This window comes from Camarhynchus parvulus, chromosome Z, assembly GCF_901933205.1.
Source record: "Camarhynchus parvulus chromosome Z, STF_HiC, whole genome shotgun sequence".
Lineage (NCBI taxonomy): Eukaryota > Metazoa > Chordata > Aves > Passeriformes > Thraupidae > Camarhynchus > Camarhynchus parvulus.
In genome coordinates, this window is record NC_044601.1 from 8,848,980 (window position 1) to 8,993,158 (window position 144,179).

A 144,179-nucleotide genomic window follows, 5' to 3' on the forward strand; every position below is an offset into this window, starting at 1 on the left:
TAGCACACCTAGAAATTTTCTAGGAGATAAACCAATATTTTTATGCAAGACTGTTTTCCTTGCCTGAGGCCTTAACTCTGACACTCATTAAGCTGCAGACACCTTTGTGACAAGATTGGTACAGAGATAAAAAGGTAAGAGGGAAGAATTTTACTTCCCTGCTTCAGCATGGAGTGCATGAGTTCCTGCAGTTTGAGGAAAATCACATATGCAGTTTTTAGATTTTCTTCCTCTATTCTAAAACTTTTTCATTATAAAAAGATTTATGTGTGTGATCTAACACATATTTATATACTGCCTAGATAAACAGGCTAAATCTGTGCTGTCAGTAAACACAACACTAAGCACCCAAAATGAGATTACTCTAACCTTTCTGTTACAAATTATTTATTGATCTTTTGGAACAGATCCCATAACTTGCCTTAAAACATGCTAATTTTGAAATGTTCTGGATAACAGTCTTGCTTCAGAGTAAATACCCATTGCATTCCCAAATGTCTGCCTGTAACAACAGCTCCCTTTCTTCTTGAGGAAAGGCTGTAGATCCCCAAAAAAGCTTCCAAGGTTCTGCTGGTCCCTGCATTAACAGGATGACCATCTCTAGACGGCCATAATGTGTCTCATTGTCTCAGCCCATTGTCCAATAAAGTGGCAGCCTTGGGCTATTTCTGTTACCTTACCTGTTTGAGATCAAAAGCATCCCCTTCTAAGAACAGCAACCTTCTCCTATGCCCCACATCCAATACCAGGGTAAGGACCAGGGAGACAAAAAGTTAAACTTAAGGCAGGAAAGAGAATGGCATTTCTACTTTTGCTTTCTCTCTTGCTTGCAATTGCAGCTGACTTGGTAATATGTGTATGGAAAATTGAAAAAATTCCCTTTGTTCTTCATTTATTTTCCTCAGAGCAATCTGTAAAGTCTTGGTGTGATACAGTGTGTTAAGAGCTTGAGAGAGAGAATACAACCACCTGAGGGGCTGCTCCAGCAGGAAGAGTGCACACCTGGGGTCCTATAACCCATGGTGGGAGAGGTCTGCATCTCTCCTCCATAAGGAATATGCCTTTCCAGGAGCAAAGTTCTGAGTTGAAAGACTGGCAGGTCTGACTACTGTCTCATTTTGGTTTTCTTCAAAAAAGAGTATTTCATTGTAAACTGAGCTTGTCTTTCATTCCATTGTTTGAACCTTTGCTCATTTCTGATTTCTTCTCATTTTTGATTTTTGCTGTTTGACCTTATCTTTTATGCCCTTCGAAAAAACAAGGTTAATGTGATGCCTTTCAGTTAATGCTTCTGTTATGCTGCCACAGGCTCAGTGCCTGTCTTCTGCAGAGTCAGTCATCCCTCTGGATGCAGGAGCCTCCTAAGATTGCTTGGTACAAAGTATATCTATGCTGAGAACAACTCTTTTCTCCAACATCCATCCATAATGGATTATGTTATGTTCCACTTTCAGCTTCTAACAGAAGTCATCCTAGCTGAGCACAGAAATGTCAACTTTGCTGTTTTTAAGAGGCTGCTGACTGCTTAAACAGAACCTCCTCTCATCAGCTTGTGTGCCATCACTGGCTGTCAAAAAGGGTCAGTTGTGCTTGCCCTATATTGTTCGTATCTGCATTTCTACATAAAATATCCCCAAGACTAAATGTACTACGACAGAAAAAGAATTTATGGGACAAAGGGCGGTGATACCTTCCTGTATGCCAACATCTCCAACATCTGATTGCTATGACAGATCCTGACTGAACACAAAATCCCTTCCCCAAGTTTGGCTTTTTCTGTTTTGCAACCTCTGTGTTTACGGCACTGCTCATATATGGCTGGAGCACGTCTAAAGAGCACCGAAAAAACAAACACATTACTGGTGTGAAAGCTGCACACAAAACGCTTTCTTTTTAATGAAATTATATCTTGGAAATAGTTAACATTCATGCTTTTCTGATTTCCTGAAGTGCAGTTTGTGTGTGGTGTATCCTTGAAAATGTTCTTATCTGCTGTAATTGCATGGGAGCATCTAGTCCTGTAATAAAAAACATCAGAAATTTTTCTGTTAGGGATCCTTCTTGAAAGTTTGTTCTGGTCTTTTGATTTTTTGTTAGCTGTTTTTTATTGTTGTTGTTTTGAGGGTTGCTTGTGCAATTGTTTATTGTTTGTTTCTTTGGGGTTTGGGTTCTTGGGGTTTTTTGGTTGGTTGGTTGGTTTTTTACACAACTTTGCTCCAATATTGCTATCTAGTGTTTTACCCAGATTTGAATCATTACATAGTACAGCTCAGGGGGGACACACATTCTTTAATTAACAGTGAACCTTGCACTATCAGATATGGCTATGAAGTGTCAGAATGTTAATTTATTCCCTCTCCATGTATGGAAATTATTCTGTTTTTAATCAAAATATCATAATTTTTGTATAAACTCTTCCCTGTCAGCTTCTGTGCAATCACTAGCTGGCTTTCCAAAATTAGCAATAGTAGCAGTGTTACATAAAGTGCAGAGTCACTTTCATTTACTGCAGAGGTCAGCACTACAGGTTATCACAAAACTGTGAGACACATGGATCCGATGGGAAAAAAACTGCCAAATTTATATTGGGCTTTCTCTTTTTTGTTTGTTTTTTGGGTTTTGTGGGTTTGTTTGTTTGTTTGTTTTGTGAACTGATGGATGTTGCCTCACATTTTGGCTCATAACCTTGACTGGCCAAGAATCTATTTTTAATACTCTCCAGTTTTGATCCTGTTATGCCTCACCTCTAAAATGAAGATAATAAAATTAGAATGTGCTGAACATCGTGGAAGCTAAACATTTTAGCATTTCATGATACACAGACTACTCTTACACAGCATCACAAAGCAGTCTAAGGGAATCAAGACTATTTTCAGAAAGAGTTTATAAAAGATGTAAAGTAAAATTAATTGTTTTCCATAAATTCCATGTCCTCAAGCTCCTCATCGCAGTCTATGACCTCCTGTGAAGAGAGACCTCCAGATGCAACTTTGTGCTGACCACTCCTTCAAACAATTCAACAATTCCTTTTGCATGCCTGAGAAAAATCTTTTCCACTGTGGCCTAGAGCCTTTCAGAGCATCTGTTCAGGTTCTGAGGGAGACCCAGAAGAGATTTATGAAGCTTTGCATTGCCTGTAGGGCAAGTTTAGAGGTTATCTGATTTCACCCCATAGTACAGCTCAGCTTCAACCCACTCACTCCCTCCATGCCAATGGAGGTGGGGGGGAGAGAATTAGAAAGGTGAAAGTGAGAAAAATCATGGGCTGAGAAAAAAACAATTAAATAAGTACAGCAAAAGCTGTGTGCACAAGTAAATCAGGGCAAGGGGTTCATTCACCACTTTGTATGGACAGGCAGGTGCTCAGTCACCGCCAGGAAAGCAGGGCTCTGGTAACAAGGATTAGGGAAGACACACGCTGCCTCTCTGAACGCAAACCCCTTCCTTCTCCTCCCCAGAGCCCCCCATGCTGATCATGATGCCTTCTGGAACATCTCTCTGTTCAGCTGGGATCGGGTGCCCCAGCTGTGCTCCCCAGCTCCGTGTCCACCCCCAGCCTCCCGTCTGAAGGGACAACATGAGGAACAGCAGAGGCCCTGGCACTGCGTAAACACTGCTGGGCAATAACAAAAACATTCTCGTGTTTTCAGTACTGTGTTCAGCACAAATCCAAAACACAGCCCACACAAGGCCCTGGGAAGAAAACGAACAAGATTCCAGATAAAACCAGCGCAGAGAACCTGCATCTGTAACAGCATGGATTCAGGGAGCAGGAAGAAGCTGAAAGGGTGAAAATGCTGGGGGCAGCCCTACTCCTATCCCTTCAACAGCTGGCTCATCCTGTTCCTGTTCTGCTCTGTAAAGCAGTGGAAAGTAGCAGTGTGTTTCAGTAAAACCACCAGCTGCTCAAAACCAGTTATCAATACCTATCAATATACAAGACCTGGAGTGTGAGCTTCCTTCAGACGCTTTTCCAAGTAAAAGTTGTATTCCAGATTTCTGTACAGGGATTAGTAGCATAGGATATTATTATTCTGGCTCTAAAAGGAATGAAAAAGCAAAGTCAGAGAGAAATGGACAGATCTGATGTTTTTCAAATGAGAAACAAAAAACCCAATATTTTTACTGCTGAAATCTATAAGTTTATCATTATATTTGTGGACATCTCCATTCTTCTTTATGTCTGATATCTGTCCATGAATACTCTGATTTGAAGTTCACAGCACCTTGGCAGAATTACACATTCTGACACTTTCAATTGGGCCATCACATTCCCAGAAGCCATTCAGTGCCACAAAAATTTAGATACCTGCTAGCATTCAGCAAAATACTAACTTCTTCTGGAAACTTACATCAATTTCAGTCTTTACTAAAGAAATGGAATCTGCTTAATGTTCACATTGTGTGACACCTGCTGTGTTAATTCTAACACATAACATCAAAAATCCCTTATGTATTCTTTGTTTAGATCTGCTTCCCTGTGTCTAAACAGGGCCACACACAGTAGGATTTTGGTTGTGATAGCAGTATCTCAAAGCCATCATATCATGTTTGTAATATTCATAAAGTTAAAATTTTATCCCAAGCATAGTCAAAGTCCAGAATTCATACTGCACATAAGAAGACAGCAGAATTGCTTAAAACAATGGGCTGGGAAAGGGAAGAGACAGACCTTCAAAAGCACAAAGCCTCCAACAACTATTGAATTATTTGCTGAAAACATCTAACTTTTAAATAGCTGCAGTTTGCAAGAGCTGCGCTCGAACAGTTCAGAATGTTTTTGGAACGTTAGGAAAAACAATTGAAGTACAGCAAACACCATAGTTCATCATTCACCAAAATACACTCCTGGAGAAATCAAGACTTGTAATGAAATAAAAGGACTTTTTTGGAGGCAGCAAATAAAAGAAATTTAAAAAAAAAGTATAACCCACCAAATGTTACAAGGTCCATTCAAATTAACCTTTTATTGAGTTTAAAAAATGTGCAACACATCCTTTGTTCCATATTTTCTTTCTTACAAGTGGCATGTTCAGAGTGACTCATGCCTGCATTTCCCAGAGCATTACTCAATCAAGCATAAACCTGCAAATCTATAAATTCCTGCTCTCAGATCAGGAGCTCATGGCTTCAGTCCAACATGTCCATATTCTGGATAGGGATATTCCCTTACATGGGCAGCCTTGGTGGCAAATGAACAAAACTGTCATGAATTCAGGTTTATGGAATACGTGTAGAGAAGATTTGGGAAGATTGGGGAAAATTTTAGGGAAGAAACAACAGCTCATATGTGATGCAGCCTTTGTAACAGTGAGGTGTGGACTCAGATGGATGCTGGGGATTTCTGATAGCCCTGCTGCAGCTTCCAGAGCTCTCAGAAGGACTGGTCCCACTCTGTGGGGCTCCTGCTATCCACCACCCTCACTGGATTTTTAAGGAATCAGCCAGCAGGATTAGAGGTAAATATGGGCCCTGGTAAATACAGTTTCACCTACTGCATTTCTCACCAGGTGCATTTCTCACTAGGCAATCTTTTTTTACTTTTCTGATAGTACCTACTTATTACCAGACTTTCAATTCTAATGGCATAAAGAACTTTGCTCCTCTTGTTATAAGTAGGTGAGTACTGGAATTTAAAAAAAAAAATGCTGAATAATGAAGCTGTGTTTTTCAGCAAGTGTAAATTTGATTAGCCCCACTGGCCATGTGCTCATGGTGAATGGGGCACAAAGAATTCTGTGTCTCATTACACACCCTCTGCAGGTCCTCCATGGATTAGGTACACCTGGTGTTTGAACTCCACAATGTCTGTAATTAAAACATTTTCAGGATGCTGGGTCAGGATAACAGCCCCTAGAAGTGATACAAAAAATGGCCCAGGGACTTTTGAGTTCCTTTTGGTGGGCTCTGCTGTGCACAAATACTTTTCACCAATTCAACTAGGTAACGTGAAACACCCTAGGAATAATCTTTACATCGCTAGGACTTTGATTAGATTAGGATTATTTTATTTCAACCTAGATGCATTACTTTCTTATATGATTGGCAGTAAATTTCTCTGCATAAAAGGGGTTAAAAATACTCACCATTCAGCCTAAAATTAACTAACTGTAAGAAAAACAGGGGAAGTAAATATTCAAGGAAGTAAATATTCTCAAGCTACACGGTAGCAGAGATGTTGGTGTGCAGGAGGACACCGCTCCCTCACATCAGCTGATCCTGCTGTAGCACATCCATCACCCTGGATGCTGGTAGGGGACACAGATTTCTGCTGGCACTGGTTAAGCTCAAGATCAGATCTGCAAGCACAGTTTTCAAGGGAATTAGTGGAGTAAAACTGGACAAGAAGAAACTATCCTGAGCTTTCCACAGTGACAGGAGAGGAAATACACTCTCGTCCCACCTAAATCAGTGACCCTGAAACTCCCTTTGCGCCCAGACTCAACATATCCTCCTGAAACTGCTCCCAGAAAGGCAGATATGGTGAGAGATAAGTATGCCAATGTCTAAATATTTTGTTTTGCTCTTTTCAGATGAGGGAAACTGTATCTCACCAAAAAAAAACCTACATCAACCTCACAAAAATTTCCACCTGCACACTCTGAGAACAATTGCAATTACACCCTCGCTACACCACAGACTTTCTACGTTAAAATCCACAGTTTTCTCTTTGCCAAGCCATCTGTGATTACTGATGTTCCAGTATTCTTTACTGGTTTTGGTCTGAAAGTGATGGTCTCTGGAAGAGGACAGAGAAAAGAGCTCAAGGAAGAAACCTCTCAATTTGCTGCTGCAAATCTGTGGGAAATCTTCTCTTAGAGTCCTTGAAGACTTCTGCATTGTAATGAGAACTTACCTAGTAAATCAACACAACCTGAAAGAAAGGACTGCTCTTTCTCCCCTGGGAAGGTTTCTCTTCCTGGTAATACTCAGAAATGCTTTGTTTCAAATCTACCCCAGCAAAAATCTACCTACACTGACCTGGACTTGGTCCCCTCACAGTAGGCAGCCCTGTCCTGACCTGATGCAATATTTCAGTCAGTTTTAACTCTTCTTCTCAATAAATTTTTTACTCTTCAGTTCTGAGGAGAGCAGCCAGGAACACACCAAACACCAGACCATGACAAATTCAATCAGTGCTGAACTGTTGTTCTGGCATATCTGAGGGCAAGTCATCCTTCTCACGTGTGGTCAAGCCTGGCAATTACCTTAACAAGGACAGCACAGGAAAACCGTGAAGAGCTGGACACCAGCAGGATCTAAGCTTATCAGGGTCTAATTCAGCACAGCATGCTAAATAACTCCACTGATTAAACCTTGTGACATCAGAGATGGACTTGGCTCATGGCAAAGAAAAGAGAAAGACAAAAAGAAGAAAAGAGGAAGAGATACTCAGAAATCACTAGGGTAATTCAGCACTTTATACAGGAACATTTTCTCTAGCAAACAAAAATTATCCCAATGTTTTGAAGTGCACCTAGATACGATGCATATGCCAATTTATAAGTCATATATAGGACAATACTTTCAAAAGCAAATATGAAACCAGTGACCAAGTTTAAATTGGGAAAAAGCATTGCATGAAATAGCAGCAAATAAGTCCACTAGAATTCCTTGCAATTATTCTCATGCCATGTCTCACTCCATTTCCTAGCTCATTACAGGTACTTCCTACAAGACACAGTTTTTACAGAAGTCTTTAGAAAATACCTTTTGCCTCAGATGCCTTTTCACCATAGAAATCTGCAATGATTCATTGGTTAGCTTGCTTTTTCTCACTTCTATTAAGAGATACCATGCGTAAGATTAAAGAATTTATGTTCTCCTTGCATTTTTATCTAATTGAGAGCTACCTTAAGGTGCTGGGACAGGGAAAATTCTTGTCACCAGGTATCTGCAGGCAGAAAAAAGAGATACAGCAAAGGCAACAAAACTGGCAAGATTTCACTCTTTTCTGTGCACAGCAACAAGGTTTAAAATTCTTCAACTGACGGCCATACAGCAAAGATGCTGAGATGTTACACTTTTATCTTTCAGATTCTCTGATCTTTCACATGGATGTACAGCAGCAATTACATTCTTTATTTCTAAGTCATTAACATTGTTCCATTTATGACAATACATATGTTGCTTACAGGCAAAGTGCTTAGCAAATGCAAACAAATTTTTTGGAGATACACAATGCAAAATCTATTGCACTTGTATGAGTAAAAATCATGCACTGATGCACATCAATGTGCATGCCTTCAACTAATTGTGAAGGCATTAGTTGTCTTAAGTCACTTAAATATTTTTAATTCAAATTTGATTTATTTTTTTTCAGAAATAAAAAACACTCAAGTAAAAAAGAAAATTTTTTAGAATATTTTAGAAGTAAAAGACCAGATTTATAAAATCAGAGAAGAATGGAGTAATCCTACAGCACTGAACCTTAGGACTAATATGGAAAATAAAGAAACCAAGTCCTGTAAGCTGCTACAAAAGCAAAGAACTTTCCTTGCATTATTTTTGCAGCCTCCTAGAAGAGTAAGATTATAAACCTAATTTACAGTTCTCTGCAAATAACTCATTTCAGTTGGTCCTCCTGAAGTGTTACACACCTGCTAGACCTGAAGCTGAAAAAATAACTCAGTAGCCAGTAGGACTCTTCCGTGAGAATTGAAAAACTAGTTTGCAATAATACTTCCAATGTCTGTTTGACCTATCCTTGTGGAACGGCCTTGCCCTGAGATATTTGGAAAGTTTTGCTCCAGAGTTCTTCACATGCCACTTAAGGCAGTCACTAATGATGTGTGACACTTTGGAGCCAGCCCTGCTGAATCAGGCAAAAGAGGATTTGTACCAAGACTCCCACATCCCAGGGGAGTGTGTACCTGTTATGCTGTGACACTTCTGCCTCTGCTTTAAAGGAGGTCACTGAAGCAGCTCAGTGTTCATTTGGATCGGTGATGCAGTTACTGCTCATAATTGTACAGATGATTTCTTGCCCAAATCCTGTATAAGCCATTCACCAGAATATTTTCCATGTCTTAGTTTCAATAAAATTAAGAATCAAGATATTTACTGGGAACATCCTAATGCTATCTGATATTGATGTTATGTCAAATAATTGAATGGGAAGTGCAAGATCAGCCTGAGGTACCCAGCTGGAGTTCTGCAGTATTTGTAAATCTCAGAGGCACAGCAGAGTACCAGAGTCACACTCTTAATAAAATATTCTGGACAAGTAAAATTTCCTGGTAAATATTAAAACAAAAACCAAAATGGGGATAGGCAACATATCAATACTGTGTATATCACAAATAAAGACAAAATGTGACTTTCTTCAGCCTCAAAATGAGATTCTGGCTCTCTTTTCCTAAACACATGTGTTTATTTCTGTCAGTGAAGATTTGGCTGTGTACAATTTTCCAAAGAGGTAACCTCCATTTACTATTAGTTACTGCAATTCAACAGCCATTTCAAGATATCATCTGCAACAAGGGCTTTGTTAACACCCCTCCAGGTACAAACAGCTGCTAAAGTGAGAAATCAGAAACGTGTGTTTGAGCAAGTAGGACAGAGCCCTGAGGGCAAAAAACCACTGCAGCTTCTAAGCCCTGTATTGAACCCACAAGCCACAGGTTTGTCTTATTAAAAGTTAAAATTGCTTGGCGTTTTTCCAGTCCTTCTCTGGCCAGAAGGCAATACAGCTGGCACCAGGGGTGACATGCTGTGCACACAGCTGCTCTCTTCCCAGGTCACTGCAGGAATACCCACTGTCAAACCAGTGAGAACCTGCACAGGGGTGAGGCAGCGAATACACAGAGCCAGGGAGAAACTCCTCACTGCCCTGGAAAAGTCACAAACATAAAGGGTGCATCAGCACAGAGACCAACACATCAGCAGAGACACTACTATGGTGGGCAGTAATTAAAAGGAAGGAGGCCTCTCTTCCTTTAATATTTAGGTGGTCTACAGTCCTCTTATAGTCTTGACCCAGTCTGTGATGGAGACACTCAACCACATCCATGAAACAATGAAGAAAGGCGTAGCACACATAAAAAACTGCTTCTCCTGTACTCATGAGCAAAATGGAGCCCACTGCCTCTGCATTTTAAAGGTTAAAACCAAATTAAGATCAAAGAATGAATGCAAAACAATTGTTGAAATCATGTATTCTTTTTTCCAAGTCAAAGGTGCTAAAATATGGCCCCTGCACCACACATTATGATAACGTGTTGTACACAAGACCCATAGATGAGATGTATGTGAGCACAGTGAGATTAGAGCGTGAAGAGCAGGAATTGGAAAAGACTCCCCAGAAGCACAAATACTTCACCTTGCAAGGAAATCACAGAAGGAATTCATGTCCACAATTCCAACTGTGAATTGATATAACAATATCTTAATAACTGGGAGGGGAGAAATAAGAATATGGTGGTTAAAAAAAGTAATAACAACTACAGTAATAATAACAATGAAAGAATCAATTAAATAAATAAATAAACTAATAAAAGGTGGGGAGAAAGGGAAAGAGAGAGGGAGTCAAACCCCAAGAGAAAAAAGTGATGTGCAATACAATTGCTTACCACCCACTAACCAATGCCCAGAATATCTGCAAGCAGTGATCAAGAGTTCCTGGCCAACTCACTCCAGTTTGTACCCTGAACATGACATTCTGTGGTGTGCAATATCCCTATGGCCAGTTTAGCTCTCCTGGCCTCTTTCCCTCCCAGTTTTTTGTGCACTTCTTCACTGGCAGGGCTGGGAAACTGAAATTATTGTGACTCAAGGTGAGCACCTCTTAGCAACAACCAAAACATCAGTGTGTTATCAACATTATTCTCATATGAAATACAACACCAGCATTCCACCAGATACTAATAAGAAAATTAACTCTATCCCAGACAGAACCATGACACCATCTATTCCAAATCACCATGGCACTGCTGATTTCTGTATGATTAATCTGATATTCATTGATGGTGGATTGGATTCAAAGAACAAAATTTATTCAAAGAAAAGCTTCATTTGGGAAGGGAGATTCAAAATTCACTTGAGAAATAAGTTATAATTAAGAAATAGAAAAGTATCATGAAAATGAAGTACCCATTACACTGATTGTCCACTGTTGTCCACTGCTCCCAAAATAACAAAATGGAGAAAGTCCAATTCCAGCTTTTGAACAGGCACTAGTTTCCCTAAGAGAAAACCTAGCACAGTTCTTACAAGGAAACCCCTGGGTTTGATCTATTGATTATTGAAACAGCTGATAATGCAAGAAAGAAAAGGAGGAGGGGAAAAGTGGCAAAGGGGGCAAGGAGGGAGGGAGGCAGGAAGAGGAGAATGATGTAGGAATAAAAGAAGGAAGGAATAAAGAGCCAGCATCAAAAGAGACGAGGGCCTTTGCAAATCAAAAACACTTTCCAACAAAGACATTTCTCAAACCAGACCAGAGTATCTACACAAAGAAACCTTGACTTTAACATATGCAAAACCAGTGGTGTTTGTGGAGGTGGAAAACCAACCCTGTTCAAAGATATCACACATTTTCTCATAGTTTTACTTTCACAGCCTGCAAGTTTTGTTTCCTGGTCTTAATCAGGAAAGCAGGAAAGGCTGTTATTTCAGAATATACCTGAAAACTCTAAAAGAGGGAAAGCTTACCCATCCATACATAGTGTGGGAAAGTCTGTCTCACTAAGGATACCACTCTGAATCCAATTTCCTCCAGTGGGAAGGAAACCTTGTGGAAGCACAGAATCTTAAGTAGAGCTCTGCTTCTACCCCAAAACCAGAGCAATAACCCCACAGGTAAAAAAGCCCTGTACCCTTCTCCCCTCCTCTCATTATGCAGATGGTGAAACATCTGACTGTCCATATAATGCTCAGACTCTTCAAGTAAAAAGGAAAGAATTAAGACAAAGAAGCCATCATGGAAAAACTCTTATTTCTTCCGCTTCAAGGACTGTGATTTGAAATGAGTCATAGCTCTCTTCCATGAGTGTATAGAGCAAGACAGCAATTTCACTGCCTGCATGGGGAGGGAAAGGCAGCAGCCTCATCTCTTCCCTCCATTTCTGGACCAGCACAGGGAGAAAGGGTACAGATCTCCACCCAGCACCACCAGCAGCACCAGGAGAAGGATGAGCTGGGCTGACAGACACAGTCCAATGGATTCAGTCCCACAGCTGGAGCACAGTGGGGTGAGGAGGAGAGCAACCAACACCAGCAGTGTGAGTCCCACAGGGACTCACTCCTCGGACCCCTGCCCAGCTGGCACCTCTCTACAGCACGACATTTGGCAGAGACATCATGTGCCCCTCCAGAGCACTCAGAGTGCCCTCCCTTCCTCACCCTCCTCCAGCTTTCAAGAGCCATTATGTAGCTTAAAGTGTTTTGTGAATGCAGCTTCCTTTCCATCTGCTGGTGTTGCAAAAACATCAACACGGCCACAAAATCCTCTCTCACGCAGATTGCAGCAGCAGCAGCCAGAAACCGTTTCACCCTGTCAGAGCAAGGAGCATTTCTAAGATGCACCACAAACAGTAGCAAAAGAAATCCGTTTGGATGGGAGGAGAGTATAAGGGAACAAAAACAAGGACTTGATTGTCTCAAGGACAAAGATAAGCTTCACTTACGGGAAAAACAAGCAGGTTGTTAGTAACAAAGGATTTTGAAATGTTAGGGGTTAAGTTCCCACGATAAAATCATAGCTTAAACTTTCACTTAATTACACCCTCAATTTACTTAATTATTTGTAAAAATATCTTGTGTGTTCTTACATCTACATCTGAGGTCACTAGCGCCTTGCAGGTACTGAATGATATATTGCAAATCATCAAATATCTGACAAATCCTCTGTTCCTCTCCCTCTGTGAAAAGAGGAGAGTTTTCTCTTTTGAGAAAAGAGATCTCCTCTTTGGTCTATACAGAGAGAAAATTGACATCTTCAAACCTTAGTGAAAGAGGAAAAAGGCATGATATAAAAATGCCCTTGAAAAGAAGAATAAAAAGACACAACAAATTCTGTGAGATAAATTGTGCAAGTGAAAACAGATGTAGCCTGTGAGAATAAGCAACATGAAGGAGTCTTTGTCCTGTGAAGTCTGTAGGTGAGTGCTGGATAACTTTCTGCTTCAAATCAACAGAAACATGATGGCACTGCAAACAATTCTCTGGGAAAAAAAAAAAAAAGAAAAGAAAAATTTCAACAGTTATTGCGTTTTGCAATTGTGTTAGCTGGACAACTTTATTCTTCTACACTTGATAGGCAGAGCATACCAGATGTCTAATAAGACTTTCGAAAGGTCAAGAGCAAATGAAAAATTGTTTGTGTTTTAATTCTTAACATCTGGAAACCATAACTCCAGAAACATAAATGTTAAAAGTTATTCTGTGTACCTTGAAAAGATTGCAGTTTAGTATAGGTAGGAGAGCAACTTCATCATTTACTCAGCCTAATGTTCTTCTGTTCATGACTTTCAAACAATCTTCAATCTCCAGGTTGGTCCTGTAAAACATATTTGTCACCATCTCATACTGCAGCAGAAATGACACATTGGAGCCTCACTTTCCTGAACCCCAGTCATCCTGCTGCAGGTTTCAGCAAAGCAGAGGTGGGGCAGACTCCAGAGCTGGGACACGTGCTGTCAGAGGATGCTGCAGGTCCAAGTGACCCTGGATGTCACACAGACTCCTGAAGATCCCCTCCCACCACTGTGTTGACTCCACATTCTGGCATAGCTGACCTATTGCCCCATGACACAGGAAGATATTTCAGCAATTTTTAACCCTCTCTTGTTTTCACCAGGGAAATCTAATTTTAACCACTGGACCAAAAGTAACTTAATAATTACCTGGAGCAGAGTGGGGCTGCTTGATGGGGAAATCCTTGTATCCAGTTAGGCTTTGGGGCCTGAATTTCTCAAACAATTTCAAGCTGAGGCTGCTCTGCAGATTCTCTGCAGAATTTCCTTTTCAGTGTCATTATTTCTCATTACTTTGAAGGCAGATTAGACAAAATCCAGCTCATCTGTTATCTCACCCTCTTGATGGTATGAGACTAATGGCTGTGATAATAGCTTACAGTGCAAGTCAAAGTAAGGAATTTTGGAGAGCTCACTTTCTTCCATAAATCCACATATGGCTGGTTTTTTGTAATGAATGCAAAGGTTGAACACCAGGATGAAGTTACCATGTCCTTGGGGACCCATCCATCCCCAGCCCTCCGCTGAGAAGGTGGAACCAGCTGGAGATCAGCAGGTAAGGATCAGGTGCCACCCCAGAGTGCTGGGGTATGGAGCTGTAAACCCTTTGGTGAGGGTAGGAGAGGGCTGGAGAAAGGTTCCATTTTCAGCTCTGAGCAGGTCACACCTCACAGGCGTGGCCCAGCGTGCACACCAACTGCACATCTTTGTCCTGCACAAAAAAGACAGTGAGATTCAGGACAGTCAGAGCACTTTGGTACCCAGTCACACTGAATTTTAATCCAGTTCTAAAGCACTGCTTTGTGGAATTATTCAGAAGATCTCTCCAAGAGGAACAGATCAGGAGGTCCAATGCTTCCTCCTCACCTGCAGCCCTCCATAGAACACTCTGGCTTATATTATTTTTGAGACCTACATAGAAAAAGAATTGTTGCTTTAATCACTATTCTGAAGAAACACATATGGCACTCATACATTATGTTTTCACATAGTGCTTTGTTCTTTGTTCTTGTCTAAACATGGTACAGTGGTCAGAAAAATGAGCTGTTACCTTAAAAGCAATTGAATTTGCATTATCACGTTGTTTTGCCATGTCTTCCAAGTACAGTAGGCAGCTTACTCAGATTAAACACAGAGTCTCAAATATCTAAGCACACTGCCTCTGACACCAAAACAACAACAGCAAAAAGAAAGACAAATAGAAAATTATTTTTGATGATTGCTCTTGCTAAATATAGTCCATCAGAATATAAACAAAGAAAACTCTATAAACAGTGCATCAATTACAATGTCAGAATTAATAGCACCATCAACCTAGAAGATTCAAACTATTAATGCTAATTCCTTCTTTTTCTTCAGTTGTGTTTTCTCATAATTTTCAAATCGCAAAAGTAATATTCTTTCTTTATTTTCAGCCCCTGACCTCAAGCTCTTTACCATATTTTAAGAGGCTAAACCACACTGCATACATAAAGTAAGGATGATTATTCCCAGCAGCAGTTCTGGCAAAGACATGTTACAAAGTGTTCAGTCTGGATTTATCCATTTATTCAATTAGACAGGTAAACAGACTATGAAAATTCTATTATACATGCCTATTCTAGTGATTTGCTATATTAGCTCTTTTGACATCTGCATAAAACAAAGAGCAGTTTCTACTCATTAGAGCCCTGGGGAAGGCTCATTTATGATTATTATGGATTTTTTTTTTACGTTTTTTATGCTTCCCACACAGAAGGAAATAAATGTGTTAAATTTGTACCTTCAAGGCTGGTGGGGCCCACTGGCTTACATGTGTGACAAAATTCCTATCTATATGGACTGGTAGATATAATCTTACAAGATATAAGATTATATCTTTTGAAACTAAAAAAACAAGTGGGTTTTGTTTCTTTATTTGTTTGTTTGTTTCAAAAAACAGCAGCTGTGAAGGAAAGAACAGGAATATAGGAACAGGAAGGCGGGTACCTTGTCCATCATGAATCTTAATACCTATTGATTTAAATGTGTTTCCCCATGTAAATTCAAGGGGTCACAGAAAGACTCTATTTAAGTCTCCTAATTGGTCCCGAGGACATCTCAGGCCAGTAGCAGTTGTTAAAAAATCAGGCCCCGGGCAGGTGTCCTTGTTTTCCCTCAATTAGGTGCAGCATTCAAGAGCCAACTGATTTCAGAGCACTCTGTGTGTACAGCTTCGGTCCCAAATGTGGGAGATAACAGTTACTACATCTTTCAGGCATGCCACATATCTTCTTGTTTCACGTGGGTGCTTCACTCTACAAAAGAAATGAAATCAGAATGAAACCATAAACCACTACTAAATCTGGTATCTCGAAGCATCACTGAAACTCGGCAAGAAAACAAAAAAACCTGTAACACTGTATTTGAAGTGATAGAAAGCCAGGCATTAATTTATTCTGGCCAGGATGTGCTACAGAAAACATTCCATACACACAAAAGTTTTACTAGATTTTTCCCAAACTTTATTCTGTCGTAGAAAATCATTGATTTAATGTTCATTGGTCCCAAGTTGAGGTTTTCTTTGTATTTGGGTTCCTGTTTGTCATGGTTTGACACTGGCACAATGCCAGTGCCCCATGAAAATATACTTCCCTGGTGTTCGCTGTGAGATGTGACCAGGAAATAAGCAAAGCAGGCCTCTACCTTAGAAAAAAAAGTTTATTAACTAAACTACAAAAGGAAAACAAACCACACACACACACACACACACACACACACACACACCTGGAAAATGAAAACTCCACAAAAAGCATTTCCTCCTCCCCCCCACCACATTTCCAATACATCTTCCAAATTTCAACTCTCCATCCATCACCCTGTAAATACTCAATTCCAGTCCATCAAGAGGAGAGGAGTCCTTCTTGGGGCCATGGTGACCTCTTCCTTGCATGCCCAGCGCTCTGACCACTGGACATGGAACAGGGCTGCTTCAAGGGTTATCCTTTTAAGGGTGCTTTGACCAGTTCCAGAAAAGCACAGTTTTCTCTCACTCTCGGGACCTCTTGTCCCCCCCATACTTGTCTACCCCCTGGGGCCGGGGGGTCTCCAAAACTGAACCCTCTCAGTTCTGCGCCATCGCCTCCCCCCTGCATGCAGCCTCTGTGTCGCGAGGAAGCATGGTTCTGTCCATGGCTGTACCAAAAAGAGTCCAGCAACCAGCTACTCCATCATCTCTCTCCGGCCTCTTCTTTACTCTCCCAGCCTCACTCACTGCTCCAACTGTCATTCACTTGCCCATTTCCTCTTTATCATCCACTCCATCTCCCCTCCGGGAAAGGTCCAAATGCTCTGTGAGGTCTTCATCATCCAGAAAGGGGTTAACAAACTTCCGCACGCGGCCAGGCTCCTTCCCTGCTGCACTCCCCCCTTCCCCCTCCTTCTTCACAGGCCGATATCACTTCAAGGCCGCAGGCCCGTACCAGCTTTCTCTCTCTCATCTTCTAGCTGGGGGCAGTGCTGCCCAAATCTTCTCGGGGCCTCTCTCCCTCTGTCTCTCCTGGGGGGGGGGCTGCCCAACGCCTCCTGGTGCCCCCCACCACCCTTCCATCTTGAGGGGTCAGGCCTACCTCTGCCGGGCGGCAGGTTTCCTCTCCCCCGCCCAGCTCGAAGCCGGGCAGGGGAGGCCTTGCCTCTTTGCTGGCCGGAAATCAAAGAGAGAGCCCCGGGGAGTGCTCTGCTTCTAACCCCTGTGTTCTCAGAGGCGCATCCACCCTCAGTGGCCAAGCCTGGTGTCAATTTAAAATCTGGACACCTATTGGCCTCTGGCCACTCCATTCCCAGAAAACCTGCTTCCTGTAAACCCACGACACTGTTGGACCCGGATTTCTTCACCTTTGATTTTAATTAGTCAACACTCCTTGATTTCCTTATCAGCCTTTTCCAGACCAAGTGCCTCCAGCTGTGCCAGGGGCAGCATAGATGGGGTAGATATACATTGATGTGTTCTGATAGTCCTTGATGTTTTGTTGACTGTCGTTATCTTTTCTGATATCTTTTGTCTATTCCCAGTCTGTTGAGATGTTAAGTTCATCTCCATTGAGTGGTGCAACATCCCTTGAAAAAACACATTAAGATTCCTTTCCCCAAGGCAAAGGCAAACCAAGCCTGACTAGAGAAATAAAATTTAAATTTTTTTTAAAGTTATATTATTTCCAACAAAACAACGAGATCTTAGTCCTCTAATTAGGTCAGATACAGGCAGATTTTATCCTGACAGGGGTTTGGATGCCAGGGCAGGAGCATCTGGGCTCCTGAGAGGCCTTTAATCTTTTCGGAAGGTCACTGCCAGGGCTGAAGCTCTCCCAGCTGTACCTGCTGGTGTCGCTGACACAGCTGCTTTGGGAGCTGGTGGCTCCTGGATGGGACTGGAAATCTCCATTTGTGTTTGTGCTGCCTCTGGGGTTAAACACTGGGCTGGCAGCAGCGCCCTGGAATTCACTGCTGCAGCGCCCAGAATTCCTGCCAGCAGAGCCACAGCTGCTGCTTGCACTCCAAGAGAGCAGAAGAAACACCATTAATTGCAGGAATTCTTAAACATGTTGCTAATATTGTCAGCAGACCCTTTATGCTCCTTCCGGAATATCTTTTGGGAAAACCCCAGCTTTTTTTCTTTTTTTTTTTTCTTTGCGACCGATCAGTGGCCTACTTGTCTAATAATCCTTGTCTCAGCAGAATTCACTCATAATTTCCTGAACGCAGGTAGATCATGGATATCTTTAAAGTTCTTTACAAGCCAATAAAGGGACTGATTCCTTTCATTATTATGGTACAGATTTATGGCATCTGATTCTCCAAAAAGGATATCTAGCATAAAAAGAGGGATGTGAAATTCAGTTACTGATTTATGAGAATAACAAAACACCCAGATTTATTTCTGTGTATACCAAAGCAAGCACAGTAGCGTACTCATGAGAGCAACCTCCTTTTTCTCTCTGAGGGATGAATCCATGACCAGACCAGACCTTCATTTTGTCTTACTACTTTCCACCTCATATGATGCCCTCATAACAACAGCTCTAAAAACGAATTTTCACTTCTAAATGCACCTTTCAAATTTTCCTGATTTAACTTTCTCATCCAATGTTAGTGCAGTGTCAGTGTGTGAACACTGCTTTGCTGTACCTATTATTATCAGGCATTTTGCTAATTTATATCCAGCATTTGCTACAGTAAAGTTTAGCTAGGAGAAAAATCAGAAATCAGGCCAAAAGAAGCAAAATATTTCCCTTTATTAAAAGACCATTTGAATTGAATTTTCTGTCGTGTTTCTTTCATTGTCACAATCAGAAAAAAATTTTCTCATAGTTATATCTTTAGAGTTATGTTTTCACTATTTTTTTTAATTTTAGATTTTCAGGCTAGAGCGTATCAACTAAACACTGTTCTTCTCTTCATCCAAAGTATATTTGGGGCAGATGAAGGTCTAACTGCTGAATTTTTAGCTGATGCTTCTTTTTGCTGTCACACTTAAATTACTCAACCACCCCCCACATACCCACTATTTAAACAACTGAAGAAACATTTACCTTTTATTAAAACTGTCAAGAAAAGTGCTTGGTGTTCTTAAAAACATGAAGAGATTGATGGGATAAGGCAAACTTATATTTTTGCTTTGTTTGACAATGAACCAGAAAAAACAGACTTTCGACTAAAGCTTTGTGATGTGCTTGATAAAAAACAAACAAGCAAACAAACAGAAACAGAGGAAAATAGCTAAAAATTATCAAAGGAAAAAAAAAAGCTACTACAGACCATCTGTAGGTGAACTACAGAAAATGAGTTTGTTACTAATTTATTTTTGTCTTTCCCGTCCTCCTTAAACACAGCTTCTAAGATTCCTGCATCTCTTGCCACAACGTCCCTTGCTGTATTAATAAATGTATCTGCACGACCTTGCAAAGAGAATAATTTATGAACGTGTATTTCTCAGTTGGTCAGCTACTCAGCAATCCACTTCCTCAGTCTGAGCCCTAATAGCAAAGATTGGAATGAATAAATTCTGATCCTGAGCTCTATTTCACCTTCTAAGAGCCTGCCGTGTATGCACAGCTCTGTCTGAATTTGTTGCAAACTGAGGGGTTTGTTACTTTTAATTTTGTAATTAGATTTGCTTTGGCCTGGCTGGGATTGAGGATAGTAACTCAGGAAGATAAGGAAGTGCTCTGGGTCTTGGCACATCATAAAGCAGAGAACACAAAAAAAACCCCAAATTCTTCCCTGAGGCAGCTGGAAGGTGTCAGCTCAGGGTTATGGGCTGCAGGAGTGACGGCTGGGCACAGACACCCTTAGACAAAGGGGAAAACCTCTTATTACCCCCCCCAGACAATTCTGTTCTGAGCTGCTTGATGCATCTGTGCCCTTCCTGCAGCCAGGCTGTGCCACAGGCCGAGCTTCTCCATTCATGGGAACCGGCAAGACCCACAGAAGGGAGGAAAGCATCAAAGAGTGATCCACAAAATTACCATAAAATTACAAATCCACACACTCCTACTAACATAAGCAAGCAAGCAGATTGTTGGGAAATAATTTTAAGGGTTTTAGCTCCATTTTTCTTTGTTTAGAAAGGAGAAACATATTTCTCCTTTCTAAACAGGAGAAGCACACCGCTCCAATTGCTCATAAAATAAAAATATGATGATCCAAGGATTTCAAAAGATCAAAAAACTTGTCTGCAAAAAAAAAAAAAAAAAGAGGATTGGTATTATTAATAGTAAATAAATGGAATTCTCTTTTTTCCATATAAGTCCCTATGCTAAGCGAACCGTCCATACAAAAATGTCTTTCCAAAACCTTTCATAATGACTTGTACAATTATCTGAGTCTGCAGAAAATCTCTGGTTAGGAAAAAGCTGCAGAGACCAGCGAGATAATTTCACTTTCTCTAGACATTACCACTTTCCTGTCTGAATTCCAGGTACTCCTCCAGAAAGAGGTACATTTGCCACCACAATGCTAATTTCTTGTTGTTTAGGAAAGCGTAAAGGTCCATGAGCTCCTCCCTGCCTTAAAGGGTAGGAAAGGCTACTTAACTCCATGAAAGGAACAAAAAAGGTCATTGTTTTCAAGGAGGTTGCCAAGAGATAAAATTCCTCTTTTCACGGCTCTTTCCTATTTAACAAAATAGAAGATCTTTTAAATCTGCCTTTAGAAGAAGATGAAAAGGTCTGATTTAACTAATAGAAGATCAAATGTTTCCTCTGTCAGTGTGTTACAAATCTGGAGTTCTTCTGAAATTAGAGCTTTTGCCTGGAAAGTTCACAGAGGAAATTCAGCTTACAAAAAGAACAGAGTAGAAACCATTTCTGACACCTTGTCTCTTCACTGTCACTACCAAGTTAAATAAGAAAATTGAACAACTGTACATTTAAAGAGATCCAAAATCTGATTTTTTAAAAACTAGTTGAACCAATACACTCTTCCACTGAAAGGGAGCCCTATATGGAAGGAGTTCATGTTGTTTACTCCTTCTGATTAACAGCTAATATTTTTTTGAAAAATGAAAAAGAAAAAAGAAAAGGTTCAGTGAAACAGGGGTCTCTCCAGCCCCCTATGTTTCCTGAGGTACTGTTGGAGAAGTAATTTTCCTCTCCCCTATAGTGTAAACCTTAATAGAGATGCTTTACTTTCTCTTTCTCCTGTCACCTTTTTTTTTTTTTTTTTTTTGGACAAGGGAGTTGTAATCAGAAGAAAAGCAACATTTCCCCTATGTTTTTCTCTATTTAAGCCTAAAATCCCACCATGTTGTACATGAAAATACCAATACATCTCTACTGTAAACCCCATGCTCAGGAATATTCTCTGAATTTCTTATATTTGAGTAATGAAAGGATAATCATAGAATCAGTAAAAAAGTAGGGCTGGAAGGGATTTCAGAGAAGTTATCCAACTGCAACCCTTTGCCTCGAGCCAAGAACATCTTTCAGGGTTTTAAAATCCATATATTAATTGTGATCTATTAAAGCAGACTTCTAAACCACCAAAAGGGAAAAGTAAAGCTTTTTCTGCATGAAAATATTGCAGATAATGCAGAGTACAGAAGAACACAGCTGCCAAAAGATTGAATACATCTTATTTTGACAAGTGTTTGGTGAAGAAATGCAAGAATATAAAAAATGTGATGGATACAAACTGCTGTTTACAGGCTGTCTTGCCTACTACCCTCATTGTAAACATCAGCAATTTCCTAATGAAAAAGAAAATAATTGACTTTTAAAGGTATATCTATCATGTTTATCTATCTACATTTGCATTACTTTATTACTTCTGAACACCTCTACTACGTGTTTCTGACTACCTGAACACACACTTGATACAGGAAAATGTTCCTTAGCATGTAACTGATACACTCTGTTTCCAGAAAAGCTGGAAGATTTCTTGAAATGCAGGTGTCCTTTCAGAAGGGCAGAGGCTATGGATCTGTACACTCAGCTTCTACTTCCAGACCCATAGATTTCTGCAAGAGATTACTATTTCCAGGTAGTCCCTTCTCCCTCTCTCCTCAGGTATAATCTTGTAATTTTAGACTCTAAATTTAATCTACAGAATATTACTTTTATTTCTCCTTAAAGCATCCAGAAAAATATATTTCTTAACTTCCCTAGGTAGCTCCTTTTATTGATCACCCATCCTTAGTATAAAAAGTTTCACACAGCCTTTTACCTGATATTTTTTTTTCTTTTAAGCTGGAAGTTTCTTTTAACTTTACCCAAGTAGAGGTCATGCAGAATGGTTTATTGCTGTCCCTTATGTGAGTATTTTAGTTCTAAAAAACAGCTACTCTTCATCTCCCTTCAGCCTTATATTACTAAGGTGAACAGAGCTAATTCATTCAACCTTCCCTCACAGGCCCTCTTCCATGAATCTGTCCTCACCCCTTGAGTTCCCTCCTCCAGTTTACAAAAAACATCCCTGCACTCCTGTGCCTGCACTGGGACACAGAGCCTGGCCCTGGCCTCACTGGTGCCCAGGCATTATTTCCTTCTACATCTTGATCTTCCTTTGAGGAGGTATTTTTATTAAAATTGCCTTCCCCTCCTGCATCCTCCCCAACAGCACAGCTGCTGCAGACTCAGTCTGTGATCTCTGCATCTCTGTCAACCAACTTTTCTTTGTTCACTTTTTTTTTCCTTTAATTTAGAATAGTAAATTGCATTTGCTCTTACTAGATTTCATCTTGCTGATACCATGCACTTTCTGCAATTAATCAAAATCATACTTAATTTTAAACCTATTACCCATCATGCTCGCAGCCCTTGCCAGCCCCACACCATCTGGATAGGCACAACATTTCCATTTTATCATTTAAGTCTTTAAACAAGATATTATCTCCCTGCTACAATTGACCCTCATGACATCACTTGCAACATCTTTCCAGAATAAAACAGCAAATAGGTTGACAGGCCATAATTTTGCATCATACTCCACTATGCAATTCATGTGAATGCCCCACAGCACTGTGTCAGGAAACAATCACATTTTCTGTTTCTCTTGCACACAGCAAACTATGTACCCTGTCAAGAAAAAGCTTTAGATTAGACCTGGTATTGTCATTTATGGGGCAATTTTAGGGCTTCAGCCACAGCCCATGGAAGGCTGCAGAGAGTTTTGTAGTGATCAAACTAGCAAGTACTGCAGTTATTGGTTTGGTCTCTGGAGTGGTTTTTGTTTATTTGGTTCTTTGTGGTTTCTGTATGCTCAACTCCAATTTTTTTCTGCAGTTGAATTCAGAAAACTGAAACATTCTTCACACCTGAGACTCAAAAGGAAAGCTCAAGACAAAACTTCGGGCAGGTTTCCCAGGAGCAGGAATTTCAATCCTTATGGGACATCTCTCTTCCTCCTCGCTCTTCAAAATCCTACTGAAGCTGTCAATACCAACCTGTAGTTCATGTTGTTGCTATGCTGAGTTCAGCTCCACTTTTCTACCTTCTGCTCACACATCCTTCCCACTGGATGGCAATGCAAACCTCAGCCACCGGTATGGTAGTGTACACACAGACACACAAGCAGATCCAGAGAGTGAAGACAAATTTGAGAGGGAGGAAATTATCAAAGATGTAGTTTACCAGCCCAGCTTCCTGAGTTATACCACTGAGAGTAAAAATTACCTTCCAGCCATTGCATCTGAAACACTCTCAGGCTTCTAAATTCTCCTAGCAACTCTCCTAGGACCTGGATTTAAAAAGCCACAGCACCAGAGTAATGATGTCCTGATCTTCCACCACCAAAACCAGCAAGAGAAGCGTCTGGAGTACATTGTGTGGGTTGAGACTGTCACCTTCAGACACAGGTAGCCACTCATCCTGCAGCCTCTCTGTGCTACACAAAGTGCAGGACCAAAAGGTAAATAAATGTGCAATCCAAACACAAGCAGGAATTGGTGATTTTTTTACGCGGTGAGTGCTCCTGTGTTACAGAAGCAGAAGGACACTTGGTCTGTGTCCCACACCTGCCTGAAAATTCTCTGTTCATCCCTGTCTTCTCCTGGTCTTCCTCATTCCAGTCGCCTGTACACAGACCCCAGAATCAGCAGTCTGTCACAAAATTGTGTATCTGTACTTCCCTGTGCCCCCATCACTTTGATCCAATTACACTTTGGTGCATAGATAAGAAGCATCAGCAGGAATTGGTTTCTAATTCTGTCACTTGTGACAGAACTGCTATTTACTGCATTGTGTGCAGCAAGCAGCCTTGCTTTGTTGCAGTTCCTTTTTATGATGATCTAAAGGAGCTTTATCAACAGAACAACTAAATTCCTGTTCTGTGGCCTTTCTTCATGATCTGAAAGAAAATTGGCACTTGATATGTCTAAAATAAGTTCCATAATGGCAGCAAAACTGCCATTCACATTCAGTGTGCTGAAAATATCAGATAAATGGCAGGCTTGGCTCATGTTAACAAGCTCTGCACTTCTTGTGTTCGTTTCATCTATGACAAAATTCAGCACTTAGAAGTCATTAAGGCTGCATTGTGCAAGTCAGAAATGCAGACATATATTCTGAGAGAATTTTAATCATGTAATCACTGTACAAGACATTCAGAGGTTATATGTCCAGATTTATTTATTTATTTATTTATTTATTATCCTCCTTACAAAACATGTACACAGACAAAATAACTAATTCTGAGAGACCAGCTTTTATTTATGCTCCTCGAAACAGCTGTTTTGAAGGTGGCAGGATTGATGCTTCTCTCAGGGACCATACCAAGCCAAAAGGTCACATCCTAAAGCAGAGAGGAAAAGACATGTTCTGATGGGATATTTTCAAGCTTCAGAAATTTACAAACAGTGCCAAAGGCCTTTGGAGCAGCAGGAGTCTGCACAAGCTGTCCCTGGATAAGTCACTCTAATTGATGGTACTCAGAACAAAGCCTGCCTGAAGTGAATGTGGCCATTGTCCCCTCTTGCTTTTATTGTTCCTGTTTATCTGTTCAGTGTGGTGATAGGAAGCAGCACTTCCTTCCCCTGGACCTGGGGAATGAGGCAGCAGTTCAACATTTCAGGGCATTTCACAGGAGAACAAAAAGCAGAACCTTTAAAACTGCTCACAGAGCCAAAATACAGGGAAAGCAGCAGAGGGGCAGCTGCAGGAAGTCAGGAGGAGCTACACACAAGGTTGCTCAGCACATCTCAGCCTCTCAGCTGCCTGCCCCTCTGTGAACTCTTCAGCTCTTCAATACTGCACCCACAAAACTATGGGAAGGGAGAGAGGAGTGCAAGGTGAGTAGAAAAATGCCTTGTCTCCTGCCATCCATCTTCAGTCCTGTAAAATTTTACCTTTACAAAGAGCAAGGCTTCACGTCTGTTTTAATCTGTCTGTCACCACACAGAACACATGGAGGTGACATCCCTGGGTGCACGATGAAGGGATGTAAATTAAAGAAGGGATCATGCTGGTTTCACTTCTGCCACTTCAAGTTTTCTGCGGGTTTCTGGGCCTGCCAGTTCAAGGCAAAGTTATTTCTGAAAATTTGATTTCTGAAAGACAGAAACAAAAGGAAAACTTTTTTCATGGTAGCCATATTTGAAATTCAGAGCAAACAGGAACTACATTTAGGCTTGGTGAAACATAAGAGAAAAAGAGAGAATCTTTCACGCTGTCTGCATTTTCATGTTGCAGAAACTGAAAAGACTAAACCCTCTCTGAAAAAGCAAAATCAAAAAGTTCTCAAAATCCACAACTAAACTTCTTCTCGATAAGAAAAAAAAAGAAAAAAAGACCAACACTAGAAAGCTCACAAATTAGGCTACTTTTCATATCCTTTTCATTTCAACAAAAAAAAATGTAAGTAAGCTTCAGAAAAACCTTGGTTTTCAGAGCTCTCAATCTCCTGCCCCAAAGAAAGGAAGGAGCCCCAATACCAAAAAAATTCTCGGAGAATGGGTAACTTGCAGCTTTTCTTCAAAGCAGTTAACGGCCAGCCACTGTATCTGTTTTGAGAGCAGAGCTCCTCAGAAAGGCTTTCTAGCAAAGCTTTGGCTGCTTGCTGAGCCAAAATATGTGGCTTTAACAACGTGGCAGCTGCAGCAAAAGCAAGAGCTACCTTGTGTTATCAAAATGACATTTATGAGACAAATTCCTGCTAGGGATCAGAGGGACAGAAAACCAGAACTGGACCCTGGTTCTGGCGGTGAGTTTATTTGGTTTCAGGATTATGGGTGCTTTTCATCCTGAGGTCTGAGTATTTATGAACCTTAACTGATCTTTGCAACCATTACAACATCCCAATACTATGACAGGGAAATATTATGAGACTCTGAAACATTGCAGGTAAAGCAGAAGTGATGAAAAATTCCTTTTCTCCTATGATTTCAGAAGTTATCTTTGGTTCCTGGGTTGATATGAGCAGTAAGACAAAGAGACATATTATGTCTGTCGTGGGAGTGTATATCTTTTTTTTATCCCTGTCAAAGCACTGCAGAATTTCCTTATAGGACTGCATTTAGCCAATGGCATGGGTTATAGCAGGTGTTAGTTCCATCTTCATTTTCTTTAAACTGGATGATTTTTTACCATAAGGATTCCTAAGAAGTCTGCTCACATTATGACAAATGTCAGTGAACATCCATGAGTCACTGCTCATTTGCTCAGGCCAGTGGCCTCTGGCTGTCTCAGCTCCTGACATATTAGCCACATGAAAATATATGTTCCCATTCCTTGTGCATTTCTAGAAACACATCTTTGCCTGACTCTTGTGGTTAACAATCACACATCTCTTTCAGGAGCTTCATGAAAATCATGGGAATTGAAGAAGGAAAGTTTTTAATGTGGAAGGTGTATTTCAACCCTCCAACTTCAGTCCAGAACAAAAGCCCAAAGAAAGACAAATCTAGCCAAGATCTACAAAAAGCATATCTGAAATGAATAGTATGATGTATTTTGTGTCTATAGCCAAAAGGATAAGGAAATAAAGGCAGCAAATCTGTGTATTTACTTAAAATCTCATTCAAGAGACAGGGGCTCTGAAACAAGGGAAACAAGCTGCACCACATTTTTTAGTTTTCATTTTGTCTGAAAATCCTGTCTTAAGGATCAGGCTGAAAGAATACAGGAAGTTCTATCTTGCATGCAAAAATGTGTTGTAAATTCACAGTCCAGCTTTTCCACTTAAGTCAGGCACATGTGGGGCATTTATTTAAATAGACTCTAAAAAAGGAGATGCTTCTATTGTGTCTTTGCCTCAGCATGAAATGGGAATGAAGTGGCACATCAGTGGTCAGAAGTTGGTGAACCAAAGCATCTGCCTTGGAAAACATCCAGTAAATACCACCAGAAAACTCCCTAAACCACCATGGCCTTAGTTAGCTTTACCAGAATATCAGCTCAATCACAATCTTTCCTTTCCTTGATTCTTCAGTTTTCAACTTGCAGGTCATAAAAACATAAGGTCACACTCTCTTCTTGGTTTCCTTCAAATAACAACCAGGCTCTGTCTTGAGCCCAGTCTGGCATTTGACCTTTCACAACATGGAAAAGGTGACAAATAATTTCCACTGTTTTCTCTCTGAATGTCAGAATTTAATGTTTTCTGGTTTATTCTTTCATGTATTGCCACCATACTTTGTTTCACCTGATCTTGACTGAGTATATACTGCATTGCTGTTTTCCCCATTTGATTTGTTATGAACACAGAAGAGTTTTCTTCAGTCCAGGTACACTTGATATATTAGGTATAGGAAAGCATTTTAAAGTGTAAGAAAAGCATTTGATTCTAATAATAGATGTCCCAGAGAACCAGGATTTATTGTTTAGTTTCATTTTACTTGGTTCACTATGAAGAAAATAGGGCAGGGAAACAGCAGACACAAAATTTAAGTCCAATTCTGGATGTGAATTGAGGTTCCTTGTTAACTTTCAATGTGATTCCTGATTTCTAAGTAAAACTCTGACACAAAAGCTGTCACCATATGCTTCCAATTGCTCATAGCAAGCTGGACCCAGAATTACCCACACAGGCATGATATGCAACATTTCCACCAGTTTAGAGACTGCCATGGAACTTCAGACAAGTCGTATTTAATTTGCATTAGAATATATTTTCCAAGCAGATCATGGATTTACCTGCCCCCACAAATGGAGATGTTTGATTAGCAGTGGCAAGCAGAGTGGCAGAGCTCACTTTCCTGCCAGCCTGGATCAGGTAGTGGAGCAGGATCATGATAAGGAACATGCGGAAACAAAAGAGGTTCCCTGTCACACCAGAAGTGCACAGCTCTCATTTCCAAATCCTTACAGCTGCCCAAGTCAGATCAAGAGCCTAAAGAAAGTAACGAGACCTCAGCACTGTGGCAATCTTTTTTGTAGTCAAAGAAGAAAAGACAGATCCATCTGGCTAAAATACTGTTCATGAACCAGATTTCACATGTAGAGGAATTCACTTATTTTCTAACCATGATGTTCTCAGCCAGTTCAGACACCAGGAACAAATATGTAACTGGTTATTTCATGCCCCACTCATTTAGATTTTACTAAAATTGATCAGGGTAATGATATGCTATTCAAGCAAGGAGGAAAAGAAATGCACCTCTTTACTTTAATAGTAAAGCTGGTTTGTCGCCGGATCTGTGCAAGATGCAAAAGCAATACTGAATTACTGCACATCCGGATAAATACTTTTTCTGGGAGACAAAATGGAATTATTCAGTTACCTGCATTATTCAAGAATGAAAAAGAAACAAGAAAAGTAAAACTGGAATTATAGGCAAATTTTCAAAACTGTCGTTTCAGTATTGCAAAGTGTCATATAACAAGAGAAGTCAGGTTTTCTCGCGTGGCGTGGATGGTGTGCCAGCTGTATCAGTTAAACCAGAGCAGTGTGGCAGTTACCTACAGGTCCGTTATTCCATGTTTTCCTTAACCTGCTGCTGGAGTTGACATGTTCACAAGACCTGAAATATCTCCTTGCTTTCCCATTCAAGGATCTGTATGGAGCTGCTAGGAATAGTCTTAGACAGTTCCTCACTAATGCCACTTTTGATCCTTTTACTTCCTTTACTTGGCCTGCCCAGATCCACTGATCACCTGGGACTTGGGGAAGCTCAACCACCTGTGAGAGCTTGCAGCATGCAGCCTTCCTGCTCTTCTGTGCTGCATGGCAGCAGCAACTTGAATCACAGACTCTGAGAACTCTGAAAATCACGGAATCATGGAGGTTGGAAAAGACCTTTCAGACCACTGTGTCCAACTATGAATGCAGCAACGCCCAGCCTGCCACTAAACCACACCCCCAAGGGCCACATCCGCCTATCTTTTAAATCCCTCCAGGATATTTAAAGCCCTCCCCAGGACTCCATTCATTTTGGTCTCACCTTCTCCAGGTGCCATAAACCCCATCAGAGCTGGGGTTTGTGCAGTTCAGCTCTTCATTCTTCTCACCTGCAGCCTCCTCCTACACTTGGCATAGCACAAGGCTGCAGCACTAACAAGAAATCATGTTTGCACGTGGTTCTGCCTTTCTCATCTCAAAAATCCTTCCTGGGTGTGCTTCAGATAAAGTGTCTTACGAATGAGAATCATTCTATTTACTCTTAAACCTTACTCTTAAAGCCCACTGCTTGCTAAGAGCTGAACAGACACAAATGTTTGACATTAAAAAGCTGCACTCAATGACAGCATAGATTTTTCTTATGTATACTAGTTTTTGTCCGCTTTGCAAATTAGCATCCTGGGCAATTGTGCCGTGCCTAGGCAAGGACAAGAATATTTAGTAGCAATGTTACTAAGCCTTGAGTACCTGATATGGTTTAAAATATATTTGGCTGGCTATTGGCTGTCTTGTCCAACCAGTAGCTCAGGAAAAATGGTAGTGCATCAGCACATAGGTCAATGCATTTAGATGCATCCTATTCTTTAATGTCCTTGCCTGTTGTCATGGTTTGACACTGGCACAATGCCAGTGCCCCGTGAAAATACACCTTCCCTGGTGTCTGCTGTGAAATGTAACCAGGAAATAAGCAAAGCAGGCTTCTAGCTTAGGAATAGAGGGGAAAAAGTTTATTAACTAGACTACAAAAGAAAAGGACACACTCACACACACACACACATGGAAAATGAAAACTTCACAAAAGCATTTCCTCCTCCCCCCACCACATTTCCAATACATCTATCTCTCAAATTTCAACTCTCAGTCCATCATCACTCCATAAATACTCAATTCTCAGTCCATCAAGAGGAGGAGTCCTTCTTGGGCCATGGTGACCTCTTCCTTTTCATGTCCAGTGCTCTCACCACTGACCACGGACCAGGGCTACTTCTAGGGCCGTCTTTTTTAAGGGTGCTTTGTCTCCTTTCAAAAAGGGCACAGTCTCACTTTCAGGACATCCTGTCCCCCCCATATTTCTCTACCCCCTGGGGCTGGGGGGTCTCCAACACTGAACCCTCTTGGTTCCGAGGCATTGTCTCCGCCCTGGATGCAGTCTATGTGTCACAAGGAAGCATGGTTCTGTCCATGCCTATACAAGAAAAAGTCCAGCCAAAGGCCACTCCATCATCTCCTGCCATCTTGGGTTCTCTCACAACCCTGCATCACATCACACTTCCCCATTTCCTGCTCCAGAAAAGGTCAATGCTCTGCGAGATTTTCCTTGTCCAAACAGGGGTTAAAAAGCTCTTACAAGCAGCCAGACTTCTCCTCCGTGCTTCCCCCCCTCCCCATTCTCCACAAGCCAGGCATGCCACCAAAGTGATATCAACTTCAAGGTCTTCAAGGCCACAGCCTTGTGTACCGAGCGCCGGCTTCTCTCTCGTCTCCCTGGGCGGGGGGGCTGCCCGAATCCTCTCGGGGCTTCTCTCTCTCTCTGTCTCTCCTGGGAGGGCTGCCCAATGCTTCCTGATGCCTCCCCCACCCCTCCATCTTGAGGGCCCAGCTTACCCTCTCCCGGGCTGCATGGCTTTCTGCCTCCCCCGCCCAGCTCAAAGCCGGGCAGGGGAGGTCTTGACTCTTCCCTGACCAGAACTCAAAGAGAAAGCTCCCAAGGGACAGCTCTGCTTTTAACCCCTGTGTTCTCAGAGGCATATCCAATACCTCAGTGGCAAAACAGGCGCCAATTTTAGAATCTGAACACCTGTTGGCCTCTGGCCTGACCACAACATATCCCAGAAAACCTACTTCCGGTCAAAACTATGTCACCTGTTTAACTAAGGACTAGCTAAGGAATTTCAGTCTTTTGCTATAAAAATGCATGAAATTATCCCATTACATTCCAAGAAAGTTAAATTGTTATTAATTGCATCTCCATCTCCAAACTGTGAGGCTTTCCATAAATTGCTACAATTCACTAATCTTCACACATTCTGAATACTCTGGCTTTTGGAGGCACAATCAGGGTCCAGGCAGCACTGACTGATCATACAGAGCTCCTGCAGCCATAGCTTTCAACATGCTGCCCACTGCCCACCTTTGTGAGGTGACGAGAGAAACCCTCAATTTGGCCCAAAAAGCCGAAGCCCTGTCCTCACAGTGCCCTCAAGTAACAAAGAGCAGGAAACTTGTGCCAGGGAGAAAGTACAGAAGTGAAGCATCTTTTAAAAAACAAATTCATAGCACTAGACGATGCTGGAAGATTAGGAGGGAAGGAAAGAGAACCCATTGTGATAACTTACTGCTCATTTTTAGTACAGGAACTGCTAATTTGAAAGATATTTTGTCCTCTGAAACAAGTTCTTCCTACTCTGAACATATTATAGTAGCCATTACTACTATATTAGCAATATTTTCAAGCCCCTTTTCTTATCGTTGTTTAAACATCTGAATCCTCTTGAATATGAAGCCAAACACAAAATATCCAGCATCTTTCATTAAATACCCCTGTAATGGATTAGAAGAGACAAAAAAAACCCCAAGACATTATGAGCCTGAGTTTATAACCACATTCTAACCGACTCAAGGAAGAATAAATGGGCCAGTACAGAAACAACAACAAAACCTCTCAAAGGAAAGAGGGCAAACCTTGAGCTCATGTAAACTGCAGCTTCATTAAAGTCAGTGCATCCAGGCCTGTGTACACCAGCAGAAAATATGGCTCTGGATCTGCTCTTCTGGTGGGGACCATATGGCAAACCTTCACATGACTGAGCTCTCTTCATAAATGAACGCCTGTGTCGAGCTGACTTTATACACGAGTTTCCTGTTTGTGACTTGAGTAACAGCCATGAATAATTCATGATGGAAAAATACAGATTTACAGTGCTTTTCTATCATTTTGCCACCAGGCTTGTGCTCAGCACACTCAGGCAGTACCACTTCTGGAGACTTTAGTAGGCAAGGCAGCATGCTTCTTGTGGAAGAAGTACTTGTTTGGGTAGCACCTGATGTCTGCAATGCCTTTCTCACATAATTCCATGAATTATGGCAACACAGTAAAGGACAAAACTCTGAGAATGAAGACAAGGATGCCAGACCATTAAATCTACTGTGGGGGCAATTTGATTTACAAGCAGTTTTTAGCATGGTGAATGCAACAGGTCACCATCCTCTAAACTATCTGAGAGATGTTTTTCACCTGCTGTCTCACATTCAAGATCACCTATGGCACAGGGCAAACCTCAGCATTGCCCAGAGGGCTTCCCCTTTGCAACAGAACCACTTATTTCACTCAGTTAATCACAGCAGACAGAGAAATTCTGAGTCCACAGACTTTGAATAAAAAAGCAGGAGTGCCCTCCCTGCCTCTCCAGCTGCAGAGCATGGCATTCCTGTGGTGTCCATCCCTTTTGCACTGCTAGCACAGGCAAGCAGTCAACCCCATCTCTGTCTGCAAAAATTCCACATGCTTATTCTGCATTTTTAATTGCAGCTGTTTTGGTGCTTGTCTGTTTGCAAAAAAAAAAAAAAATCTAGATTTGTCAGTGTGCTATATAATGGGAAAGTCTTAATCTTATTTTTCCTTTATCTTTTATTTTTTTCATTTTTTAAAATTTTTTTCTTTTGCTTTGTTTTTGGCTTTGTGGGGTTTTGTTTGTTTATGGTTTTGTTTGTTTGGGGTTTTTTGCTTGGTTTTGTGGTTTTAGGGCTTTTTAGGGGTATGGGGTTTTTTGTTTGATGCTTTAGTTTGGTTTTTTTGGGTTTGGGTTGTTTCGCTTGGTTTTATTTGGTGGGGTTTTTTGGGTTTTGGAGTGGGGGTTTTGGTTGGGGTTTTTTTGGTTTTGTGGTTCGTTTTTTTGGGTTTTTGGGTTTTTTGGTTTTTTTTGTTTTGGGGTTTTTTGTTTTTTTTTTTTTTTTTTTTTTTTGTGGTTGGTTGGTTTTGTTTGTTTGGTGTGGGATTTTTGTTTGATTGCTTTTTGTTGTATTTTTAAGGCCATAAGATGCTGGCCTTTTCAGCAAAGATCCAATTCTTCAAAATCAATTAGTAATTTTGGTCTCTCCATTTTAGTGTGTCCCACATCAGATACATCAATATTACCTCATTTTCTGAAATAGCTCAGTATTCAGACTTGGAAAACTGGACCTTCAGTCACTAATCCTCAGTTCTTGTTTTACTCCCTAGCCCCTCAGCCACAAATCTCTTTTTCAATGAGTGAGAGAGAGACTGGATTTTCTTCAATGGCATATTCATTTACCCATCAAAGGAAAAAAAGTGGTGAATCAAGACACAAGAGAAAAAACCAAGAAGCAGCAATGAACCATGAGTCAGACTTGAGTCTGCAAGGAATGACTGCCTGAAGTTAGGGCTCCACTAAATCCAACCCATCACAGATTGATGAAGAACACCCTCATTTATTGCCTACAGGAATTTTTCTAAAAGTATTTCAATCCAAAACTCAGTTTTGAGAAGGAAAAGGAAGCTGGTGAGTCATAGAGTTGTAATGCATCAACTTTGGCTGTGTATTTGCAGAATGATCCTTTCTCTTACTGTGGATTAATGAAAGGAACTGAACTGTCCTTAAAAACAGCATGTCAGGATGCTGTCACCTTTTTCACCTTCAAAAATTTCCTTGAAGTTATCTTTAAATAATGCTTTGCATTAGACAAATTAAACTAACATAGACGATAGGAAAAAAAAAAAAAAAAACCAAAACAAAATTAAACCTTTCAGAGCCTGTTTTATGTCTGGCTCTGTATAATAGAGATCCTGAAACATGATCCACCACAAAAAGCAAAAATGTCTGCCTGAGTCCAACCTTAAGGGAATAGCTGATGCTCAGAGATCAGCATCCTTTCCCTCCATTTGCCAATGTTCCACAAGGCAAAATATCAGAGAAAAAAACAGATTACATGAGACACATGGATATTAGAAGAATTCTGTGCAGTAGCCATGAGGATTTCCTCCCCCAAAACAGACCTGGGAAATCACCACCTGGCAGATCCTCCCCAGAGGAAGCAGTAGAGAGCTGACAGAGTGTTTGAAGCAGTTGATCTGAGTATTAATAGGCAGACTCCTCCTGCAGTCCCAAATCCAGACCCAACGTTGAGGAAAGAAGGCTGGGAAGAAGAATCTGAGATGAGACTTTCATAGAACAGGGCAGGGTATGGAGGAAATGGAAAATGCAGAAACGTGAAAGAGATTTGGGGTTTGTCCTACAAGCTGGAGCTGTTGCAAGAACAAGGAATGAATGAACTTTCTTTAGAATTCTCCAAAAGAAGAAAAATTATAGCGATTACCTCTGAAGGCATTGTAACAGCTTATGCATCAAAACTCATGGTGAATATTATATTCTCAAAACACTTTCTGATTCTCTTTGAAGACCCTGGTGTCTCTCAGGTACAATCATTATCATAATTCTTCAAAAGGTTAATGCCAATGATAAGTGTTCTGAAAGAGCTTCATGTTTATGAAATACACTAAAGCACAGTTAAATGATCCTCACATTTTGTTTGCATCTGTTGCAAGTGAGTGCTTCAGGTGACTTAAAGAAGGACAAGCAAGGGATCAGCAATAGTAGGTTTAATATAATTTGCAAAAGCACAAAAAACTTGGATGGCAAAGTTCACTCTGTTACTTAATAAATATGGAGCTCACAAAGAAAAACTAGAATGAAAGCAATCTACAATGATTTATATGGATGCAACACCATGAGAAGTTAGTGTCTGGAGACCCAAATAAAATTAGATCTTCAGGTAATTACCACAGACCATCCTAAGTACCTTTTTCTCACTATAAACATTCTAAGCAGCAAACTCCACCCTTAAAACAAGTTCAGTTCTTCCCACAAAAGTGTTTCTGCCAGCAGATTAAAAGGACTCCATGCAAAGAAGCATGAACCAGCTTCCCTTATTCAGAAAGTTTTATTCAGAAGGAAGTTCTGTTCAGAATCTCTTGTATCTGTTACAAACAAATAAAACTATTTTTTTAGTTTCCATCATCTGATGGTTTATAGTATTGAACTACCAGAAGATAAATAATTATGATGATTTCCATACCTGCAGGTGGAAGAAATTACTACAACAGGGATGACAAAAGGAAATAGGAGTCCATATCCTGGTTATCCACAATTCCCAAGAGAACTGAGTTCAGATAAAGGCCAAATAGTTAGCTAAAGTTCTATGCAAATTACAACATAATAAATTCCCTAACTTCCTTGTTTTGTTGTTTAGAAGCAAAGAATTCAGGAGTCCTCACATATTATTAAAAAAAGAGAGAAATAAAAATCGACACAAATTATATGAGTGTCTCTTTAAAAGTTCCCCTCAGACTGGGAAAGAAATCCCACTTCATAACGCATTATCATGACAATTAAAACAGCTGAAACAATTTTATAAGGGGATAAAACCCTATACCCTACATAGAGGAGTAGGCCATGGTTCACAACTCAAGGTTTTGAAAACCCTTCCTCTGAACACCTCTTCCCTTGGGGTGGGATTAGAGGGTGATTGAAGCCCACAGGACTATTCATTTTGCAACTTGTGACAGGGATAATCACCTGAGGGAGCTGAGGCTTCGGGTCCTAGCTGTGATCAAATCAGCTTTGATGCTGTTTCTTGCCTATGAAATAGACATAATCCTGTCTATTTCAGGCCCTGTAAGAGCTAAATTTACTCAAATAACAAAGGTGAAGCTAACTCTCAAAAAGCCCTAAACTTATACAAGGTGTATATTTAGAAGATTTCTGACTCCAGGGCTGAGCAAATCTAATCTACCCATCAAACTTTGATTCTGCCAGCAGTGCCTGTGTAGGTGGTTAGAAGAGGACTAAACCATATAGATTGGACAGGAGTAGGACATAAGACAAATGCTAACAAAAAAAAAGAAACCCCAGACCAAAAAAAACCCAAACCAACAAAAACATGTCTTGGGGACTTGCAAGTTTTCTGGTTTTTTCTCAGAAGTGAAATGGTTTTGCCCTCCTTTCACCCCTCTAGCTCCAAGAGCTAAAACTCCTGGTCTTCACATGGTCATTGTGACCTTCGCCAGTTCTTGTTTCGTTCCTGAAGTCAGAAATGCAGCATCTGCTGCTCTTTCCTTGTCACTAGAACCAAACACCTCAGCTTAATAAAAGGAATCAGAGTGGTCTAGATAAAATTGTTTTGCATTTCATAGTTTTCTGTTGCCCACAAGTATTTCCTGTCTTCAAGTTTAGGATAAAAAATATCAGTATTGCAGCTTTCTTAACTGGTCATATCCTCACCTTTTTTCCTCACTCTCTTTTCTTTTTTTTTTTTTTTTAAATTTCATTTCCTTTTTGATTACAAACTTCTGTTTTCTCTATTCCACCTTGATTCTTGAACTCCTGGGGGGGATTCCCCTTTTTAGATTAGATGCTGAATGTTATTCCTTAGCCACACTGACACTAAACTTGAAGAGAGAAAAGTGAAATTATCAGGTCTGGAATATAAAAAGGTAGGAAAAAAGTATTATAATATGAATCCGCTACAAACCTTTCATAAGGGGGAAATCCTTCCACTAAGTGCCATAAATTAAATAGAAAACTTTTTAGTAAAAAAATTAGCCAACAAAAAAACCTCCAAACTAAAAATCTTAACTCTTCTGGGTACTAAATCCAGAAGCTCTGATGTTCTGGTGTTTTAAAACATTTCTCTGTTATGAAATTCCAGACATTAATATTGACATTTTTTCATCTGAGTGTCTGAAAGCTGACTTTCAAGCAAAAATCTTTTAGCAGTTGGACGAAGTTCTATCCAATTCAGAAGCTGTTGTGAAGAGATGTGAAGTTTTCTTAGGGTTTATGTACTTAACAGTAAATTCAAAGTGTTGGCTCGTCACACTCCAAGGTGTGTAAATTCTGATTCTAATCTCTTGGCTCAAGGCTTTCTGTTTTTATGACAAACCCTAAACTCATAAAGTAAGAGCAATGCCTAATGTTAGCATTTGCAGCTCTTTTCTTGCCACTAGAGTACAAACCTTGTAAGTCATATTCCTGCAGAGTCATCATTTCTCTAATTATTTTGCCTATTAAATAGGCCTGCTCCTATTAAATAACCCAATATCCACTATTGCTTCTCTATAATGAAGGAAAATATCTTCATCACCCCCATACTGACACACATCAGTCACTGGTTGTTGTCATGAAAATGAGGGGGAAAATGTCTTCTTCAATTAGAAAAGTGTTTTTGAGAATCTCATTTCAGTCCTGGCAATCATGAATAGGTGACAGTCTCTTGGGATGTGAGAGCTGCACAAGTAACTCGAGGCACCATTGGGAATTTGATCCTCAGTCCCTTGAATAACCCAGCACAAGGAACACTCTCTCAAGCAGTTTCTGCTTGAAAATAAGGAGTGGGACAAATACATTCAAGGCATGCAATTTCCCATTGGTTTCTATGTTGTGAATATCATTAAATAAAAAGAGAAGCAGTGAGGCAAAGGAAAAGTACTGGAGTTTTAAAGAAGACTCTGAGACAGCATGGGGAAAATTGCTTAGATAAGCCTAACCAGGTCCCAGAATAGGCTAGAAATAAATAATATTTACATCAGGAATCCAATCTTTTGCCATTTTGTGAGGCAATAAGCTTGGGATCGATTTTGCTCATATATCTTTTATGGCTCACACAATGTGTTAGTAGACTGCAAATATAATTTGTGTGGTGTATTTCAGACACAGAAATACTCCAGAACTTTTCAGGCATACCTCACAGAGCTGCAAAAATCCACTGTGCACATACTCATCTGTGCAACTTCACTCTCATGTCACTTGGAGTAGAATTACTAGCTCGCTCAAGGTTTGCAGAGTGGTAGAAAATGGGTGTATGAATTACAGAAAGGACAGAAAAAGAAACATTACTGTCTGAGGGGTGACTGCTGATGGTGCTTGGAAGGGGGCAGAAAATTTTAAGGCAAAGTGCAGAAAGGTCTCAGGCTGTGGAGATGCAGACAGTGACAGAACAAGGCAAGAGAGAGAAAGAAACAAGGAAAGGACACAACTGTCTGACAAGCTCACCTGCAGCAAGCCTCTACTGTGCTTTGACATACTTTCTATTAAGTGAGAAAATAATTGCCCACCACCAGGAAGTTACTGAGTTCATCCAAGCTGGGGTGAAAATAAGGCAATATTCTGAAATGCCTGTGAAACCAGAGATTGATTGATTGATTGATTGATTGACTCACTCACTCACTTATATCATTGTTCTTATTTCCACCACTGAACTGCAAAATCTACATGACACATTCAGACATCTAGATGCAAAAAACTGACACAGAATTATAGAAGAGTTTGGGCTGGGAGGGACCTTTAATGGTCATCTAGTCCAAGCCCTCTGCCATGGGTAAGCACATCTACAAGGAGATCATGTTGCTCAGATCCCTGTCCAACCTGACCCAGAAGGTTTCCAGGCATGGAATCAGCTCTCTGGGCAGCCTGTGCCAGTGTTTCTCCATTCTCTTCATAAACAATCTAGCCTGGCTTAGATCAAAAACATTAGCCTTTGTCCTAGCACTACAGGCCCTACTAATAAGTCAGCCTCCACCCTTCTCACAGGTCCTCTTAAGGTATTAAATGGCCTCAATAAAGCCTCTCTGGAGCTTTCTCTTCTCCTGTAGGACTTAGCAGCTGGAGACAAAAGCACAACCACCAGCAGAGAGCAAAAGTATCTTTTCTATTTCTGTGTGAAGAAAAACAGATTAGGGGGTGAGTAAATTTTTTTACTCTTTCATATTTGTGGGATTTTTCACATGACCTTTCTCTGAGCCACACGGGCACTTATCAAAACATCAGGCTGAATCAAACAGAAAGCTGGGCATTTATCAGGTACTCCATGGCCCTTCCTCAAGGAAGCCATTCCAATTAGAAAAGGTCTGACCCAAGAGCAACTTCTCCTTTAATTTGCCATCATAGGTTTGGTTCAAGGTCATCATGGTTTGCAGCATTTGTAAGCTCTTGCCCTTTAAAACCTTTATCCTCATCACTGTGAGTTTTCAAATGCAAGAGCAGCCCCCAGCAGAGTCAAAGAGCCTCCCCCCAAAATGCCATCTGTTTCCCACAACAGTAATGTCTGCTCCAGGAAAACCTGCAGTCTCTTGGAAGCAAGCTGCTTCTAAAGCTTTTGAGAATCTTCTGAATCCCTAACAAAAGATTATTATCTTTTCTAAACTCCTGATCCTCACGTGGACAAAAAAATAAATCTCCACCTTATTTATAATTGTTGATTGAGTTAGGAAGCTGCCCCTTATCTAACAAAAAGAAAAATGGCATTTAAAGCACCTCTAATTCATTTGGCTTTCTGTTCGTTCATTCATTAGCTGAATACACTTTTCACCTGTATTTTCCATTATTCACAGCAAGTCTATTTTTACAAGAGTATTTTGACAACTTTTTAGCAGCAAATGCTCACTGATTTTATGGCAGTCCTCTGCAGAATGTTCTACATTATATGCTTCACTGGCATGGTACCAGCAGAACTCAATGTTTGCTCTTCCTTCTTAATTCAGTGTATGAATACCATTTGGAGGGTTCTAATATTTAAAACTACCCAGTCCTCAGCAGATGCCATGAATCTGTGAGACACATGGGCCATAGGAGAGCAGCAAATAAACCATGATGGACTCTCCCCACTTTGCCTAATTCTGCCAGGAGCCTGCTGCTGGTACAAGTTATGTGGTTGGATGACAAGGCCTTCAGCTGGGATAATTTAATGTGTTCAGTGTGATTAAAGCATTACTACACTCATATGCTTATTCCTCCCACAGCTGATGACTTCTTGCTGGAATAGTCAAAGGGAACCTGGTTTCTACTGAATGCTTATTGGCTTTATATTCAAAAACTCATTTAGGTCTAGTATTCCATTAACATATGATTCATCTGTATCCAAGCTAACTTTAAACACACAGAATAAGCTCAGTCACACTCTTTGCTTTCCTCGACTCTTCAGAATTTAACTTGCAGTTCACAAAGACACAATGGTCACACTCTCTGCTTGGCTTCTTTTGAGTAACAACATGGACAGCAATCTCTGGCTCATGACCAGCCTAGGATCTGACCTTTTTCCACACAGAAAATGCAATATATAACTTGCCCTAAAAATGTAGTTCTGCCTTTGTTTAAAATGCTGTCAATGTGACCATTTTCATCACAACCTCGAGTTTTGTGGATTAGCTCACAAAAGAATATAAGCAGTGAACAAGGAACAAATAGTACTGTTTTGAACAAAAATGTGATTTTTTTTTCCCCTAAAGGACTTATTTAAGCCAGTCTGGAGTACTGCATAAAAGCATTCATATTGTAGTCTGAATAGTGCTTATTTTGGATTATGATTGTTTCCGTGGGTGTTTGGCACCACTGTAAGTAACTAACTATTCCTATATTAGGCTAAAGAGATTCAACTTCTTCCTGCAGACAGGTTCAGCTCCTTGACAAACTTGCAGTGCTCCCTATCAGCTGTGGGTTGTTACCAAGGCAGGGACAGCACATCCACACAAATAATTCTGAGGGTTTTAAATTATTATTAGTCATCAGTGAATAACTCATGGCAGCCTTAGTGAATCTTGTTTCTTTTTTTTTCTGCAATCAGTTTATGTTTCTTTCTGGAATATTTGTTGTTGCCCAAAAAAAAATTTGTCAGATGCAGTCTCAGCTTGAAGATCTATCAAAAGGAGCTTCTTGCAAGTAGCTGCTGGACAGAATTCAAATTCGTGGTAGGTTTCATCAGGCACATAGGGCTCAGGACAACTTTCTTATTCTATTAATTGCCAAACTATGACTGGAAGACACGGATTTGAGTTAGAACTTATTCATTTAATTAACCGGGGGGGGGAATTAGTAGGGAGACTAAGGGAATGTTAGCTTCTTCTTTCCACTCTCAGAACACAGGACGCAATTGTGCAGTTTCCAACTAATCAATATTGTTTAGGACTCTGATCACATCTGAACTGATGAAATACTTACTTTTTAAAAATGTATTCAAAGAAGTCTAGTGTCCTTATGGAACTTTTTCTTCTTAATTTGGTAGGATATCTACAGAACAAAGTAAACCCAAGACAAATAAACTTACATTTGTAAGTAATTTCAGGGCACAGAATACACATAATTCACTCGGTTGGAGTACAAGAACTCTGTTACACACAACTGAATCCACGCTTGTAAACAAACCAGTAGCTTAGTTAAAAAACAAAACAAAACAAAACAAAACAAATGGTTTCTCAAAATACTAGCTGCAGAAACCACCTGTTATTTTTGGTAGACTCAGATCATGTCAATTTGTCTTGAGGCTGTTGAATGTTGGATTTCCTGTGCTCACTTTTCTCCACCCCAAAATACTTATGATTCCTCATTAGACAGATATTTTATCCAAGTCACATCAGATACTCCTTTTTTAATTATTATTTCTTTAGTGGGTAAATTCCCGCATTTGTCTTCTCCCTTACTTCGACTCCTAGCCAAACCAAGCAGCTGTGTACTCCTGGTTTACAGATCCATAAGAGCTATCCCAAACAGCTGGGGACTTTGGGACATTTAACTAATCTGTGTGCCTATATTATAGCTCTGCTGTCATCCTTACATATTTATTCAGGTTCAGTTCATGAACAACTTGTGTGCATGTGGGAAATAATTCAGCTTGCAATTAAAGATGCCTCCTCCACGGCAAAAATGCCTCTAAGAATCTAGAACATCTTTCCCATTCATATTGAAATTCAGCAGCTAAAATAATATCTCCCCAAGTGATGTTCCTAAGGAGTTTCCTGCTGCCTGCAGAAAAAGTCTGCGGTAGGAGACCCTGAGCACTTAAATATGATCTGCATTCTGAACAGACTCCAAAATTTTTCTTTCACTTCAGCCTTTGTCAGCTATAAAAATGCTTCTGCCATTATTTTAGGAGCCAATGCCCAGGTGGCCAGCTGTTAATGTCACTGACAAACTGCTTGCTCCTGTTGAGTGGTGCCTCATTCCATCCCTGCTCCCACTGAGGTCAATTTGCTGGGGGCAAGCAGTGCACAAATTCAGCAGGATTTGGCCTTCGTTGGGAGCCTGAATCTTTCTTTGAAAACTGAGTAAAGGACTCTTCTGGTTTCCTGCCCAGTCAAAACTTTTATGTAAGGTAGAAAGGGATAAAGTTCCTGCATCACACATTAAAAATATGCTGGGGAAAGCAGCCTGGGTTATTCCTGCCTCAGGCAAAGACAAACCCATCTGTGAGATTGATTTTGCTCAAGGACCTGGCTGTACTCAGTGGGTAACTGGGGAGGACAGGGAATCCTGGTGTCTGCCTCAGTGGGGTTGATTCTGGGTGAGAATTGTCTCCTGCACCAGCTGTGCATCCATCTCCAGACCTGGCACCTGGCAGTGCCCATCTCTGCCACTCCACATCTGGGCACCTGAGCCCAACCACGCTGATGAGGCAGGAGCCACCAAGGCATACCATGAGGAATGAGCTGTGGCCAAACTGGACACATGCTGCAGCAATGGAATTGGGGCTGGCTTCAGCAGGTGGCAACCCACCACCACACACCACCTCTCCTGCCCTGAAAGACTGCTGGGCCCTCCCAAGGGCAAGGTCTGAATCACAGAATGTTCTGAGTTAGAAGGGACCCACAGGGATCAGGGGGGCCAACCCCTCAGTGAATCCCCCGCACAGGGATCAAACCTTGGTGTTATCAGCACATGAGCCAATCTCAACTTGTTGGCTTCCTTACTGAGTAAAACAATTTTTATTTCTCGCTCTAACAGCAGCCTCAGACAGAAGCAACAGCCTAAAACGTGCATGGGGGAGGGCTGACTGTGTGAAATATTCCCTTCTCTGAAATTAAATGCTGGTTACATTGGGACCCACAGGCAGTTTTAAAATGCCCTTTGCAGGCATATTTTGAACTTTCTGGGCATTTTTTTCTGCAATTTTGGAGATGGAGGTGACTCAAAACTGCACTAATGGTACGTTTGCATTTACCTTCCCCACTCTGGGTCCTGGTTGCCTTTCCATCCTCCAACTCTTCCTGTGACCCCCAAGGACTACTCAAAATCAGCCTTCTCCCATGCCCTGATGGCGCCTGTTGGGTCACAACCTGGCCAAGAGACCCAGGTCTGGGGTTTTGAGTGTGTTTTGTGAGTCTCTCTGCAGGTACACACATTTTTAAATTAACTTTAAATTAAATTAAATGCCAGCTATGGTACAACTTAAATTGGAAAACATGGAGCAGCCTAGCCTTGCCTCCTGTAATTTTTGTTTTTTGGCACTGTACTGCAGCAAAAGTCCTGGGGTTTTTTATTTTAAAACCAAAATAAGCAATACACTCATAACCTTTGTGCTTGCAGAATCTCACAGAAATGGGCACTGGTAGATTTGAGGGTTATTGAAGATGAGAAGGATTTAACAACTACACCAAGTGAAGTAATAAAGTACTGAGGGGTTTTTTACAGTGCTTTATTTATTGAGCCTAGGTCATTGTCATGCTAAAACTGCACACTGCCCTGGGCATAAAGGAGGATTTTAAAAATAATTGGAAAGCTGTATAATTTCATTGCTGCAGCTGATAAGAGTTGTGAAAGTGTTACCTTAGCTTGAAAAGCTAAAAATTTCATCCAAGCTTCATATTGCATATATTTAAACCCTGATGTTTGTCACTTTTTCCGTGATTTACTGTGGTTTGGACTGGTTTTCAGTCTGAAAATTACAAGCTGGTGCATTCAGTCTGCCATAGAGAGACTTCCCCATATCTGAAATAAGTGTGCTGAGTGTGAATTTTGCTTTGTCTAAAATAGCACTAAATGCTATTTACAACAAACACAAGTTTACACAGGAATAACACCAAACTGGGTCCACTAAGAGAAAAAAGAAGCCCCTGATTATCCTCTTACTGTACAAACTCTGCACCTTACTCTTGGATTTTCAGGCTGGAATGGCAATATTTTAATTACAGTAGATTAAATAAACTTGAGTAGGAATTAAATATTCCAGGCATTTAAAAATATTTTTTAATTTTTAATTTTTAATTTTTAATTAATATTATTAATTAAATTAATTAATAATAATAAAAAAAACCTCCATGAACTTTTATAGAGATGGTCCGTAGACTAAGGGAAAGATAGCAGTGAGAAAATCTATCAAAATATCAGAAAGCTAATAGCAAGTGTGAAACCTGGTGTGACCCAAATGGTACATAAGGGGTGGGAGCCGTCCTGGTTTCAATTATTAAACAGCTCTCATCTCAGTCCATGAGGTGCTGGGCGATTTCCCTCCCCTGATTCTCCTTCCTGTCCTACAGGGCTGGGAGTGACAAAGGAGCTGTGTGGCACTTGGCTGCCAGCTGGGGATAAAACACAGCAAGGACAGACCATAATTTTGCTTCTCTACAAGTGAGAGAAGCAGCTAAACTAATGCAGAGTACTGGATCATCAATAGTCTGCAATCTCTTTATTCCTGGAGGCATGTAGCTGATTCACTCCCAGCTCAGTTGCAGAAGCATCTCTCCTGTGGAAATGACCAGGAAAACTGCTTTCTTCTGGAGGCCTGGCATCTAAACTCTCCATGGTCTTACCACCCAACCAACTTCACACACAAAAAACCTTTTAAAATACAGAAGACAAAAGAGTGAGCTCACTGAAGAGCCTTTTTTAATCATTACAGAACCACGGATTAGTTTGGGTTGGAAAGGACCTTTAAATGTCATGTGGCTCAATCTCCCTGCAACGAGCAGGGACTGCTTTATCTTCCTATTCAGTACCTTTAATGAAAAGCAAAAATGCAGGGTTTTTTCCACAGCCCTTTGTCAAGGGATAGCAACACCCAAGCTTCTGACAAACACACACAAAACCATAAGTTCAATATGTTATGATTATGTCTTCATTTCTGATGCTTTGGGGGCTTCTCTGGAGATTCACACATTAGCATCTCCATCTATAAGAGTTACAGCTGACATTTCGCTTTTTTCCAGGTTTGCAAACAAGAGAGAAAAACCTTGACTTCCTTCCTGTTCATCACAGAGCTCTCAGGTGCTTAAAGCAAATTGCCAAGAGGATGTTGGCTTCAAGATTCTCTGGTGCTGCAAAAGTGGCGCTCTTTTTTTCTCAGACGTGTTTGATTCCCAGGGTCACCCATGTGATGGGCTGAGCTCTGTGTTTGAGAGCAAGAAATGGAAACTCATAAAGGACTCACCGAGTGTATAAGAGAGCTGGAAAGCACTCTCACAATTTCAAAGCCCAGGATTACATCATAAAGCCTGAGCTGTCTCTATTCTTTCTTTTCACATGATATATCTATCCTCTGCCATCCAGCACCACTTTAAAAATACCTGAGCTTGCTCCAAGAGAGCACACTTCCACAACAGGAATAATTTGACACCAGCATTTGTGCTTGGAAATTCTGTGAGTGTGTCATTAAAGGGGACTTGTGTTTTCCAAAACAGACTTTATAAAGATCAGGCTCTGTTTTCATCAGGCAGCCTGTGTAAATTCTTCAGTTCTTAGGTTGCTTCTGGAGTATGACAAAACCCATTTGTCATATTTACATGTCTGGTTGCTTCTCCTGCACCACCTTACCAGGAGAGCATCCAGCCTCACATTATTTAAAGGCTTCTTGGAACAAAAGCCACATATCTAGTTCATTTATTTCCTCCTAAAACCACAACCTTGGGTGAGTGCCATTCTCACTTGTACTTTATCTCATGTGTCAGCATTTTACAGACATTTTCCTTCTGCCAGCATAATCTCCTATATGAGCCTAATCCTGCCAAACTTCAGAATTATTTGCCCTTCTGAGACATTTTCTTTGTCACGTATGTTCTTCTGATACCACTTTGAAGGGGATTTAGTTGTAATCTAGACCACAGCAGACAAAACAAATTACTGAGGAGATCAGCACCCTGCTCCTCAACGCCACAACCATATAGGACTCAATCCACAGGTGTGGGTACTACATTTGGGTGGAGGCTAGAATGGACACACTGGATTCAAGGAGGTATTTTCTGCTGTTGGGAGGCTGGGAGGGAGCTCTGCATGAGGTTTGGATCCTCACAGGGACTCACATTTCTTTCAGGGTGGCACCCCTGGCAAGCTGCATTTTCTGCTGCACAGCTCCAGACAGCGCCCAGAGGCGCGAACGAGCCCGCAGACTTCCAAGAATGCGTCTGACTCCTGCCCAAATCCATTTTTGGTCGTACCAGAAATCCTCATTAAAGCCAGTAATTTAGGTAAAGTCACCCCAGCTGATTTGAGGAAGGGTTTACAAAGTCAGTTTCTAAAGCAGCCAACAGAAGGGTTAAGCCCACATTGCCTCTACACTTCGCTGAGGAGATGAGGCAATTTGCCAATTTTACAGCCCTCAGTAAACTTGACAGAATTGTTTAGCTGGACAAATTGGGTAAATTATTTCTTAAATACATGCTGTTGTGGCCTTTCCCTTAGCTTGCTTGTTCTGTCTTTTCCTGTTTTTTTTTCACCACTCTTATAATTCAACTTTGATAAGCCCTTGTGATTTCTTACTATTCCCCCGGCTTACCCCACCTCTAAGCCAGAGGGAGCAGAAGGGGACAAACAGTAAGAAGCCTGTGATCCTGCCAGAGTGACGCAGCAGTGGGGTGCCCTCCGAACCTTGTGGAAATTGAAGCCTTCCCCTGAAAGTTAAACAGTCTTTATTCATCTTTATTGAGTGTTTACACCAAGTGGCCTTTTGAAGCCAACCAGAGCAGTGCAAGGGTTGCACACAGCCTGTAATAATTTTATATTTGCTGCAGAATTCAGAGCAGGGGGGAGATATAATGCAGAGGCACCATGGTGCCAGCAAAGCAGTATTGATATTTTTTTCAAAATTCTGTGTTTGCTCTGTGAGGTGTTTGTCTGACCTCACTACTCAAATGACATTGATGCTGGTAACAATTTTGACACTAACTTCAAACAGATTTTTTTATTTTTCTCTTCCCACCTCCCTGAATTTTCACAAGCACTAAAACTGTCATCTTGAAATAAAGAAGAAAAAACATACAGGGAAAGTTGCATTAAATCCAGTCTGGTCCTACAGAAGTTCATGGTATGGCATCCTGTTTTCATGAGGGATATCCTGAGCAGGGCCATGATAGGGGATCTCCTCCTGGAACAAAAATTGGGGGAGCAATCTTTTTTTGTGAGCCTGCCTGCTGAAAGAAATTCAGGTAAAAAACTGATGTGCTTACAGCAAAGGCACAACCATATGAGCACATCACTCCAGGACCCAGTCCCATGCCCTGGGCCAGGGCGTGCCAGCTCAGGGAATGAGCAGTGGGGATGACTTTTCTTCTTCAACAGCTCGCCATGGATATTGGGGATAGCACCTTTCTGGCATAAAGCTGGTTCTTTGAGAGGGTTCTGGCCTGGTCTTTGCTTTACCTTCAGGTCTGGGATAACCAGACAGCTTTTCCTGTACAGTTGGTTCCACAAGACTTCAAGACCTAAGACAGAGCCTTTATATCCAAGAAGATCCTGGGTTCCCAGACCACCACCTGCCTAAGACCAGAACCTTCTAAAGACTCTCTGTGCCACCCACCACGATGCTGTAAACTGTGCTGTGACCAATCCTGTCTACCGGAGCTGCTTCCGTCACTGCCACATGAATAAACAAGACAGAAGACATGACAGAACGGAATAGATTCAAAAGTAAAAATAACTAAGGGCACTGATAGAAACTTCACATAGAGGATCAAGGTACCAAGCCAGATGCTTACCAATCAACCAAGTCACTATGATGGCTTCTCTTCCAGTTGTCCCTCTGTCTGGGATTAATGCATCTCCAAGATGAGAAGAACAGGAAGTATTGAAAACTATTGGCAAGGAGGAAAACATGACTAAGCATCAAACTCAAAACACACAGCATGAACAAAATATGTGGCAAGTGGGGATCTCAAGAAGGTTTTACAGCTAGTTGTTTAGAAAAATAGACACTGCCACCTTGGACAGGGAGCAATAAAAACAATCGACTGGATCACTCACACTGACAGAGCAATGCTGTCACATGCAGCTGAACACTTCCTCCCTCATCCTGGCAGTGGAAACAGGGCCCACAGAGTATATTTGTGTCCTCTTTAGGCACCTTGAGTCAGTCCCAGTGGTAGAATGAAGCTGTGACTGAGTACTAGTGACATTCAGGGTTTTGAGTGTTTTTTAGGTTTTTTGTTTTGGTTGTTTGTTTATTTGTTTTGAGGGGGTTTTTGTTGTTGTTGTTGGGGTTTTTTTACTTATAGGTACTTGGAATGTATTGAGGTCTTTCCATGGTAGCATTAGATTAGAGAGGGGACTATCAAAGCCAGAGGAGGTGGTGAACTCTGTGACACTTCATGTTACATGGTTCCCTCCTGCTCTTCTAGCCAAAAGGGACCACAGAGACAATGTGGCCGACTGCCTGTTTTCTTCACTCACTTCTTGAGCATCCTCTGACAGGATCAGCCTGTCTGGATTTTTACTGCCAAAAGAAACAAAGTGGAAGTTTTGTTCAGGTAGCAAGAACAGTCTCAGTCTCTCTTGCAAGGCAGTAAAGGAGCACACAGCCCTCACTGGTGAAAATCCATTTGACTTCAAAGCAGTTGTTTGGATTTGACACCAGGCCTGCCCACAGAAGGATATTTGCAGGCATTAAGTGTCAATGTATGAATTTTGGCAGAAAATAAACCCTCTTGCAGATCAGTGGGGCTGGGTGTGCCTGGGCTTCAGTTCTGGTTAAAAGCAATTCCACACCATCAGCCTGGTCACGTTCAGTAGGAACAGTCATGACCACAGATTCACAAATAGTGCAGTTTATTGAAAGAACAGAAATAACAGATTCAGAACTGCCACAGATGAACATACCAGCTGTGAGAGAACTCTAATAAAAACCATAATACTGTATTAACCTGGGTAATAGTAACCCTACACAGAAGCTTACCAAGAAGGTGTCCTCCCCTGAGAGAAGGGAGAGCAGAGTAACCAGTCATCTGTCTCCACCTGGTTTGTTTTGGGGCTCCCTCCTAGCTAGGTGAAATTTCTACCCTCCTGATATACGGCCCAAACTTAACCCCCTCCTCCATCTTACAAGCAGCAGGATCAGGGTGGACTGTTGAGTACGTAAGTCACATATGTGGTAGGACTTACCTCATGAAGATTAATAGTGTATGTGGGGATGAGAACTCTGAAAGACAGGCCAAACTCACTTTTTGGCTGTGCTGTCCTTCACATTTTCAGTCACACAGCCTTGTTCTGTTCTTCATATCTTATCTTCACAGGACCGCCCCTCACAGCCAGCTCAGCCTTTCGTGATGTCAGCCATGCAGATCTCCATCTGCAAAGATAACACAGAACGAGCACAGCATGTGCTGCACACAGAAAAGCCTCAGCCCTTCCCTGATTCCTTCAGGGATCAGCATCCATCCCACAGTAAGGCTGGAGCAGCAGTGCACTAATGATCCACCACAGCAAAGTGAAGGTTTTCAAACATAACATTCAACAACCTTAATGCAGTTTTAGGTATCTGAAAGTGTTTGCAAATTTATTTTTCCTGGCTGGTGGAAGATGTGGAGGACAGAAAGTAAGGAACATCCAGATGACTATTTTTTTTCCCTTGAAGTGGCAATTCAAATGAAAAACATAGCATTTTGAAATCTTGGAAATTGCATTTAGATAAATTGGAGCATCTAAATAGAAACAAAATAGTCCATTCCTAGTAAATGAAAGTATTAACTTTATTTGAACAGTTTATTTTTCCCTCTTATTTTCTAACTATGATTATGAAAATGGGAGGGGGGGGGATATTCCAAGTTGACCCAAAATACTCTTACCCACTCCAAGGCTGAAGAGACAGTGAGAGGTGTCCTGCATCTCAGCTCATGACTTGGGCCTTTCAGAAGATGTGAGCAGCCAAAAAAGAGGGAGATAAACATGAATTTAAGTAATATCACACTCTGCAAGGCCTTGGGGTTTTTTTCTCAGCAGTGGGAGCAGGAGAACACAGAGCTGGACAGAAGGACTGTGATAACCTATTTCCAAATAAGCCCAGTTTCTCAGAGGAAAAAAGCTTTGTAGAAGGTCGCTGTGATACACACAGGACAAATGTTCTGCAGCCCAGAAAGCAAACAAACCAACCCTACTTCAAAGAAATGACAGTGAGCCAAGCAAGCGGAAAGAGCAGCAAGAGAAATACGAGTGGGAATTTTAATCACATTTCCCTGCTGCATTTTTTGTTGCTGATGGGCTTTCACCAGCTCTAACTGTGATGCTCAGACACAGATCAAGGAGGGATAAATTCTGTGGCCACAGTTCTCCAGCAAGCAATGCCACCAGCACTGCTCTGCTCATGGTTACACAGGGTGACAACCAGCTCAGAGGAGGCGACTCCACTTGCCTGGGTCTGCCTGGTCTTGTTTCAGCTGAATAACTAACACAAAAAAAAAGAGAGCAGAATGGACATTTCTATGACAGCAACCACTGTGAGAAGGTGAAAATGAGGGAGGAGTGTTGAAGGCAGCCAGTCCTCAGCATGAAGTTGAAAAAAGTCAACAACTCTGTCAAAAATTATATTCTGTATTTTATTCAGCTCTGGAAGAGGGACTCCAGTACTTCTAAAAAGCAGGGTGCAACTGATAGCAGTCTCCAAGTATTTTATTAGACTAAAACAATTGTGCTCTTTTGCACATGAATATTTATGAAAAAAAAGCAGAAAAATAATGACACAACTTTCCAAATATATAAACTTTGGTGGCATTTATATCCCTTCTCAGGGCACTTTCTGAAAATATTCCAGCTGCTCACAGAGCACTACTTAAGGAGTACTTGATATCTTCTGAAAAACAAAGCCTGTCTTCAAGTACTTTGTTATATCAGGGACATTGCAGAGAATTTATTAACAGAAATATTTGAGCAAAGAGTAAAAATAAACACAAATGTCAAAGAAGGAAAATTCATAATTTCTTTATTGCTATAAATAATCAAGCTAGAAAGATACTTTCAAGATGTAGAGCCATTTGAGTCACAAGCATCACAAAGAAAAGTTTGACCACTCTGTACAGTTCAGGTTTCTAATAGTGACCACTTGCTATGACTTGCTCAAAACTGAATCCAGAGCACAAATTCTTTACAGGCATAATCCCCAGACTAGCACTGATGACCAAAAAAAATCATATCACAATCTGGTCATAAATTATCCACAAATGAAAAACAAACAAGCAAACAAAAACCCCAATAAAACAAACAAAACCTAAACAAACTAAAAACTCACTAGAAAAATGGCAAGCAAACAAGAAAAAAATATATACTGAATGTTTTCACTTTTCTAATTGATTTCTAGTGTAATTTTCAGAGTTCTTTCAATAATAAGGCTGATTACCTTTCCTGAAGCATGTGCTTTTTTAAATTAGTGTCACCTGTACCCAAAAGCCAGAGGAAGATTTGCTCATATAATGAAACTTTAAATGAATGACAATTTAGGACACAGAAGAGTCACCATTTCTTATAAAAATAATTCCCACATGAAAAATAGTAATTATCTAGCTACAGAACAGAAAATTTATGTGCTTACTAGTTATTTTTTTTCCAACCTGACAAGCAGGATGCAGATAAAGACAACACCTCTGGAGCTGTACAAATCTCAAATGATCTCTTTCTCACTACCTGAAAGGTAACTCCTGTGGCTCAGGAAAAAAGAAAAGTTTTCTACACACTGTGTGAGATTTACTATACCCAAAGCCAATTCTCCCAGCCAATAATTCCTTATTGCTAACAGAGGAGACTTGGAACACCTGTGTTAACACAATCCATCCATTCCTTCAAAGAAAATGAGGAAAAGAGACAGGAAGAAGACAGGCTGACCAGACAAGAAATAAAAATGTGATTACAAGACTAAAAGAAAAAAGGAAAAAGAAAAGGGGAAATAGGAAATTGTTGCTAACTCTCAGACACACTATCAGCTCACCTCTACATGTGGAACATGGTGCACTCTTGGCCTGCACACCACCATGCTGCCCTCTGTACTTTTCCAGGCTGGGAACCAATTTTGAAACCTTGTACCAATTTAGAGAGCAGCGTGAGAGAAAGACTAGCTTTGCAGGGCACTGGGAAGGTAACAGCAGGCAGGTGGGATGTCAGCGTGCTGGGGACAAGGACATGATGGAGACAGAGAAACAGCAGCGCGACTGCTCAAGACCTGGGTAAGACCTTGCTTTGAAGACTTTGTACACCTCTGCTGCCCCCTGCTCAAGAAAGATGAATTTAAATCAGAAAACACACAGTTCAGACCTATTGGGAGGCAGTGACCTCATGATGGGAAGTGTTTATTTCTATGTGGATTTTGTGTATACCAATGGAAGAAAAACCAAGGGGGGACAGCAGAGTTTTTTCAGCAAGGGTAGTAAAACATTTTCAGAGGCTGTCCAGAGATGTGGTGACTGCCCCATCCCTGGGAACAGTCAAGGTCAGACTGAATGGGGCTTTGAGCAACCCAATCTACTTGAAGAGGTTCCACTCATGCCATGAGAGTTTGAGTAGATGGCCTTTAAAGGTCCTTTACAACCCCAGCCATTCTGTGATTCTATTATTTTCTTTTTCTTCATAAATATCTCTGAAAATAAACCTCAAAGAAAGGGGAAAGAAAGTTAATATTCAAAGAAGGTCTTAAATTAAAACACTGGGTCAGGGTAAACTGCTGGAGGAGCTGCCAAAGGACTTCTAAAGACTGCAGGAGTGAATGTCTCAAACCATCCTCCCATGCAGGACGTGCACTGCACCCAGGACTCAAACAGGGAAAGAAGGCAGGAGTCCCTCGGGCAGAAAACACATCCAGGTGTACTCAAGCCGGCAGCCTCCGCCTCGCTGCCGAGGAGACCCGGGAGATTATTTCCTCCGCGCGGCTGAGGAGAGGGATTCCCCCGAGATCCTGGCGATCCACCACAGGAGTGCAACGTGTCAATGCCCCAAGCACAGGATTAGAGTCTCAGACCTGGGGTCAGCACGGCTCCGACAGCCCAGGATTAAACCCATCTACCAGAACTAAGACAAGGACGGGGATTTAATTTCCCCTGATCCTTTCAGACGCGTACACAAACGCCCATCTCAGCTCTGCTCTGTTTTCCCTTAGGACAAGGGCGCTCTATCCTAAAAGCCATGTTAGGCAGTGCCCCGGGTTTGCGGAATCAGGATCTCGGGTCGCACATGTCGGAATTCGGTTCCGTTTGAAGCAGCAGCGCACAGGAAGGCACCGGGCACTGCCAGCGCTGCTTTCCACAACAAGCGGCAGCGGCAGACACGGCTCCCCCTCCATCCGATGGGGAACCGAAGTCCCACCTTCGGTTCGCAGCCCTTGGGACACGGAAAACTGTTCCGCTCCTCGGGGGGGTGAGGCGGGTGCCCCGCGGTAGCACCCAGGGCTCCGTCGGGGCCGTCCCGGGACGCTCCCCCGGGGGTGCAAATGGGCGGCCCCCCAAGCCCCTTCCTCCCCTGGGCGGCCCGGGGAGGAGCCGACCGGGGCCGGCGCTCGCCGTCCCTCCCGGCGGGAGCGCAGCGCAGCCCAGCGACCGCCCGTAGCCGCACCGGCAACTTTGCCCGGCTCCGGAGCCGGCGGGGAGCGCTCCGAGGGCTGCGGGGGGACGAGGGCAGAGGGCTGGCGCAGGGAGCCGGGCCGGGATTACGGGGCGGAGACGCTGCGAGGCGGGGAGCGGACCCAGGAGCGCGGGGCAGCGCAGGGAGCCGGGCAGGGGCGCGCCGGGGGCTCGGAGCGGGGAGCGCGGGACTGAGCGGCGCAGAGCCCGCCCGGGCTGCGGGGGAGCGGAGGGCAGGGGGAGCCGGGCAGGGCAGCGTCCCGCTCCCGGCGGGGTAGCCGGGCGGGGGGTCGGTGCCTCCCGGCCCCGCGGAACCGAGGGGGCGGTCCGGGGGCTGAGCCTCCCCGCAGCCCCGGGGCGGGGGGCGAGGCGGCGGCGGCCCCATGGGCGGCGGCGGGGGCGGCTCTGCGCGGGGCTCGCCCGCCGCGGCTGATGCCGCTGTCGCCCGCCCGCGGGGCGCTTGATGCGGGCGGCGGGGCCGGGGGGAGGCGGCGGCGGCGGCGGGGGGCTCCCGGCCATGTGTCGGCCGGGGGTGCGCGGGGTCCTGGGCCGGGCGTGCCTGCTGCTGCTGCCGCCCTGCGCCCTGGTGCTGGCGGCGGTGCCCGGCTCCGCGTCCCACCCGCAGCCCTGCCAGATCCTGCGGCGCATCGGGCACACGGTGCGAGTGGGGGCCACCCACCTGCAGCCCCGGGCCGCCCCGCCGCCGCCGCCTGGCCCGGGGAGGCGTCGGGCGGGCGCCCCGAGGGGCCGCGGGGCCGGCGGGCGGGGGGCGGCGGCGGGGGACAGCGGCGGGCGCCCCCTCGCCGCGGGACGCGCTGCTGCTGGCCGTGGCCAACCTGAACGGCGTGCCCGGGCTGCTGCCCTACAACCTGTCCCTGGAGGTGGTGATGGCGATCGAGGCGGGGCTGGGCGACCTGCCCCTCTTCCCCTTCTCTTCAGCCAGCGCCTCCTGGAGCAACGACCCCGTCTCCTTCCTGCAGAGTCTGTGCCACACCGTGGTGGTGCAGGGGGTCTCAGCCATCCTCGCCTTCCCGCAGAGCCGTGGGGAGATGCTGGAGCTGGACTTCATCTCGGCGGCGCTGCGCATCCCGGTGGTCAGCATCGTGCTGGGCGAGTTCCCCCGGCGGAGCCTGGTAAGGCGCTGGGGACACGGGGAGAAAGCGGGGGGCAGGGGAAGGGTCGGGGGACGGGCGTCGGAGCCGGGCAGGGGTATCGGCGGGAGGATTCCGACCGAGGGAGAAGCGCTCGGACCCCGGGGCCGCCGGCGTCGCTCTTCGGTCCCTCCCTCCTTTAGCGCCCTGTTCCGCTTTAGCCCCGGGGTGGCCGGGGAGAAGCATCCTCTCCGTGGAAAGGCAGCCAAGAGCTCGGTGGCACAAACGAAGTTGTTAGCCCGAAGCTATACACTGCGATGAGTTGCGGAGCCGAGAGTAGAAGGGGGGTCCAGGACGTGCTTTGAATTACAAGAAAAGGTTGTTAAGGGGGAAAGAAAAAAAAAGGCAAACCGAAAAAACCCCAAACGTCTTTCAGAGTGTTTGTTTTGGGTCTTAATGCTGTGGTCTATGTACGGGCACTGCAGGTTGGGCACCAGGTGACACTTCTCAGGGAAGTTGTTCAGTGTAACTTGACTTTGCATCGAGCTGAGCTAAAGCGCCAGGATTTTCTGTAGTTCAGATTCACCTGTAGTTCATGCATTGGTACTAGATCAGATTTTTGCCAATTCGAGTTGCCTAACTAAAGTAGTGGAAACTGCAGCCCATCCTTTTTGCTTGATTGTGTAGCTAAAATACTAGAAATGGAATTCTTTGTGTTTGACAAAACTCTTAGGCACAAGTAGGAGCAGCATCAGGAGCTAAACTTTCTGTCATACAAAGACGTGTAACTTAGTGTTACACACTCTGCGGGAAGGTGATAGATACAGTATTTTGAAACTGCCTTTGATGTCAGGAATCATCTTCAGGTAAAAGAGTTGGAAGAAAATGCTCTATTCTGTAAAGCCTGTGTGCAAGGGAAGTCATAAGTAAGATGGTACAAACTGCCTTTTAAGTGCAGGATAAATAGTTGTTTTATGTAAAAAGTGGTAGTTCAGCCTTGCTTTCAAAATGTAATTAGAAAAAAAAACATTGCCAAGTGAATTTGCTTTGCAAAAACAAATACAGACCACAGCCTGGATCTAATTTCATTGGGTTTGGGTTTTTTTTCCGTTTTTGTGTGTTTGAATTGTGACAGAAAAGGTAGAAAAAGTCTGCATTAGGTATTTCCTAGTCTGTAACTGAAGATGTGACTGCTGTATCCTGGTCTGAATCACAGAATGGTTGGAGCCAGAAGGGACCTTAAAGACGATCTCATTCCACCCCCTTCCACACCTTCTACCAGACCAGGCTGCTCCAAGCCTCATCCAGCATGGCCTTGAGCATCTCCAGGGATGGGGCAGCCACAGCCTCTCTGGGCAACTTGTGCCAGGGCTTCATCACCCTCACAGTCAAGGATTTCCTCCCAATATCCCATCCAGCCCTGCCCTCTGGTGTTTTGAAGCTTCTGCCCCTCCGCCTGTCACTCTGTGTCCTTGTCAAAATCCCCTCTCCAGCTCTTTTGTAGCCCCTTTAATTCAGCTAGGCTTCTCTACCTCAGCAAAACCCATGTAACTCAGGTCTCTCTAGGTTTAAGCCGAAACTCAGGGGTAACAGTGCTGCTGAATGCTGCTGTTGATGGTACCAGTAGCATCCAAGTTTGCTGATACATCTACCAGCCTTGCAGCTGCAGTCACAGTGGTGCTGGAGGCTGCGGCCAAAGCTCCCTGAGGGCCAAATCCTGAACCCAGGATTTGCTCTGGCTGTTAGCATTATTTTATCTTCCATCTCAGAGAAGGGACTAAGTTCACCCAAAGCTACCTGAGTTCACAGGATGTGTTCAACACATGCAGCACAGGGTTAGACTTCATTGCTGCTTTCCACGGACTTCAAAACTCCTGCTTAGCTTTCAGATTGTTCTCAGTGTGGAGCCCGAAGGATCAGTCTGTCCAAATCAAGACTTTGTTCTTAAGCAGGCTTTAAGTGGCATTGTCTTCAGTGACAGTGAAACCAGTGCCTGGCACTGCACCTGTGCTGAACAGACTCATTTTTCTTTTGGGCTGAGTTTTAAAAAAATTACTTTTCAAGGATCTATAGATTTAAAAAAACAGCTCAGACTTACTCAAAGGCCAGCAGGCACTTGTGTTCAAGTGTGTTAGTCTATCAGGGTTGTCTTGGAAGGGCTGACATCTTTCTGAACACTGTTTTTTTTATATTTTCACTTATTACATACCATTTTTAGGCTAATGCTGGAGGCAGTGCTACAGCAGCCTTGCCTTGCATACTTCTAGAGTTACAGGATTTCCAAGAGCATATTGGACCCAGGAGTCCCTGGAGTTGTTGGCAGTCTCTGCTGCAGGCAGGGATTTTCTGTTGCTCACAGTCCCATACCAGCGCTGACGTGAAATGACTGCGCCGCATACCTGTCACCTTCCTGTCTCTGTAGACCTGGAGCTGCAGATTGGCTTCTTCTACTGACTGGCCATCTTGGAGGAGGCAGTTGTACATGACATCGTTGTAGACAGGGCAGATTTTACTGATAGGCCCAGCATGCAGATATCCAGAGAAGAAAAGAAGATTGATTTCTAACCCTGCTTCTGAATTCACCCTGGGGTTACCCCTCCTGCTGATGCTTGGACAGAGCATCTTGCCTCCCACAAAATCACTGCAGCATGCCATTAGGAGTGCCTGCAGGTATCTTCCTTCCACACAGGCACAGGAGCAGACCCAAAACTTGTTTTGCCCTTGGAGAGCATTTTGTACTGTGTACATGTGAAGACCATGGCAAGCATAACAAACCCAGTATTCAGTAGATACTGTGTCAATACTGCTTCTCCTTAATATTGAAATCTTTTATTAGGGTGTCCCTAAGGTAGTAATGTCTAGGAAAGTCTTATTTTCCACACTACAACAGGACAGGAACATACACATACAATGTCTTGCACTGCTGCTGGATGTTAATGTCATTATTTCATGCAGAAGTTTATAACAGGCAAATGTTCACTGTAATGGAAAAGCATGTTGATCTTGGAGCAAATCTCCTCTAACATGGAAAAAAATCAATGCTTAGAATAAAAGAGAAGGTAAAGATCCAGAAATTAAATACCTTTTAACAATATTCCCTGTTGTCTTTGTGGTGTTTGATGACAGTAATACTTCAGATGTGTAACGTAAGAGGAAATATACAGCACCACAGATGAGCGGCTACAGTCACGTAAGATACCTAGACAGTGTTTTCAAACGTTCTGTGGCTGTTCAAATATATTTAAAAATCAATTTCTCATTAAATCCTATCACCCTGAGGATAAAAAAAAAAAGAGAGCAAAGTCTTTCCCCATGCCATGAACGATCACAAGGCAACAGCCACCACAATGTGTGGTACTACACTCGTTCTCCCACAGAGCAACAGCTTATTCTGGAGGTTCAGGAGTGTGTTGGTTTCAAGGAGGCTACACAGAGTAAAGTGTGACACACTTTTTTCATTTTCTATCTTGATTTAATTGTTAATGTACACTAACGGTATATCCAAGTGCTGTTGTGACCTGAAAAAATGCTGTTTACTTTTCCCACTTTACTGTCATTCCAGTAAATTTTCACACTCAGTAAGCAAAAGTAACAATTTAACACTGTCATTCAGCAAGGGAAAAAAAAAAGGCACTGGATTTCTTCACTACTAACACAAATGCAAATTGCAGTGAAGCTTTGACAGCTCATTATTTTGGAGAAAGCATCTTCACAAGCACTGATGCTACTGAGGCAAGGCTTGTCACCTTATGTATGTTTGTATCAAGAGAATCACTTTATCTTTTGTTTCCAAGATTGCCAACGTCATTAATAATTTTCCCATGGATGGAACAGGGAAAAGATCCAGGGAACACGAAGCATAAATAAATACAGTGATATTGCTTCTAGTAGTACAGCTCAGAGCTGAGTCTGGGAAGAATAGCCCGTAATATCCATTTTGTTGGTGATAGTATCAGAAACACAGGGGAGGTCATGTTTGCAGCAGTGTTCTCTGAATTCAAAGGAGTATCTTTAGTGGGTTTCAGATAAATCAGGACCTCTGATGTCTGTTAACATGAAAAGGAATCTTCGCAGAGTAACTAAACTGAATAAAGTAATTGCAAGTCATCAGTCCCTGCCAGTCTGTGCTTTGCCTAGTTTCTTAAAGGAACTGAAACTGCAGTGCTGATGATTACTGCTATGATTTCAGAAGGGACCAAAAGAATAAATAAACCAAATCGAAGTTCCAGATTAAACTGAATTTTCCAGTGAAAAGCAAGCTCATCCTCAGAACAGATGCTGTCAAAAGAAACTGCCTATAATATTTAATTTTTTGTTTTTAAAGGAATTAAGTGGGTTTTTTTAACAACTTCCTAATTTATAGATATATCAGACCAGCCTGGGTGAGGAAATACATCTCTTTTTGGAAACAGACAGGAATACCACTGTGAATACAATGTTCTCAGAAGTCATACTGACCTGCAAGACACAGACTATGCATTGCACCAGTGAGGGCAGGCAGAAATTACAGCAAAGGGACAGAGATGTGGGAAAGCTTCTGCCCAACTAAATGGCCAGAGACACTTTTTTCTTTCCTTCTCAGAGACAGAATTTCATTTTTGCAGAAAAGTGGGTTTGATTTTGGAGAAAGTTTTAGTAATTCCATTTTCCAGGGGGAGAATGCAACACACACGTTTGGCTGCAGGCTCTGGTCATTCAAACTGCCACAGCTAATCTGTCTTAGTCCAGATATTGGAAGCTTATGCTAGTTTCTGTGTAGATGAGGAATATGTGTTCAGTCTTTGCCTGTGGCCACCGACCCTCCTGACCTGACACTGAGTAAACAGTGTGTGGCACTTGCCTTTTGTGTACTTCAGGAGGGTTTATGAGAGGGATCTTGAGAGGAATCGAGGACAGAAATTGAGAGGATGTGCAGACAAATGCCCAGTTGCTTCTTTTTCAGCCAGAGATCCCAGTAATATTTCCTCTATCAAAAATCTTTGCATGGAACAAAGAAAGGGGGAAAAAACCCAAACTAGTCTCTTTGTTGGAGTTAAAGAGTTAAGGAAGTTAAGTAGTTAAGGAAGATCCAGTTAATCAAACCTGTAGAAAAAGCCCTTTTCAGAATGCAGGAAAGTGGTGAGAATGTTTACCTTCAGTTCTCCTCTGGTTTCTTAATTTTAAAGCCCTTGGAGACAGAAAGAGCCAGCAGTCTGCTGGGGTAGCACTCATTCAGAGCTGACCAGTAACAAGATTTTCTCTTTCCTTATCTCGTGCTGATTCTTTGATGCAGAAAAGCTGAGTCTAACATCAAATTCAGTGCCATACATGATGTTTATTTTGGGTTTGGCTCTTTTTTTCTATTCTGGGTGTTCACAAAACAATGTCTTCCTTGCTGCTAGGTCTTTCATAACGCAGTGCACAAACTCCTGTCAGTGATGAGTGACTAAATTATGACAGCGTTAAATCATTCATTATTACTTTGCTGAAGGACAGGCATTATCAGAAGAAACATCAAAGAATACTTGGCTTAATCCACTAAGTAAAAATTATAATTTTGCCTAGAATAGACAAATTTAAAGACAACCTGTTGTCAGATTCTCTATGAGTACATAAGTCACTGTACTGAACAGATTGTTAACAAAGAAGAGTAAGTTGGAGTATTCAGTATAATTTCCCCCAAGAATTTGTCCATGAAAGGCAGTGGAAGTAGAGCTCTAGAAACTAGAAATCAATAAAAGATCTTGTGATGTGTTATTCAATTTATTTATTATGATTAAATTCACACAGTACCTTAAAAAGTTCTCATTTAGGGTATATTTAATAAATTGTTTACTATTTAAACCCATGAAATATTGAAAATACATAGTTTTAGGACTTAAGACTGTGCTGGATCTAGTTACAGTTTTAAGCCCTCAAATAAAGTGTTTATATCGCATTGTATTATTTTCCTCTCTGGATTTCCAATCAATTTTTAAATGTGAAAGAAAGACAGGCATAACACGTCTAGAATGTATGTATTTATTGTAATCAGCAGAAAACTGGAAAAAGTAGTTTCTTTAAAAAAAACCACTAAATTTGCCTTCCAACAAAGGCTCAGACTATAAACCCATGTTTCTGTAGGTCTCACTGAAGGGCTTTTAAAGAGTGGAAGGGTTGTCTTCTCAATTTGATGGAATGAGAGTGCATCAGATCTCACTAGCTGTGCATTGCAGAGTTTGTTCTGAAGAGCTGAAAGCACACAGAGAAAAGAGGAGGAAGAAAACAAGAAAAGGAAGCAAGAAAACTGGAAACATCACATGTCAGTGACGCAGGGGAAGAGAAGAAAAAAAAAGCTGAACTGAGAAGAGAAAGAAGAGGTGCCCTTCCCTATGTCTTTACTTTTTGTGGTTCTAGCAGCAAAAAGCAAGGGAACTGAATTTTGTAGGAAAGCACTGGACAAAGAGCTGGAATCACCAAGCACAGAGAAGAATGGCTTGCCCAAATCAGGGTTGATTTCACAGGGCTGTCTTGATCCCTAGCTAAGAATAGTTACTTCCAGTGAGTAATGCTTGCCCAAAAAAGCATTCCCCCCCACCACCCCCCCAAAATGCATTGTCTTTTCTGCAGATTCCTCAGGAAACTGATTAAGCTGGCATCTCGGATGCAGTGATGGGAACAGGGATTCATGTCAAATGTAGATAATGGTTTGTTGCTGTTGCCAGAGGAATGTCTGGCAAAGGGTGTGAGGCCTTGGTGTATTTGAGTGTGATTAATGGAAGCCTTTTTGCAAACTTCATGCTGAGAGTTATGATTAGAGCCCCTCATGATGGTTTGGGACGCAGGGTCAGACTGGTTAGGATTTCAGAGCACCAGGTTACTGGGATGCATGCAGCATCATACCAGTAGGTACCCAACATGGATTTCCTAATAAATGGGAGCAGGTTCAGGCACAGTGACTTAAGGATTGGAGCTTTGGACATTAGTGACTGTACTTTACTTCTGCTCTGGCCCTAAAAGACTCCACATTTTCCCCAAAACCCTGTCAGTCAGCCACATTGGTTCTCACCACCACAGGGAAAGGATGTGCAGATGGTGGAAGTATCAGGAGAACTGGGAGAAGGATTTAAGCTTGAGTAGGCAGCGTTGATAGATGATTCATTTATTAAGGGAGTCACACTCAAGCAAAGCTGCTTGTTCAAGGGGCTCCTCATCAGTGTGACTCAGAAGTTCACAGCCTGGCCCCAAGTGCTTCGCAGCTGTCACAGCAAGCTGATAACACTGCTCGTGGTAATATTTTTCATGAAGAACTGAGACAGGCATACCCCAGCCATTGTAACATTACATACTGCACTTGTGGGGCATTGCAACCAAAAGTTTGTGTGCAGTTGGCCTTGAGACTTGGATTGGGCTGCAGACAGAGTTCCAGAGCATCTCTCTGTTCAGGCTTGATGATCGCCCCTCAGACCTGAGCTCTGTGTGTCATTTCCCTGCAGCATGGGTCCATGCAGGCACTGATGAGCATCTTGCATCCCTGAAGCACAGGAATGCCCTGCTGGTACAAGCAGAAAGCAGGTGGCACCCCCATGCCAGGCTGCCATCCTGTGCCTCTGCGAGCTCTGAGTGCCTTGTCAGCGAGCGGGGAGATGATGCTGAACCTCTCAGAGGTTCTTCTTCATCAGAGGTTCTTCCCTGCTGCAGGAATGGTGAGCTGGGAGAGCCCTCAGAAGGTGATGGGAAGGTTTCCAGTTGGCAGCAGTTTGGAAAGGTCTGGTGTGCAGTTTAGTGCTGGACAATCAACTTTTATCTGAAATGTTTCGTCCTGGGTGGCTGCAGGCTGCAGATGAGGGGGGTGGAGGAGGAGGGCACAGGTGGGCACAGGTGCACCCTCAGCTGACACTGAACCTCAGCAAATGGGGAAATTACTGTGATCATTCAGTTCTTATTATTATACAGGAAAAATCAAACACTGGGGAGCTTAGAAGAAGCAGCCACCATTTTTTCCTCTTCTTTCTACGGTATTTTTATTGCTCTTTTTTCACTCGCTTTCATCTATGATGATCATTTCCGAAGCCTGTTTTACAATGTGGAAAGTATTTGAAGTGGATTATAAAAATCTATGAATGTGCTGCACAGGCATATTTTAAACTCTCAGTATTTCCCTGAAGGCATGCTATCCCACTTCCAGCTTCTTTAAGACTGTGAAGGAAGTTATTGCCCATGCTGTCTATACAACATTTTACAAGACTTTCTAACTTGAGACAGAGTCAAAAGACAAGACTGATCTTCAACCATCAACTGAGATTTTAAAATGAAGTTTTGCATTTTTTGCAAAGAGCTATTAGACATAGCAAATAATAACCAGAAAGAACAGCTGAATTATGCACCAGCCTCTCTCAATGATGGTACTGATAAAGCAGTTGCATTACACTAATTTTAATGGCATACTCACTCAAACTGGCTTAAAAAGATCTTTTTATTTTGCAAATCAGATGAAAAGTTGGTATCATTGAGTTCACAGTTTGATAATTTTCCGGTGCTATTTTAGGTGAAAGCATAATTATTTATCACTTTCTGAGTGTGTAAGGCTCACTCATATGAAACTGCTTTTTGTAAGACAGCAGTTGTTTTTAAGAATTTTCTGTACTCAGTGTAAATATCAAAAGAGAGAAAACCAGATCTGACCTCTGTTTGGAGCTGCCCTCCTTTGAGAATATATTGAAAGTGTTTTAGCTGTGATTTACATTGTTTTAGTGTGCTAGTACTATAGAGCTGATTTTACCCCTGCCTTAGATGGGCAGCAAGATGAAAGGTTTATGTGCCTGGGTTTCTTCGGCTTAAGTTTTGTGTGTGATAGGTGATGAACTACAGAGGCAACAAATAGATACCCACTGACAGCCCTGAGGCAAACACAGGTAAATAGTTACAGCAGAAAGCATTGGTATTTTTTGTTTAAGTGTTGAGGCGTGACAGTTTCAGATGTCTCATCTTCTGTCTCTGGAAGTGTTGAAGGCCTGGATGGATGGACCTCTGAGCAACCTGGTCTGGTGGAAGGTGTCCCTGCCCATGGCAGAGGGTGGGAATGGAATGGTGTTCAAGGTCACTCCCAACCCAAATTATTCTGTGATCTGTGAAAGTGTCTGCTGCAGAGTTCCTGACCAGGGAAATGGTAAAACATGGCATAAGTGCTTCTTCCTCAGAGATAATGGGGAGAGAAAAAACACTATTAATCACCTCTATAAAAGTTCCTATCACAATGTATCAGTACAGAAATATCCTGGGTAGCTGGTATGGTTAACAATACTCCTGTGGCATCTGATTAGGAATCTTACATCAGCAGTCAACACAGGGAAGCCAAAATGATGATTATTCAGTCATCCTTATGATCATCTTTTTATATACATGAATTATTTACAGAGTACAGGGTGCTTACAAGCTTGTTAATTAAAACCTCCTTTTTCACTTCAGTTATACCCCTAAGATTTCTTCAGAGCATGTCATCCTTCTAAAGACTTTTATTTCATGTTCATTAAGCCATATTTTGTTTAATGTTTTCTTCCGTTGTCTAAACTGAAAATCCCTTAGTGTGGAGTACTCTTGGGAAAGGATTCCTTCACAACGAGACTTTATTTTTTGAGAGAGAGATGGGTGGTGGGTCTGTTTTGGATATTGATGCCCAGAATCCCCAGGATTGCTCAAGTATCTTTTCAGATGCTCTGTTATCTATCTAATCTTCCATTTTCAGTGTGGCATGCTCATTTCATCCTTTCTTTATCTTGCCCACTGGTATTTGTTCTGAGGTCCTGTCTTCCACTGTAGGATACTACAGAGCCTGAACTTACAGAGTCTATGAACTGCAGGAAAAGACTGCAAGGCTCTATTGTGATACAAATGATCAGCAACATAAATTGCTCATCACTCACTGTTCATCTGCACTGAAGAGCACCAAAAATAAGGCACTTATTTATAAATAGCTCAGCCTGCTGGATTCCAGTGAAACACAGTTTTGTATCTTCCCACCATTTTGACAGTGCATATAAATATGTAACATGCAGTTATGTGGAAGTGAGCTGTGCCACGATGTCCTCCTGGGGTGTTCACAACCCTTACAGGTTTACAAGTGGCAAATTTAGACCCATGGTGGGATGCAGCAGTGCCACATGATTAGCAGGAGAAAGATGCTCTGTTTGACAGGGAATAGGAGCTTGTTGACCAGCTCATACTGCCCTTGTATTCCTGCCCAGAACTTTAAGAGGAAAATGAAGTGAGAATTCACAGTGAATAATACATCTGATAATCACAGACATTTTATTTCTCTGCCTGAGAACCACCTGAAATTTCTGGAAGGAGCCAGAACAAAGGAATGGCAGTATCCCAGAGCTTTCTAAAACATCTGTGGGAGTACTTCCTTTTACTTCACTGGCTTTGAGTAAGGACCAGTTTAAGATACAGTTTTGGTTTTCTAACTAAGCCCATGATTTTTTTTTCCCCAGTCCAATAAACACAGGAATTGGTGATATACATGGAATTTGGAACTTGCAAAGGCTTCAAGTGTTTGGTTTTGCTGGGCATTTTCTATAAGCATTTGTCCTAGTGTAATTTGATTACTGAAGTGTTCATGAAAAGGGGAAAATGTTCTTGTTGAGGAGAACAAAAACAGCTAGAGTGAATCTTTTCAGTTGTATGAGTGCCTGCATGCTGTTTCTGATGCAATTGACATGATTTTTAAAAAAAGTATTCAGACTTAAGTGTGGTATTGTTTTGCTTTGAATGAAGAACTAGTCCAATAGGATCTGTGGTTTGTTGCTGTGATACTAAAAATATATTCATAAGCAAACTTTGGACTTCTGTCGACTCTAACCCTTAATTTTACATGAATTTGACTTATTTTCACCAGAGAGTTGCCACTTTGCCTAAAATCCTATAGAAAGCAATTCACTAACTATGATCGAGAATAATTCAGACAGTCCATCTTTTTGTGGATCCATATTATGCCAGCACTGCGACAGCAAATGCATGTCTTCCGAGAGTCATACAAAATTATTACAATTTTATTGGAGAATAATAAGCAGCAAAATGGCTTATTATTGTCAGTAGGATGAGGAGAAATGAGTCTGCGGTCTGACCACTGAGCAGGGGACTCAAATGGGAAATTCATTCCTCCTCAATACAATTAAAATCACAGGAAAATATACTGGACTGAGCACTGGAATAGCTGCTGGTCTACCAGTCCAGGCATGAAGAAGTCCAGATGTATTCCTGTGCTTTGTCAAAGTCTCCTCTGGAAGGTTAAAAGTTGCCAGGGAATTACCCATGACATGTTGCCTGTCTATAAACAATGACTGCCCAGTGTGACACTAATGTGGCTGCCACTGAAAATGTTGTATGGTGCTGGGGCATCCTTTAACAGAAGATCCTTCTTTCTTGAGTCCCCCTTTGCTGCTTTTATTCTCACTGCTGGCTGTCTGTTTCATTCCAGTTTGCCATGTACCTCACAGAGCACTTCTGGGGTATCAGAGCTTTATTGCAATAAAATTCAATTCAGGTTATAGTTTTTCACCTTCTTTAGTTCCATCCCAGGTGACTGAAATGTGTGGAACTGTAATTCTGCACATTGCTGTAATAACTGTAGTACATTCCCCATCCCTGGAAGTGTTCAAGGACAGGCTGGACAGGGCTTGTAGCAAGCTGATCTAGTGGGAGAAATCCTTGCCCTTGGCAGGGTGGTAAGGTTCCCTTCCAATCCAAACCATTCTACGAATCTGTATCTTAGGCTGACCAAGACTCGCACTCAAGTGCTAACATCACGTAAACAACAAAAGCTGAAATGTGGAAAGAAATAAAATCCCAACATTCCTGTGTCTTCAGGGAACATACTTTCTTTTAGTGGCAGTTTTTGCTGGAGGTTCTCTCTCCCTGGAGCAGTACCGTTTCTTGCAGAGAGAGCGACAGCAGTTTGCAAGCTCTTGCCAAACTCTTAGGAGTGGTGATCTGTCATCCCTTCCTCTCAGGTTGTCTGGGGGAATTAGATACTCCTCTGCAACACTCCCCCTTGTTCGGAGCGTTAAAAAGAATCGCAGTGCCAGAAATAGTCGCTGCGAATTCCTTGTCCCCAGGCTTTGGTTCACCAGACTCTGCAGAGTCATCGTGGATTATTTGCATGGGGATGGAGAGACGCAAGCATCTCACAGAGATTAGTGAGACGTGACGCTCCTGTATTTTGTCGGAGGCGCTTATCTGTGTTAAACTCCCGGGGTGCGCCTCATTTTCACTGGTTCTTACCCTCTCCTTCAGGAGGATACAATCACCCACTCAAGGAGCAGAAATAGTGCATGACTAACTATGTCACGGAACAAATGATTAACACTAAGTAGTTTGTGCAAGCTGTTTGCAAACAATCCACGTGCCGACAATTACGCTGGAGCAATTTTGTGAATACCTAACTCAGTGTGTTTTGCATAACTCAAGACTGGCTCCCAGATCATTAAATTCATAACTTCTGTCTCGTTTGCGAAATTCATGAATGTCATTATTTCTTCGAGCCCGTAGAACTTGTCGTGTTAGACTTGACTGTGTTTATTAGTCTTGGTAACACTGGACTGGCGAAGCTGTCGGAGTGATGGTGGCTCTGATGACTGAGGAGCTGTTTAAGAGGAGTAACAGCTGCTGTGGTTTTAGACTTTCTAAGTCACTTGCAAGTTAACTTACAAGTTTTTAAGTGCAGAGGAGGGCAGGCTGCACAGGCATTCTTAATCTGATGCTCTCAGATTCTCAGTGACGCAAATAAAGATGCTGTTTGCCCCAGCTACACCCAGAAGACCCACAGACCCGACCACTGGCTGGCCAAATGCATCAAAACACTCTCAGAGTTCATTTCTGAGAGCTGAGAGTCTCTTTGCCAGCTGGAATAGTTTATTAGCTGTCTTCGGGGTCAAAAAGCTGACTTGTAGAGAGTGTAGCATCCATAGGCATCATCCCATGGATCAGAGCAGGGAGAGCTGAGCCATGAGGAAGAAAGATCTTGTACTTCTGTAGGAATCTCAAGCACAGACAAGAGTTTATTGATTCATTTGGTTCAGAATGTTTGGGAGTTTTTGACTCACAGAAATGTGCACCCAAGCAGATGCTAAAGCTCTTAATAAGTTAACTAAATGCCCAATGTTCTTGGGTAATTTGTGCTCTGCAATGAGTGTAGTGGCTTTTCAGCTGTCACATGGTTTTTCAAACCCTATGTAATTCTAAGGACGAGGTACATTAATTTTTAAGGGAGATTATAAGATATTATTTCATAATAGGATATGGAGGCAGGGGAAATTTTAAGGAATTGTAACAGAGAATATAAAACCAGTATCAAAACTAGATTTTGTAGGCCTTTTTCATAATTTCCATGCTGCAAAGCATTCTTCCCATCACTAACATCCAGGCTATTAAATTGTTGCTGTTACTTTCATTATTTTCTTATAAACAAGGCCAGCCCCTGTTAACCTGCCACAACAGTTTTTTCCCTTTCCCCTCAAGCAATGTAAGGTATCAGTACCCATAGGTTTTTACATAAATAGGTAGATTGAAAAACTTTGTTTACAGAGAAGTTAAACTGGTATTTAATTGAGTCTCAACTATTTGTCCACATTCTTCTGACTATCTTTTTCCTACAAGTGTATTGAACTTCCCTACCATGAAAGGTCTTGCCTGGTAAGAGCACTATGCTGAGTTATTTATGGACGGACACATTGCTTAAAGCTTCAGTTACCACTGCTCCACTGAATCTAAACATGATTCAAAGGAGGGATTAATGTGTATGATTCATATTTCGTTGTTACTTACAAATCTTGTGCAGTCACTTCATTCTTGGTCCAAATGACTACGATAGGTGCAGAGTGAAACCAAACTGGTAGCAGTAGTCATGCAAGTATTTGTGTGTAGTAGGGAGGTGAAGGTGTTGTGTATTTTCTGTCAGGCATTTAGATGAGCCCAGAAGATTGAGTCACAAGTAGGAGCTGTAAATGCTCACTTGATGATCTTGCACATTATAAATCCAAGAGTGAGACAGGGATGGCTGATGGTTTCTGACACATTCTCCCAAGCCTTCCCATAATACTGGCTGTAAACCACTTTCTGTCCTCTGAGGCACCTACTACAGCAAGATCTTGTTTCATGGCTATATCCAGGACTCTTTTGGAATACTGTGGACCATTAGTAACTTACTTATCCCCTTTAAACTAATGAGGAAATCACCGTACCAAAATACTCATAGACATGGGGTCCAGACGAGGGGATTTTCAGTGGGATGTTGGAAGGACACACCAATGCACCAGAGCAGTATAATGGTGCAAATACCCAAATTATTTAACAACACATAAAACAAATGGCTGTTACTTCCCATAGTTTTTATATATTGAGGCAGTTGTGTCTAGCACAGCAAAGAAGTGGAGATTTCGGCCTTAGATTTTGCTTCTGGCAAAGGCTTGATGTATTACTTAATCTGGTTTTTTTTCCCCTTTTTCCCTCTGATCTGTGGCTGTGTAAAAGGCTGTGAAGTATTTATCTTGCTGTAAGCCTTAGGATGGGTGAGAAGCCTGGTGGGGATGTGTCCCCCTGGGGCACTGTGGAGGGGGTTATCCCCACTTTACAAAGGGGTTTGCTCACTGAGATTAGGCAGGGATCTCAAACTGGATTGCTCAGGTTCTATATTCAACAGCCAGACGGTGCCTCTTCCTCCTCCTCCTCCTCCTCTCCTGTGTGCCTGGTAACGGGCTCTGTGCAGTCACACACTTTAGTGGGTCGTTGCTATAACACTTTATTGGAAACTCAAATGCTTCTGCCTTTGGGGGCGGGCGGTGGGCGCCTCTTGATTACGGGATCTTGCCTGATTTTGTGGTTTGCATGCTCAGAAAAAGCAATTTCAAAACACGGCCACAAAACTTCTACATGCTGGCTTGTCTTTCAGGGTTTTTTTTTTGTTTGTTTGTTTGTTAATGACAGTATTTTAAGTCAGTATTGGGAATTAAAAGTAGGGAGCAGTGGTTAAAGCGTTTGCAGTGGGTAGAAGCCACTGGGTTTTGGTGCATTTTCAAAAGTTCAGATTCCTGTCTTGTGTTGGAAGGTAGTAAGTCTGCAGCTGAGGACCTTAAAACATCACAGCTCCCAGTTTATTTGCGTTTGTCCCCTGCTGAGGAAGGACCATCGCTGCCTGATTAGTGAAAGGTACCCAGCGAGCTGAGGATGCCCGTGCAGGATGAGACCCTCTGACCCTGGCCAGCATTGTGGGCCTCGGATCAGCAGCAAGAGGCATTTCAAGTCCACTCAGAGCAGCACATTCCAGTGCCCCATTCCCTTTGTCAGCTGCCTGCATCGCATCACATGGAGACTGTATTTGTTTTTAAAAGAGATGTTTGATTTTATTTTTTCCTGCTCATCCTGTGCCCTGAGAGCCAATTTTAACTCTTTTCTCCTAATTTCCCATCTTTCTAATTAAATCCTTGGTGTATTAAATAAGAAACCTCAAGTGAAGCTGTTTAAATTCTGATCCTGGTTTTAAGCCAAGCCATGTACACCCAAGAACTCACCTTAGAGCCATGTTTTTAATGCCTAGCCTCAGAAAGATGAACTACTAACTTAATCTACCCTGGCCTCATTTAATAGAGTTAAGAGATCAGGCTTTGCAAGCTTAATTCTCAGCTTTCTTTCATAGAAAAAAATCAATATAGAACAAAATGCCCTTGTAGCTAAAATTAATCCTGTGAAACATGCCTGGAGCAAGGCCCAGCAGAAGAGGATGCAATGATGAGCTGGTGCTGGCTTTCTGAGGAATGGGACATGGGTCAGCATCAATTTCCCCTGCTGTATATTGCCATATTCAGCTATCATTCCAGGGGTGCCCTGTGGATCACTGCTGGGTATTTCTTTGACAGGCAGAAGAAGGAGGAAACTGTAGAGAAGAAGGAAACTTCTTCTCAGGGATGCAGCTGCTGAGGGTATGGGGAATGCAAATGCTCAGGAAAGGCTGAAAACACTTTCAAGCCATGCTGTAATTGCAGTAGTGAGTGAAAATGGTGCTCCATCAGATTTTACTCCTTGCTGCAGGTGTTAATGGTGAATATAATCTAATTGGATTAAATGCTGTGTGCATACACCAGGTACATATCAGAAAGGGCAGTAGCTGCTTTTGTAAGATGGGACCAGACTTCTTTTACCAACACAGCATCAATCAGTCTTCTCCATACCCTCTCTTTTATTCTCCATTTCCTTTCAGAATTAATTTCTTTTTCTTCAGTCACTGTTTTGCTCATGCCAAAAAAGTTAAGTCATACAGAAAGAGTACTCACAACCTGTCATGCCTCTGAAAACAGCATTTTCCAGCAATATGCTGCAGGATGTCCATCTTACTGATGGGAAGGTGGAAGCTGCTGAAACAGGGCAAAGATGGGAGTGCTGCTTCAAGAGCCCTTGATGCTGAGGAGCCTGGCAGGGGTGATGTGCCAAGGAGCCCAGTGTGGAGCAGTGCTTGGCAATGTGCATCATAATTACAGCCCTGGTTGCCAAATTCCCTGTCAGCTCTTGTGCTGTGTTAGCAGGGGTCCTCAACAGCAAGGCATGCGAGCAAATATTGCACTCAGCTAATGTGAGCTTTAGAAACCCTTCCTATGTGCAAGGCCAGGAATTCATTGTTAGCCTAATCAAGGTCTCAGCACTGTTAGCAAAGTGATATTGTTTGTCTTAATGATATGGGGGAATTATGCAAGTGCCACAGCTCATTCTCAGTAACAACACAGTTCAAAATGTTGTAGTCAGAATCCCTGCATCTCTGGGATCATCCTCTAGAGAGGAGGATCTTTAGAGAGACAGAGCACGTGTGCCTGCATGGTTTTGGGGGCGAGAGATTGTGACTGGCAAGTAATCTGTGTTCAAGGATTTCTCAAGGCAGGAGCATTATGTTGATTTTGGGAATTTCTCCCACTTTTGGTCTCTTCTCTATATTCGTTAATACTGCCTGCATGCCTGCTGTATTTACTTGCCTATTCCTCATTTGTTTGCAGGTCTACCTTATGTCCACATTTGTGGCATGTGGTACACAGTGGGTAGTTGTCCTTTGTTCTGTGTAAATCCTGTTCTATTCAGTTCTCAAGGCTGCAGTCTCCTAGTGACCAGTAGCTGACCACTGGTGAGTGGTGATTTTTAGCCCTGGCACCTCCTGGTGCCATTCTCTGCTGGCAGTGGTGTTTTTTGCTATTACCTTATGATGTCACTTCTGGGGACCTTCAATATAACCTTGTTTGGTTTTTACGTCATCAGTCTTTAAACTCTTATTTCTCCATAATCCAACTCACATTTTATTCCTGCAGCCTGGCCACAGCTATATCTTTGATCTGGGGTTGTAGGTAATCCCTCTAAAAGGCTAAGGAGAGTTATTCCATTAGCAGACACACACACACACAGAGCAGCCTTGTATCTGCCTAAATAGCTTTCTTCAAGTTAAACCAGCAGCCCTAGTGTGTTACCAAAATTTCTTTACAACAACAGAGTCCTCCTCTATCATACCTCAGATGTGAGGAGCAAGGAGACAAATTTCAGCAAGCCCAAGGAACTTGTAGTATCTGCTTCAACCTGCTGCTGCTGTTTTGGCTCTGCTGCTGTCAAAAGCTGAATTGCTTGAACCAAAAATTTGAGGGAAAAAGCCTGTGCATTGCCTGAACAACAAGTGGGAAAACTCAAGACTGCCTGCTTCAGAACTCTTTTGAAATGGATCCATTTGGAATGTAAGTCAGGATGTGCAAAGCACCAGTGCTTGTGAGGTGCTTCTCTACAGAAGAGCACTCAGACATCCCTAAACAGTCTGCTGAAGGCCTTCGATTCAGAAGAATGCTGTTTCTTCTTAAGGGTAGGATTAAATTCTGCTAAACACCATTTTACAGCTATCCAGTCCCTTAGTGGCAATCAGAAGAAGCCCCAAAAGATGCTCTTAGTGGAACAGCCGCTGTGGTTTGTATTCTTTACAGGTGTGGGAAGACTTGTAGTGGAGCAGCTCCTTCTGGCAAGTCCTCACCCACTTCAGTAGTCCATTCTGACCTCCACACACAGCAGCTCCTGGCAGCTTTTGCTCAAATGTTTGCCAGGGCTTTTTGGACTCTCATGACAATTCTGTGGCAGCTGGGAGTGAACACCACAGACATGGACCCACCACTTCCTCCCACCCGAATTGTACTGCCATTTTAAAGAAATGTAATGGAGAATTAGCACAGCTCCCCCTGGTCTGTCTGCACATGCCCTTCTTTAAACTATAAAGGGAAATTTTAGGGAAGGGAAAACTGTTCTCTCTCTTGGATCTGTATGAAATGTTCTTCATTGAACTTTGAATATTGGATTTTTTTTTCTTGCTGAAGCAAAGAACACCTTGACGTTTTTGAAGTAATATTACTTAGGATAATTTATAAGTAGCTATTCAGATAAATAATGGACCCTACTTTCCAAGAGCAGCTGAAAGTTCATATTTTACATTGCCTCCATGACCTTGTAGAGAGCTGTACATATTCAGATTAGTCTGGAGTATTTTTGTGTAGCATTAGGGAAAGCGACCTCAAGTCATGTCTGTCTGGTCTAATAAAAGAAATAATTTTCAAGACAAACTTAAGTCAAAATTTAAATTAAGCTAACTCCTGTGGTATAGTGATTTTTAAAATCAACAGTCAGTGCATTTTTAGGATTTGCATGTAAGCATTGCCTGGATGGATGCCAGGCTTCTTTTGCTGCAGGAATCAGGATAGCTCTGGCTAGTCTAAGAAAGCTTTTCTTTCAGAGCTCTTAAACCCTGTGCAAAATAATGGTCTTTAGTGTGGGGACCAGCCCAGTTTGAAATTACTTGGTCAAACAAGGGTGTATAAGGAGACAGATGGACAAGAGAAGGAAAAAAGGAATTGAATTTCTGACATCATCTCACTGGTTTTTGGTCCAAAGCAGGTCTGGGGTTTTCTTCCCCAGGGAACCAGAGGTCTGCATAGCAGAAGCAGCAAAGTGCTGAGGGCAGAGCAGGTTTTTTGCTGCAACAGGAGCTCCCCTCCCCTCCAGAGCAGCCGGTGGGGTGGGCAGGGCTGGGATGTGGTGCAGGGGGTGCACCTCGGCAGCTGGTCAGGAAGGGAGGCAGGACTTCCCACAGTCTGTCGGCTGCCAGCACAAGCTCCTGCTTCAAGTATTGCCATTTCAGCAGAGGCAGCACGCATTAAAAAAATAAAATAGCATTTCCTAACACCTTTTCTCATAGCATGCAATGGGGAAGTGCACATAGACTTTAAGAAATTGGGCTTTAGGCCTAAATTTTCTAATTTCAACCATGGGGAAAAAAACAATCCTCCTGGTTTTCGAATCTGTGGCATCAGTTTGCTCACAGCTGCTGTTGAGCTCTGTTTTAGAGCTGTGAGTCCCCACAGTGGCACTGCAAGCCAGGAGGGGTTTTTTCCTTCAGTGGAACTTTCTCTGATCTGATTACATAGCCTGTTTTCTCTTTTGTGTTTCTTATCAAAAATGTATATACTTTCTATATATATATATATATGTAAGCACTGCCTTTTCCCCAAGAGTCAGAGGGGAATAATATTTTCTGTATGTTGTTTACTTTTACACAGTTAGCAAAAAAATGTTCACATCTATGCTTTTAACTCTGCTAATGAAGCTATTATAATGTCAAATAAAATGTCACTGTGACTATGCCTAATTAGCATTACAAATTCGGTTGAAGGGATAAATGACCAGCTCCTTCAGGGTGCAAGTCAGCCCAGCTCCAGGCGCTTGTGCTCACAAGATTTACAAGGATGGGTCTGCAGACTGATGAAATGGAGGCCTGGAAATTGCTGCGTTAATGAAATGCAAACCGTGTTTCAGCTGCTAAATGAACCTGCTCTCTCAGGTATCTCAGGCAATGGGAAAAATCTGTAAAAACTGCTCTGGTTGGGATACAAAAAGCAAATCAGTAGTTACAGTCTCTGCTGATGGGCAGGAGAAGAGGCACATCAGACCGTGTACAGCTTAATGTTCCATGAATGGCTTGGTCCAGAGCCCACTGAAAGGCAGTGGAAAGACTGTCAGCATCTGATCCAAAGGCAGTAAGTCAGAAATTAAGGATTCAAGGCCCGTTCTTTACTGAGTAAACAGTGAAGTCAGGTGGTTGTGGCTGGTTTATAAAACAGGAGTTAGTGACGTCCAATAAAAAATTAAGCACTCGTGGACGTAGAAGATGTTTCTGCTAATGGCACTGTGTAAACACATTACTAAAAACAGATAGCAATTAGCATTATTCAAATAAGGTTAAATTGTGTAGTTTGAAGAAAACCTGGGGTAGATCACCAGTCTTCAATGGCAGCTTAAAGTCAAAGACATTTAAAATTAATTTACATGTGAGTTTTAATTGTCATTTTAACTGAAATAGTCAAACTCTGCTAATTTCAAAGGGAAGTAAAGAAGGAGTTTGCCTGAGAACTGTAATAAGGGTGGAGGAGAGTTCAATACACAGATGAAATCTCATAAATCTCTGTTCTGTTATTACCATGAAGTTGTACACATCTAAATTATCATTTCAGTTGTCAGGAACCTTCTCTGTGAAATTACACTCTCTCAGCAATTACTGCTGAATGATTTAATAAATAATTTGTAGAAGTTCTTCATTAAAAAGCAGTAATTGTTGACTTTGAAGAGAGACAAATAAACAAGAGATATGTGAAAGCATTAAGAACACTATAATATCAAAGGCTCTCTACTGAAATGTGGCTTCTGTGTATTTTTCTTCAACTACAACCTCCATACAAATGGCAAATAAACCTTTCAAAATATAATTAGGCAGGTTTAAAATCCGAACATCTCCAAAGAAGCATTCCCTTCCCTCAGTCCCAGTACAAAGGAAACATTGATTACTCTTCCTCCCCAACACCTACAGGGATGTTCTCATGGTGTGCAGAGACAATGAGCTGAAACCTAAGCAGAAGTAATGCCTGGTGACTAAATTTTATGTACGCTGTTGTATCAGAAAAATTCTGAAGACAGATTTGCAGTCCAATACTCCTAGTAGAGAAGAGAGACTGCTGCTTTTCCAGGGCTGAATGTTTATCTTTCAAGCATCTTAGCAGGGAATTTAGCAGCTAATAAATCACAGTGATGATAAGTGCTTTTGCCAGTGCATCTGTGGGCTCCTGAAGGTGATGGCTGAAGCACAGATGGTCTCACTCTGAGGAGCCCTTCTACACGCAGGCTCAGTCCAAGCCAGGTTATCCCAAATAACTCCTCTGTTCAGGGAGGAGGAGTGTCTCAGCATGGGAATGGGCTGTTAGTGCTGACACGTCCAGGTGTGCTGCACACAGGACAGGGATCACAGTGCTGGAGCTCCCGAGGACTAATGCTGTGGCTGTGGTTCCATAGGAGAGCCCAGCCGTGCAAGAACCTGAGAACTCCCAGCCAGGTGGAAGCTACCTTCACCTGCATTGCTGAGTAAAATCACATCCATTTTTCTGGCCCTGAGGCAGAGTTCCACCTTCTCTGGACTGTGTGTGCTTGGGGGGCCCAGGATAATGCCCAGTGATCTTTGGGTGTGGGTTTTCATCAGTTCAGAGTGTTCTAATACAGGAAGAACGGTAGAGGAGCAGAAGCAGTCTTGCATTTGTGAAATTGCACATGTGCACTGAGTTTGGCATAAGGACATAGAGATCTTCAAAGAGCGAAACCTGCTGGGTGAGGTGGAGAGATAGTGCTTACACAGTCTTATCCCTCCTGGGATATTCTGGGTACTCTTACTCCCCAAATGTGCTGGGTATGAGAGGTGCCAAAACCAGACCCAGGACAGGGTAAGCTGTACAAAAGCTCTAGTTTGTTTTTTGTTTTCTGGGCTGTTTGATGCAGCAGTATGGACACATCTGTTACTACAAACATCTGTCACACTCTGGTTGTTTTTCTGCATCTGGTAGATTTCTTTGATTGATCCCTGAGCCCATCCCATAACAGCCATAGTACTGTGCTTGAGATGCTATCCTTCTAAAATACTGAAGGTGTTTGCTGCTCCCTGCAGAGGAATGGTCAGATTGTGTGCTGTCCTTTGTATGTGCACAGAGGGTGTTCTGTGCATACTGAAAAACATTTATTCTCACTGGCATTAACACTCGAATTAACTAAAGCTTGCAGAGTTTGGCTGATGGGAGGTGAATCATTGTGTACAAAATATTTCTACTTCTCCCTAATTTTGGACAAAGAGGACAAGGCAAATCTTTCTTACTCCCATCTATTTCCAGTGAGAGACTGACTGGAGTAAATTTACCTGAATATCTCATAACCTCAGAAAAAAAGTTTGTTGTGGTTCAGTTTGCAGGGACTAGCTTATTCAAGCCAGCTTCCTGAACCCACTATGCACAGTGCTTTATTTCCCTCCTAAACTTATCATGTGTTTTAATTAGTAGGCAATGCTTTCCAGCTCAGAACTCAGAAATTCTACATAGGTGAGCTCCTTGTGCACAGAGTTACTTGTCCTTTATCGAAGAGTCATCCGTCTTGTGTCTTGCTGGCAGTACATGATGTGCATCGATTGTGGACAGTGTTTTGTTTAATTAGCTTGTTCTTGCATCTTGGTAAAAAAAAAAAAAAAGGGGCCACAGGTACCAAACCCAAGAGATAACGAAAAGAACTGAGAACATATTCAATTACAGCATTCTTTTTATCAAGCTCTGAATTTAAACTATCTGGAAAACAGATGATGAGTTCATGTAGCTGCAAATTAACACAATGAAGGCTTGCTGCTTATAGCCAGTACATAGCTCTTCAGGGTTTGGGTGTTTTTTTGTTGTTGTTTTTTTTTGTTTGTTTGTTTGTTGGTTGGTTTTGGTTGTTTGTTTTTTTTTTTGTGATTTCACCCCTTACATCTGTGTTGGGGAGCCCAGGGTTTTATTTAATAAAACTAGTGTAAATTGACTCATTATCGTATTATTCTGAATTCAGAATGACATTTCTAAGATCCATACACGCTGGAACCTGTTATTATCAGTAAAGTACTTTTAAAACCAAAATGACATCTTTTATTGAATTTGAAAATGCTTTATCCCTCACATAATACAGATTAACTACTGAGGACATAAGAGAAGGATGAACAGACCTGAAGTGTTTAGTAACATAATGGATAAAAAGATGAAATCCAGGTACTTGTGTAGGGTAATATACAATTTGAGTGGACATCAATACAGACAGATGCTGACATAAAGTCACAACAAAGATCTCACAGACCAAAAGGTGCACTGGAACAGACATGACATTTTTTGGACAGTCTCGTAGCTGGAATTGAATGCCAGTGTAAAGTGATATCACTTCTTTAGGAAAGCTACAGGGAAGATTGTCAAGTTCTCAACTGAAAAGCAAAAGTTGGAGTAATATATAATATGCTAGCTGAAAGCCTGGTAGAAACATTTTTGTAGGGCAAAGAATTTTTTCATAGCAAGTGCCAGAAATTGCTTGGATTCTTTAACTTTTTTTCTTTCTTATTAAAACTGGAAATAAAAAATTATTTTTAAGACCGGGGAAAGGAGAGGAATGAGAGTAAAGGAAAAGAATGATCAAATAATAACTACTCACCTTAAGAGAAAGAGGAGTTAGCCTCAAATCCTCCTTCCTTTTCTGGAGAATATAAAGCCAAGGGCAGTGGTTTTGGGAAACATAATAGGTCTAGCTCTGTAATAGCATCAATGACATGGTAAGAAATGAGTATGAAATGCTTATTTATCAAACCTTTTCCAGCTCAGAAATCAGAGTATGCATATCTTAGCCTCTTGTGCATTGAGTAACTTGTCCTTTGTTGTTGGCAGTATGTGATGTGCCTCGGTGGTAGACTGTGATCCATTTTATTAGGTTACTCATATGTCTGTAAAAAATCCCCCCACTACACACACACACACAAAAAGAGCTATAATAAAAACAACTGAGGGATTTTCTTTATTTTTTTTACTGTTTACCAATGAACCATTCATTTGTAAATGGGTCAGTAAATGGGCTGAACTTGAGCAGTAAGGAAATACCTTTTCATATCCCTGTTAGAGGTGCAGGGAAATCTTTGCTTGAGAATGCTTTGAAATCCAAAAGGACAAGTGGGTAGAAAGAAGAACATATTCTCAGAAACAGGCTCATTAATTACTGCTGCAGTTGAGTCAAACTGACAGAGGAAGCCCATGAATCACAGTCCATTTAGGCTGGGTGGGTGTAAATTTTCCTGTTGCTCATACAGTTCTGTTGATTGGCAGGTGGTTACTTTGAACTAAAGGAGAATATAAAAATTAATCAGACTCATTAGCTTGTGTCCAGTATATTTCTGATCACTGTCTTTCATTTTTATAACCACAGAACCCCCTTCACCTGCAGATGAGCTTAGAAAATTCACTGAGTTCTGATGCTGATGTCACTTTCTCGATCCTCGCGATGAACAACTGGTACAATTTCAGCCTGATGCTGTGCCAGGAGGAGTGGAACATCACAGATTTTCTCTTCCTCACACAACAGAGCTCCAAGTTCCACCTGGGGTCCATTATAAACATCACAGCAAACCTCACTTCAACCAGTGACCTTCTGAACTACTTGCAGTTTTACCTGGAGAGCATCAAAGACACGACGTCGACCATGGTGATGTTTGGGTGTGACATGGAGAAAACGCGGAGGATTTTTGAGATAACCACGCAGTTTGGTGTGATGCCTCCAGAGCTGCACTGGATTATTGGGGATTCACAGAACGTGGAAGAGCTGAGGACAGAAGGTTTGCCCCTCGGTCTCATCGCTCATGGCAAGACAACTCAGTCGGTCTTCGAGCACTACGTGCAGGATGCCATGGAGCTGGTGGCCAGGGCTGTGGCAGCAGCCACCATGATCCAGCCTGAGCTGGCTCTCATTCCAAGTACGATGAACTGCATGGACACGGAAGAGAGGAATATCACTTCAGGCCAGTATTTGTCAAAGTAAGTTTTGCCATTTTTTTCCCCCTTAGGTAATATTTGCTGTATTGCAAGAAAAATAATTTTCTTCTCCATCCCTCCCACCATTCTCTGTGGATTAACTGTCATGCTTCTTACCCTCCCTCACAAACACGTTTGTTTCAGTATTTTCTCCTCCTTCATTACTTATGGGCAGATAATGAAATCTTAACTTTACCACAATGGGAGAGAAGCCAGAACTTCAAGATTCTGGTAGAAGAAGACACTGTTCCAGAAGTTGAGATCACATAGTAAGCATAGGCTAGGTTACAGACTGTGCTCTAAATCTTGTATTTTTATTTATTTTTATAAGGTGGGCTACTGTCAAATTCTCTGAGATTTTGAGTGTACAAAACACAGAATATTTGCACTGTCTCAGACAATATAAAGATGTGTAGTAGCCCTTGATAGTATGCTTCCATGGAAAAGAGAGGAAAAAGATGCACCTTCATCTCCTCAGAGGGTTTCTTCTGGTGAGAGCATTCAAAAGTACAAAGTGCTATCTCTGCTGCATGTCACTATGTGGAAGCTATTCCCAAAACTACTTGTGTGTTCCTGTTTAGAAATACTCAGTTTTTAACATATGAGTGGAAAACTTGCATGGTTCTTTCTGAAAACAAGCAAAAATATCTTGAGTAACCACATTAATTCATCACTTAATCTACATCCAGCAGCTGTTGCATGTTTTCCCCCCATTACATCTGGTTTTCAACTTAAAGATTTTGTTGGACAGAGTTAGGATAAAAGTTCTTGGGGCTTTTTTTGAGAAACATAATTTTTTCTTGGATATGTCTGCACAATAATGAATACATTGTTTACAGCACTGCTCAAAACACAACCATTTGGGACTCCAACATTTCCTTAGTCCACTTGTCCATTCAGAGTCAAAAACTCTCTGTTTCCAAAGAATGGAAGAGGGCTTGGGAAATAAACACTGGACCAACTCACAATAACCCAGTGACTTGTGATGTTTATTTTGCCACATTATTCTGGATATTTTAACTGAAAAGTAAAAGCAGGAGCCTTCGTAGAGTAACAAGAGGACAGCAATTTTATGAATAGGCTTTTTGAGGTTTGAAGAAGAGATTAAAAAAAAAGGAAAACAAAAATAAAACACTTAAATGTCTTCATGAAAAATAATTCATCATTGATGCTCTCTTCAGAGAACCACTAGCTTTTTCTGTATTTTGGGAGACAATATGCAATATGCAATTTCACATCTGTGAAAGGTATTGTGGAAGTGAAAGAAAGAATTGTATGCTTAGCCTTGTTTTTTCCCCTATACGTTTGCTTGTGGACCCTATTAAAGAGAAAATAGCAGGTTAGAGAAACCCTTGTGCTAAGTCAGTGCAGCTGGTTTTGCAGAGTTTGAGCGAGACAGGTACTGACGGCCAGAGTTGATGTGTTTGCGTCAGCAGCACAACTATTAACTCTGAGTGGTGCCATTAATTTCTCAGGTGTGGCATGCTGATGAGTGGCTTCATTGTGACCAACCTGGCCCATCTCTCCAGGGGTTTTAGGCGTTTTTAGCCCCCAAAGATGAAAATTTTGTCTGGTGCTTAACTGCTTTTTAGTAATGAGTGCATTTTTCTGTCTGAGTGAACCAGTATGTCTTGGTGGGAAGCCTGGAGCTGCCATGCATGGGGATGGAGAAGGGGATGAGGGAGAAGAAGCAGTGCCTTCACCTCGCCTCTCTGCAAAGGGTGGATGAACAGCAGCCCCACTCTCTGGCACAGCCAGAGCTTCTTCTGCCAGATCTGATCTCATACCTTGGCTGTGCAGACATTTAAGTGAACCCAGGAGCAGAATAATGAGCTAGTTCATGGCAAAGCATGCTTGTATCTCCATGGATAGGGGTATAGATGTACAGCCCCCTGAAGATTTTACTGTTGTATGTCACTGTCCATTATTCCTCTTACAATGAGATTGATTCCCTCTTCTATTCTTGCCAGCTCACGGGAGCATCCTTGTTGATGGAACAAGGCATTAAAATTTCAAAGCCCCATCTTGTCTTGTAGCTTTAATTAGTCTTACAGCTTTAACTCAGCTTCTTGGGTAATTTCATCAACCTGCTACTTCATAGGTCCATCAAATCACAGAATGGTTTGGGTTGGAAGCGACCTTAAACATCACATCATTTCACCCCCTCCTATGGGTAGGGACACATCCCACTATCCCAGATTGCTGTCAGCCTTGTCCAGCCTGGTCTTGAGCTCTTCCAGGGATGGGGCAGCCACAGCTGCTTTGGGCAACCAGTGCCAGGGCCTCCCCACCCTCCCAGGGAAGAACTTATTCCCAGTATCCCATCTAACCCTGCCCTCTGGCAGTTTGTAGCCATTTCCTCTTGTCCTATCAGTAAGAAATCTCTCCAGCTCTGTTACAGTCCCTTTAGGGACTGCAAGGCTACTAAAAGTTCGCCCCAGAACTTTCTCTTTTTCCATGCCAATTCTAGTTCTTGCCTCCAGTAAGCTTCCCAAAAAGAGAGGTGGAATGACCCAACCATGAAGCTTGAGAGAAAATAATTTCATTAAATCATTCTTAAATATACAACAAAGATACTGCTACTGGAGAGTGATAGTGCTGCTAAAGGTCTAAGGAGTGGTTCTTGTAACAAAGCACATGAGAAACAAAGCTGAAATGAGTGAATGACACACTTTGGACTCATTGTTCAAACTGAAGTGACTCTGATAAAGCTTTGATGCAGTTATCATAGACTGTCAGTGTGAATGTCAGCTCCCATATATTGACACTGCATCAAGAAAATTCATTCAGCTGTCAGACTTGAGGATCTGGCCCTTCACCTTCTGAAATTTGTGCAGGCTGTCTTTCCATACAGATTTGTCAGTAGCCCTTCTGAAACAGCGCTGTTCAGATACTGCCAGTGTGTCTGTGCAGTACCCAGCACTTGTAATTCCCAAAGATTCACACTGGAGATTTCTAGCTTAAGAAGTGTAGTCAGAGCCTCTTATCTGTTTCCTAAAGTTATTGAATAAAGGAGTTTTCACTTGAAGTTGCTGGCATGAGTTTCACTGGTGCTGCTCACAGTGCATGCAAATGCTCAGCAGCCGCAGCTGCTTGCGTATAAAACAAAGTGCTGTTAAAATGCTTCTCCAGCATGGTTCCCATCATTTACTTTGATTCATGTTCTGTCACTACGAAAAAATACAGAACATGCAAATCAGCTGCAAAGATAAGCCGCCAACTTCATGAGGTGGTGAAGTTGTACATTGAAATGCTGCTAAATCACTCTCAGGTACCCGCTCCTAACAGAACCACAGGATGGGTTCAGAGGGCTCGTTCTGCCCCCCTGAAGGTGCTCACTTCTACTGTACAAGTCAGGGAACAGCATACATTAATTCCAGTGGTCTCCTTCCACCTTGAGAAAATTAACGTAATGCATTGTTCCATGGCTTCAGTCACTCCCAAAGCACCTGCTTTGCAGCATTCTCATGCCCAGGTCATGCTGTATTAGCAACATGGGGCCAAATTCATGAGAACTTTGCAAGCTTATTCCCCCTGAGGACTCGTGTCCCTCTGGTTTTGGCATTTTTGTGAACTGCTAAGTTTTTTGTGCACATCTCGTAAGAAAATTTTCACGCAGGTCCATCTACACGCATGGAATGGTTTTACTGTTACTGTCACAGTGATGGCTTTTGCCTGTGTGCCCAGCAAGGCTTGTAAACAAGTTGCACAATTTTTTACAAAGACTGAGGGAGGTAAAAGTAAGGGAGAGATAAAACCCAAACAAGTTTATGGGCACATAAACCTTCCTTTAGTGCTAAAGAGTGCCTGCTCCCATAAACTTTGTCTTGATAATGTTTACATAAACAAAGAGGGAAGTTACACCATCAGGTAGGAAGCATGGATTAGGAGGGAAGGAGTGGGCAAACAGTGGCAGATACCACTGATTACAGGCGCTATGGTGTCCTTTAACACTGGACTAAATGATAAAGGATTTAAAACATGAAAACTGCATTTATAATGTATATACGTTTAAATTTATAAACACCTGTCCGCGTTTTTAGGTGTGATTTCCAGACCCAAGCTAGCACATGTATAGATCATCTGCTTTTGAGAGTATTGTCTGTGTCATCTTTCTCCAAACTCAACCTACTCAAAGGAGACTGAGCAAGAACTGTGAAGTTGCCTTAGAGAAGGCTATCACAGACACAACCACACTCAAAACTAAAGCATTTGCCTTTGCAAAGGGCTAAAATTTGTATGACCTTGAGTCTTAACTCTGCTGAAACCCCATCAAAAATCATCAAAAGTCATCAAAACAAAGTGTAGAGACCAGACAGAAGTATGGATGTACACACACTTGAAACTGATTTATTGTTTTCAAATCAATTGAAGGTTATTTTTTTCCTCTGTAACTATTGATAAACAGTTAACTTTACTTAAAAGTTTATGTCTTCTTTATTGAGGCTGGAATGACAGCCTTTATACTTCTCCCAACACTTACTTTCATCCAGTTCTCAGGATTAATGTGAAGTGCTATATTCTGCTACGACAGCTGAGTAGTCTGTCTTCTGAATGCCTCTTACTGAAAAAAAATGCACATGACTTGCCTTGCACCATATTAGCAACAATTTAACTCGGTTGTTTTTAATGGAACCAGTGTTTTAAGGCTTGTGTGGCCCCTGCCAAATGCATAGCAGCTCTGCTGTTAGCAGCATGCAGTTCAGCTAGTCATGGTGCTCACACTGAAAAGGATTTTCTGCTTCAAACACTTAATTCCTACTGAGTTCCCTGCTCCTTTATCCATGTCGTTTTTAGCCTCTTTGATGATGGTTTTCCAGAAGCTGAATTCAACAGGCACAGAGGACAACTACTAGTGAACACTGCCTTCCAATACAAAGGAAATACACAACTTAATTGTCAGTATCTGGAATAGTAAAAGCCCCAAATTCTCAATGCAAAATGTGCAGTGCAAAACTGGCACACTTCATGAGTTCTGCTTCAGTGGCAGCACCGCACATTTAAGAACATTACTTTTGCACATTTTTTTAAAAAACTGCTTTTTCTTTTTTTTTTTTTTTTGTAAGAATTAAAACTGACTGTCCTAGAGCAACCATCTTTCACTTTCTTCCCTTACTTTATTTTGAAGTGTCTAACAGTGATTTACCAATGCCAAATTTGCATTTTTGAATCCAGATTGGTTCACTTGAGAGTGCTTGAAAGCTGTTGACAGCACTTCAGTAGCCCCTCTTATGTAAGCTAGATCTTACTGAGATTATAGCATTTTTCTTGGAAGGACATTTCATACATAATTTCCAGTCTTCCATTTTCATATGTATTTTTATCTAGGAAAGTGACAGCAGATCTGGTGAGTTCAGCTTAGAACTAACCTGTGTCTCATCAGTTTGTGAGGCAAAGGTAACTGAAAAAATTACTGTTCTTCTACTCATTTTTTCTAGTAAGTAAAATAATACATCTTTCAGAGTTTTCATTTGCATTAGATAGTAGGGGAGCACCCCCATATAATTTAGTAATAAATTATGTGGCTGGTTCATTGTATCATAGGATCTATGTTCTTTTAATGGTCCAGGTGTTCAGCAATATCCCCATCTACTCTCTTCAAGATAAATTCATGATTCACCTGTCTGCTTCTGACTCCTCTGCTTTCTCTCTCCAACAGGTTTTTAGCCAACACAACTTTTGATGGTCTCAGCGGCCACATTAAGGTGAAGGGCTCATCCATTGTCAGCTCAGAAAATAATTTCTTCATCTGGAATCTGCAGCACGACCCCGTTGGAAACCCGATGTGGACGCGCCTGGGGAGCTGGCAAGAAGGGAAGATCATCATGGACTATGGGATATGGCCAGAACAGGCACAGAGACACAAAAGTCACATGCAACACCCCACCCGGCTGCACCTGAGGGTGGTGACTCTGATTGAGCATCCCTTTGTCTTCACAAGGGATGTAGATGATGAAGGTCTGTGCCCAGCAGGGCAGCTGTGCCTGGACCCGCTGACCAATGATTCAGGTGTGCTGGACAACCTGTTTGAAACCCTCCAAGGGGGCAATGACACCGTGCCCAATGAGCTGAAGAAGTGCTGCTATGGCTACTGCATTGACCTGCTGGAGAAGCTGGCTGAGGATATGAATTTTGATTTTGACTTGTACATTGTTGGGGATGGAAAATATGGTGCCTGGAAGAATGGCCACTGGACTGGGCTGGTGGGAGACCTTCTTGCTGGTACAGCTCACATGGCAGTGACATCATTCAGCATCAACACTGCCCGAAGCCAAGTGATTGATTTCACCAGCCCTTTCTTTTCAACCAGCTTGGGGATTTTGGTGAGGACCAAAGACACTGCAGCTCCTATTGGAGCCTTTATGTGGCCACTTCACTGGACTATGTGGCTGGGGATATTTGTTGCTCTTCACATCACAGCTGTATTCCTGACCTTGTATGAGTGGAAAAGTCCTTTTGGAATGACCCCTAGGGGAAGGAACAGGAACAAAGTGTTCTCCTTCTCCTCTGCCCTCAATGTGTGCTACGCAATCCTGTTTGGAAGAACAGCTGCCATCAAACCCCCAAAGTGCTGGACTGGAAGGTTTTTAATGAATCTCTGGGCTATTTTCTGCTTGTTTTGCCTGTCTACATACACAGCCAACCTAGCTGCTGTCATGGTGGGAGAAAAGATCTATGAAGAACTTTCTGGAATACATGACCCAAAGGTAAAGCATGTCTGTTGTTATGAACTCAGCCTTTTCTTCTCTCCACTCAAAATTCACTGCTGTATAATTTATGGTTTCTAACAAAATCAGAAAGTAATCTTTGTGGAAAACTGTGGTCGCAATTACTTACAACCTGGTGGCATTTCAGGAGGAAAATTCAGTGAGATAGGACCTTTAAACTCCCATAAGAGTGTAGGGGGAAGGATTTAAAAGATTGAAGATGAGGAGAAAGGTGAAATATTCTGGTACTGTCCACTGCAGAGAAGAATAGTGGGTTCTACATGAAGATTAAGGATTTGAGTTCAGTTCCAAGTTCCCTTTGATGGGTCTTGTTTAAATCAGTTGGATGACTCAGGGCATCCTGAGATCTACTCAAACAAAACAACTACACAGAATGCGATGAAACCATTGATCCTCTCTAGGTAGGATTTTTCAAGTATTTCACTGGCCATAATGCTGCTGGCAAAGGCAGTGCTGGCAAAATTCCCCATGAATGCTAAATGAAACGTAGCAGAACTGAAATATTTTGAAAAATCCTGCCTTATGCTTCAAAACAGTGGAATTCACTTTACAAGTAGTCAGGCATTTGAATTGCAGAGCAGTTTCTGCTGGGTAGCCATCATGGGAGGAGATGAGCATGTTGTAGGCAACCCAAAAGAGCTCAGACTTCCCAGAACTTCCTCCACCTGCTCTCTCCCTCTTCCCAAGAGGTCTTCAGTTGGAATTTTAGTCCAGTCTTTTTCTAAGACTACTCTTAATTTATTTGTCACTAAGCACTTATCAGGAAAGCAAGGGGCAGAATGGCTTTTAGAGAGAATAGATGGCTGCAGGTGACACCACAGCATCCTCTGCACCCAGCAGCCACTCCAGGGGACACAATGGCAGCAGCAGATTTCCCTTGCTCATGTAGCACTTTCTGCAGTGAGGGTGTGATTGTATTACCCAGTTTTGTACTGATGGCCTAACTGCTGGCGCAGAAACCATCCACCATGTGTTTGTCTCAAGGGACTGAACTGATAGATTGTTCCACTATGAAAAAGTAACTTTAATAACACAAGAACAGGGCGTACATCTTGCTTTTGTAAACTGTGTGGATAAATGGTACATATGCCCCTCCAGACAGCAAAGGCCAGGCTCCATCTGTTCCATTAGTGAAACCTCACAGTCAGGCTGATGACCAGACAGTTTTAACTGTGCAAGAGCAGTGCCTGACTCACTCCCTGCAGTGTTAACTAGATGGTTTCTACCAAAAATGTTATAAACAAAGAACAACAGTTTTGTGGCTCACCCAAGGCATTCTAAAATTGATTTATGGCTTAAAGCAAATTGCTTCTAATAATCTGCCATTCCCCTCCTGACAAAAAATATCATAAATATTGCATTAATATCTTCATCAATATAAGGCATAGAAGTCCATTATATATGATTTCCTCAGCATTCTGAGGAAGCAGATGAGAGCTTTCAGCTGAACTTCCCCAGCTCCAGGGATATCTCTGTTGTGTGAAGCCACGATGTTGGTTTGAAAATGAGTTTAGTCTTCTACTCTTTGCATGGGCATCTCCTCATCCATCAAATTGCATCAGATTACATCCTGTTTTTCAGCATTACTGCTGTGACCACACGCGATGTTTTTAAAACAGATGTTGGGAAATTCCTGCAGCTCCAAGGAAAATTAAATTATTCTAAAACTGTGCTGTTGAAGCTTAGTGCAGAACATTGAAGCATGTCAGGTGCTGCAGACACAGATCTTGGTCCAGAACAGAAACACTGATGACTGCTGGTTAGTAGCCTCAGTGATTCCATTACATCAGTGGGATTACTAGCCTTTCCTCGAAAAGCACTTCTTCCCTGCTTTATGGAATACATCTAAGCCTCTGAGTAGTTACCAGCTCCCATCGTAGGAATAAGACAACACAGATTTTAGGAAAGAAGAAGATTGTCTGCCATTACATGAGCTGCAGAGTAGTTTTGTGTGTGTCATTCATGCATTTGCCTCCAAAATCTTAGTCTGAAAGAGTAGTTGTAATAGAAAGTGCACTGGTTTAACCTTGCTCACACAAGAGCCTGAGCTATGGCTACTCAAAGTTCTCTCTAAGAGTTAAAGCTTAATTTTATGAAATATTTGGGCCACAGCAGTCACACATTTACAGGCACCACTTTAGTTAGTTACTTAAAGCATTTTTTATGTGACTAAAAGATGTTATGCTTGGGTTTTTCTTCCCAGATATATTTACATCTTCCTTTTTAGTGGTGGAGACTCATTTCAAAAAGAAGGCAACAGGAGAGAGAAATAACCTTTTTAATTTAAATATACTTCTAAACATCCTTCTGCTGCTCTCAGTATGCATGTGCCCTTTGTACTGTGCTTTTGAAATTTATTTAAGAAACAAAGCCCAAAATAGAGGAGCAGCTTTCTCGAGGTGATGTAAGACATGTAATTTCTTCAGGCTGTCAGCCATAAATGGCAAATCTCATCTAAGGTTGTGAACAGTCAGGAAGGACAGAATTAGAGCTATCTCAGTTGGACCTTTAAATGCACTAATGATATAGAAGAGAATATAGAAATATCATCAAGCTGCTGAAAGGAGGAGCAGCCAGCAAGACAGGAACCAGAGCAGAAGGAAAGTAGTGTGAGGAATGAGAATTAATTTACTGGAATGTGTCTTGAATTTGGGGAACTTGCCATGTATTTCCTGTGTAAGAATTTTAACCAGGGGAGGTCACTAAAGCCATGCTCCTGCAGTGCCCATCAAAGGTGGCTGCCCCCTTTCCTAGGAGGTACAACAGGAGGCAATCAGTTGTAGAGATCTTGAAGCAATTTCCCGCCACCTTAAAATCTAATTCTTCTAAGAAAATGGGCGGTTTTGGGCCAGAGCTGCTCCCTCCCCCATCATTTTCTAACTGTACAGGTTTTAGACATCATCTCTTGCCAGTGGAAACCAGCAAATACAGCTCTTGTGTCCACTGGAACATGTTCAGCCTCTTGTTTGAGGACAGGGAGGCAGGATATCTGCGGATAAGTGTGCTGTCTGCCCAGATGGAGCGCACATCCATGTCCTGAATCCCTCTTAAGAAAGTCTCTACAGTATATGGCAAAGAAGTTTAAAAGCTTGTCTACAGACAGAGAAAAAGCGTTGTATTTGTATCATTTCCTCTACTTTTATCTTTTCTCTCATCTGCATCACACGGACTCGTTTCATTTATTCTCCTAATGTCACCTCTTTGGTCACACAAAAATATTATACCATTATTCTTTGTCAGAGTGCCTGGCAGCCAGGTACTCAACCAGAGCTGAGATCCTGAGATCTTTCCAAGGTTCAGATATTCCTCCTCCAGGCATGCAGACCAGGAGCCTGCCTTGGGGATGGTCTGATCACAGAATCACAGAATGGTTTGTGTTGGAAGAGACATTAAAAACCACCTGGTTTCCCCCAGCTGCCATGGGGATGGATACCCTCCACCATGTTGCTCATTTATATATATTTTACTCTTTGGTACAGCCACATGTAAGTCCTAGAAAGAAAATATTTTACTCTGCAGGTGATTCTGCAGGATCTCCCAGAGAGTGGAGTGTTTTTAGTGGCAAAGGGACCTGAATGGCTTTTGGGTTTTTCATGCAAGAGCACATACTGGACATACACCATGATGTCCTGAGTGTGCTGGGTAGTTCAGGTTATTTGAGGCAAAAGAATTCTGGAAGCCCATAGGGCAGAAGAAATATTTCAAACATGCTACGATGGAAGCAAACAGCAGCAGAAGGGAGAGAAGCCGGGCAGATTTTCCATAAGGTAGTCCAACACCTGGCCTTCCTTTCTGCAAAAAGTGTTGTTCTTTCAACAATTTAATGAGGAGTTTGGGTGCTGTCCACCCGTTGTGACTTTTGTGACAGCTGACATCTTTACTACACACTTAAGTAGCCATTTACTTTGGTTTTTACTACTCTGCATCACTTTACCTTCAAAAACACCCCTTGGCAGTGGCAAAGTTCCTTTCTACATTATATTTTGATATAAAATATTGAATGTATTTAGCTTCGTTTAACGAAAAAAGGGCTATTCCTTTGGGTCCCATCACCAGCAATTTCACTGCATTGTCTCTCCTAACTTTACATGCCCACAACGAAGAGATAAGATATTATTAACCAGTCTACTGTACCTTTACAGTTATATTTTGTACAGGTAGGCTGCTCTTAAGGAACTGGCTTCAGGACAAGATCACCTAAATCATTCCCTGGAAGTGCCTCCTTCTCTCTGCCATGAATTATGGTGTTTCCAAAACTCACCAAAAAACCGCAGAGTGCCCCAAGAAATGCACTGCAGACACCTACAGTCACTCTGGCAAGCTCCACCCAGCAAGTCCTTCAAACAGCCTTGGTGTGCATTGGGATTAGTCCCCAGAAATCTCTGATCTTCTCCTAGTTCAATGCCTGAAGACTTGCTCTTATGAGGTGGCCATGTTTTTATTACAAAACTAAGCACTCTGAGTGATCCAGGCAAGGCATTTCTGAGGTTTTGTTAATCAGGAATTCAGTACGTGCAACCACCCGGATATTTGTATCTAGATATATAAAATATGAGGGTGCAAGCTCTTTTTTCTGATTTATGTGCATCTCAGTTAATTTAGAGGCCTTATGGCCCTTATTATATCAGTTGAATACTTTATGTTATTTGTATTAAAACTGTCCGGAAATAAAATTGGCAAGCAACTGCAGATGAGCTTTAGCAACACCAAATCACAGGAAAAGAAAGGTCAAGCCACTCTATATGTGATCCCTCATTAGAGGCATGATTCAAATACTCCTTCTTTTAATGATATTTTCCATCGAGTTCAGCAATTTTTAGAGTGAGGCCAGAACTGTTGTGTGTTTATTGGTAAATTTTCTTCCTGAAAAAGGAATTTTTGTAGGAATTACACTAATGGAAATTACTGCTGTGGTCTTTCACTGCAGCAGCCTGAGATGAATCATTATAAGGGGCACCACTTGAACTGCTATGTGTTAAATAGATAATAAAGTAGCATTTATTTAAATATGCATTAAATGCATTAAATTGTATAGCAAAAAATCAAGTTACAAACTCAGTGGAATTTAAAAAAATCTTACTGCTGCCATGGGGTTTAGTATTTCTGCAGGACCACAGGGTTCTTTTTACAACTAAAAGAATAAACTACAGAGCATATTTCTGTGAAGGAATTACTGGGCACAGGAAGGTCATGATTCACAGCATCACAGCCTGCTAATTAATACATGGTGCTTTTCTGAGTATTAATGAGTCGGTGAAGGATTTAAACTCAAAAGGACTTTCAGTGTCACAGAGAGGAAAGTGAAAAACTCTCAGACAAAGGTAAAATTGAATATCAAGCTCCAGCCGGAATAAAGAATTGCAAAGCTGTCTCATACAGGAATGAAAGGCACCTGCAATTTATGGAGGTGCAATCTTGACTTCTTTAGCTTCCCCATGCAATTTATGGAGGTGAACATTTGACTCGTGTAACTTCCCCATCACCTCATTAAAGATTTCTTGTTAAAGTTACAGCTTCAGAGGTTCAGAATCTGTCCAGCTCAGATCTGCTTCCTTCTGATACCCATTTTATCAGACAGTGCCTGCAGTTCTGCAAATCAAGTTTCCTTTCCTAGTGAAACACTTTTTTTAATGCCTTCTTGCCAACAATTATCTTTTTGTTACCTTTGCATATTAACCCTTACTGCTTGAGGTCTTTACCTACACACATTGCCTCTCTATGGCCGGCTGCCCTGGCCACTCCTCACCTCCCTGCATGGTTTCAGACAAAGAATTTAGGGGTAGGTGTGGAAGAGAGGAGGTCCTGCTGCCTTCATTCTGTGTGGTCCAGCTCATGAAGGTTGTTCTTCGAGCACCAGAAGGAATTAATGTGTTTTAGCATTTTCCCATCTATGTGGGTGTCAGTTTCTTATTCTCAAGCTAAATACCTAAATGTCATAATATATTTTGAAAAAAGGAAAGTGAGCCCACCACCAGAAATAGCACCTGCATCATAGGTGGGGTTCAGACCCTTGCCAGAAATAATGCAAGTGGAGAATTACAAGTAAAAGTTACTGAAGTAACTGGCAAAAAGTAGCAGAGACAAGTGAAGGTGCACAAGCTGATCCTACCACCTGACAGGCGGAAGGTCATTGTGTAGCTGACTTAGCAGCATGGAGAATGTTTATTTCTGTTCACAAAAGTCACAGCCGTGGTGATCTACAGAGACCAGAGTGCTAGTCTGGCTCACCCTCCTGGAGGCAGGAGTCCTGCACTGATCCACTGGATTTCAGGGATGACAACAGTCCAAGTCCTCTGGAAGAAATAGTGGTTTTCACTGAGTGCATTAAGATTTGACTGAACACCAGGTAAAGTCAAATACTAATGTCTATATTTCACTGTGCAAGAAGCCAGGGTATCCAAATATGGCCGTAATTTTTCATTTACACTTCATGCTTAACACATTCCTCACTGATTCCAAGAAGGAAAAAATCCCTTTCTGTTCCCATGTTGGATCTGTCTGTAACACAGGACTCCCTCTGATTTACTTTCGTCTGATGCTCTTGAATCCAAAGCAAATAGCAAATAGTGTGTGTTGAAGAAATGAGGGCAGTGCAGGCAGACAGTTCCACCACCTGCAATTGGAAACCTCTTCATCCTGGTAACTCACAACCCCTTTACAACACAAACCCATTGTTTGTTCCTTTCCTGGAAAGCACAGAGCACTATTCCTGCCTTACAGGTTTAGGCAGAAGACTGTTTCCAGCCCGGGCGCCCAGGGGACAGTTGCCACATGACCAGGGGGTGGGAGGACTGGCCTTCAACCAGCAACAGCTGGAGCAGAAGAAATTAGTAAGAAAAAGGATTTTAAATACAATGGTTTCGAAGATGGTAAACTACCTACTTAAAGTTGCTGCCACATTAGATTTCCTCCTTCAGCCCTCAGGTGTTTGTAGAAATCCGTGATAGCTTTTCATCCAGAGGCTGGAGACTCAGGATGGAAGGACAAGAGGAGTTTTCTAACCAGAAATCTTCTTTAGTATCCCTTTGGTAGCTTGAACATGTTCTCAGCCACACAGCTCCTCTTCACTTGCTTGTAATTTGAAAAGGATTTCACCTGCATGACAGTGCATTAGCCACATTTTACAGGGAGCAAGCAGAAGAACATGCTGGATGAAGTGACTCCATCTGGAACATCTTTACAGCTGCTTTCTGATGAAGTGGAATTGGAAGCAGTGATTGGAAGCCTTTTGGGAATTACATCCCTTCTTTTCCCTCAGTCTACCTATTCTTCTTACAATATTTTACACTTTCTACCTTACAGCACTCAGCTCTCACAGAATAAATCACAGCTTAGAGATCCCTCTGTCCAGAAAACTCTTAGAATGCTATTAAGAAACAGGGATAAACACACCTGCAGGTTCAGTGCTCTTCTTACAGAGCTTTTTGCACTGCCCAGCACCTGAATCATCAGGGCAACCCTCAGAAATTAACCACAGACCCGAGTCCCCAGTCTCATCCCTGAGCTGAACAGCTTTTCCAACACACAAAGGAGCAGAGCACATCTCACATTTAATTATCAGTGCTCACACAGAGACCATGAACACAAAGATTCACGTTTTGGAGCAGAGACCTAAGTCACAGTTTCCTTTCACATATTCCCTTGTTGCAGTGAAGAGAATAAACTGTCAGCAGTGGACTCTGCACTTGTGTCCAGATTGAAGCTGCTCATTGACTTCAGTGCAGCTGTCAGGTTTTATGCCAACTAATGACCTCTCTGAGCTGGATTCAAAGCGACAGAATTTTAAGGAAATCTGTCATTATCCTGACAAGGAAAAAAGTCAGCTCCACCGACGCTTTTCGCAGCAGAGAAGCGAAAGCGTTGATTCAAATGTATTCTGCAAACACCCTCTCCTGGAGGGCCTGGGAACCTCCCGGCTTCCGAAGCCTGAACACGTAGGACAGTTCCTGATCAAAACCTCCACTTCCAGAAGTTGAGCTGTGAATTTTCATCTGCTAAAATCTGAAATTCATGTGCTTCACTGTGAATAATTTTATTTCATCTCCCTCTGCACCCCATAAATATTCACTAGTTAGTTTCACTAGTTAGTTTTCAAAAACTCCTGCGGATAAGAAGGGAAAGCCCATTAATAGTTTTATATTGGTTTGTGGTTGGGTTTTTTTTTTTTATTACTATTATTTCATTTGTTTTGTTCATTTCCCCCTGAAACTTTGGTTATCACTTCCAATTGCTTATATTTTCTCACTGGGCTATGGGAAATCTGTTGGTGGCTGGGAAACCACCTAAATGTGTGGGTTACATAAGGCGAAGTAAAATACGATTGCTTTATGTGTGAGAGACAGAAATGTCATTGTAAAACAGCAGATTTCTAAAACCACATCAGTCCTTCAACTAATGCTCTCTCTAGTGATTAGGAACTGAAACTGAGCAGATTTTTAAGATTCTTGCCTGGCAGAGATCATGCTGGCAATTCTGCTGATACACAAGGTGCCCATTAAACACTGCACTTGGTGTTATAACATGTAACCAGCACTGTTGTGGAAGCAAGCTACTAAAACCTTTTGCACCATAGTTTTCCCTCAGAAGTTGTTATAAAGGTTAGAAAAGTGCTTTCAGCCATGTTTCTCATTTCTATGCCCTATTTAAATTAAAAAGCACCTTTATAGGTAGTGGTAAAAGCTATATCCACATTAGCTCTGTCACTGAAGTGAGTGGTCGGTCACTGGCACTGCCCTCAGCTACATACTGGGTTACCTTTTTCTCATTTCCAGCAAAAAAATAGTTCATGGGCTTGAATTTGGGCACTGAAGAGGCCAGCAGAATGAATGATGAAATGCTTCTCATGAGTTGAGATCATAATTAGAAATGGAGTTCCCAAAGCATTTTTCCTCCAGTCCCATTTCACAGAACTCTTCTCAGCCAGACTCAGTGAGGCAGCTGCTGCACCCCATCAATCAATTTTCTAGATTGCAGTTTCATCATTGCTTGTAGAAAATAGCCACAATTTCCCTTCCCAATAGGTGCTCTGTTTAGATGTTCCTTGACTCTTCACAGGTCCCAGCGAGCTCAAACTCGATGGGATCAGCAGGCAATATTGTACTGCCTACTTTGTGGACCTGAGACCATAATTTTCTGTACCTGGGCTCTTACTGCAAGAATAAATGACAACTGAATGGGATGTAAACCTCAAAATGATACTAAACTAAACCAGGGCATCAAGGGGGAAAAAGTGCTTGAGGTAAATAATTTGGTTTTGCAGCACTGAAAAGTCATACAAAAGCCAGAACCTGCTGGAAAGACCCCAAAACCCTACAGTCCCACAGCCTTGAGTGTGCCAAGGTTAACTGCTGCATTTTCAGTTTTAAATCCCAACCTGCAATGGAGATTTCTGGGCCTGTTTCCTTTCAAGCTGGCATCTAGGTGTTCTCCCCAGCTGACAGCATTGAGTGCAATGGCAATGCATTACATAAAATGTAATGTGCCAAGTTATGCAAAACCCCTGTCATTCAGGATTGTGTTTTCCTGTTTCTGCTGCTGTGGTTTCATCACATTGATGTTTATCATGTTGGTGTTTTCATGCATAATTGGCACCCCAAGCCATAGATGTATGCAGATGCCCAATTCGTCTCAACTTCTTCCCAAATAAAACAAGTTCTCCACTTCCCACTCAGCAGATGTTTTAACAACAGCAGACAGAAACCAAGGAGATCTGGAAGTAAGGGGCCAAGCTGAGGGAACTGGTAACTGCAGTGTTTGCTTTCAGCAGCAAGAAGCACAAACATCACTTGTCTGGGAGCACCACGTTATGCAAGGCACAGACGACTATGAGAAGTCCCAAAGCTTGTCCTGGCGCTGTCAGAGAAGTTGGATGTACTGTAAAGCTCTGGTGTTTTCTTAAGCACCTCGTGGCCTCCCTGTCTCAAGGGACCCAACAGCCATTTCACCTCCTCAGTTCTTGGCAGCATTCACATTTCCCTTTGTTTTCTTACTCAGTGCCTCTTGTTTGTTTCCTTACCCGCGATATGTTTTCTTCAGCAATGAGACTTGTTCTTGGAAATGCTGGGCACAATCCATGTGTCCTACAGTAGATACTGTCCTGAGAAGTCACAGGGACAGCAGTGTTCACAGGGACACCAGTTCCAGAAATCACAGCTCTTTAGCCTTTCTCCTGCATCTGCATCCTCTACTTCCCAGCAGCGTGTCCTTGTCCTTCCTCTCAAGATTGCTGCCTTCACAGAAGATGGGACATCCTCCTGAGCCATCCATCCCTGTCCTGTACAGCAAGATTCTCTGGTCTTGGCATTCCACAGCCCTGAACCTGTAAAATCCAAGCACTCAGTGCTCAAGTGCTCAGGCCCCTCTGGCTCCATGTCTTGCTCATCTCTTGAGTCTGCCCCAAACACTAAACCAGGTCCAAATGGGATATCACCACGTGCATCATCACAACTTCATGTGCAACAGCTTCCTCACAGTAAAGTGTGGAGCTGGTTCTAAAATTTGGGGTGCACCTAAAGAATGGCCCCTCATGGTGTAAATCATTGCTTCAGGTATAAAACAGTTCACTGATAGGAAATCCATGATCTCCAGTATTTGAGATGCAAAAACTATACTGTTGGCTGCTGGAGCTGTCACCCCTTTTTTGGAGACCCACTAACCAGCAGCACTAAATAAGTTTTTAACCCCTTTTAGCTTCTAACAAATAAAGTATTAAAATACATTAGCAGTTAATAGCTTTTATCATAGTTACTCAATTGACATATTCTTACCCTTGCTGTTGGACTGCCCAGGCTGTTGGTGTTTCCCTGCTGAGGCTCACAGCCAGCTGCAGTTGGCTGCAGTGGCCTTGCCAAATAACACTCAAAGCCCTGGTTGCTTGATAAATGCAAATGGGTCTTCAGAAGAGAGATCCAGGGAAAATTTCTTCACCAAAAGGGTTATCAGGCATTGGAACAGGCCGCTCAGGGAAGTGGTGAAGTCATGATCTGTAGAGGGGTTTAAAAGACCTGTGGCTCTTGGGGATGTATTTTAGTGACGGGCTCAGCAGTGTTGGCTTAGTGGTTGGGGTCTGATCTTTAGGGTCTTTTAAGCCTTAATGATTCTGTGATTCAATGATCTGATAGTCAAAGAAATTTAAATATCCTTATTTGACATACTGCTATTTTGCGATATCTGTACCTATGACAATCCTCACATCTTGTTCAATGAATTCTGAAGCCAGGACAATGGTGGTGATGATTTTCTCGGGACAGAGGGTGCATAAACCCCACTTCACTGTTACTTCAGAGCCTCATCCAGGTCTGAACAAACCTTGTTCTTTCCACTTCTTACAGCCACAGATGTCTGAATTTGGAGGGACTTTGTAAGGCTGTCTAAGCCAAATGCCAAGAAAACTCGTGTCTGCAGATGGATCTGCAGCTATTGTATTCATTTATTTTTAATTGTGCTTGAGTCACCAGCAAACCTCCAGGCGCTCTGGATACAAAAGTGTCAGTATTTCCTAGTGCTCTTTACCTGCTTTGTGGTGGTTATTCACCTCTGACACTGAATGCTGAATTGAAAAACACAGTATATACACAAAAATTAGAGAATCCACATAGCAGAAATTACTCTGATTTCAATAGCTATTTCTTCGAGTAAGCTGGTCTTTATATTTGCAATTACTGGTATAAATATAAGTAACTGCCTCCCCTGAATTATGAGTTTAAAAAAATACATATAATCCATTCTTGATTCTTCAAATGCTGATTTTTCAGACTCTATGATTTCTCTGAAGCCCTAGGCATTAACATTCCACTGTTGGTTTATAGAAAACAGAAAGACTCTTTTAGTATAGGGCTTTCAAAACATAAGACAAAAGATAGAAAGCATGAGAAACAGAAAAAATCAGAAAAAAGAGACAACTAGTAAGGCAATATTCAGAATGGGACTATGGTATTTACCTATCCTGTCAGGACACAGATATTTGTGGTTTCCATCTTGTCACATAATCTTCCCAGGAGAGGGCTACCGAAGGTAAGAAAGCGGCATTGACAAGTGATGAGTCTTGTTTCCATCCTGACGTTTTCTGTTGAAGCAAGTAACCCTTAGCACTCTTAGCAGATCATCAGTGAAGTGCTTTTGGCAGCATTTTGCACTGTCAATCCACAGAGCTGCAAGCAAACCTTTTCCTCCTGTGGGTGAGCAGCAATAAGAAAAGAGAAGTCCTTGAAAGACATAGAGGGTTAAAGCAAGTGTTAGCATTTATTGTTCACAAAAGGATTTGGGCAAATACAAAGCTGCAGACACATAATGATTCTTAAGAAAAAGCAGAGATTACCAGAAGCAGGTAGAGCGCTGGATACAAGGGATGGCTGAGCAATTCCCTTGTACAGACTTCCCAAGACTTCCCACCAGGCATATGGTGTTGCTAGAGACAAGATATTAAGCCAGACGGACTTCTGATCTAATGAACATGCCGGTGTTGTCATCATTTGGGGTGAAATTTGACAGTGTGCCCAACACAAAGCAAAGCGTGGGCAGTCCTCAGTAAAGGGTTTAGGATAGAAGATTGCATGGAGGTGCAGTTTACTGTTTTTGTACCAGCCTTTCTCATTCAGGCTTAAAAGTTTAGCCAAATGCAGACATTGGTGACAGTCTGAGTGAGAGATGTGTTCCAGTGAAGACTTTATCTGCAGATCAGGTGTTGCCCTGCAAATGGCACCACTAGGTGGGCCACTAACTTCACAAGGAGCACCTAAGTTGACTTGGAAATTGCCAGTGTGGTTCAGTGTTGGGTCTTAATGGGGTTTTCAGTCTCTTCACTGAAACTGCCAAGAAATAAAAACTAAAAAAATAGTCCTGACTGTGGAGATCATCTTCTTGGGACAGAGAGTGCATGAACCTCACTCCAAGTTCCTTCTTTAAGCAGGTCATCTTCAGTGTCTCAAGACTAGGGCTGGCAGCATTGTGCTGGAAGTCTCCATGATGTATTGTCACAGCCCAGCTCCTGCTATTTATGTCTTCTGGCACCTGAATGCTGCTCCCACACTCCCAGGCAAGAACAGTTCCCTCTGTGCCCACAGTCCTTCTGGCACAGCGCTATGGCCAGCTCCAGATGGAGGCACACCCTGCATTGCTTGTCCCACAGCCATTTACACCAGAAAACATTAAAAAAAAAAAAAAAAAAAAACAGGACTCTCTGCCATACTCACAGACTTGGAATTAGTGGCAGGTCTCATTCCTGGGTTGCAACACAGGAACCAGATCAGCAGACCACAAGGTGGTAAACACCTGCCCACTTTAATTTTCAATTTCAGGTAAAAATTACCATAAATACAGAATGTTCATAGCTTCCATGACAGCAGAAACACCATCCAAAAGACCTTTTTCTGTTCCTTTTCAGACTAAACTGGGTGACAGTGAGTTTGCATCCTACCTCTGCTGTTCTTTAAAAAACTACAGACACTCTTTTATCCATGGAGTCATTGAAGAGAAGACTGGGAAAGGTCTTTTTATGGCTTTGTACTGCCCTGCACTCTGTTCTGCTTAGATGATAATGCAGAGGCCAGATGGACTGGCAGAATGCTTCTTTGCTTGGTCTTTGCCAAGCAGAGCATGGCTGGGGCGAGATCATCTTTGCAAGCTGCTGTGATGTCCATGAGCTTCCTGGGAAGCAAATGCAGCATGACTGCTTCAGCCTTAGCTCTGTTTGGCTTCCTGTGCTCTGAAAGTTTGGCCTGTTAGAGGCTGGTGGATTGCTGAAGGCTTTTTGATTAGTGTGGCTTGGCAGCACTTGGCCAGCTCAAGGAAGTGCTTGGCATAGTGGAAGACGCTGCCTGACTCCTCCATGGCGCCTTGAGACTTCCCCCAGGCATCACTGAATGCTCCAAAGGCAAACAGAAACTTCAGAAAGAGGGATCTGTGAAACCTGAACTGGGCTCCTTGGGGCTGCAGACTTTGGAGTCGGTTCAGAGGAGGGCACAGACCTGCAGGAAGACTCTGTGTGTGTATACCAATGGTTGCAGCCTGGGCCATGCAAAGGGGAATTCTCCCTCCTCACTGCCAGGGGAGACTTTTTGGTGACCTTTCAGTCCTCAGTTTGTCTGTGAGCAATGGCAGCCAAAACTGTGATACGGTGTGTAGACTTCTAGAAATAAACTGGGGGTTCTACCCTTCTGCAGAAGGCAACATTTCACCCCTAACGACAAAGTAAAACATTCTGACAAAACAAATCTAGGCTGTGTGTCCTTTGCTGGGTGCCCAGAAGGTAGATTGTAGCCAGCCCAGAGGCTTTTCATAGCGGTTCCTGAAACATTGTCTGTTCTAGAGACAATCCCAATAAACACCTACATGTGGGTGTTCAGGGTGTTTCATGGGGATTATTTTCAGTATTTAAAGAAAATCCTGAGTGTGGACAGACCGGCTATTTAGCCACTTGGTAATTCTTTCCAGGCTTTTCCTGGGGGGGTGGGAAGCTGCCTGCAGGAAAACACCCAGAGGGGCAGGCCCACGAATGCCAAAGATTTCTGAGAAACTGTTGGCACTCTAGGGCCAAGACACCAGGTGTGGTGGGAGGCAAATGGCTCTGCTAACTCTGTCCTGTGCTCCTCTCAGCTCCACCACCCGTCCCAAGGGTTCCGGTTCGGCACGGTGCGGGAGAGCAGCGCGGAGGACTACGTGAGGCAGAGCTTCCCCGAGATGCACGAGTACATGCGGCGCTACAACGTCCCTGCCACCACCGACGGCGTGGCCTACCTGAAGTGAGCCCCTGCAAACAGCCCCCCAGCCGCTTGTTATGATCTGGTTCTTAAAATTGTTGAGGGAGATGCTTGGATTAAGGGGAAAATGAGGCCAAAGTCAATAGTACAGATTTTATTTAACAGTAAATGTGTGCGAGAGAGAGAGAGATAGTGACAGAGAGACAGATGTAGAAAATATCACCACTCCATGGATGCCATGTCCCACTCTCCTTCCCAGTGCTGAGGGTCCCACAAAACATGCGAGTTCAATGGATTAATACCCATTTATGGTATTAAAACCCTCACCACCTCTTTAGTCAACCTGTATGGCAGGTCGTGTTCTTATTTCTCCATTTGTCAATAGAGGGTAAAAATCATTAGCTTTGCTTCCATTGGTGGTACTCTGTAGTATGGCTTGTGCCATGATACTGGCTTGTCTGGCATGAAGCAAAGTAGTAATGATCTTGCTTGAAAAGACAAAAGTGTATCCTAGCTGCTTCTTGTAGCCTTTGTTTTTGTATACAAAGAGAACTGAGGAAAAGCGCAGTGCAGACCATCACCTTGAATGGTGATGAGGAGGAATGCCCACCTGAGTGTGGGGGTGCCATCAGGCCAGGGCAGTGTATAAACTCCTGGCAAGCTCCTCAGCTTGGGAGCCCTTCATCAGGCAGTGAGAAACATTCAGAAACAACATCCAGTCCAAGCAAAAGCTGCCAATGAGGTTCCTTAGTGTGGTGGGAGGAAAGGAGGTTCTCAGAGAGAAACCTTAATTTATCATTAAAATGAATAAAAGAAGCACTGGACTGGTAAAAATAGTAAGAGTCTTGTTGCTTTAGGGAATCATGGTGTCAGTGTGCCTCAGAGACATTTGTGCTTAACAGTCTGGGGCATCACACAGCTCCTCCAGGAAACATAGGAGATGGTAATAAGCCTGAAATCATTCATTCATTTTATCTTAAAAGTTGCCTGGCAGATGGCCTGAGAACTTTTCACCAGAAGTTTTTTCCTGTTGTTTCTTGTTCATATATTTTCCCCCAGATCCATCTTGTTGATAATCAAGACCCATGGCAGTTCTTTGGGTCAAACTGGAGTAAATGGATTGAAATCAATGAAGTTATCACATCAGGAGAACACTCAGACTTTTAAGGGGACAGGAATGGAGGGTGCAGTCCTGGGATTAGATGAGAACAGGCATTGCAGCTATTCTTTTGTATCATTATTTTTATCCAAAAATGCTGTTCAGAAATTATTATTTTAGTAAAATTCAGTCATTGTGTTCATGAAGACAACACAAGGAAAAGATAGATTTCCTTCCTTGGGTGAAGGAAATAATTTACTTCAAATTCAAAGAGAAAGAAGGAGAAATACCTTTGAATAAGTTATCCTCTGGATTTTTGCTATAATATCCCCCAAGTTTAACATCACAAAGAAACCAAGACAGCAACAGTACTTTAGCAATTTTTTATCTTCTCCACTAAAGCCTTGTGCCACTTTCAGTTGAGTCAAAGTCCAACATTTTATAGTGATTTTTGTCTTCCAGAACAATAGTATTTTGTGGGAGCAAAATAAGTCCTAAATACACTGACTGTTTTTAATGCACAAAGTTTGCATTTCATGCACAATTCTGCCCGTCAAAATACAAATCAGTTTTCAATTTAAGAGCAGATGTGCAAATAGCAGTCCCGGTTTTCATACAGTAATTTTCTAGAAAACTGCGTAGAGAGATGTTCAGCGTCACTTAGACAGTGATTGTGAAGTGATTGTGTTTCTGACTTTGGTGTTGAATACAGGCATGATCCAGAAAAACTTGATGCCTTCATCATGGATAAAGCACTCTTAGATTATGAAGTGTCAATAGATGCTGACTGCAAGCTCCTAACTGTGGGAAAACCCTTTGCCATTGAAGGTAATAACCCATTTTGTAACACATCATTCTGTTCCTCATGTGTTGAATTTGCTTTGTTGTGCTGTGGTATTCTCAGTGAAAATATGGAGGTGAAACTGAGGATCCCTTGAGGATTATGACAAAATCCTCAGTGATTGAGCAGAACAAAAGCTCCGGCCTTTTCTTCTGTTTGGTTTTTTTCTTTTTGAGATCTCGTTTCACTTTTACCACCTGTTTCCAGGCCAGGTTGGGTGGAGCTTTGAGCAACTTGGCCTAGTGGAAGATCCTCCATGGCAGGCATTGGCATGAAATGTTCTTTAAGGTCCCTTCCAACCCAAATCATGCTGTGATTCTATGATCTGTTGCCATGCTCTATACAGAAATTATTCCAAGTGCTCAGACTGTGTGTCTCCAGACAAGTAGGAGGCAGAGTCCATTTCCCTGCTCACCATGAAATAAAGAGGCCCCTGAAATGAGGCTTCTTTTCTGACAGTTCTCTTTGTTGACATGTGATCAAAACCCCGTTCTAACGTGTTCACAATGCGGTTCTGCAGTTTCACTCTCATCTGAAACAGGCAAATACTGTTCTCATTTTAAAGGTCAGCTCAAGATTCCCACTGAACCTATAGTTAATTGAGAAGGGAACCTGCCCTGGTGCTTGGCCTCTTGTAGCCTTGAGAAATTAGCAAGGACAGCTCAGAAGGCAGCCTGGAAGCAAGGCTGGTGTGAAGCTGCTTCCAGCGTGGATGAGCACACGGGCAGCAGACTTGAGAAACCACTTTTGTGATAGATGGACAGTGCAAAGGACTGGTGCTTCCACTTTCCTCCCCACCAAGGGCAATAGCTGCAGCTGCTCCCATCACAATGTAAAACAATCTCCTTCAGAAACCTGGTAAATCCCTTTCAGAAAAGTCAACTCTGCTGAAATAAAACCAGAAACTTCCACAATTTCAAATCAAGTAGATTAGATTTCAATATAGCAAAAGAAACAAACAAATAGACACTGAACTGTATGATTTTGGATGAGCGGACTTCCTTCATATCACCCAATTACAAAAAAAGTATGCTGTAAATGTGATATTTATATGTTCTAGCTGTGCTAACTCTGAAATAAATGCTTTGATGTGAGCAAATTTATTCAGATGGAATTGCAGGTACAATGTAAAAAACTCATCAGCAAGGGAGAAGCATTGTAGGAACAGTTATCACCTCATCACTCATTAAAAAGTGAGACACTGTCCTGGAAAATTCAGCACCTGTCTGTTTGTGAGGGCTTTTTCTTTCTTCCTGTGTTGTTGTGGGTTTCGTTAAGGAGACAAACTGAAATTCTGAATTCTGAACTGAAAAACAAAAATCCACAGTGGACTAGAAATTAATCTCTGCAGGCAATTGGCATGCAACTACATGTCTTCGAGGGATCAGTTGTATTTGTTTAGAATTTCTTAAATCAAACCCCAGATTCTGGTAAAAGTACCACATTCAGAGTTACTGAATTCATTTTCACTTACACCAAGTCCTTTACCCACACTTTAACATGGTGAAAGATAACAGTGGCTAAAAACTGCATTTATTAGTATCTGAAAATCCCTGTCAGTGCCACAGCAGAAGTGCAGGAGCTGAAAGCATAGCCCCTGGGCTTTCAGTTGCTGTGTGATAACAATGAAGATGTCTCCTGTATATATTTATGTGCGTACAGCTCCTCATCAGAAAATGCATAGAAAGAAAATGTCACATCTGACACCACAGTCACATCCACTGCTGTAAAAATGCAAGGGGATTACAGAATGATTTATATAACATTGAGGCCCTTTTGCATTGCTGAAAGAATCCATGACAAGGGCATGAAAAGGTCTGTGTTTCTAGAGAAAATATTTATTAATCCATTGTCTCCATTTTAAGTTTTTGAATCTCCAGTTTTACATATTTCTTGTGTGGCCATAATAATGTTGAATTTGCTTATTCTCTTTATATTGGGTGACTTTATTTTGCGCCAAAAAAGGTCTTGTCTCAGCATTCTCAGACCACAGTAAGCCAGGTTTGAGCTGGCTGGCTGAAAGTGAGTGCCAGCTCGCTCTTCTATGCTGAAATGAACATACATCAGCAAAAACCAAACAAGAAAGAGAGAGATGGTTGCACTGTCCTGCCTTCTAGGATATGGCATTGGTCTTCCCCCCAACTCTCCGCTCACCTCAAACATCTCTGACCTGATCAGCCAGTACAAATCCCACGGCTTCATGGATGTTCTGCACGACAAGTGGTACAAGGTTGTTCCCTGTGGAAAACGAAGCTTCGCCGTCACGGAGGTAAGCGATGAACTCGGGTCACCTATGTGAGGCTTTGTGCAAGCTGACAATTACCTCCCCTCATTCCTAATGGCATGCCCACATGGCGGGGGTGGGTGGCAGCTGAAGGGAAGGAGGAGGCTTCAAAGGCAAGAGCTGCTGACCCAGGCAGCAGTCAGGGCAGAGCAGGAGGGGCGCGTCAGTGGGGCTGTGCTGCTGAGTGAGGCACCAGGGAGCTCCTCTGGACACAAGCAGGCCATGAAGAGGGCAGTAAAAATCATGATCTGGTATATTTCCTAGGAAACCTCTCTGATTCTGATTCCACTCAACTAAGTGTGTATCACCATCCACAAGAGAGAGGGGGGAGCTCAGGACATCCTGAATTTTTAATACATCCTGACCACTTCCAACCATGGGTGGCAGCTGCTGTACCAAAGATAGGATTTCAGGCTAGAAATGGTCTGCTAAGACACCATGCCATGAAGAGAGGAGAAGTAGGTCTCACTTCCATGTAGATCTATGAGAAATGGAAGTAAATCTTCATGGATGTACATCCAAGTACCACATCAGAGCAGTTACACCATTATTTATGAGAAAAAGATAACTCTTACCAGAATAGCAGTTTTTCCTCAAGTTCCCTAGACTGTCAAGTGAAAAAATAAGATACAGTATTGAAGAATCAAAAGTACCAGCAATGTGTGAAGCTTATAGCATACTGTTTTAGCTGAAGGTCTTCCAGGAGGATAGTTTATGTATTCTCACAGGTACAAAACAATTAGAACTCTACTGTTTCCTTCCCAGACTGTTCAGCCAAATCCAAACACACACACAGTGTTCCCTGAGGAAGTGGCAGCTCAAAGAGAACCTCAGTTTCCTGGACTCTGATTCCCACTTTTCAGTGGTCAGCTGCAAACCTCTGGCAGCTGACTAAATCACTACGAAGTTAGCACTTTTAGAGATTTGACAAAGCAAATCTTTATTTGGCATTTTCAATACATAATTTGTTAGGGTATTTCTGCAGGTCTTACTACATTCTTTACTTTTTCATTACAGTTGTGTCAATAGGAAATAAATTATATTTTAACATCAGACATTCAGAGAAGAAAATTCAATTTATTTTTATCCAACTTACTCATTTTTTCTTTCTTTTTTATGTGATTAATTCAACACAAGAAAGCAAACTTAAATAGAAGTGTGTATTCACTTCTCTTTCTGATTTAGCTTATCTGAAGATTGCATTATCATCTAAAAAGGAAATTGTCTTTTTAAAATAGCAGTTCCTTCAATGACTTCTTGTTCCTCTACTTTTTAACAAGTCTTTTGAATTAAATCTCAGGAAATTACAAGGTGGTAATGCTATAAATTACCTCAACGTTGCTTAAAACTCAAATTTCTTACAGCAGAGAAAACTTACCTTCCTAATAAATCCCTAGTGATATGACAAAAGGAGCTTCCTCTGATCATGTCTTACCCCACAGCATTCATCTGGGGCTGTGTGCTCTCTATTCTTAGTCATAGAATAAATTCCAGTCAAAAGTACAATTTTATTTAGTACTGGTTTACTCTCAGAACATGCGGTTGCATCTTAAGTCTGTGGAGTGAGGTACTTAGATCCCCTGGGAGGGTCATGAGATACACTGGGCTGCAGAAGTATTAGAAGCTGAGTAACACCTACCTATAAAAATTGTAAATAGGTGTACATGTATGGGGGTCCTTGTTCAAAATGTTACCAGGAGAGGTGGATGATCAACACAAGATTCCTCAAGGCCTATCAACAAAGGGAGAGGAGGTGGGGCAAAAATCTGCTCCAGTCTAAAAATAAAATTCAGATTTTGCCCTGTGAATAGTCCCATGGAATTCCTTTGGGTTTTTTTTTCACTATTGAATAGGTTTTAACCACAGGATTTATGGGAAGCCTTAAGCATGGTGACAGATGGAGGACATGTTGTGCTTTAACATAATTAAGTCTTTTAGTATAACTTCCCTGTGAAGTCCAGAAAGAAGAGCAGGTGTAGCTGCTCCCAGGCTGGTTGTCTGACCATAGTCCTTATTCCATCTTCAGTTGCGCTAATTCAACATCCACAACTGAGTTTTCTGTTCAGAAACTGAAGTCCAACAAGTTGGTTCAGATGTCTGAGCTGAAGGGCTCAGTTCATGGAGTCCAAAAAGGCCAAATGCAAGGTCCTGCACCTGGGCTGGGGCAATGCCAAGCACAGATACAGGCAGGGCACAAATACAGAATGGATTGAGAGCAGCCCTGGGGAGAAGGACTTGGGGCTTTGGTGGATTAGAAGCTCAGGATGCCCTGGCAATGTGCTCCAGCAGCCCAGAAAGCCAAAGATGTCCCAGGCTACATCACTGAAAGTGTGGCAGGAGGTTGAGGGAGGTGATTGTGCACCTCTGCTCACTCTGGTGAGACTCCACCTACAGAGCTGCGTCCAGCTCCAGGATCCTCAGCATAAGAAGGATGTGGCACTGTTGGAGGAAATCCAGAGGAGATCGCAAAGGGCCTCTGCTCAGAGGGCCTCTGCTCTGGACCCAGGCTGGGAGAGCTGGGGGTGCTCACCTGGAGAAGAGACGGCTCCAGGGAGACCTTAGAGCCCCTTCCAGTGCCTAACTGGGATCCAAGAGAGCTGAAGAGGGACTTGGACAAGGGATGGAGTAATAAGATAGGGGGAATGGCTTTAGACTGAAAGGGGTAGGTTGAGAGGAGATAAAAGGAAGAATTGAAACACTTAGGTGGTGAGGCCCTGACAGAAGTTGCCTAGAGAAGCTGTGGCTACCCTACCCCTGAAAGTGTCCAAGGCTAGGTGGGACGGGGCTTGGAGGAACCTGGTCTGGTGGTTGGTATCCCTGCCCAGGGCAGGGGGTTGAAACTAGATGGTCTGTAAGGTCTCTTCAAAACCACACTGTTCTAGGATTCTGTGAATCTAAAAAGTCAGTGAAAGACTCTTACGCAATCAGAAAGTGAGCAGAAGCAGAATACCACTTGCAAGTCTGTGCCATTTGTGGGTAAGCTCTGCTAAGTCCAGATCTTCATTTTCCTGAGTTGCCTCACTTTTAATGCATCTCCCACATGCATCCCCTCTTCTTCATCCATTCATTTTGGCCAAGAACTTGCAGATTTTAGAATGTGTGATTTCTTAGTTGGGAGAAATTTACTAAACTTAACAGCCAAGCAGCAAACACTCTCCAAAGTACAGATTCCCCACTGTTACAGCAAGAAGCATGGGAGTTAGTCTTGGACTTACCTTTATGTTGGTTTGTGTCATTTACTCCTGTACAGCCCAAAAATCTCTGTAACTTTACTCCCTGCACTCAGTCACAGTAGTATTCTGCAAATTCACTGAAGAGCGGACAATGTTCAGCACAGAAGCAGATTATTCATTTTTTGAAAAAAATCTCAACTTCTCAGTGGGTAGTCATTCACATGGATTATATACCAAAGTGAGACCCCACAACTGCCTTTTGACAGCAAGAGTAAGTTTGTATTCTTCTATGCCAATTCGATAAATTTGGTCTGTGACATGCTGCACCTGCTGACTAAGAGTAATGATGCCAAAATGGGAATATATGTAGGTGAAATACTGATCAGTATACCCTTTAAATTGGTGGGATATCCATCATCCATTTTGGTCATTACCTCTTTAGCTGTGCCTGATTCATATCCACCTGCCACTCCTGCCCACTGAAGTTAATTTTTCTATAGATTTGTTTTGAGATCCATCTTCCTACTCACCATTTTTTAGTAATCTTACACTGGGAAATTATATTTCCTGTGGCAGAACTCAATGCTAGCACTTCCCATCTCTCTCTGTCTGGCAGTGGATGAGAACTTTGTTTATTCTAAATTGCATTTCAAAACAAAGTTGTCCTGGAAAGAAATTATTCAGTCTGGGGCCGGAAGGTTTGCAGTGAAAACCTTGCAGCTCTTCAAGCTGGGAAACCAATAAAGATAGTTTATTTTCTGATATTGCAGAGGTCAGAAGTGCTTGACTCTGCTGTTTTGTATCAACCTCTCCAGAAAAACCACTTAGCCAAGGTATCTGACCCCAACCAGCACCCACTGGATCATTTATAGGGCATGCAGCTAACTCAGGCTTGGAAAGAACACTGCAGTGAATTGCACTTCACCTCCACTGCAGGTAATGTGGGTGGCAGTGGCTGTTCTTGGTGAGTGCTAGCCTCTAGCAATATTGCTTGAGTACTCTTGGTTTAAAATTGTCATGTTTTAGTTTCAAAGGAATGCCTTTGTGGCCAAATTGCTGAGTTCCCTACTTAGGGTGAAACATGGTGCAGGAGGGAGGAGGGATTGACAGAGTTATATTTGCACATCATATCTGGGCATAATCAATGTAATTTGTTTTTATTTTTGCATACAGTACACTCAGCTCTTCCTCTACCCTACTGTTATTCTCACTGGTGCCTCTTCAGAAGGAGCCAGGCTCTTGGGAATTGCCTTTCCATCCCAGTAGCTCCACGCAAGCTCAGAACAGACTGCAGAGAGAAGGTTTTTACAAAGAGGGTGGAAAATCAGAAAGTGAGCAGAATGTTTCCCAGAGGAATGGTGGATGCCCCCTCCCTGAAAGTGTTCAACCATCCCTGGAGGCATCCAAGGCTCCGAGCAAGCTGTTCTAATTGAATATGGCCCTGCTCACTGCGGGGCAGTTGGACCAGGTGGCCTTGAAAGACCCCTTTCAACTCAAACCAGTCTATGATTCCGTGATTTTTGGGGAACCAAAAATTTTGCAATTTTCTGCTCCTGGCAGCAAAGCAGCTCTGGAACTCAGCCAGCACGGCAGCAGGCAGGGGTATCCCTGAAAGGCAAAATGCCTGCAGTCAGTGGTTTGGCTGCTCAGGCCAGGCAGTGATGACCAAGGCAGGGTTTATCAAGACAGTACAAAGAAGAAGAGCCCTTCCTGGTTCGTGCTTTGGTAGAAGCTAATTAAGTGTACTCACTCTTTCACAGCTTTTTACCTATGTTTTTTAAAATGTTACTGTTGAAACTGTATCTTATGTTTCACTTGAAAGGTTTGCATTTCTCCTTTTATATTCATAATGATCACAGGACAGCTAGAACTCTAGAACTTAGACTGATTTCCATGTTGACTGGCAGTTCAGTCAGATAACAACCAACACATGGAATAAAAAATGATACATTGCTGCATGCCATTATCCCAGCTATTAATATCAAGAACTTGCTGATTCTTCACACAAATGATATCTAACCTGACATTTAAAATAACAATGTATGAAAGCACACAGACCTGGCAGCCCAAACTGACCCTGACAGTGGTGATGCTGGGGAAGGCAAAGTGCTGTGAACCTCCTCCCAGTGCCTGAGGGACAGGTCCATGCTAACATTGGGGATTGGTCCTTGACCACAGCCTTCCATCTGATGCAGATGGAAGCCACATAGCAAAAAAAAAAAAAAAAAAAATTCCTTTCATCTTTGAATCATGGAATAATTTAGGTAGGCAAAGACCTCTACGATCAATTAATCCAGTCATTAATGCAGCACTGCCAAGTCCACCACTAAACCGTGTGCCTAAGTGCCACATCTGTAGGTCTTTTAAATCCCTTCAGGGATGGTAACTAATCCTCTTTTCATCTCCCATCAGTGGTGAGATCTGTTGATGGCTGTTCGCTCTCAAGTTTCTGAAGGAACTTGCTCAAACTCACTGGTCTTTTGCCTGAATTTATGATCTTTGGCCTCAGCATCACTCAAGAGGCACAATCAGACAGTGCCTCATTCATCTTGCCATGATTTCACCCAGTTGTCATCCAGAAAATTGTGCCTTTTTGCTCTTTTTCCTAGTCCCCTTAAAGGCCAGCCAATAGTTTCCTTTTTTGTTACACGCATCACCTGACAACTCAACAGTGACTTTTCCAACCTTGAAGTTCTGGTTTATGTTTGTCCCTGGTGCACTGCAGGTGTCAAGGGAAGGCCATGCAGACGCATCCAAAAAGGAAACAAACTGCCCTGTGCTCATAAATAGCAGCTGCCCATCAGTCACCTTTCACAGCACCTTGTCGTGAGAGCATGAAAAACAAACACAAAGCACAGCGAAAAAGATTCTGCTGTACCAAGTCTGCACGTATGCTGTCTGGGGGGGAGAGGTGGCCCCTGCCCACAGGAGGAACTGGGAATATTTCCAAAAAGGGTCCCACAAAGTGACAGATGTTGCATTGAAAAAGCATCATCTCAGTGTGGGAAGAGACAGTGGGTTCTGGACCTGCACTGTGGAAAAAAATACTTTGCACAACAGTCCTGCAGAAAGGAGTGAATGGGTATTGACTTTGTCAACAGAGTCAGGAGAAGATGTGTCCTGCAAATGAGCAAAAGATTTAGATTCATCCATTGGAACTGAAAATAAAAGAAAAAGGTGACTGTCTGAAGAGGTACTGACAGGGCTTGGAAAATTGATGAGTAGAAAATAAAACATTATTACAAAACAGTGTTTCTCCAGCTCTGTGCAAAACCCTCACAACAAGCAGGGAAAGGAACTTGTCTTGCCAATATGAGAAAGTATTTACAGTATCTTGAAATTTGTCACTTGAAACTCTAAAGCCATGGTCATCAGTCTTTGCTAAGGATAATCCCCCTGAAGAGATTAAATATGTATTATTTTTAAGCTGCTGCTTCTTTGAGAGCACAGAAGGCCTTAAGAATGAAAATCAAGTCTAAAAATAAATCTCTCTGTAGCTACAAAAAATGCCACAACATGGAGAGGGGACACGTTTTAATAACACTTAGCTGACTAAATAACAGTATCAGCATCAGTAGAATTTTGCAAGCCTACTGAGATGTGTAAATCAGTTTAGAATTCTACCCTTCATATCCATTTATCCCTAATAATTCCTTATCAGCACAGGTGCTGCACAAGTGAACTTCCAAAGATCAGCAAACCTTTTAAAGGGAAAATGCAATCAAGAAAATACAGCTTATTATTATACTTAACACACACATGATACCCATGTTTAGTATTTGGGTTCAGCAGTGTGTAGCACCAATATCTGTGCTGCACTGCCAACTTGGAGATTATCCACAAGAATCTTTGCAAGCTTCTAATTAGTCAAAGTTGGACCACAGGACTATTTGATGGCTTATTCAGTGCAGCCAGGGAGAGTAAAGCATTTACAGTCTCCTGTAGTAGGGAGTAAAACAGGAGTTCTTCCCATGAAAACAAATGCTGAAATCACTAAGTGCTGTTTTTGTCTCTGCTGCCTGCTCCAAAGTGAGCACAAATGTCAGACTGGCTTCTCTGCATCCCTTTACTTCTATTCAGGGTTAAAAAAAGAAAAAAAAGGCACATAACTAGAGTGGAAACAACAGGAAGTATTCAAATAGCAACTGGATGCATGGGTTGATAAATTGGAAAAGTGTCTTCAAGGATGTATTGTAAAGAAAAAGCACATATCTTCTGTTGTATTTGTTGGTGTCTAGAAAATGCCAATTTCCCAATTTGCCAGTGGGAAACAACTTGGAGGCTGTTGCAACTGTCATGCTTAGCACCCATTAGCAGTAATTATCACAGGATTGACTACACTGCTTATTGCTCCAGAACTATTACATGGCCATAACTGAGTTCATTCTCCTAAAATGCAGGAAGCTACCTCCTGGATTTATGATTACAAACTTGGAGCAAGGACTGCATTTTTATCCTGGCTTAGTACAGAATACACCACATGGTGGGCTTTTATTCCTTAGGAAAAATAAATAAAATAAAATAAAAATAAAATAAAATAAAATAAAATAAAATAAAATAAAATAAAATAAAATAAAATAAAATAAAATAAAATAAAATAAAATAAAAATAAGATATTGCAGTAGAGAAATCCACCAGTTTGTTTTCCGTTGCCACACCCAACCCACATACCCACTCCCCTGGCCCCTAACCCTTGAGCAGAGAGGAATGCAGTAATGCAGAGAAGCCATTATTTTCCTGCTCTTTCCATGGATATTCTATGTATGCACCTAAAATAAATAAAAGAGCAACAAAATAAGTTTTTGAGCTTGCTCCTCTAATGAGAGAAGCCTCTATTAGAGGCTGAAAATGAGAGCTGCCTCTATTAGATGGTTTCCTTTACTATTTAACATGTGTCTCTACAGTAATTACAGACCGCTGATAAATAGCCATTTTACAATGGTTTGTGAATATGCTGATTTCCTTCTACTCTGCAGCCTTTATCATGCAGCTCTTCCAATGTATTACCTTCTTCATTGCTAGATGAAATATTATTGATGCTTTGTTTTGGCACTTCCTTTGCTAGGAAAAGATGTCTTGTTTGGGACAATTTCAAAAGCCATCCATTACAGGTGAAAAACTCATCTGGGATGACAGTGCTGGAATTTCTTTCACCTGCTTCCAGGGAAGGTAGAAAACAATTCTGCAGAGCTGACAGGACAGGGAGCCAGACCCTCATCAGCATAAATCAGGGAGGCTTTGCTGAAGACGAGGGAGTTACTTTTCATGTAAGGAGCTAGCCAAGTGTGCTTTCTGTAGCAGTGCTGGAGTGGCATCAAACACTGACCCCAGGCATTCAGGAACCCCCACTGCAATAGGGCTTTTTATGATTGTTTTGAATGGCTAGGGTTTTATGATATTACATTAAACCCAATTCCCATGGCAAGAACCACCCACAGGCTGTTAGTCTCTGTGACATCCAACAGCTGGAGCCTGGGAGGACTAGCAGATAAGTGTATTCATCAGATGACTGAGCAAACACATAACCTTTTAATTATTGTTCTGTTTGTTCTCATGTTTACTGTTAGCTCTGCATCTCTAAGTTGTTGCATACTTGCCTTTGAACACCCTTTCTGGGAAGGGAGTGATTTGCATTAGAGCTTCCTGGAGAACTGGCAAAAGCACCTTTAAACCAGCATGTTCAGCTATTTGGGATAGCGGGTTTTTTGCTTCTTACAGATACTTACAGATGTGTCAAATTCAAAGATGAGCCATAGTGAGGCCTTAGCTCTGAGACCTCTGAGAAAAAGGTCAGACATGGGACCTCATTCCTATTTTATTCTGCCTGGGCTAAAAGCTGGGCTTCACTGCCAGACCTACAGTCAAACACTTTGGTGCTTGAGCAGTGTAAAGCATTACCACCTGTAATCTCTGTGTCACCCTCCCATGCCCCTAACTGAAAGGACAAACTATGAGACAGCAGGTCAGTAAGAAATTGTGATGTGGAGAGGCAAGTTTTGCCTTGAGGTTGAATTGATGCAGCTTCCATATAAAAAAAATGCTTGTACCAAAATTCTGGCACACGTCTACCCCAGAGCCATTTTGCTATGGCTTTCTTATGGTTTCCAGCTTCTTTAGAAATTGCTTTTACACCTCCATTAGACCCTTCAACACCCTTGAAGTGTTTATTCACTAATACAAAAATTCTCGTCTCGAAAGTTCTGCTCAGTGTGTTTTGGGACAAGGAGGTTGATTTTGGCAGAGGATCCCCAAAACAAGAATCCATTGCCAGTGCCAGCATGGGAAAGTTCTCACTCTGCTAGATCGCAGAAGCTCTGTTCTTGTAAAAACCCATGATGTGATATGCTATCTCATACCATTGTGTTCTGTAGAGCAGAAATCAAATATGCAAACCAGAAGAGAGAAATACAGCTTGCAGTCACCCAACCAAAGTACACAGAGGGACTCCCAAGCCCTCAGATTCAGTGGACTCATCAGTTACTAACTCTGTGGCTTAAAATGGTCTTAGAACAAGACTTCACAAATATTCTGTGATGCATCTTCTCACTAATTCCAGTTTCTTTTTCCATCTTATTTAAATACTCATAATAAAGCGCAATCCCCATCCCCACCCGTGGAGCAAATGAACACAAGGAACACAACCGGTCCAGGGTAGCAGCATCACAGGTGACACACAACCCTTCCCAAACTCTGCTCCTCTTTTTTCATTCATTTACTTGGTGAGTAACATTGTTTCACAGAAAGACACAACTGGATTTGTATTCCTGGAAATATTTCCATAGTAATCTGTGAGCAGTAATTTTTCACAAGGGATTTTAGTTATTTATAAACTTAGTTATGGAGGCCTGAGAATAAAGGTACTACATGCACACCTCGACCCACGCATTGCAGTGGTACAGATTTCTGCTCTACATAGTTTCTTGGTGTTCAAACATGATTAATGCCAATAAGACAAATTAATTGAAGGCTTTCTATCCTACATGAAAAGGGTGGGTTGGCAGAAAAAGGTGTGAGTGTTCCTGTTTTCCATAGCTGCAGTCAGAGTTCCTAACACAGTTTCAGTCCTGTTAATGTAGGGAGTGGAGGGGTGCCGTGTTTGTGCTACTTACTTCACATTTTCTCCATGACCCTCCATCAAGGGTAAAGCACAAAAAGGGAAAGTTCACAATCAATTCCCTGAAAATATGAGCACTCATAGAGCAGTAGCTCACTGCTGATGAAGGACTTGCTTTACAGTTCATTGACTACATTCTGTCAAGCAGTACTTGCTTTTAAAAATGCAGACACTGCAAACACTGTATTCTTGTACATGTTTAACACTCCACCTCATTAGGGGAATGGCTCAAATTCCCTGGTGTTTGGCTGATTCTGTTCCCATGACAGAGCTTTTGCTCTGGCTGAACACCAAGCAGCACAGAAAGGCTTTGCTGTGAACTCTGTCTGTACTATTCTGCATTGCTTCACCGCTCTGTACTCAGTCAGACCACATTTCCACATGAGCAAACAAAGATCTGCTCCAGCACACTAACAACCTCCTGCCTTAACTTTTCCTTTTGATTTTATTCACAGACACTGCAGATGGGGATAAAGCATTTCTCAGGGCTCTTCGTGATGTTGTGTGTTGGCTTTGGTTTGTCCATTCTCACCACCATTGGGGAGCACATCGTGTACAGACTGGTCCTGCCACGAATGAAGAAGAAATCCAAGATGAAGTACTGGCTCCATACCAGTCAGGTATGTTCTTCAGGTGTTCTGAAAGGACCCTGTTAAAGTTGTGTGGCTGACTAAGAAAGCCTGGACAAGAACTAGGTATGAAATGTTATAAGAGCACTGACAGTTGGCATTGGAATGGTGTCAGCAGCTTCTGGAGTTTGAAGAGGCTGACCTAAGGATGGAATGGGAAACACAGAGGAAATTATTTAAATATTCAATTGCAAAGCTTACAGAGCTTCCATTTGTGCTTGTAGCCTCACAGCTCAGCTCTTTTGGATGATGGAAGCAACAGTATTGTTATCCTGAACTGGCGAACCAGAACATTCCATCTCACTGTTACAAGTTCCCAAACCTGTGAGGCATGCAAGAAATGCTGGGTAACCTCCCTCATTATTCTAGAGCAACTAATGGGACAGAATTGCTCTGGGTGTTTGCTCTAAAGGAAAAGTTACTTTACAGCAAAAGGCAGAAAAGGGAAGAACTTCCATTGTTTTAAAGCAGCACAGAGGAAGAAATCTTTTAAAACTAATTTAACACCAAGGAATTTCCCAAACTATTAATCAACTTCTCAGCTTGCCCTTCTTTGGGAAAGTACAGGAAAATAAATCTGTTGTAATGACAGAACACAGACAATTGCTTGTATCCTTCAATGTGCAAAATAATTTATGCTCAGGTCCATCATACAAAGCCCAAATTGCTTACCTATTTGTGGAGCCATTTTTAATCTCACTTTTACTAATTTATGTTCCTCTTTTTTCTCTAGAGATTACATCGTGCTCTAAACAGTTCATTTATTGAGGAAAAACATCAGCCTAAGAAAAAACGAGTAGAAAAGAGGTAGGAAGTTATCCATGCCTTAAAACACAAACTATAAAAATTACTTTGAAATTAAATGCCTTCTGTTTGGATACACAGTTATGCCCCAAAGGTAATAGAATTTAAAAAAAGGAAACAAGATAGAAGTGACAAATGAAGAAGGCAGAAATTATTTTTCTAGTATTAAATCTAGAATCTTGTTCTTTCATGATTTTGCATGCTGCTAATAAAAAACCTCCCATGGCAAAGAGAGGCTTTGCAGGTGAAGTCCACTTGTGTTTAGGCAATGGAGTTTAGGGAATGAATGACTCCCGTGCCAAAGCATGGGCAGGTAACCGGGGCTCTGAGAGGCAGAGCCTTTAGAGGGAAAGAGAGATCAGGCACTCACACGCCTGAAACTCCTCCAGCTCTCCTCTTTAAATAAGAAAGCTGAGGAGAGGCAAATGCAGTCCTTTGAAAAAATATTGTGTCTAACAAGTCCTGAGAGAAAAAAAGTAGGTAACAACTTGCCCTTGTTTTCATAGCCTGTGTCTTCTGCAGAGGAGACTGGGATGTACAGCTTCCAGGAACACAAGGCATTGCATGGAACTGTGCCCGTGCTCAGCAACTCAGCCCTACTGGTGTACTTTGTAAGGACACAGACAGCAGCCCTGCTTTTCTACAGAGAAGTTCAGGCACAGAGTATAGAATACAAAAGGTCTTTCAGAATGTTACTGGATGTTTGGCCTGACTGAAACCCACAGGTGTCAATGTATGTTGTGTTTCTTTGATATTCCTCTGCTAAAGGCAGCAAATATAAATGAGTAAGCATCTCTAAGCTGCCTTTATACACGCAAGTGTATAAAAATGTCTGCAATTGATCTCCTTTGTTCATTCCTTCATCTTACCAAAGAACACCATGTATGGACCCTCCTTGCACACAGCCACTCCTGGCTTTTGATCTGTGAGCAGCAGGAGAGGCCATGAGTGCTGCAAAATGGTTCCTCCTGCTGCACTCTCCTTGTTGGGTGGAACAGGAGGAGATGGTGCATAAGCCCCTCAGGCAATGTCTTAGAAAAAGATCCATGCAAATAATCTTCCAACTTGGGAGAGTGAAGATGTACAGCAGTCCAAAACCTTCTGCCCACATAGCAGTCAGCCCTCAGGTGTGTGCATGCACACCCACCCACTGTGCTTACTCTTCTCAGCATCTCGGGGCTGCTGTTTGCACAGAACTGGGATGAATTTAGAGCCACGAGTGGGATGTCCAGATTGTCATGAACACTCATGTGGCAAGGCACTGATGCCTTGTGAAAGCTGACCTAGAACAGAGACTATACAGAGCTAAAGAATAAAGTAGGTATTTATTAAGAGGCCTCAAATAGATCCACCTTGGGCAACACAACCCAAAATGGCCACAAAAATGGACAACAGGTCACGGGGTCTCATAAGTTTTGGTCCATTAGCATATTGGAGCTAATTGTCCAATTACAGCTTTAGCCTATGAAGTCCCATCCTTCTTGTTTTCTCTCTTCAGTCCACCGGTGTTTATGCTCTTGGGCCTGAGATCTGGATCGGCTGTCCTTGGTCCCCACCTAGAGAAGGAATTTTTTTGTCTACCTATTCTGTGAAGAGAGCTTACAATCCCCTAATATGAGGCTCAAAACTACACAATAAAGCAGGATAGAATCTGAAAAATATGAAAGCTAAAACCTGAGGCATCAGCACAACACAGAGCTCTCAAATCACTTACATTATCACAAGTGCTTTCATTCCTGCTGGGCCCTGAAGAACTCTTAAAAGCACCAAAGATACAGAAAAGAGGTGGAAAAAAATGGCATCATGCTACTGCTGGTATCCTCCTGCAGGAAAATCTGTTGGGTTTCTTAAGGTCACCAAAACTACAAAAGATGCTCAGCATCGGTAGCCCAATTTTAAGTGGTTTTATTGACTTAGTGAAACTGGAGTGCTAACCGTGGACTGGCATTTGTTAAAATCAACTGCCCGGACTTGGAGTTTTCCCATCTTTTATTTTGAAATACGAGAATATAGCTGATATGCACAAAAATAAACAACTCTACATACATATCCCTGCTGGGATTCCCTGAGCTCCCTGGAGCATAATCCAGGCAGGGGCTGCTGCTCCAGCCTGACACCTCCCCTCCAGCCTCTTCTCTCTTCCAGCCCATCTTTTGGAAAACACCGCCAGTCGCCATCTCCTTGAACAAAATTTTCACTTTCCAAGTTCCTTTACTGCAGTCAGGTGAGAAAAGTATCCACCCCTTAAACCAGCTGTTTTCAGCAGTCACAACCCTGAAATATCAACCTTCTTCCTTAACCTGCCACAGAGAGCTCCCACCAAGAGGCCTTTTGTCCAAGGATACCCACAGAAGAGCTTGAGAAGGAAGCAGTTTGAAACACAACTGCTTCAGAGTTTAAACCTGCCTTTATCAAATGAGCACACACCAACCTGTCCCGAAGGGACAGCAGGCAGGAAAGAGAAGCTCCTCTCCCACAACAGCAAACTCTGTGCTTCCTGCTGTTCCAGCTGGAGAGTGGAGGCCATGGGCTACACCTCACTTTGGGAAGGAGCCCTGGATATTGGCCTGATCTGGGAGGGCAGCAAAGGGAACTTCCCCATAAAGTAGGAAAATATTTTCTAGAATCAAAATATTATGGAAGTATTTCTGCAGGAAAAAAAATTGAAGCATTTCAAAAAGTTCCCAGACTGAAATTTGTGCTCCAATTTGACAGCCTTTAAGTCTCTGTGGTGTGTCAGGAAGCTCAGCAATGAACCTGCAAGGCTTGGATAAACATCATTGGTGTCCATCCCCCAGAGCACGAGCAGCTCCCCAACAAGACTTCAAGACTGAAAGACAAAGCTTCCCCCTTCAGCTCTCCACAGCAGCTCTGGGGAGTCTCTTGCCTTCTCTGTGAGAGCAAATGCCCAAGTCAGAACCAACTAGTAACATACAAAGGACTAACACTGTAATAAACTCGCACATTGCAACCACAAAAGCTTTCAGAGGCTTTGAAGGACTCAGATTTTCCTGAGCTGCAGCTGAGTAATTTCATAACTGAAAAAAAAAGTTTTGGGAAAGATTACATTCAGGGTTCTGTTCTAGCCTCTGCCATGGTTAAATCACAAAAATTTGGTCATTTAAATTCATGATTTGTGCTTTGCAAGAAAACATAATTTCAGGGATAAAGGAATAATATTTCTGTGTAACATGCAACAGCAGCCTTATATTTTTCCAGTAGGATGGCTCACAGTGGAGGTCTGCACACAGACAAGAGCAGGCTCTGATGTGGTGTTAACTCTCCTCTCTCTGTTCAGGGACCATGTGGGGAACAGCCAGCATGCGGTGTGGAACACAGCCAACCTGGGCAACTGCCACCGAAAAAAGTACATCTGCACCGATGAGGGGCAAAACGAGGTGACAATCCATCAGCACCAGGACATCCCCCTGCCACAGGGGAGGAGAGAGACTCCGCCTTCCTTAACCACCAACGGGAAAGCAGAGTCCCTCAACACTGCGAGGACCTCGGTGCTGCAAGAGCTGACAGAGCTGGAGAAGCAGATCGAAATCATCAAGCAGGAGCTGCAACTTGCCATGGACAGGAAATCAGAGCTGGAAGAGTATGCACGGACAAACAGAACTGCAGAGCCCTAGGCCAGCATATCTGTGCCCTTCCCCTTTTCTTCCTTTCTCCCCTTCCTCTGTAAAATTTGTAACACACTTTTGTAATGCCAGAAAGGGGTGCAAAAATAAACCAGGCAATAAGCTCTTCAGGAGAGCAGAATTGCAGCAGCCCACAGCCACTGCCACCCTCCTGAGTTCTCCTCCTTTCACAGCAAGTTTCTTATTCTCCTGGAAAACACCAGCCATTCCCAAGGGACTGGAGAGACAAGGAGCATCCCAATGAGAGTTCCTTGCTTCTCCACTTGACAGTACAGTGAGGTTTCACTTTTTTAGCCCTTTCTGTGCATTAATTAAGAAAAAAAAAAAGAAAAATATACCAAAAAAAGGTTTAAACTGTTCATTGGCAGTATGTCCCTTTGTTGGTAACATTTTTGTTGTGTTCTGTGTGGGTCTAGTCTCTGTTCATGTGAAGGCTCTTCACGGATGCCTCTTTATGGCAGGTGCTGTTCTGTGTTGGCAGTCCCTTCCCTCCTGGCATAGGCTCACAAGACAAATTCCTGGTGGCAAACCCACCACACACCATTCCCTCAGCTCTGTCAGCACAAATGTGGCTGCTCTGAGGCTGTGGTGAAGGAACTCACCCAGCTTAAAATAACTTGGCAAAAACCAAACCACCACTTCTGCCTGTGAGCCTAGGCTGAGCTTCCACTCCCTCCCAGGGAGAAGCCGTGCAAACACTGCACTGATAGGTGAAGGGATGGATTCACAGTGGCACAGGACAAGGATGAGAAGGGAGAGGGGCACTACTGTAAATCAGTATTTACCTCAAAAAGTGAAATACTTGCCAGTGTGAAACTACTCCCTTAATATTCTCTGTCTTAAGATGACAATAAGGTCCTTTCTCACAGATGAGGTGACTAAAGGGGCTCTGGACCGTGATTTATTCAGATACCAAGGTCCCGTCAAAACCAAAAGGAGTCACCAAAACCACCCTGTGGATGAAGAATGAGAATTGTGGTTTCAGAGGCAATGTACTGAATGGAGCTCTCTCCCTTCTGGGTGATGAGGGGAAGGAAGGGTAAGCTGTTCAGCATCTGAATAAACACTGCATCAACCCAACTGACTCTGTTTTTTAAATAGGGTTTCTACCAATTTTTAAAAACCACTTCCCAACACATCCCATATTACAGAGAAAAAGAGTTGATAATAATGTCCCTTAACTGTGGTCTCCCAGATAAATCACCAAAGTAATTTTTACCCTCCCTGTATCTCCAGTCACCTGCAGGGGTTGCCCAGGGTGTTCTTGTTAGGTGGAGTTCAAAGGCTGCAGGCAGACTGAGGAAGACATTCTACCTATTTGCATCTCTGACCTTTGAAAAGCCCTTGTACATGAAAACCTCTGCAACAGCACTAAAAGCTGATCACAGTGAGACCCAGACTAATTAGCCTGAAGAGGTGATTGTCTGTTCCCTGCTCAGGGCTTGTTCTTTGCTTTTGTGTGTCTGCTCCTTCCAATGCAGTAACATGGGGAAGAGAAATTAGGACATAAAACAGAAGTGGGATCCACAGGCCTGCACCTTGGTAGGTCTAATAGATCTGGGATGTCCCCACATTCCTGACAAACTTGATGGACCCTTGCCCACACAGATTACTTATGCTGCCTTCCCTTCCCCTCCCTCTCCCCTTTAAATAATCAGATTTCTAGAAAGAGCTTTTTCTTTGTGTAGCACCTGGTACCTCACAACCTCCAACATCACTGGTTTAGAATAGATGAATATTGTTCTTTTCATTAAAACACTAGCAAAGGAGTATTTCAGACCAATTTTATAAGTATTTTTATGAAGGCTTTTATGTCCTTATCTCTACACATATGAGCCCAGAAACAGATTAAAAAAAAAAAAAGAAACCTAACCGAAAATGTTAATTATATCTTAAACAAAAATGTTTTGCTTCAAGCTCTAAACACCAAATCCTTCAACAAATCTGACTTCATTTAAAAGCAACAATATAAGTGGAAAAATGTCAACCACCTAATAACTACTGTTATGCAAGTGTTATTTCTGGTGGTTGTCTGAGGAGCTTCTTTTTTACTCCAATACATACTAGTCCTGAAAAATTTTAATTATTTCCATACATTCTGTTTCACAGAATGTATGGAAATGGTTTAATTAAAAGCACAGAAAAACTCAGTTATTTCAGAAATTAGCTTGAAATAAGCTATTACTTTAGAACAAAACCAATACATTTTTCTTGCTAAGGGAGGACAGGAGTTTCCAAAAACTCCTCTGTGAAACCAATGCAGATTGTTTGAAGTATCCATTTCCTACCGGGAGCAGAGGGACACCAGTCTGGGCAGATTGCACACAAAGCTCATTTCAGTAGAAAGGTGATACAAGAGACACTGGGGATGGACAGAGGGGCTTTGCAGCTCGGCTGGGGCTGTTCAGTTCGGGTTGCTGTTCACAGCTGTAAAAGGAACTCTTGCTGCTGTAGCAAAGCTGTTTGAAGATGCAGACAGTTTGTTCATGAGCCAGGTCCTGCTTGAAGAAGCATTTGTACCCCAAAATCTACCAGCAGCATTACCACACCATTCTTTAGCCAACTGGCTGCCAGAACCTGTAATCCCGGGAGCAACTTCCAGGGAAAGGGGAGTGGGTTCTACTCTCATTCCTTCTGACAGCTCTTACACCATGGCAGGAACTCCCAGCAGCCCAGATTCCCCTTGGAAAGGCAGGATGCCGTGTTCCTTCTCACTTTTCAGGATTCCTTATCATTTACAAGGCTTTACTCATACATTCTGAATGTTTTCAGCAAGATAATGAATAGTGTAAAGAGCCTGTGATGAACTCCTTTCACTTTGTATCTGGTATTTCCTGCAGGGAGGGGATGGAGGAAGGCAGGAGACTCCCTGCTTCAGGGAAGAGACACCCATGAGACAAACCTCTGACAGGTGCACCTTCCATGCAAATTAGGTTTACAGGGAAAACACTACACCCTAGGAAGAAATGTCACAAATCAACAACTTCCCATTTTGATTTTAGGAGCAGACTTCAAATGCAGCCTCCAAGCACAGGGAGCACTGAGACTCTAAGCCACATGACATCCCTGCCAAAATTCCCAGCAGCCATGACAAAATGACTGCAGAAATAATGCAGCATCCTGACCCTCCTGCTGTGTCAGGAATAAGCCACTGGAGACACAGCCAGAGGGACAAAAGTTGCTCCAGCTGAGCATATTTTGATAGGAGAGGAAGGAAGAAATCACATCTCTACTGCAGTCTAAAGCTTGTAAGAAGTTTACAAGAACTGGACAAAGGAAGGATGGGAGAACAGACAGACAATACCAGAGGCAGGAGTACCAGGAAAATAAACCAAACAACAGCTTTAATAAGAATTTGTACATAACAAGGTTAATCTTTGTGGTAAAGGAACAACTAAAAGGAACAACTAAAAGTCCTTTTCTGAGAAGGACAATGACAGCAATGCCTCAGCGTAGGGGAAGGTGAGCACAACAACCAGGGCTTGTCAGTGGAATGCTATTGCTAAGGGTCTCCAAGACCTCTCCTTTCTCCTCTTCTGGATATTTAGATGTGTTTGTTTGGGGCTAGGGTTTCCTAGTGCACCAGCCCTCAGGGGTTCTTGCCCTGGCTCGGGAAGATACACAGGTACCTAAGGAGTTGCTCCACTCAGTCTACAGATTCATTTTCTTGGTCTCTATTGGGCCTGTTAATTGGGAAACTTCCCTCCCAGGAGCAGTGACATTCCTTGATGGAATTTAATTAGCAGAGCCCTCAAATGAAGCTCTCACAGATCTCTGCTGCAGCTCAGCTTCCATCCCACCAAGGCAGCACTTCAGCGGCAAGTTCCCACCTTGGCAGTGTGAAAGCAAGGGATGGGAAATTCCCTCTCAGGCACAAAGAACACACAAAACCCGAGGGCAAGACCAAAGGGCAGGGCCAAGAAGGGAAGCAAGATCCAGAGCGTGTTTCTTTCGAGACCCTGAAGGCCCCTCCCGGGAGACACTGCAGCTCAGGCAGCAGAAGCTGAGAGGGAGGGAGGGAGGGAGGCTGGCTCGGCAGCAGCGGGGGCTCAGAGGCCTCAGCCAATGTAGATCCTGTGGGAGTCGCTGGCCCCGAAGGCCACACTGCACTCGGGGCACTTGCGGTGCCGGGTGTTGTAGCGCGTCTGCACGCACTCCAAGCAGGAGACGTGGAAGCACTTGGTGAGCACCGCGTCCTTCTTGTGCATGCTGCAGCACGGGCACATCAGGCAGGCCTGCAACACACACACAGACAGACACACACACACAGACAGATACACACAGACAGACAGACAGACAGACAGACAGACAGATACACACACACAGACAGACACACACACAGACAGACACAGACAGACACACACACAGACAGACAGACAGACACACACACAGACAGACACACACACACAGACAGATACACACACAGACAGACACAGACAGACACACACAGACAGACAGACACACACAGACCACACAGACAGGGACAGACACAGAGACAGACAGACAGACACACACACAGACACACGCATACACAGACTGACACACAGACACAGACACATAGACACACAGACACACACACACACACATAGACACACAGACACATACACACACACACAGACACACACACACACAGACAGACACACACACACACAGACACACACACACAGACACACACACACACACACACACACAGACACACACACAGACACACAGACACACAGACAGACACACACATAGACACACACACACACACACACACACAGACACACAGACACACACACACACACACACACACAGACACACACAGACACACACACACACACACAGACACACACAGCACACACACACACACACAGACACACACACACGCACACACGGACAGACACACAGACACAGAGCTGTCAGGGGCCCTGCAGCCCAGCTGCTGTGCTCAGAGATGTCTCAACATGAAGGTCCTTCCACTCCTCAGAAGGACAATGTGGTTTCTCCAGTGCCAGAGTACAGACGAGAGATGTCAGATACTGCAAGTGTGCCTGCACACCTTCTGACTAAGGTAAAAAGGGAAGCTGAGGGACACAGACACTCACCTTGTAATCCTTGATTTCCTCCATCGGGATCTCATCACAGTTGGGAACCATGTCAGGCTTCTTTGTGGACTCCAGCCTCCTGTGCAACCTAGAAATATCTTCCTGCACAAAAACAGGAGACCAAGAGAAGGAGCAGTACGTTCTCTGTCAGCTTCTTCAGGGACCAAAGAGAACATGCACCTGGCTAAGTCATGCCACCCATAGTTTCACCCTCTATAATCCAAGAGACAACATGATCCTCTGATACTGCAAGCATTGTCAGTTATCAGGGGACAAAACCTGAAAGAGCCAAGACCTGATGAAGCCAAAATCAAAGTGAAACTGGACACCAAGAGCAGTTCAGCTGAAACTCTCTGCAAGCTCAGTGTACAAGAAGGACACCAAAGCAGACAGATCTTGAAGGATTGTGCACAGGATATATACCTCAGCCCTTTTGAAGTTGAACATCTCTTTCTCTCTAGTTACTGTTTTCCACAATCTCTTCCTGAAAATCATGTAGCTTCTTCTGAGCCAGCTCTAGCTGGGCCTTCAGATCATCTGCAAGCTGGGCTGCATCCATGGCCTGAGAAAGAAAACCAGGATATAAGGACCAAACATAGAAGAACAGCTCTAGTGGCTTCTAGTCCCTTGTTATTACCTTATTATCAACAAGTTTTAATCATTTAGCTTCAAGATCCCTTTGGGCAGAGCCAAACCTTGGCATGCTGCAAAGCACATCACTTAGAAAAACACTAATGACCATCCAAATCTCTTCTTAAGGTATTTTCAGCCTTCCAGCTTCCACATTTTCTCTGTTAAAGTGTTCAGAGGCAGTTCTACAGCTGAACTAGACAGAACTGCAAGACACCTATTTCTAACAATCTTCTCTCTTCACCAGCTCTCTTCTGACTTTATAACCAAATGCCCTAATACCACAAATTGTCATATTAAGCACAGGTGACCCTGCTGAACTCTCCCCAGCTCCTCTTCACAGTGATATTCTTGCTTTCCTTTTTGCCTGTTTTAATGTAATTTCTGCATTTCTACTAAACTTTAACAAAGGCAGCACAAGACTTAAGTCTTACTTTACTGGTAATACGCCTACTTTACTATCTTAGGAATTTGTTAAAAGTTCACACTCCCCGCCTATATCTCCTTTTGCTTACCCCATCTTTGCTATAAAAGCTTTGACCCCAGTTCATCTGGCTGCTGTCTCTTTCTTTACCATAGGTTACACAGAAAAATCTATAACCTGCTTCTCCTTATCAAAGCAAAACATCAGTCTCCAGTGCTTTAACCATAATTCTCTCCAGGACTCCTCAGCCTTCTGATACACTCATCCCAAACCAGAAAATACCAGGTTCTGGAATGCCAGTGAGAGCTCAGAGCCTTCCATGCCTCCCCAAGCTCCCCCTCACAGCCCGAGAGGAAAGGAAGGCATCGCTCACCTTGCGTTTGTTCATCTCCAGGGCCTGTGTTCGCAGCCCCAGCTCCTTCTCTCCTGTTCCAATGCTGCTCTGCAGTAAGTGTTCCTTCTCCTCCAGCTTATGTACCACCTGCAGCTGGGCATCCACCTTGGAAAGGGACACAGAGGGAACAGAAGGAATGAATGAATGCATGCTCTGTGCGTCTTCAGAGCTGTCATTCCAGCTGCAGCTAAAACTACCCCTGCTTCCCCATCCCCAGGGAGCACACCTTCAGCTTGTCTTTTCTCCCTGAACAGCTGTGCCTGTATCCAGAGCTGTACCCAGATCTCTCTGGTCAACACTTTAAAAGTTAGCAGTCAAATATTTGCAACAAAGATGTCTTATTTTTGGACAGTGGCTTAAAGACTTGCTGTAAGGCAGTGAACAGTTCCACAGTGGTAGCAAGGATGACAGGATACAGAGTCACAGAATGATCTGGATTGGAAGGGACCTTAAAAATCCTCCAGTCCCAGCCTCCCTGGGATAACTTCTACATTATCCCAACAACCAGAAAAATGTATTCCCTACAAGTCTGCACCACAGCAGAGATATTCTGAATTTGAAGGTGCAGAGAAAAGATGGTCACCTGTCACTTGTCTGGCTGAATCAGGTTTGACACAGTCATTGCCAGAGCTGGGCAGAAACCAACACCCAATTCCCAGCAGTCAGATACAATTGAACAGCTGTCAGATACACCAGGCCAAAAGTTCTACATGTGGACAGCTTGACAGCTTCCAACTAACAGGCTGCCAAGCTCCTTAAACTCACTTTGGCCAGTTCAGCATTGACAAGGTAGAGCAGTTCTGTTCTACAATAACAAAAATCCAAATTCTAAGAAAGTACATGTCAATTCATTGACTTGCCTCTATCCTGCTGAGGTGGTCCTGCTCTCTCATTGGATTGAGCCTTTTTTAGCAGAAGGTATGTACCCCTTCCATGCAAAATATTCACTAGATGAACTGAGGAGGTAATAACTCTTAAAAAGAAATTGTCATCTCTTCCCCTAATGGTTGATGAAGCCAATTCTCCTCTGTGTGCTTCACCAAGGCCACATGTTTAACTGTTTATTTAATATTTAATTGTTATTAAACATTTCCCACCATGGCCTGCCTGTGATATCCCAGCGCTGAGGGTGGAGGGGGTTATTTTGCTGGTGGCTCTTTTGCTTGCTCAGTTTTCTTCCTTTTTGGTAAACAAGCACCAAACTCCCTTCTCTGGCCCATAGAGATAAAATTCCTTCTCTCTTCCTGGACATAATCTGAATGCAGCTCTTCCAGTTGCCCCAGCCAAAAGAGGAATTTTTCATCAGGAATTTCTCACCTGCTTAGCCATGTGAAGTTTCTTCTGTAAATATTCAATCTGTTCCTCCACTCAGATCTTGGGAGGGCATCCTCATCAGCCATCTTCTTACTGATGTTCTTCTTACTGATGTTCTTACTGATTGTTCAGAGCCTGTTTTCTCCAAAAAATCTCTGAAACACTCAGGACTGCCTTCAAAGCATGGCAAAAAAGCCCCAGGTTGTTTTGACAGAGTATTACAGGCAGATGTACCATTAAGATGGGCTGTAGGCCCAAGATCTTGACTGCCCCACCTTTGAAAATTTCACAGCATCTTTTATCAGAGTAGGAAGATCAGTCTCCTGCAATTGCACATGTATGGATATAGACTCAGAAACCATCTGCTCCTTTAAGGTCATGGACCTTTTTCCATACTGTTTCCAACAGTAAAAGGAGAAGGTAAAATAAAACATACAGAGATGCAAACTTGGCAGACAAACGGTAAGGGAGGCAGTGAGGAGAATGAAACCTGGTCAGTCACACTAACTGTTGAGAGCACATGGGAGTGTGAAAATGTTTACTCCATCAAGGTTATCTGAGTGTGGGAGAAGGAGAAACCCCAAAATAAAATATACAGAGACACAAACCTGACAAAACAAACACAGAGACAAAGAGAGGAAGCAAACCTCTCCAGTCACAACAGCTTCCAAGAAACTACAGGAACCACCTCCGGGAAGATCAGCTGGGACTTTGTAACTGATGACACTGTAAAGCAGAAATGGCTCCTGAACTGGGACAGCTGTGGCAATCAAGAGCTGCTCAAATCAAGAAGCAATGTGCAGGGGAATGGAGACCAAGGATGAACAAATTGGGGTTAGACAGAGAAGGGTATAAAAGGAGCCAGTCCCATGGGAAACATGGGCAATCAGTACGCAGTTGTCTGGCTCAGCCTTGCCCACAATCATCACAGCCTGTCCTGTCCTAGCTTCTTGTATCTTTTCATTACACAGCCTGTCCTGTCCTAGCTTGTATCTTTTCCTAAGTATTGCCATGTAATCTAACTCTTTACCCCATGTGTGTGTGCTGCACAGAGGAAGTGCTGCCTATAGGTGAGACCTGCTTGTGAACAAGGCAAGAGGGGCTTGGAACCACAGGGGTCCCAAAGAGAGGGACATGCTGGAACCGAAGGGATCTGCAAATGGGTCTGTGCTTCTGAACCTAGAGACTGGTGTGTGTGTGTGTGTGCCTGCACTAGCAACTAGTCCCTGTTTATCTCCAGACCATTCCAATCTCTGAGTGACAAAGCTGAGAAGACAAACAATCCTCAGTTCTGAGGAGAGAAACAACACAGTTCTGCTGCAGAGTATCTGAAAAGAAGTTTAAGTAACACATTAAAAAGAAAAAGGGAAGAGAAATTAGAAATACCTCAGCTTTTGCCTTCTCAGCTGCCATCAGCTGCACTTTGTTTCTCTGCTCTTTGGGGGCAGAGCAGTATATATCTAGCAAGAGTTTCATCTCCTTCTGACTCTCCTGAGCCTTCCTGGAGAAAGGGAGACAGACCACAGTGAGAACACAGCAGCAAACCACACTGTTACACAGCCAGCACCACAGCCTGGCAATATTCTCTCATCTCCCATATGGATATGGAGTCATCCTTAGGTCATCTTATCCTGGTAACATAAAACAGCAGCTGAATACAGGCTGGAAAAGAAACATGTTCAGGCACATGGGCTGAAATGCAAGAAGTGGGCTGGAGATGAAAGAGGTACCCTAACAATAAGCTACAAACAATCCACCTCTGCTTTGTGAACCATATAGGAGTGGGAACACTGCTGTGTCCTCTATTAATAACCTGCTGCTGTCAACTTCTATGCTATTGTTATGACAGCAGCAAATCAACATTACTTGACCCACACCATGAAGTCTCGCCTTTGGTAATTCATGCTTCAGGCTACTGCACTGACCACATCACAATCAGATACAGAGGGTGTCAAGAAACTTTCTTGGTTCCAAACTCCAGTGATGCTGATCCTGTAAAAGCAAGAACACGTTAACACCCCAGGCTTGGGCACTGCTCCCACAGGAAAGGGAGAAACAGCAACTCTTTCTTGAGCTCAGTCTTCAGCTGCTTGATCACTTCAGCCTCCTTCTTTCTTCCATCTTCATGCTTCCCTTTCTCCTTCTCTTTGGACTCTCTCTCTCCTTCTCTGACTCCTTCTGCTTCTGCTTTTCCCACTCTTGTTCCTTTTCCTTCTCTTTCTCTTTTTTCTCATTCTCTCTCTTTCTCCTTCTCCCTTTCCTTCTCTTGTTCCCTCTCCCTTTCCTGTCTCTCCTGCTCCCGTTCCTCTTCATCTTGCCTGGCCTTCATCTCATTAACAGCTTCAGAAGCAGCCCTGGGAACCGTCACTTGGGCAGAAGGATCATCAGGCTCCTGCTTGATCTCTGCAGGTTCCTCCTTTGTGTCTTCAGTGCTGGACTGGGACTGGAGGAGAGCACTGCCACTGCGAGAGCTGATCTGGTGTGGAACAGCAAGAGAGATGACCAAGAAAACAAATGTTTTAAGTTCTTAGCCAGGAGTCTTCTTTATCCCCTTCTCCCTTGTCTTCCCAGATCCATGTTTCCACACTCCCTTTTCACAGAGCACTACACAGCTACAAGGGAAGAGCATTCATTTGGTCAAAGGAAGCAGCAGACCGCAGAGCTCCACAGAAAATTTCACTGCATCCTGCACAGCGTATCAGAAAGGTTGGTATTTCTGGCAAGAGTGACAGCATTCCCCCTTCTCCTAAGCCTTTCCCCTCTTTTCTGGCATTTCCTGCTATTACCTTGCTCAGGTCAGCCTGGGCCTCTCTCAGTTTGCGCTTGTATCTCAGCACCTCTCCCTTCAGCTGGTGGTTGTGATTCTGGAGGCTGCTGATGAGGTGACGCATCTCCCGATTAATGGGGCCTGCAAAAACAGAAACACCTCTGCAACAAACCACACTTCTGCCAACCTTCTTGAGGACTTTCATGGAGATGGAGAACAAGCTAAGTGACAATGACAAAAACAAAATAAGACTGTTATCATTCTGCCACATAACAGAGCAACACTTTTGTCTGAAAAGAAATCATGCCAGTTTTACACCCAACCATGGCCTCCCAATAAAACAGGTGAAGATCTTTGGTTTTTGAGATGAAGAGACCTGCCAGAACAAGTATGTAACAGTAACAAAGAATCAACCCAGATGTTCTAGTGCACTGTAGCCCTTAAAGGGCAGTGTGGGAGAGGTGATGGTCATTTTTAGGCACAGCACAACATCATACCTTCTTGCTCATTGATGGCCTTGGACTTGCCATAAACAATAATCACCTCATCAAAAAGATGGGACACATAGAAAAGTGAGAGAATAGAGAAGTGCACGTGCAAGTAGGCATTATGGTAGCCTTCTACCAGTAAGACATAATGACTGAAAGGAAATGTAAAAAAAAGAAGTACAGAATGTGAATCCTCCTTATAAAGATAGTTAGCAAATGATTGTGACTAGCAGCAGAGAAACAGACACATATATACATGCATTCAGCTTGAAAGTAATTAGGAGGGGAAAAAACGTTGTAAACTAAAGACCACTTATCTCTAAGCAAACTTATGTGGATTAACAGAATTCAGAGGTGCCTCAAGACAGCTCCCAGCATCAGATTTAGGTTATCAAGACAGACATTTCCTATAACTGGCACTGACCACTAAGATGAAATTTGGATTATTCTCCCCACCATATACTCACCTGTCACAGAGCCACAGCTTCTTGTGCTACCACCTTTAAAACATCACAAACTCACAGGCTGCTTCCTGTTTCCTATCCTGCACAGTGGGAAAGACAGAAATTCTTTGACTCTTTCAAGAGCCTCTCTCCCCACACAAGTTCCCTGATTGTTTCTGTTCTCTGGTTTCCACTTGCACAGGGTGTGGGGAAGGTGGAGGAGGGATCACTAGAGGTGAAAACAGTTTTAAGCAGACATGGTTAAAATGGACTGAAAGATCAGAACGGGACACAGGCAGGAAACCATTACAATTTCCAGTGGTGGCCACGCGGTGTCACCAACGCACTGAGCTGCAAGTGGAGCCACAGACCCGCTCAATTGTACCTGGAGCAAAGTGTAACACAGCTAAACAGCAGGCTCTAAACAGACACTGCAATGAGGTTTTCTGCAGACACAGCACTGCAAAGCTGAGGGCAGCCCATCCCACAGAACACCTTCATCCTCACACAGCTATGGATGTCTCACCTTGAGCTTTTCATTCTGTCTTGTTACTTCCTCGAGATCCTGACATAGTTCCTCCAATTCATTAAGGCGATTCCCAGCAAGCTCTTTACTCTCTTCCCCCTCTGCATTCATCTCCTCAAACTGTTGGGATAAACTCCTTGCAAATCCTACTGTTAATGTGTCTCCCGAGAGTGCTAATGAACTATCTGTTCATGCAGTAACAGTAGTTACAGACTGAGCAGTCAGGTAACTTGACCAAGTGAGACAGTCTCTAATTCCATCAGGTGTTTCTGAAGTAGAAAACTTCAGACAAAATGGCTCGTCCAGAGTCACCCAGCTATGTGGCTCAGGATCTAAAAATTATCTAAAATAAGTATCTAAATTCTGTTCAAATTGTGGCCCTTGTTCTCCTTGACTGTATTCTTCCCCTTGCCCACAGCCAAGCCTCCTGGCCTTACCTTGAATTGTGATTGTTCCCCCATAGAGGCTGCTCCTAGGTCCATACACCTTGTAGCCTTTGGAATTTACCTGCAAAAAATGCAGGAGATTTCTTCAAGACCCAGTGAAATACTGACAAGAGTGATGCAGCAGAAATACTGACAAGAAGGAAAACTGCAGGTTCTCAGCTCTCCCAGCAAAGTCCCAGAAAGAATGTCACACACCCATCTGTCTTGGTTTTGAAAGACAGGAGTCTGCTAAGGAAGGCAGGAGCCTCCCCTGCAATGGAAAATGGAAACCTCCTCCCTACAAATTGCTATACATTTTAAATTAAGGGGCTCTCAGGCAAAAAATATGGGAGCAGGAATAACAGTTCTTTACCAGGGAAGAAAATAAAAAGATAAAATGAACAATTAAGTAAACTAAAACAACACTGACAGAGTCAGAACACAACCTGACACATCAGGGTGCTGGTAGCGGTCCAATTGGAATTGTGGCTGCAGTCCTCCTGGAGTGTCAAGTGTGGTTCTGCTGGAGCAGGGATCCTGTGGAAAAGAGTGTAGTCTTCCTCTGAAGATCCAGTGGAAGAGGCAGCTGTTCCTCTGGGAAAATCCAGTGGAGAAGCTGTGCTGGTGTTCCAGAATCTCCAGATTATATCTCAGGTAGGAATGCCTGGCTCTTCCCTCTGGGTGGAGCATCTCACACTGGGATGCAGTAGTTCTTATCAGCCATGCAGTGACATTCCATAGCCTATTATCAGCAGATGTCTCCCCGGGGAAAGGAGTGGTTGTGGAAGAGATAAGGAAAACTACCCGCTTAACAGAAGACAACTGCCATACAGATGGCAAATAGAATACAATTTTCTTGGCAATCCAGGACACCATACAACACCCCTCCCACTTCCCAGGTCTCCTGGCCAGCGCTTACTCGTTCCAGGACGTCGGCCAGGTGGCGGTTGAGCCTCTGCTCTCTCTTGCGGATCTTGTCAATGTCCCACTGAAGGTCATCAATCATGGTCTCCAGGACAGACACCCGGGATTCTGCTGTCTCCACCCTCTCTTGCAGCTTGGAGAACTGCAATCAAAGGAGGGCTTCAGCCAGCACATTGCACAGAGCCAACTTTTCCTGATGCTGCTCAGAAGTAATTTTTCTCTTATTCATCATGTGCTTTTCATCTTTTGCTGTGGTGACAGACTTTTCCATGAACTGTCCTGAATTTAACACTGGCCAAAGCCCAAGACAGCAACAAAAATAAGACAAAACTGAAAATAGGGAAAGAGCAGGAAGCTGGTAATATCTGGCAGAATACAGAGGCAGCCACCTCAGCTGATTCAAAGGCATTTTTAGATTTTAATCTTTTCAATCCCTGTGTCCATCTACTCAACAGAAAGTGCTCTGAGGTCTAATGCTGAGCAAGACCAGCATAAACACAATTTTTAAATGAACTGAAATCTCTCAAACAAATGCTGCTACTAATGTGAATCCTTTAACAACTGGGAACATCTTGTAACTGATATCATGACACTGTCAAAAAACACAGACAAACCAAGGAACTGAGAATGACAGGGATGTCACCTCGACTGTTCCAGGTGTCTATTGTCGCCGGTTGGCCACAAGGTTTTCGGGGTGAAGGAAGAGACGAGACGGGCTCCATGATCAGAAGGCTTGATTTATTAAGTTATGATATAAACATCTATTATAACTATACTAAAAAGAAAAAGAACAGGGGAGTTTCCAGAAGCTGCTAGCTACCTAAGAATAGAAAGTAAAGAATGATAACAAACCTTGCTCTCTCGGACTGTGTCCGAGAGAGCTCAGTTCCGGATTGGCCATTACCTCCAAACACTCAATCTGGGCCAATCCAGAACTGACCTGCTGCATTCCACAGAAGCAGATAACCTATTGTTTATGTCTGGTTGCTGAACTTCTCAGCTTCAGCAGGAAAATCCTAAGAGAGGATTTTTCATAAAAGAAATGTCTGTGACATCTGACTCTTTTTTATTTAATTAAATTAAAAAGAAAAGCATTTGTAATTTTCTCTGCTGAGCCATGCAGAGGAAAAAACAAACACCTGACAGGTTATCTGTTGCCAATCAAACTCAAATCATGTGCTTCTGTGGGATGAACAGGGAATTTCTTCACCTGTAAAACATAAAATTCTATGATACTACTAAAACAATCTTACTATATAAGAAAATGCAAAAACAATGCAAAACAAAGTCCAAGTCCCAACAGCTGAGTTTCAGGAAAAAGTCCATGGACTGAAGATGTTCTTCTTTGCCATATCTGAAAGTCTCTTTTGGTCCTGAAACAGACTTGCTGCAGAGAATCCATCAATAGTTATCAAACAGTTCCAAACAATTTTTTAAAAAGTTTCTAAAATGTCTTTGACACAGCCCCTTATTGAACAACATGGGCTGAAGCTAGGTTTTGGCCCTTCAATGCTTTTTGAGCTGCTGCTGCAGGTATTTCAACCCTTTTTTATTAAATTTTTTTTTTTTTTTTTAAAACACAGCAAGCAGCAGAGGGGCCTGAGAGAGACCCTGGGGGGCCAGGCCCCTCAGGCAAGCTCTGCATTAACACAGGCCAGCACCCAGCTGCTAGTACAGTGGCAGTGACCAGACGCCTCTGCTCCCCAACACCACCGACACATGCCAGCAGTGAGGGAATAGAAGCACCCCCGAGAGATTCCATCTCGCGTTTGGGAACATTTGTTCCCCAAAGCAAACGAGCCATGATGGCTTTCCGTTGTCCCTCCTGCTTCTGCCATGCAGATGCAGAGGGTGTTGTTCTCATTTTCCCCCTTGCATCACCCCCATCCTCTTTGGACTGGGGACCGGAGGCAGAACTTTCGAGATCCACCCCCAGCTCGCCACTGGAGCGAGTGAGGGGCGGCGAAGGGATCCGCGCCCCCCAAGGGGAAAAAAATGACCAAATACCCCCTTTGGGCTGCAGACCAAAGGCAGACCCCTTGGGACCCACCGTCCCCTCGCCACTGGGGCGCACAAGGGGCGGCAGAGATGACAATTTCCAAGGAGGGACCCCAAACCCCCCAAAAACTCTGATTTTGAAGGCAGGGATCTTGGCTACACCAGCATTCAGCTGACGAGCAACACCTGCTCCACGGAAAGGGAGGCTGAAGCCCTCTTCCCTTGTCCCAGCTCCTCCCACAGGGACAGCCCTGGGACAGCCCGAAAAACTCGGGGTGGGAGCCACGCTGGGTGCAGGGGACGGGGCCTCCGAAGGTGCCAGAACCTCTGGGGCGGGCAGCTCTGACGGCGGTCCCGCGGGCTCATCGCCGCACTCAGCATCATCTTGGACTGGAACCGACTCGGCGGCAGACGGTTGGGCTGCTGGGGGGTCAGGTTCAGCCGCAGAAGGTGGTGGGGCCGGCCCGGGAGGGGCCGGGGGGGGCGGCGGGTCGCTCTTCTCAGGTGCAACCTCCGACCTCGGCACTGCGGGCAAAAGCGTGACCGCTGGAAATTGTGGGGCCGGCGGGAGCCCGTCTTCCACCGGGACGGAAGCAGCCGCGGTCTGCAAAAACGGCGAAGCCGGCCTGGGAGACAGAGGAGGAGGCGGCGGGGGCGATGAGAGCTCGTGCCCCGCCGGGACGGAAGCAGCCGCCACGTCTCCGTCGTCACCAAGCAACGCCGGGGCCACGGGGGGCAGAGCCATGGCCGGTGCCGCGGCGGCGCTGCCGCCGCCGGGGGCCGCGCGGGGGGCACCTGCCCCCTGGCGCCCGGCTGGGGCGGAGTCCACGGGACCGGCTTGAGTGGGGCCGGCAGCGCTGGCTGCCCCCGCGGCGCCGGCTGGGGCGGGGTGTACGGGACCGGCTGGAGCGGGTACGGCAGCGCTGGCTGCCCCCTCTGAGAGCGGCGGGGGGAGGGAGAAGGTGGCCCCATCTGCGCATGCGCCGAAGATGGAGGAAAACAACCTGCAGCTCCGGGCGAAACTTCGCCCCCCCCGCTGGGACGGGGGGCCTGGGAAGCAGCCGTTTGTCCCCCTCCGAAGGGTCGTCCCCCGTGAGTCGGGGGGAACGGCGCCTGCCCCCTCGCTTCCGCGATCCAGGGAAAGGCAGCTGCTTTTCGTTTCAAAACCGGGAACAAAGCCATGAAGACGGGATAAACGCGAGGAACACGGGAAGTCCGACCCCAAACAGCTTCGCAGACAAATTGCATGCATTCCCATACATACGAATCCAATGCATATAGAACATTAGTAAAAAATCCAAAGAACTTTGCCCATCGAAAAAAGTCATATAAATCTTTTGTCAACAGGAGAATTCCATCCTCCTTACCCCATTTTTGCCAGAGGGAAATTTGTCTCTCCTCTGACGGAGAGATATGGACCTCTGTTTCAGTGGGAAAATTCGTCCACTTTTCCAGCCACCACCATCGCAGGGCAGCATCTTCAGGAAGGGAAAACCCAATAGTACCTTCTGAGAGAATCCAGCACTCTCTGGCCAGCTCCTGTTCGAGGCTGTAAGGCTCTCTGGGCATCTTCCTGGAGGCTTCAAAAGGTCCTTTTTGTGGTCAGCCTTGCTGTGAACTCTGTCCAAATCTGGATCTTCGGTTCTTCAGCTCCTGGCTAAATCCACTTCTGTGGTCACCTGTGAGATGACCATCAATGCCACATATTCGGGGTTTACCCAAATGCAGCAATGCTCCTCTGGAGTATCACCAAGTGATAAATGTCCTCAAAAACACGAGGGGTCACCAATTGTCGCCGGTTGGCCACAAGGTTTTCGGGGTGAAGGAAGAGACGAGACGGGCTCCATGATCAGAAGGCTTGATTTATTAAGTTATGATATAAACATCTATTATAACTATACTAAAAAGAAAAAGAACAGGAGAGTTTCCAGAAGCTGCTAGCTACCTAAGAATAGAAAGTAAAGAATGATAACAAACCTTGCTCTCTCGGACTGTGTCCGAGAGAGCTCAGTTCCGGATTGGCCATTACCTCCAAACACTCAATCTGGGCCAATCCAGAACTGACCTGCTGCATTCCACAGAAGCAGATAACCTATCGTTTATGTCTGGTTGCTGAACTTCTCAGCTTCAGCAGGAAAATCCTAAGAGAGGATTTTTCATAAAAGAAATGTCTGTGACAGTCTATCCAGCCACCTCAGCATCACAAGCCCCCAGTTTCTCTGCTCTCCCCTTTTCTTTAAAAGTTAAATCCTTTTAGTTCACTGACTTGCTTATATCCTTTCCTTTAGTCATGTAACAAGCAAATCAATCTGATTTATACAGAAAATTTATGTACAGCTCTTCACAACAACAACCCTTTTTCATAACTTTCAAACCATGCTCCTCCTGTGCTTCTCCAAGGAAATGAGCTGCTTTCCAATCTATGGGAACCATAAATTATGCAAAACAGATCCCCAAAGTAGATTTCTTTCTCTCTCCTTTTTATACCTCCTGAGACATGACTCTGTGCTTCTCCTGAAAGAACATCAGCCAGTTCCTGCAGCCGTCCATTGTCGTGTGACAGGTAGGTATTCAGCTCCACTACTGTTTCTTCCATCAGTGAAATATCTGAAAGGTGCACAAAGAAAAGGAAATTAACAGAAATCAATGAACACTGATTTTAATTCCTGAACAGCAGAAAGAGAAATAAGAAAACAGAAAAAGATTTCTGGGTCTGACTTCAATTTAATTTACCTCTGCCACGGGTGCTTCCTGAGGGTCTTATCTCCATCCAGAGAGAGCTTTGACCTGCACTCCATGAGCAAAAGGCTCTGCAGTTTAACAGTGTTGCCCATTTCTGACCTGGGGACCATCCCCTTACACCAGAGACCACTTCAGCTATGTCTGTGCCAGCAACCCAGAGCATGCCCTTGGAACCCAGGGACACACAAATGCTGCCCAAATTCATGCATAAACCTGCTGCAACAGGTGGCCCAGGGTGACACACCAGGCCAACACACCATGACACCATGTGACAACCACAGCACCAGGATAACAGGTGAAACTAGGGCACCTGAGGACAGGCTCACATGGCACCAGCGTCAAAGCTACTACAGTTTATGACTGCCAGTCAAGGACAGCAAGACTTTCCTACACCAATACCAGACTTGGTCAGAGCACACAGAAGCATGAGTTGATATTTCACCCAAGGTTAATCTTTCAAAAGATTAAAATTCTAACCTTAAGCTAATGATGTTTTTTCAACAGTCATCTGAGTCTAAAGTAAATCTGCTACATTAATTTTTAGAAGATGGTCATTTGGCTTTCTCTGCAGAACTCTGCTATGTTCAAAACTGACAGCTACACTAAGCACACCACATCATGAGATGGGTACAATTTTGCTCAGGACTCAGTGGAAACTGAGCAGCTTGTTATTGCCACACTTTCTACTAAACCACAAAGGAGAAGGTGTCCACCATCAGTTCACAATGCTGATTTCACTTTACTCGTAAGCACGAAACCTTTTATGTGGTGGCTGAGGACAGGTGACTGAGGATGTTCAACTGTGCTCTCTGAATTCTCAGGCACATGAACACAGTATGGGCAGAAACAAGCTCCTTCTTAGCCCAATGTGCTGGGAACAGCCCTCAGCATTCAAATACAGAGGTAGATACAATGCACTTCTGGCACATGGTCCTTTAGAAGAGGTTTTGATAATAAGAGTTTGGAAAGGCAAACAAATTCATTTTAGAAAATAAATGCACCTGAGAAGGATTAGACCTTAATGTCTATAATGCAGGATCAGGTCTAAGGTGAGGACAGATAAGCATTCTTGAATGCCTGCCACCTTTGTCATACCTCCACTATTCAGCTTGTGAGACAGCACATCCACCTTCTCCTGCAGCTTGTCATACATTGTGACAATCTGGGCAAGAGCACAGCAGGAGGACTCCATATGCCCCTGCAGCTGAGATTCTATCTCCTCACTGGTACTGCTGGCTAAGTGGCCAGGAAGGAGAATGCCAGCTCCAGTCCTCCCCTGGGAAAATAAAGAGGTGAAAAAAAGTGTGTTCTAGAAGATAGCATATCACTGCTCTTTACAATCACAAAAAAAAAGTCTTCAGCCTTTAGAAATGGACATCAGCGTTGTCCACAGCTGAAATCCACCTTTCCCACTGTCCCCAGGCAGGTGCCTCACCTCGTTCCCTCTCATCTTTGCACTCCTGATTACTGTCAGAGTCTGGTTCAGGTCCTGGCACCACCAGTGCTTTTCTTTCAGACAAAAGGTCTCCAAGACCTTGGTCCAGGTCAAAGCGTTTAAGGATGATGCGGATATTTTCATCGAACTGAATGATGGGACAGGCAAGGCAAGACAAGATAAAGAATGTATGTGAACAAAAGAAGTGCAGTGGTACAGGGGAGACAAGAAAACTGTATATGAAATAACAAAAGCTGCTCTCAACCTGATTCCAGTAGCGGTTGATGATCAGCAGAGAGGCATCGTCGGTGGCCTGCCGACGCTCCAGCTTCTCAATGTGCTCCCGCAGCTCATCTTCGATGGCCTGGCGCTGGTCGAGCATCTCTGCCAGTTTCCGGTTCTTGGTCTGCAGCGTCCGGATGTCCAGCTCCTCCTGGGCACAGGCACACAGGCCAGGTCACAGAAACGCTCATCCTGACCCCAGAGACATTTCTGCCTCCAGATGAAAAAAAACCAAAAGGTGGAGTAGGGGTATGCAAGGAAGAAACACCACCAAGTTTAATGGTCTCCACAGTGGTGCCCAAATTTTCAACCCTGCCTTCTTCTCCGGAGGTGCAGAAGGGCCAGGCTCTCCAGCCGTCCATTTATTGCCAATTCCAGACATGGTGGCTGAAGTGTACAGATTCCCACCTTCTCCAAGTTCTTCCTAAACATTAAAGAACACTATCAAAAAAACCCACCAAATACACATCCATGCAGTCAGTTTGATTTGGGGTTTTTAACATGCTGAGGCATCACGGTAACAAAATGCCCAAAACAGAGAAGATCATGGAATCAAAAATTTTGAAAAATATTTGTTGGGAGGAATAGATTAAAAGTGGAAGACAGTAAGGAGGACTGTAAATCATTGAAGTGATCTTGCAGCTGGGAGTAACTCTTGACAAGGCAATGATCCTCTGGCACAGACTTACTTTAAGGGTGCTCATATGTCTAATACCACACCTCTGCCCAGCTCTTGCTTTGGTGATCCCACAAGGAGCAAGGTAACAGAAACAAATCTACTCCTTGTGGTCTAACTGGGAGTTTGTGCCAGCCTGTGCTGACTCACACATTCTGGTCCAACATTAAGCTATAAAAGACACCAGCAAGATCTGCACTGCAAGCAGAAAATTCATGGGAAAAATGTCCACTGCTCTGTAACATTAAAATGGAAGCACTGTACCTTATCACCCTTTTTGCAAAAAAAATCTTCATCTTCCAGATGAGATCCTCCATCTCTGCTTTTCTGCTAAAAAAAGAACCAGGTTAGACTTTGGCAAAAAACTGAGACAGTGTGTATGTACACCAGCTCACTGCACAACAACCAAACTGTTCCTATTGAATCTACACACAAAGCCAGACAAAGCTGAGGGCAGCAACACCCTGGAAATAAATAAGCCCTGTATGTAGAGAGCTCACAAATCCTATGGAACTGAAAAGCAACTTGGACCCAAGGCTTGTAAAGACCCATTCCAAGAGTTTTGCTGTGTACCAGGAGAGATGCAAACATGTTTGAAGAGAACCTATTCCTAACCCAAAGCAGTCTGAAAAGGTCTGGACTTACAGAGAATCACAGAACAGCTGGGGCTGCGAGGGAGGACTGGACATCACCTGCCCTGTGCTCCTGCATGAAGCAGGCTCAGCCAAGGCAGGTTGCCAAGGATCCTCTCCAGGCAGCCTGAGCATCTCCAGGCACAGAAACTCAGCCACGGCTCTGGGCAGCCTCTCTAATGCTCGATCACCCTCAATATTAAAACAGGCTTTTCTTGTGTCTGAACAGTATTTCCTGTAGTTCTCTAAAATGTTATTAAGCAAAGCTACGAGAATCTCCTTACTTTGCAAAGTGAATGAGCAGCTGGAGATGAATAATGGAACCAATCAGATCATCACTAGACGTGAGCTGCATTCTTCTCCCACAGCCACTGAGGCTGTGCCAGACTGAATGAAACCAGAAGTGAATGAAGTGCAGACCATACCAGTAAAACCCGACCTGTTCCATTTAAGCCTATAATGGCATTTACAGTCAAACCAGGGGTTAGGAACTGAACCTTCCAGTTTTTATCTACCTTAATTGAGCAGTTCTACTGAAAGCAACAAGGCCATTACCTTTTGAAGATGAAGCTGGTACACACTGCTTTGCCAAACCACAGCATTTCACAAGCATCTCAGCTTGGCAGTGCCCTTTAGTGTATAGTATGGTTTATAGTATAGTATACAGCATATAGTATAGTATAAAGATTATTTCTTAGTTATTGAACTATATGGGTTCAATAGCATATATGGGGATCCTGTGATGTATCTTTTAACAGAAACATTAAATTACACCTCAAATTTAAAAAGACAACTGTCATGGAACCGTTTTCCTTCTCTTAGCAGCAGTACTGACTTTAGCTGGAATTCTAAACTCAGGTTGGCTTGGTAGTAGAATATTTACAGATTCCAAGTATGCTCATGGGTTTTACATGCATTTGGAAAGCTGGGAGGAGTGAGGTTTGTTAACTTGCAGGGAAAAACGTTCCCTCCTGAGAGCTCAATTACTTACTCGTTGGAGGTAGTGAATTTGCTTGAAGAGGTAGAAATAAGAGCAGTTAAGGGACATCGGGCAGGGTGTTCAGAAGAGACAACAGGTAATCGACTGCTCAGTGGAGATGTTCAGAGCAGTGCTTCTGCCAGAGGTCTCTGGGATCCCCCGTTTGCCCCCTGTGACTGAGCTGCTGCCTGAGGGGGAAGGGGGAAGTGATGGTGCTGGTGCTGTCCTTTCCATCAGAGGAGTTGGAGATAATTAAAGGTAGTGGGGCACAAGAAAGAGGGGAGAACTGATTAACAAAGGACAGTAAACAGTGGATTCCAGGAGCTTTGATCCTGCAGGTGTTGGGACAGCTCCGTGGGGTGAGTCACTGGGACTTTCAAGGATTGGCAGAGACGTTCTTCAAGATGTACTGCATTGGGTTTTTTTGTTTCAGCAAAACGCCCCTAACGAGGGGTGCCTGGCTAAAATTAATAGCCAGACTACAAAAGAAATTACAAGGCAGCGAAATGGGCTCTATGTCCTTTCCAGGGATAGGACATATTTTACTGAAATTCCCTGGGCAGGAGGGCTTATCCTCTAGTAGAGGTATGCCGGCTGGCAGAGTGGCCAGACGAGTTTCTAGCTGCTTCAGCAACTATTTGATCATTGTGAGAAACAAGGCTCACTCTTTAAAATTTTTAAAGGTTTTATAAGAAATAATAAGGGATAAAGCAAAAGCAACAGCACTGGGTGCATAGCCAGTTGCACACGGTTAACTATAACAACTCTTCTTATACACTTACTTTATCATTGCATTAGTCAAATGCATATTTATGACAATTACACACATTCAAACATTCCTTTGAGTGTTTTGAGTTTACATGTTCCAAGAATTCTTTCTCTTAGTTCAACCCCTGACCTCAACTTCTTAAGAGTACATGGCACAAAGCAGATGTAATTTTG

The 144,179-nt window shown here is 42.9% G+C and overlaps 2 protein-coding genes and 1 long non-coding RNA gene across 3 annotated transcripts; 1 reads left to right on the plus strand and 2 right to left on the minus strand.

The window, feature by feature from the left end:
* Positions 1–13,025: 13,025 nt before the first annotated feature.
* On the minus strand, positions 13,026–16,011 carry LOC115915530. Its single transcript, XR_004061507.1, has 4 exons — positions 15,660–16,011; positions 13,842–14,403; positions 13,387–13,495; positions 13,026–13,160 (listed from the first exon to the last, which is right to left on the minus strand). It is a non-coding gene; the product is annotated as an uncharacterized LOC115915530 (long non-coding RNA).
* A 38,562-nt stretch (positions 16,012–54,573) lies between these two features.
* GRIN3A (glutamate ionotropic receptor NMDA type subunit 3A) lies at positions 54,574–121,062 on the plus strand. The gene is given in 10 exon segments (XM_030969265.1): positions 54,574–54,811; positions 54,813–55,190; positions 79,458–80,062; positions 85,719–86,766; positions 101,380–101,525; positions 103,295–103,410; positions 105,541–105,692; positions 116,450–116,614; positions 117,357–117,430; positions 120,726–121,062. Coding segments are annotated over 10 exon segments (3,258 nt in total). The 5' UTR covers position 54,574.
* A 4,067-nt stretch (positions 121,063–125,129) lies between these two features.
* LOC115915328 (E3 ubiquitin-protein ligase BRE1A-like) lies at positions 125,130–141,368 on the minus strand. Its single transcript, XM_030968683.1, is given in 22 exon segments — positions 125,130–125,306; positions 126,159–126,260; positions 126,582–126,624; positions 126,626–126,720; positions 127,586–127,711; positions 130,307–130,421; positions 130,984–131,071; positions 131,074–131,120; positions 131,158–131,396; positions 131,707–131,828; positions 132,185–132,327; positions 132,643–132,668; positions 133,145–133,264; positions 133,577–133,651; positions 134,489–134,635; positions 138,979–139,008; positions 139,010–139,098; positions 140,329–140,509; positions 140,664–140,816; positions 140,934–141,106; positions 141,210–141,263; positions 141,266–141,368. Coding segments are annotated over 22 exon segments (2,412 nt in total). The 5' UTR covers positions 141,333–141,368.
* Positions 141,369–144,179: the final 2,811 nt, after the last annotated feature.